Source organism: Lepidochelys kempii, chromosome 9 (genome assembly GCF_965140285.1).
Source record: "Lepidochelys kempii isolate rLepKem1 chromosome 9, rLepKem1.hap1, whole genome shotgun sequence".
Classification (NCBI taxonomy): Eukaryota; Metazoa; Chordata; order Testudines; family Cheloniidae; genus Lepidochelys; species Lepidochelys kempii.
Window position 1 is genome coordinate 62,691,638 of NC_136388.1, and position 119,539 is coordinate 62,811,176.

Here is a 119,539-nt window from a genome sequence, read left to right on the forward strand (position 1 = left end):
AGCTCCCAAAGGAGGCTGAACTTCAATCTCTTTCTTCAGGGATGGGTTTATTTCTCAGACACCACAACAGCTCCTTTCCCGGGACCCAGGGACTCCTGAAGGCCTGTCTCAATGGGGTTGCTTTTTGGCCTTTCATCTAAGAACCAGGACCTAGGTCCTCAAAGGTATTTAGGTGCTTCACTCCCATTGAAATCAAAGGCTTTGACTGATCCCTGGCCTCCCAGGTGGGACAAGGCTCTTAAAGGGCTAGTGGCCCTGTAACAGGAAGCTTGTTAAAGTCAGTTTGGGGGAGAGAATGGATTTGGGGGAGAGAATGGACCCCCTCCCACCACCCACTGTCCGGATCCCTCATCCCAGCGATAGCTCGCCAATCATTTCTGTGCAGCAAAAGTAAGTTTTGAAGGGAGGGTGTTGACACTGAGTCCCTTAAGCTCATGGTTCAGAAGTGGGCTGGGATCCAAAGTGTTATTCAGGCCAGAACTAACCAAGCAGCTTCTGAGAATCACATTGTTATGAAGTAATCCAGTTCTGCCCCCAGTGCCTGGGAGAAGTCACCTGCTTCCCTGTAATGAGTGTCAGCGGCATCAGGGCTGCACTGTGGGAAGTTACAAAACAGGATCTCAGCAGAAGTCTGCAGCGTGTCTCACTTCTCTACATGTTCCTCCCACAAAGCGCCTGGAATTTCCACTGAGGGGAGACAACAACTAGGGTAAGTAAAGAAACTGAATGGGCCTGCGGGTCACTTGGTTACTGAAATGGAAACCAGAGCAGAAGAGACCCACTGATTCTAACCAGAGCTTGATTGTTTGGGCCAAATTCATCCTGGGTGTGAATTCCTTGGTGTTCTTTGTCCCCCACAGATCCTGGGATGCCTGTCTCTCCTGCAGCCAAGCTGCATGCACCACATTTTGGGAGGGTCTTTAAGCCATCCTTCTGTGCTCTTGAGTCTTTGGTCCTGCAGGGCAAGCTGGAGGGCTACTCTAACTTGTGCCAGTTGCCAACAGCCTGGAGGGACCATGATGGCAGATGGGAATAACCATGGTGGCCCATTTAACCCAGTATCCTGTCTCTGACAGTGGCCAGCACTGAAGGTTTTAGCAGAAGATGTAAGAATGCTATGACAGGTAGATATGGGATCATCTGCCCCTGCATTAGTTCACCTCCTAATCTCTGATTGCCGGAGGTTGGTTTAAGCCCCGCAGCATGAGGTTTAGTATCCCTTCCAAAATAGTTGGCAAGAACTATTATAATTTTGCATATTGTATGTGCATAAGTGTTCAATTCCATCTTGAATTTTGCCAAGTGTTTTGCCTCGACAATTTCCTGTGGCCATAAACTCCAGAGTTGAATTAAGTGTTGTGTGAAAAAGTGGTGCTCTACTCACAAGTTCAAGCTCTCAGCAAATTCCAGAAAAACTGAATGTTTCTGCTAAAATCATTGGCAGTCAAATAGCTCACAAGTATTTAAATGATCATCATTAGGTTTCAGGGTTAACACTCCACTCCAGGGATTGGGGCAGTTTACATCTCTGAGCTATTGTTTCAGGCAGGGTTGCAGGGAGGTTAGTTGTCAGTCCTTCTAGGTCAGGAATTAGCCCTAATGAGTTGAAGACAGGGATTTCCTAGACAGAAGAATGGCCCTTTTGTGACAGTACAAGGTTACAGAAACAGTCCATGTTAGCCTCCTCACCCAGCATTCCTCATACTCCCAGGTCCCTAGCTGGGTACCTGTGCAACTTGAAAGGAATTCCTGGCTAGCACAAAACAGGGACTGCTAGGATAGATGGCATGGAAACCAGTTGTACACGGGGCCTGGGAAGGGCTATGGAACCTTTCTAATTGCTGGTAACTGGACCCCTAAGACGCTGTCCCTGCTCCGCCTTTTTCCGAGAGGCCCCACCCCTGCTCTGCCTCTTCCCTCAAGGTGCTGCCCCCTGTCATTCATTCCTCTCCCTCCTTCCGCCCGTCACTTGCTGGATTATCTCAAGGAGCCTGCCTGCAGATAGGAGGTGGTCCTGCTTAGGCAGGGGTTGTACGTGTTAATGACCTGGTGCCTCCCCACACCCCATGGTAATGAGACTTTTGGTTTGGGTGCCATTTAGGGTTGCCAGATCCCCTTTTCAACCAGACTTTCTGGTAAAAAAAAAAAAGAGGCACCTGGCAACCCTATGGCACCTGGACACAGAAGCCAAAAACCGGACTATCAGGGTAAAACCTGGACAGATGCAACCCTAAATCTTTCACCCTTAGGGCACCAGATCAAACCCAGCTCAGTTTAGTAGGCCCAGTTGTTACCAGCTGACTGCCTGGCAGTCTCTGTGAAATGAGTGGGGTGAGTGTGCATGTCTGTCTATTTCCTGGTGGATAGGTGTCCCCATTACAAACATCACTGTTCCAGCTGAGTGTCATTGATAGCAGCACACAGGCCAAGGGCTGAATGGGTTATGGTGGCTACTGAGTCCTCTCTCCCTCTTAAGCGTGGGCCTTCTAGCTCAGGGCTGAGCGTGCCTTGCTGCTGTTTAGGGGGTAGCTGTTGTGGAGATGACTCACCCCCATCAGTCTGCCAGGGCTATCAGTCCGGCATCTCTTGCCCACACAGATTCACTGTCAATCAGTTTTGCCGGAATGACTGCGTTAGTACGTAGCATCTATCTGGGGGGAATTCACACCAGAAGTTGAATCAGCTCAACAGAGAGAGATCAGAACAGGGGGTTGTACACTCTGTTGCATTATTACATGGCAGCCCAAGATCATGCAGGGGGGAATGCAAGTAATGTGCACTGGAAACCAGCAAGTTGGTGTCAGGCTGGCTGTTTCTAAGAAAAGTGTTCTGGAGTGGAAGCGAAGAACAGGTGTTGTTTATTTTCTGACACTCACCATTCCTCCCCATTCAGGGGGATCCAGCTAGGGAATGAACTTCCAGTGGAGAAGAGGCAAATCCAGAGTGTGACTATATTTAGTAAATGTGGCAAAACTCTCCTCTTTGAAAAGGCCTTTCCACAGCATTGACACCCCCTTCTGCCCCCAAATCCCAACCACCTAAACCCTAGCACAAGCAGAGTTCTGACCCTCTAAAGAGAACTGAGCCAGAGACTCCATGAAATCCACTAGGGACTTATTGCTATTTATCATACATGAAAGGTGCTCAGATGCTATGGTAATGAGCAGTAGGTTAAGACCCTTACATTCTGAACCTTGGGGCTTTTCAAAGTCACATGGCATTGGAGCAGAAACCGTTGAACCCTAGGACCAGCATGTCATTCTCTCGCAGGAGCAATTATGCTATTGAGGTGACCTGGGGGACCAATGCGGGTCTCCAAAAAGACTGCAACAAGCTGGGTCTGATTGCACAGAGAGAAAAGAAAAAAGAAAAGGAGTACTTGTGGCACCTTAGAGACTAACCAATTTATCCGATGAAGTGAGCTGTAGCTCACGAAAGCTTATGCTCAAATAAATTGGTTAGTCTCTAAGGTGCCACAAGTACTCCTTTTCTTTTTGCGAATACAGACTAACACGGCTGTTACTCTGAAACCAGAGAAAAGAAAGCAGCAGATAAGATAGGTGCCCTGACCCAATTCTGTCTCAGTCAACACACACAACCACGGCACCATGCACACACAAGTTATCCCTGTAGGGAGAAACACAGCTTTAAGAGAAAAAGACCTGACTTTTTTCCAGTTCATGCTAGGGATGTAAATACCGTTTCAAAAGTTAACCATTTAAACAATTAAAAAATATTTTGTTTAAACAGTTAACAGGCTGGGGCTGATCCAGATGACTGGTGTTGCTGGGGCCGCTCTGGCTGGTACGGGGCCGGCCAGCCGGCCTGGGGGGTTAACAGTTAACAGTTAAGGCGGGTTAACCGGTTAACATTTTACATCCCTAGCTCATGGTTCGTCAACTGACTGAATTCTGTTTGCTTATTTTTATTATGACTGATGCTGTAAAGGGCAGAACCCACTGGATTTTCAGTCCCCAGGAAGAGTAAGAAAAAACTCTTTGACTTGTAAACAAAACTGATTTCCTCTGGAATCACTGAGGGGGGAGGATAAAGACTGAGCCCCTTGATGACCTATATACAGAGTCATTTTTTTGACTGTCCTTTACCACTCCTGCTTAGTTATACAACATGCTGTGACCTCTGCAGCTGGTAGGCAGCCAGAGTTTAAAGGTATTTTCCTCTGATCTCTCTCTGGGGACAAGCTGTAAGTTCAGACAAGTGCTAGCTCCAATAAAAGGGAAACTGTCCAAGCCTCAACTGCAGCAAACCAGATCTTGTGTTGGAAGCCGTGTTGCTCACCAGACTGCCCCAGAGAGAGCTGTGTATCTGTAAAAAGAAAAGGAGTACTTGTGGCACCTTATAGACTAACCAATTTATTTGAGCATAAGCTTTCGTGAGCTACAGCTCACTTCATCGGATGCATAATTGGTTAGTCTCTAAGGTGCCACAAGTCCTCCTTTTCTTTTTGCGAATACAGACTAACACGGCTGTTACTCTGAAACCTTTGTATCGGTGTTACAGCTGCCCTCTAGTGCCAGGAAAATATATTTGGGTTAGTGCTGCCCTCTCCTGCCAGGAGATTTGGAGGATGAGCTGTGCCGATTGGGAACTCCTACAAATGCGCTTCCCATCATGCCCACAATAAAAGTCTGCTGGAGCCCAAAGCTTGGCAGCAAGAAGCATCTGAACTGTATTATGATGAAAAAATAATGAGGAGTCCTTGTGGCACCTTAGAGACTAACACTTTTATTTGGGTATAAGCATACAAATACAGGGAAATTTAATAGCAATCAAACCAGCACAGGAGCTACTGTGCTGCTTGTGGATTCATTTATTGTGGGGGAAGGGGGAGGGATAGCTCAGTGGTTTGAGCATTGGCCTGCTAAACCCAGGTTGTGAGTTCAATCCTTGAGGGGGCCATTTAGAAATCTGGGCAAAAATTGGGAATTGGTCCTGCTTTGAGAAGGGGGTTGGACTAGATGACCTCCTGAGGTCCCTTCCAACCCTGATATTCTATGATTCTATGATTGCCCTGTCCATACAAACCTTCACTGGCTTCTGTAAAGCTCCTGCAGGATTTCCAGTCTGTTGTGCTAGAGGAATCACAGAGCTTGCTACAGAATTTAGAGCCAGCTTGCTAAATAGTCCACAAGGCCCTGGATCTAAGGGTCCTGCAGAAAGCACCTGGGAGGGCTACTGCTTCATGGCATTCCAGTCACTGAGACTAACTTAATAATTATAAGGAAAAGAACACCAGCAACACAGATGGGAAGAGGATATTTGGGAAAGTCATGGAGGCCGGAGAATGTACTGTGCTGCTTGGAAACCCACCTCCTCAGCCACCGACCTGGAGAAGCTGAGGAACTGGAGAGAAATTTCTCGAAATCAGAGGAAATGAAGAGAAATCCACCTGCTTCTGTTGCTTCCAGTATGAAGTCCTATAACTGCAGCTCATTCAACTCATTCAAACAAGGCCTGTGTAGACCAGGCAGCTGGGAGCTTCCATTCAGTTCCTGCTGGAAAGAGGAACTCGCCATCAGAGTTGATCACCATGTTTCATCATCACAGAGACAAAAAATGTCAAAGCTATTCAACCAAGTGTGGAGTCACTCTCTAGTGGCTAAATGCTACTATGCACATTATAGTACAGTCCTGCTCCCGTGTGTGTGTGTGTGAACTTTAATACATGACACCCAATTTTCTGACAATCTGGCCCTATGAAAGCTGAAGTTAATTACATATTAGACTCTGCATAACCCTCTTTGTTGCCTTTACCTCACTGTATTGACAACTATCCATTCCATTCCAATAGCCTCTCTACATTCAGTGTCATTGAGTTAAAGAGAAAATCTGTGTAGCTTGTATGTGCTGCAACATTATTTAATCACAAACACATCTGTCCAAATCAGGGTTCCAGTTTTAAAGTCTTCTATTGTCAGACACCCCAACATCTCCTAGCAGCCCGTTACAAGAAGAAACATGCACTAATTTGCAGCACTTTACAGGGGCTTATTGTATACCCTAAGCTTACTATAAAGCATCTGACTGGTTGCTCTAAGTTGCCTGCTTATTCTCAGACAGTATAGTAATTCTGACCCAAATCCACATTCAGTGATGTTAGGAGTCCTAAAAACCTGACCCAGAAGATTATTATATTTCCCTCCTCCTTTCTTTACAATATTTTTTTCTTTGATCCTTTCACCTGCCTCCCAATGTGCTCATAAAACGGAGAAACAGCATTGGAAAGAAACAGGTAAGCTCTTTGCAAGTCACCATGCACAGTTCTGCCAGTTTCCCTCCATTGCGTTCTGCAGCCGTCCTCTGCTATTCCAGCTTGGGGTTCCCCACACGCTGTTCTCCTGATACCCCTCAAACTCAAACTGTAGCCCACCCTGCTATCCAGCCCTGAGCTTCTCCCCTGACCCACAGCTCTGCCAGTGCACCTCAGTCCTGACCTGATGCATCTCCTGCTATTCCAAGAACACGTTTGGTCTTCCAGGACAAATCTTCAAAAGGCAACACCCGATGCAGAGCACACAATGGCTGATCACTCTGTGAACAGTCCCAGTACTTGAAGAATTTCACATCTGGCAAATGCTTTAGGATGTCAGAAATATGAAAGGTAATTCTGTTCTATTCTGTGGGACAAACAAGACCATTTGGAACCTTCCATTGGATCAGTATATAAATTTTAATGCGTATATCAATATTTTGCTCTTCTCTAGCATCTTTCCTACAGGCATCTCAGAACACTGTACATGCATTAATGAATTTACACCCACTCCCTCTTGGGTATTATAATCCCCATTTAACAGATTGGGAAACTGAGGCACAGAATGGCTACCCACATTCTTATAGCAAGCCAGAGTTTGGGATGGAATCTAGCTTTCATGACTCCTAGGCCTGTGCCTTAAACATAAGATCATCCTTCTTCCATTTAAATTTTCTGGCCCAAACTAAGCAGTGTGATCTAGTGAATAAGGCACTAGACAGGTGGACACAAGTAGAGCCTGACAAAATTTTTGCACTGTAACTTTTCTCGCGTGAAAATAGCATATTTGGTGCCACCAAAACATTTAGCAAATTTGGGTCAATTTCACCAAATTGTTTCATTTAAAAATTAAAAAAAGCTCCTAATACAAAAAGCTCCATGAAATCAGTGTTTCATTTTGACACTTTCAAAATGAAATGTTTTGATTTTTTTTAATTTGAGATGACTTTTTGTTGCAAAATTTCCTTTACTTTTATTCTTTGTAATATGAAAACATGCTCAAAATGGAAATGAAATGTTTTCTTTCACCCCAAGCAAATTTTTTAGCTTTTTGATATGCCAAATACTTTGAAAAAGATGGTTTTCAAGTTTGACCCATTTCCCCCCCAATTTTTTGAAATTGCTAGTAAACCAAAAAATCTATTATTTGCCCAGCTGTAGTCAGGGCACCTAAGCATGCAGGCCAGAGCCATAAGCTGCTTCTAGCTGGGCAAAGGAAGCCCAGATAGAGGGTCCACAGAGAAGGCATAGGATGGGAACTGTGAGAATATGTGCAAATTTATATTATTATAGTGACACCTAGAGGCCTCCTCTGAGATCAGGGCCCCATTGTGCTGGGTGCTTGCACGTAGTACTAGACAGTCCTTGCCCGCAACAGCTTGCTGCCAGAGACAGTAACATCTGCAGTGGGGCTTAGGTCTACCTAACTACTGTCCACGGAGTATGAATAGTTGCCTGACAAGTTGTGACAGGTGTTGGTCTGGCACACCTGCTCACTGTGTAATGAGCATGGCAGGGCAGTGCACCAAGCATGCAAAGGAGGATGGGTGGCAGTGAATCTCAGAGGCCTGGTGAGTAGTTATTACAATGCCAGAGCACTCTGAGTGATGTAAAGAAACTCTGAGACAGTTCAGGTGTCTGGGAAGAAGCTCTGGAGACAGTGGGACTTCTCTGGAAACGGGTGAATGCGTAAGTGCTGGAACTAGCGGTGCTGGGGTGCTGCCGCACCCTCTGCTTGAAGTAGTTTCCATTATATACAGGGTACATAGTTTATAGTTTGGTTCATTGGCTCTCAGAACCCCCACTCTACAAATTGTTGCAGCACCCCTGGGTGTATGGTCTCTACCTCTGACAGAGTGACTGATTTTTAACCATTCCAGGGCAGGGTGAGGCTGGGGATATATGGACAAGTGGGACTGTGGGCGAGCTGTACAGTGTCTCATTTAAGCTGGAGACGGATCCATGCTGCATCAGCAGAATGCAGATGCTGGGGGGGTGAGAATCTGGATTTGGCTCTCTATAAAGCTAGAATCCAGCTGTGAAATTTGGCAGAGATGTGGCTTCCACCCATCCCACCCTGTGCTAGGCCTGATGAGAGACAGTTTGGGCCCTGAGAGCTCATGTAAGCTGCTCCTCCTGCCATTTCACTTTATTTACACACGTTATGTTTGGGGAGCACCCTGAGCTCGGGCCCCAGTACAATTATCCCCCCTTTGCCTGTGCCTATAACACCCACAAACTCCTGTCCGCCTAACCCTCTCTACCCCATGATTGAGGAGAGGATGGGATGAGGGATCAGACGCTGATTCCTCTGCTATACACCAGGCAGGCTGCAGAAGTTGCCTGAGCATGGTGCCTCCCTGCCAACACCAAAGATGGCGGAACAGCGGCTTCACGGGGCGCACTGCTGCTGCGCCAGCGCGCCTCCCTTCCCCAGCCGGGAGCTGGCGGCAGCGCGCTGGTTTCCTGAGAAGGGAAGGTGGGTGGTAGCGCCCGGGATGGAAGCGCCTGCGACGGTCACTTGAGCCGCTTCCCACCCCCGCCGCGAATGGAGTCTCCCTCCTGCAGGTACCGCGCTGCGGGGAGCCGGGCGGCCCGCTGAGACACGCCTTCCCGGGGCCGCTGGCCCCCCGAGAGGTGAGCGCCCCGCTGCGCCCGGCCTCCGAGCAGCCCCCGGGGAGACCCCCAGCCGGCCGCTGGCCCGGGCAGGGTGCTGGGCATTGCGGAAAGGAAGGGGAGGGGCCCCGGGGCAGGCGATTGCGGGCGGGCGGGCGGGGGGAAGCTGGCGGGGCCCCGGGGCAGGCGATTGCGGGCGGGCGGGGGGAAGCTGGCGGGGCCCCGGGGCAGGCGATTGCGGGCGGGCGGGGGGAAGCTGGCGGGGCCCCGGGGCAGGCGATTGCGGGCGGGCGGGGGGAAGCTGGCGGGGCCCCGGGGCAGGCGATTGCGGGCGGGGGGAAGCTGGCGGGGCCCCGGGGCAGGCGATTGCGGGCGGGGGGAAGCTGGCGGGGCCCCGGGGCAGGCGATTGCGGGCGGGGGGAAGCTGGCGGGGCCCCGGGGCAGGCGATTGCGGGCGGGGGGAAGCTGGAGGGGGTCTGAGGTATTGGAGACCCCCTTCCCCTCTGGCCAGTGCCGCCTCTTCAGTGACCGTGCTGGCATGCGGGGTGTCAGCGGTGCAGGTTCCCTTCTCCCTAGCAGAGGGCAGCAGGGTCCAGGCGTGTGCTGGGCAGGTTAGGCGGCAGTACGCTCTTCGAGCTGCGCGTTATCTTGAAGCTAGCCAAATCCCTCTGCAGATGCTGTCTCAGCAGCGAGCCCCTGTCCCTGATAAACGGCCCAGGTCGATCACCTGGTATCGTGTCCTTCCAGATGTGTCACAGAGCTGGACTGGGATCTTCAGTGGTGCTTTGTGCAGGGGGGTGGCTTAGGCTGCTGCAGGTGGGGTGCTTGGGGCAAAAGCAGAGTGGCCTGTTGAAAATTGTCTTGTCACATGGTGCTGGCTGTTTATTTGGCACCCTTTCATGAACAGCTATGGATGCATCACTCCCCTGATGTTCTTTTCCAGTGTAAGCAGCCATTGTAGTTGCCACAGGGTTGTCATGGGATCACATATGGGCAAGTAGGTTGTTTAGCAGACCAGCTACCTGCTTATTCACAATCATATTGGCAATCCCTTAAAGTGGTCCCCATCACTGAAAAGTTTGGGGCCCATTTGCTTTATACATACTTTGAAGTCCTCTTAAAAAATATAAGACCTGCAGCAGCTTTCTGGTTTGCCTGGGCATAGGGAACATTTTGCATTTACAGTTCAGACTCCATATAGTGTGTCAGAAAGGGTGTGGCTCTTGTGTGAATTCTTACAGGAACCAAGTAACTGCTTCTAGGATGGAAAGTTTTAGCTGTAAATGGGACTCTGGGGTCTTGTGATAGGTTCCTAAGTTCCTTGGTCAGGTGTTGAGCAAAGCGGCAAAAAGGTCATTTATGAAACCTTTTTTCATTTATCTCAAGGTGTAATATAGTATCTTTCATTTAACATATGCCTAGACCTATATCGTAGGGATATGTACTGCCTGCTCTTGTAATAACTGTGTGCTTGCTATATGAAACTGATCAGCAGTAGTGAACATCCTTGTGAAATTCATGGATACTTTGCCTCACCGTGTTCTCAGGACACACAAAGCTCAGTTTGTGGTGGGCTGTACTTTAAAAAAAAAAAAAAATTAGGTCAGGGAGACAGTTATGAATGTTGTTGTGGTGGAGAGCTTTACCAAATAGGAAACACTGCAAAACCTTCCTAAAGGTAGTCAGACTCATTTAATCTCCTCTGGAAGCTCATTTCACAACTGAATCCCTTCAGCTGAGTTCTTTGTCCCCAGCTGCCTCAAGATGCTTTCAAGGCTTTGTGGTCTGCAACTATCTGGTTCATGTATGGAACTGTGGTCTCTAACAGGGTCCCAATACATTAATTTCTTTGAAGGTTAGCACTGATTCTGTAGACTAGCATCAGAGGCAGGGTGGGAGCCCTGTGGAGGCACTGAGGCACAGGCTTGAGGTGTTTACAGCCTAAATCCTGGAGAAGGCTGACAGCTGCAATTTGCACGAGCTTGAGCCTTCACACTGTTTTCATGTTCAGATTCAGATGTGGTGAATTGCAATAATTCAATTTAGAGATGACACATACGTAGCTGTGACTGGTTCCTCATCTGGAAGGAAAGGGCAGAGTTTGCTAGCAAACTAAAAGAACGTTTTCGTCACTTATGCTGCCTGGTTGTCCAACTTTTGTAAAAGAAGAACTCTAAACCAGTGATATGCTTCAGCAAGTCTTTGGTAATCAATAGCTGCAACTCTGAAAACTCAGGGGTTCAACATCTAGTAGTGATGCTTGCACTTGGAAGTGCTGTGAACTGGTATTTGCAAGTGCTGCTGCTACATCAAAGAAGCGTGGTTTGCTAATACAAGTGAAAGCATCACTACTACTTCCACGTGCAACTATCACCAAGGGACAGCTCTTATAGCCTCTGGCAAATCGTTCATGGAATTTAAGTGGAGTTATACTTTAAGCACTGTGGTATTGGATCCGGAGTGAGTTTGAAGTACAGTGTGTTGAGATTCAATTAAGATTTATTGAGAGCTAAATATGTAGCCACATTTTTTGTTCTCATTTTGACAAGGTAGATTTGCTTGTACGGTAAGCAAAGGTTATTAGTTTACACTGAATGTAAATTAGTTTATAAATATAATGAAGATGCAGTGATGTTTAACAATAGCTTGTTTAACAATGTTTCTTTCAAAACAATGTGATGAATTTGTAACCTAGACACAAGTTACATTCATCTATGCATCTTTAACTCCAGGAAAATAAAACAACCAGTCAGTGTAATTAGGTAACCGAGAGGCAGTGGTAGAGAAGTCTACCATATTCCTTGGTGCTTAGAACAATGATAGCAATACAGCAGGAGATCCTGGGTTTTGTATGAAACATTGGAAACAGCCTTTCAATTGATGCTTCTTTTTAAAGCAATCCAATTTCCTTATTTTTCTGCACCCCGAAGAGTGTGTAAGTCTTCTGCAGAGGTGGCATTATCAGAGGAAACTGAAGTGACTTAGGTAAGGAATATCATAAAGACTTTACGTTTATGTATGGCTGGCAGCAGAATGTACTCTTATTGCTATGAAAATGCAATTTGAGCCGTTAAACCCTTCATGGGTTTACAAATGAGTTTCTAAGTCACACTTTTCCTTTGCAGTTAAATATTTCACCATTTGCCTCTCCTGGGCTGTGGGATGACAGATTGTAGCAAGAAAGGATTTAAAACTTTCTCCTTTTAGCTTCTTGTCTAAGCATTGGCTTCACAATAAGTGGTGTGAAAATTGAATATTTCCTTTCCTTCACCCCCAGACAAGTATGTAAAGTTATTGTAGAACTTTAGGTAGTGAAGCTGTTTCTAGGCCAGGCTTTATTTAGGGACTGAGGTCTAATAAAGACTTCATCGTACATAACAGAGTGAAGAGCTAAGTTTAAACTAAACAATAATATGTTGACTCATCAGTTAAAGTTTTGACAGAGCTTCCCTTAAAAGATTTTTTTAAACACATACACTCCTCTTTGGGACAGGTCACTTTCTGTATACAAATTCTCACATTCAGTCTTTTCCCAGAAGAAATTTTGTTAAAAAAAAAAAAGGGAGGTGGGGTGAGAAAATCTGGATTTGTGCTGGAAATGGCCCACCTTGATTGTCATACACATTGTAAAGAGAGTGGTCACTTTGGATGGGCTATTACCAGCAGGAGAGTGAGTTTGTGTGTGGGGGAGAGGAGGGTGAGAAAACCTGGATTTGTGCTGGAAATGGCCCACCTTGATTATCATACACATTGTAAGGAGAGTGATCACTTTAGATAAGCTATTACCAGCAGGAGAGTGGGGTGGGAGGAGGTATTGTTTCATGGTCTCTGTGTATATAATGTCTTCTGCAGTTTCCACAGTATGCATCCGATGAAGTGAGCTGTAGCTCACGAAAGCTTATGCTCAAATAAATTGGTTAGTCTCTAAGGCGCCACAAGTCCTCCTTTTCTTTTTGCAAATACAGACTAACACGGCTGTTACTCTGAAACCTGTTAAAAGTTGGTCAATCAGATCAGGAGCCTGTTATGGGACTTTGAATAAGTATATGTTGTATTCTATAAGTTTAAAAACCTCTTGTCCTCTGATAATTCAGGCTGCTTGATATCAACACTTCACACTTGTTTTATGCACTTTACCACAATTGGAACTAACAAACAGGATATTTTTTGCCCTGTTGAAATATGAACCGTTTTAATTTATTACAAGTTGACTTTTCTATAGTCTCCACATTTTAAATTTCAGTTGGAAGCCTGGCAAATATCACCCACTTAGGGCTTATCTACATGGTGGGGGAGTGCATACTATGGGGTGTGATTTCTAAAGCACACTAACCTTTTTACATAGACCAATTAATAGACCTTTCTGGTGGGCATTACAGGTTCCCTAGTGCACTTTCACATAGCGCTGTTTGAAATGCATCCGATGAAGTGAGCTGTAGCTCATGAAAACTTATGCTCAAATAAATTGGTTAGTCTCTAAGGTGCCACAAGTACTGCTTTTCTTTTTGCGAATACAGACTAACACGGCTGTTACTCTGAAACTTGTGCTATGTGAAAGTGCACTCTGGAACCTATAGTGCACACCAGAATGGTCTACGTGAACCAATTAGAATCATAGAATATCAGGATTGGAAGGGACCTCAGGAGGTCATCTAGTCCAAGCCCCTGCTCAAAGCAGTCCAACCCCCTGCTCAAAGCAGGACCAATCCCCATCCCAGCCAGGGCTTTATCAAGCCTGACCTTGAAAACTTCGAAGGAAAGAGATTCCACCACCTCCCTAGGTAACCCATTCCAGTGCTTCACCACCCTCCTAGTGAAAAAGTTTTTCCTAATATTCAACCTAAACCTCCCCCACTGCAACTTGAGACCATTACTCCTTGTTCTGTCGTCTGGTACCACTGAGAACAGTCTAGATCCATCCTCTTTGGAACCCCCTTTCAGGTAGTTGAAAGCAGCTATCAAATCCCCCCTCATTCTTCTCTTCTGCAGACTAAACAATCCCAGTTCCCTCAACCTCTCCTCATAAGTCATGTGCTCCAGCACCCTAATCATTTTTGTTGCCCTCCGCTGGACATTTTCCAATTTTTCCACATCCTTCTTGTAGTGTGGGGCCCAAAACTGGACACAGTACTCCAGATGAGGCCTCAACAATGTCGAATAGAGGGGAATGATCACGTCCCTCGATCTGCTGGCAGTGCCCCTATTTATACAGCTCAAAATGCTGTTAGTCTTCTTGGCAGTAAGGGCACACTGTTAACTCATATCCAGCTTATTGTCCACTGTAACCCCTAGGTCCTTTTCTGCAGAACTGCTGCCTACCCATTCGGTCCCTAGTCTTTAGCGGTGCATGGGATTCTTCCGTCCTAAGTACAGGACTCTGCACCTGTCCTTGTTGAACTTCATCAGATTTCTTTTGGCCCAATCCTCTAATTTGTCTAGGTCCATCTATATCCTATCGCTACCCTCCAGCGTATTTACCACTCCTCCTAGTTTAGTGTCATCTGCAAACTTGCTGAGGGTGCAGTTCATGCCATCTTCCAGATCATTAATGAAGATATTGAACAAAACCGGCCCCAGGACCAACCTGTGGGGCTCTCCGCTTGATATCGGCTGCCAACTAGACATTTAATAATTAACAGGCAAAATGTCAGTATGCTTTAGAATTCACACCTTTGCAGTGCATACCCCCCACAGAGGAATTACCCCATTGTATAGCCTGACTCTTAATCTCAGTGTTAAGTGTCAGTACCTCTACATGATGAAATATTTTTCAAAATATAAACTAATCGTTAGGTTTGGACCATAAACCTGACGGTGATTTTTTTCCCCCTCTCCCAGAGAATATACATGATTAATCTTGCTTATTTTTCCTAAAATAAAATCAATCACCTCCAGAACTGTGGTTTCAGTGTCAGAATCTTCACTGCCCTACCTGGGGAAAAATGGTGACCAAATTGCTTAAGGGAAAAACATAGCATCATAGTATTCCCTGAATACCAGGACAAGCAGCTGTCTTTTGAGCTACTGCCACACTGTGTTGTCATCTCTCCTGCCCCACATTGTGCATCATGTCTGACTTGGAGGGGCCATATGTGGGGATGACCTTACCAGCAATGTAGCAAATTTTGATGTAGAGTCTTGGCCTAAGGCTGGTTCCTGAGTGATATCAAGTCATTCACAAAGATGATCAACCAGCCTTCAAAAGGTAATGATTTTCACTTACTGACTTGGGTTGTATTTCATGTAGTGACCTAGAGGTGATAGACTTTGTATCCCATAACTAGGGCTTTTGTTTTTCAGGGTATATTTAATTTTGTGGGGCAAGGGTGGTTATTTTTAGCAATTTTTGAGTTCTAGGTAGATGTCCAAAACTTTGGTGGTTTTTTTTTTTTGTGGGGGGTGGGCTTTCTCTTTGTATATTCTGTAATGAGTAACTGCTTTAATTTGCCTGATTGCTCTTTAATGTAGTTCTGTTTCATCATCAGGGTCTGTGTGGAACAGTTAATATGCAAAATGTTGGTGCAGTTCAGAAATCACACCCCATAGTGCGCATTACTGTCGGTGTAGGCAAGCCCTCAGATACAAGTAACCATTTCTGATGTTTTTCCTGGCATTTATTAGATAAATGTCAGTTTCTTTTTTTGTATTGTGGGTCTTTTATTGGTGTTACCGGTTAAAACCAAAAAGCAGATGCCTTACCCAAAACCCATCCCTGAAGCTGTTCAGTTTCCCTTGTTCTCTTCTAAGCAAGTTCACTTTTATTTTTATGCTACACTGATAGCATAAGAATGAAAGGAGAATTCACTGAACCTGTGGAGGGGAATCTGAAGCAAATGAAGTGTGGTAAATGCCCCCCTTTTAACACATTAACTCTTCAGTATAAATGTTCCAGGTGAACACTGGCTATCAGACTAGAAAACTTGGAGTAACAATTAGATCAAACAGCCCCCTGTAATGTGGACTTTCAGAGTAAACATACATCTGATCCTGCACTACAAATCAGTGTCAGAGTGCATCTCAGCAGCAGAGAAGAACATTCTGTTCTCAGTTTCTCTGATCCTGTTGGATGTGCAATAATGGTAGTGCTGGTGGTCTTGTAAGATCAGCTGTCTGAAGAGAAAATCCCTCTGAAAAGGGAGCACGTAGGTTTACTTAGCAATATTTGGGGTATGGGTGAGTAAGGTTCACCCATTAAACTTTGGATATTGTCACTGTCTCATTAAAGGCTATAACACTTCTTACATGGCAGACTGACTAATCTCAAAGCACATAATTCAAGTCTCTCAAGTTTACTTCTGTTGCAAGCACTCAGGGACAAAATTCAAATGCCCTGGGACCAAGTACCAAAAAATCAGGGATAATCTCTTGTGTGGGGACTGGGGACACTCTAAAAGCCCTTAAGTGTGCTTATTTAAGGAGGTCGTTTTAAAAGGAAGTGAAACTGATACTGTATTTTGTGCTGTTGAAGTTCCTATCTTTAAAACCTTCCTTAATGTGATGTTGACCCAAGAATTATTTTTGCAAGATCAGGGACTTTCCTGACATCTCTTTTTAGCGAACAGTAAATTACAATTGTAATTTAATATGTGAAGTAGAAAATCATATTTCTTGGATTTTATCAGGACTGTTGCTATATCAAATGAATAAAGCATTTCACCTAATACTCTAATGCAAAATATGATCACCAAGCTGTGCTCCAAAATTGTAATACAGGTAGCACCTACAATACAGTTGATTGTCTGTCTATTCTTTTGTATAGCTCCCAATGTCCAAGGAAAAGCAGGGAATAGATATCAACAGGGAATCTTAATGTACCCAGTGTGGTGATGCACTATTTTGGAACCCAGAAAACTATCTTTTAAGAGGGCTATAAAGAAATTGGCCCATCTGTAAATACCAGGCCAGGTTTCTAATTACACAATTTTCCACTGAGTTTTCTCTTTGTAGTTTATTTGTGTTTCTGTACGTAACTTATTGTCTGTAACAGCATCATATGTCTTCACCTACATATGGAAGAAATGCTTGTGGGTATAACAGAGGTTTCAGAGTTTTCCTGAGTCTGCACACAGCTCCGGTGCTGCTGCTCATCATAGATTTGCCAAGTAGAGTGAAATTAACAAAACTCCAGTCTATTTTACTGTTACTTCTCAGAACCTTTTTGGCAGAAGTGAAACATCCTGCTGATTCTGGTTCTCTTTGAGAAACCTCTGAGCAACAGCATCAGAAGGAGGTGCTGGAATTATTCACAGTAGAAAGAGGACCCAAAACCAGACTAGGATGGGGTAGCGTAGCAGAGACCTCTTTTCCTCCCACTTTCATCCTTGCAGCAACCATTCTTTGCAGATGAGACGGCTTTATCTGTAACTGGCCCATGCCTGAAACGTTCACCTGGAAGTTATTAGAATCACCACAAATCTCACCACCTTTTGAAATATAAACTGTATATCTTTGACCTTACCGTCACAAAGTAGCAAAATAAACTGATCTGGGAGTAGAGGATGAAGAGTAGACTGATCCTTTTGTTTACTGACGGAATGTGTACATGCATTTAGGTGAGAGTGGTAGAAATTTGTGGCTAGGACCTTCCCTTCAAAGTGGGTAGGGGCTCTTGGTGGGGTGAAAGAGGCACAAAGCTCTTTCTCCTTTTCAGTACTGAAAGAGGGGTGAAACTTCAATCTGATAAATGTCTACTAGCTAGATGCTGCAACAGCTCCCAAGCAGATCTCGGGTTATCTCTGCACTAGAATTCCCAGCAGCTGTTGTCAAGGTGCCTTACCTCACTGTAGCATGCCCTTTCCCTAATCTTCTGTATCTGCATTTGGGCTAGTAGGTCCTTTTTCTAGGAAGTGCCTGGCAAATTTTTCAAGCCATGGTTATAACATTGTCCTGCACTATTGCCGGGTAGGTTGGGCATAAAATTACTGTGCTTTCTGTGGCCACTTAACTTAGTGAAGTGAGCACTAAAAGTAAAGTTTACGTATCTTCTGTTTGTAAATAAATGTAATAAATATTCTTATTGCTTGAACAATAGTTGAGTTAAAAAATAATCACTATATCTTAGCCACCACATCACACTCATGATGAATTGCTTATCCACTGTGACCCTAAGTCCACTTCATAACCTCAGCTTTCCAAAATACTCTCCACTAAGTGTGACCTATGTTCCTGGCTTCTAGCTGTACAATGTACATCTGGATGTGTTAAAACATGGTGTTCAGAAGAGTCCAGTTTTCCAAGCAATTTTGATTGCTCCGTAGAACTGTATCACTTGCAAACTTCAGCAGCAATGATTTTGTAGTTTTATTTCCAGATAATTGATAGAGCTGGAATAGCACTGAACCAAGAACAGTTCTCTGGGCAGCTTTAATAATAAAAACACTTACTGGGTGATGTAATTGTAAATGGGGAATTTTTCCCCCCATACCACTGAGTGGTGTGCTTATTTCCTATAACAAAAAGTAGTGGAATTAAAAAAGTTAGTAAACGACCATTGTCTCTCCATTACCAAACTTGATTTCTATTGTCTCATATTGGAAGTACTACTTGTAGCAAGTTATTGGGAGGTTGTACTTCACTGTCATGCTGGGTTTTTCCTTACATAACAGCGTTGGTTATTCCTTCTATTAAAATAGAAGTTATTTTGCTAACTCAACTGCATTTCAAAACCAGAGTCATTACATTTTTGGCTCAAATTATGAGGCAGTGTTTTTGATCTAAATAAATACCTTGAGTAATTCCCTAGCCTCACTCTCCCTGATTCAGATTTGATTCAGTTTTATTGATTTGTGCAAAAAATAAGGTTGTGTATAGCTAAGGGGCAAGGCTGCAGCCCTGGTATTTCAGAAAGTGGTACTGCTTTCTGGTAGTATAGCTATAATACTGACATGTCACTGGCTTTGATCTTTGCTAGCATTTTCAGCTGTGAGGCACTCCTGCAGTTGTTGCATTGGAACCTACAATTAGGAAATTGGGTCTCTCTCTTACTGGATAAACAGTTGCTGTTCATGTACATACAACTTGTTTAAATACAATGAATGGAATGCATTTATTTGCAAGATTTAAAGATGGGGAGGAGGGTCTAAAACATTGGTTGATCAGATTGCATAACTGAAAAGATTTTTTTTGTTAAACACTTGGTAGCTAACCTTTCATTTACTGGGCTGACAGTTGAGGTTAAGGACTCCAGGAGCTTGATGTCAGATGGGTCATCGCCTTTGTCTGGCTTTTCCATTGTTGTACCTGAAGTGTTAGCAGTGGGCATCACCCAAGGGGCATAGTTGAAATACCGATACCTAGTCAATATTCCTTACTTCAGATACAGAAATGATACATGCATACAAATTGGATAATCACATTCAGTAAATTATAACCTTTTCAATGATATTTTACAAGACCTCGCTTGCATAAAGTACATCTGTTATGTCATATTCATATCATAAGCATATTTTCTTAAAGAATAAGGAGTGAAACATCACAACATACCGTATTCAGGCTGTAGAACAGGGATACAATTAATATGCGTAACTTAATATATACACATCCCATATACCCAGCTGCCCCTCTACCGAGCCATTACTATTTGGGCAGCTTCTTGCGGGTGTCTTGGAAGAAGTGAGTCTTGAAGGAATGGGTAAAGTAAATTCTAACTTTTCATTTAAAAATCCATCTTTGCAAGAGGCTGTGTTCTCTCGTTATGCTTTTCTTTGTATGTATTCAGTCTGGAATGCAAGCAAAAGTTTTATAGCAGCTGATGTTACCATCAGGCTGGTTTTAAAACTAATCCAGCTGGTTTCTTTCTCCTTCAAAACCACCAATAAACCAGGTGCCAGACTACAGCAGAAGCCAAACTTTTTAGCTCCAGCTAGCAGTCTTGCTTATTCCCAAACATCATATGCCAAACCACCCACTCTCCTTAATACCTCTTTGTAATCTCCTGTTTTGCATTCAGCAATGTCTGAGATGTGGGTCAATGTATGGGAGTGTGACGGAGACAGCAAGAATTTATATTTGCAAGGTCAGAGTGGCAGTACATTGGATTAAGTAGTAACAGGCCACTGGTAGAGTAGAAGGTGACACCTTTGGGGACAGACTTATCAACAGTTGGTAGTTAGATTTCAGTGTCTAATGGCAAGTCTTGGGATGGGATACACAAAGTGTGTATAATAAGTATTTTGCATCATGCTCTTAATTATTCACATTTGAAATGTTGATTGGCACACCTTTCATAATGCAGAGTGGGTTCATATGCACAGCTATTGCAACTGTGCTTCTAAAGTACTACAAATCCTGGTTTTGGAAGATTAGATTTTGAATGTCTCTCCTGAGGATGGGACTACAGGCGGTTTTTCAATTTCTCAAATGTAGTTTGGAAAGTGATCAAAGACAAAACAGATGAGGCAGTTCCTAGAAAGACCCCTGTGAGTATACTTCTTGATACAAACTAATCACAATAAGGTAAACTTGGGCATTTGGCATGTAAGGTTAATACAGGGAATTGGAAATCTCATAATCTGTTTTACTCAAATATATTATGGGCCCATTATTGTCACGGTGCAGAAGTTTGTACAGTTCTTAAACAGTTCTGTAGGCAAACCTCTTACAAGTGTCAAACAGAACTAAAACAAATTAAGATCTTAAGCATTAATACTACTCAGTGTTTGCTGTAGTGGGGTTGGCAGTACCTAAACACCATCAATCATCGCAAGTAATTTGAGATTTTTCTTTGAAATGTCTGGTTTGATTTTGAACACCTGGTTATTTGTGACATTGGGGTGTGTGTGTGGAAACAGAAGGGTCTTAATGATCTTCATAGCTTCTTGCCTTCCACCCTTAAACCTTCAAAGATCCATATCAGTGGTGGGTAACCTGCAGCCCATCAGGGTAATCTGATTGCGGGCCGCGAGACATTTTGCTGACGTTGACTGTCTGCAGGCATGGCCCCCCGCAGCTCCCAGTGGCTGTGGTTCACCGTTCCTGGCCAATGGGAGCTGTGGGAAGCGGCGGCCAGCACGTCCCTGCAGTCAACGTCAGCAAAATGTCTCATGGCCCACAATCAGATTACCTGATGGACCACATGCGGCCCATGGGCTCCATATAGCAGCCTCTGGTCTTCTGACCAAGGACTGGATGCCTCTGTATTTGGCTTTAGGGAGGGAGGTGTACTAAAGAGCAAGATGAAGCAATGCCTTCCTTTCTTCCCCAAGGCTTCCACAGCATTTCTGCTTTTAATACTTTGTATCCTTGTTCTATAGAGCTTACTTTGTCAGTGCCAGAAGTCCAGTTTTAGAAGCCAATTGACAAGATTTAATTCACTTGCACAAGAGTGGCACAGTATTTCCATTGCAGTCAAAAGAAGGGTGCCATCGATTGCACCCACATACTATAGCGATGGGAGCCATTTGGGGTACGTCTACACTGCAGTGGAGAGCGAGATTCCCAGCCTGGGTAGCACTCATGCTAGCTTAGCTTGAGCTAGTGCGCTAAAAATAGTCATGTTGATGTTGCCATCTGGGCAGCTGCTGGGGCTCTGAAGTCCACCTGACTGAGTCTCCACCAGAGCTGCAATGTCCACACTGCTATGTTTAGCATGCTAGCTGGAGCCCTGCTTGTGCAGGTCTATGTACCTGGACTGAGAGGCTCACTCCCTGCTGCAGTGTAAAGATACCCTTACATACCTAGATCTACACCTGGGTGGTTGGAAATAGGCAACTTCCTGTATTGCTACATTTGAAGGGTTTTATTCAGTCCATGTTCCTTGATTCAGGTTCTTACTACAGCTGTGTTTAGTCCAGTTTTCTCTTTATTGGTTTCTTAAGCTTTAGTAGCAAGCTCTTTAAGAGAAGTAAGCATAGTAAATGAATCACATGCAGTGTTCACAGCTTAGTCCTATGGTGCGAAAAATGGGCAAGTCTTTTCTGGATTAATGCAGCGCTTTGGGCAGTTTCAGGCAGCCTAGAACTGCATCCAGAAATACCTGTTTACAGTAGATTTCAGATGAGGTGAGACTGTTGGTGGGATCAATAGATCAATAGGCTTTTCTGTGACAGAAAAGGGTGAGAATGTGATGTTGAAGGGAAAATCCTGTTTTGTTTGTGTTTTTGTTTGTGTTTTTGTTTTGTTTTGAAACAGCATTATGGTCTGTGTAGTGCTTTTTAGTCAAAAAGGACTGTTCCCCACCCCACCCCACTGAGCCTGCATTTAAACTGGACATAATTCAGTGAGGAACAACAGATAAGGATTACCATAGCGCAGCAGTGAAACATTATGAAATGTGATTTCTACTGAGTATGCATCTTATTGATCCCCTTTTAAGATTTGGAATTACTTTTAATACAGTGGAACCACATTTATCCAATTTAATTGGGACTGGGGTCAAATCAAAATGATTAAAAATCTGGATGATCTGGAGAATGGGCAAAGAGCTTCAGCCCTGGGTGGTGGGGCTCGGGCTGCCTGCCCTAGGCAGCAAGGGCTCAGGGTTCAGCTGAAACTGGAGCCCTGCTGTCCAGGGCTGTCTGCCGGAGCCCTGGTTCGGTTAATATGGAGAGCTGGATAATGGAGGCTGTGATGGTATGGACCCCTTGGGAAGTCACCTGATGTACTGAGATACCACTGAGTCTATCTGTTCTGCCTGTGATGACCCCGTTTAACCTGTCTTGCTGAGCCAGGCTCTTGAAACCTCCTCTAACACAGTGGTTTTCAAACTGAGGGTGGCGACCCAGTGCTGGGTCGCGGAATGGAAGGCACTGGGTCGTAGCGGCTCTGGTCAGCGCCACCAACTGGGTCGTTAAAAGTGCCATGGACGGTGCTGCACAGCTAAGACAGGCTAGTTCCTACGTGTTCCAGCACCGTGTTGCACCCCAGAAGCAGCCAGCAGCAGGTCTGGCTCCTAGGTGGGGGGATCACGCGGCTCCTCATGCTGCTCCCACCCTGAGCACCAGCTCCGCACTCCCATTGGCTGGTTCAGATTGTGCATCTAAAAATCTATGCAAGGCTTTTTTTAGAGATGTGATTTTTATAATCTTCAGCAACATACTAATAAAATATTTTTAAAGCAAATTTTAAACTAAGGTCCTGTAGACTAACATGTTCTGAGTAAATATTACAGTAATGCACTCCTGTTTTTGTCACTAAAGTCAGAAACTGATGGTATATACCTAGGGGTTGGCAAATGCCTGTGAAATGGCTTCATTACCGCTTGAATGGCTCTTTAACAGTTTCAATCTTATGCTAATAGGTCTGGCAGGCTAGAAGGCTTTTTCACTTTTAAAAAGAAAAGGAGTTCTTGTGGCACCTTAGAGACTAACAAATTTATTAGAGCATAAGCTTTCGTGAGCTTCAGCTCACTTCATCGGATGCATACGGAGGAAGATATAGTGGGGAGATTTTATATACACAGAGAACATGAAACAATGTTACTAGATTCCCTCCAGAGGAAGACTCACTAGGCTGTAGCAGCTAGCTGTGGGAGCCTGCAGGAAGGGTCAGAACAGGGATAGGAAGAGGCGGTAGGGTGGACGCTAAGACGCCAGGTACCCCAAATTTTTGGGTGCCCTATGCAGCCGTGTATGCCTAAGGATGGCCCTGCCTGTGGGTGAGAGCTGCGCATTTCTGGGGTGCAGCGCATTCCACGGTGCCAGGACAGACTGGAAGCCTGACTCTGCACCCCGGCTGCACTGCTGACCAGAAGCTGCCAGAGGTAAGCTCGCATTCTAACCCCATGCCCCAAACGCCTACCTCATCCCTGAGCCCCACTCAAATCCAGAGCCCCCTTCTGCACCCCAAACCCCTCATCCCTGGCCCCACCCCGGAGCCTGTACCCCCCAGCCCAGAGCCCCCCCATAACCTCTCATTCCTGGCCCCAGCCCACACCCCAAACTCCTCGTCCCCAGCTCCATTGGGTCACGGGTATCAACAATTTTCTTCAACTGGGTCGCCAGAAAAAAAGTTTGAAAACCACTCCCTAACAAAGTGGTTCCCAAACTAGGGGCACCGCTTGTTCAGGGAAAGCCCCTGGCAGGCCGGGCCGGTTTGTTTACCTGCCGTGTCCGCAGGTTCGGCTGTGGTTCGTTTTTCTCGGCCAATGGGGGCTGCGGGAAGTGGCATGGGCCACTAGCCGCCTTTCCCGCATCCCCCACTGGCCTGAAGCGGTGAACTGCAGCCAGTGGGAGGTGCGATCGGCTGAACCTGCGGATGCGGCAGGTAAACAAACCGTCCCGGCCTGCCAGGGGCTTTCCTTGAACAAGTGATGCCCCTAGTTTGGGAACCACTGCTCTAACACACACACACAGGCAGGGCCACACCCAGCTGCAGATCAGCTCTGGGAGGACTCAGTTTAAGGGACTTGCTCCAGCACTCAGGTGTCCACCTCCCTTGGAGTATAGACCCAAAGAGATATTATATTCACCTCTTTCCTCAGTGTGGAAGAGGGTATGCACAATTTCTTACTCCCCCACAGTTAGAAATCACATAAACTGGGTTATGTCATAAACCAGAAATAAATTTATTAACTATAACAGGTGTATTTTAAGTAGTTAAGGAGGTAGCAGCCAGAACAAAGCAGATTACTAAGAAAATAAAACAGAGCATGCAAACTAAGTTTAATACACGAAAACAACTGGTTACATGTGAGTTCTCACCCTAAATATGGTTCTAATAATCTTTTTCACAGGCCAGATGCCCTTCCAGTCTGGGCCCAGTTTTTTCCCCTCCTGTTCAGTCTTAGCTGTTTCCAGTAGTCATCTTGGATGGGGGTAGCAGGAGAGAGCTGATGACCTGGATTACCTCAGTCCCCACCTTAAATAGGATTTGCATAAGGCAGGAGTCCTTTGTTTCCTAGTTTGATCCCTCTTCCCTTACAGTGGAAAGTTACAAGAAGTCCCAGGTAATGTTTTAGTATCAGGTGACAAGACCACCTGATTCTGTAAGGCCCTTGTAGCCGTTCTTCACAGGCTGACCCACATGTTGACAGGAAGACTAAGGGCACGTCTTCACTGGCAACGTTAAGCGCTGCCGTGGTGTAAAGCGTGGCTTGTGTAGTTGTGGCATAGTGCTGGGAGAGAGCTCTCCCAGCCTGCTAAAAAACCCACTTCCACGAGGCAAATAGCTCCCAGCGCTGGTGCACTGTCTAGACTGGCACTTCGTAACGCTGAAACTTGCAGTGCTTGGGGGTGTTTTTTCACACCCCTGAACGAGAAAGTAGCAGCGCTGTAAAGCGCCAGTGTAGAGAAGCCCTGAGCTCTTTTACAATCCATTGTCCTTGTGGATGGGCCATCCACCCTGTCTGGCTTTTCCATTGTGGTACCTGAAGTGTTAGCAATGGGCATCACCCAAAGTAGCATAGTTGAAAAACAGATACATAGTCAATATTCCTAATTTCAGGTACAGAAATGATACGTGCATACAAACAGGATAATCGCATTCAGTAAATCATAACCTTTCCAGTGATCTCACATGAGCCATCTTGCATAAAGTATATCTCGGTTATGTCCTATTCATATCATAAGCATATTTTCATAAAGAATATGGAATGACATGTCATACCTCTCCTCTGAGATTACTGCCAGAGGGTTGGTCACTGACCAATACAGAGGCAGTAGGCCTAAAATCCCTTTTTGGCTTTGGATATACAACCTCCAAGTGTTACCAAACATTGTAATGTCATTCACAGGTGTTCTTGCAAAGTTCTGGGTATCTGTTCCCAGGGTGCCAGAAAACATTGTGGTGCTTAGCATTGTGTACATAATGTAGATGTCACTATCTTTTAAAGTGTAGGTGTCTTGGCATTTAGCTACAATGTCATGAAGTGGTGTGCCTCAGTTTCCCCTTCCCACAGCATTCTAGATTGGTTATGCTTTCTCTGCTCTGCCAAGCTTTAAGGATTTTCTTGTTACCGCTCCTAAACTATACCAAAGATTTTTCCAAAAATCATGCATGTTACCACTAGTATCAAATTCTTTGTCTTAACCCACAGTGTGTGTAGTAAGAGACATAAAGTTACCAGCAAATTCATGACAGAGAGGCACTTTGAATCATGATTAGACCCATTAAATTGACATCCTCTGCATCAATTGCAGCAGCATCAGTCTCCCAGTAGTGAAGACAAGCCCTTAGTCTCTTACTGCACTATACCCCTGCCCCTTCCTCGCTGCTCCCTTACCGTAGCATGCCCTTCCATTTCTGGTCTGCTGAGCCACTGTCCTCTTCTCATTCAAATTCCTCTTAGAACTCTCTTCTTGTCCTGTAATAATGGTTAAGGATGGTTCGTGGGCACAGATGAAACAGACATGCTTCCTAGGGGTACCCAGGGTTATGAGGCACTATGCTACTCCCTGCCCTTAGCATGAGGCATCCTTGTCTGTGCCTGCTGGGGTCACTTCCCAACTCCAGTGGCTACAGGCAATGCAAGCCCGCCCCGCCAGACCTCACAGGCCCTGCTGTCATTCTACAGGTGAACGATAGGCACACTCTGACCCTTAGGTCCTCCTTCCATCCTTTGTTTCCAAACTAGGAAACAAAGGACTCCCGCCTTACGCAAATGCCAAACCCCTGCTCACTGGACAGTTGCAGTATTCGTGGAGCCACCACTTCCAAAGAAGCGGAATACCCCAGTTGACCCGTTTCATCTCAGAGCACTGCTCTGCCAAACTCATAGCGCTTAGATTGACTTAGTGTGAAATCAGAAGTTTATTTAACAAATTACAGAGATTCAAGTAGCTGCAAGTACACATATTGGAAACAAATGATTACATATAAAATAAAATCATAACATACATTCCTGAGCCTACACTAATTAACAAGATACTCTCATGTCTAATACTCTCAAAATCCCTGCAGCACTTTACAGCCAGGCAGGTTGCGAACCCTTCTTTCATGAGAGAAGCATGCTGTTACTTTGCCTCCTAGGTGAAGTATTCAGTCTGTTTGCACTCCAAGATCTGCCAGACCATTTTGCAATTTCTCAATACACATCTGGCTCAGTATCAAATAGACATACAGTGTGAGGTGTATAATACACCATACCCAAATGGACAGACAAGGAGATGGGTGTCCATTACCTTCTGCTCAAAAGGAACATCTCTGAGGTATGTCACCTCCTGGTGACCTGTCCTAACTCCAGGATCTTAAGAGCATAATTTTCAGTATAGACACAAAACTCCTTAAATATTGTCTATACAGACATTTCACAGTGATTATGGTGACCAGTGGGCTACTGGCTGTTCGCAGAGACCTCCCGTGCCATCCTTTGAATTATTATGCAGCTGTCCAACCCAGAGGATTCATGTACGACCATATGCATCCCCTGTGCCATTTCCCAGTTGGCATCAAGGGGTCCCTGGGTCACAGTCTAGACATGTTAAGCCAAGTGAATGACTCAAAAGACATACAGTGGGCACAGCATGACAGACTGCAGTACGGGTTTCTCTAGGCACATGGAGGTGCATAACTGGATGTGTGTAAAGAAGAGAGCTTGGTTAGAGGATAAAACAGGCACATCTAAGTAACCTGAAAAGTATAATTGGTACAAGTGAATGAAGAGAGGATGATATCTATGTACTAGAATACAGAAAGTCGGTCTCAGATACCTGGTCTGGGATAACAGGTGGTGGAGAATGTGTGCTTTAAGGGTGTAAGATGTAGACTGGTCAGATTGCAGAGTTTAAAACTGTGTTACCTTTACAGCACGTTTTGTTTTAATCGTCTCACTATTCTTAATCTCGTTTGCATACAAAGTGTTCTTTCCCATAATATATGCTCTGGTGAGGGCCGGAGACCTCTGGTTGCATGGGAAACCCCTAATGTCTGTGGGCAAGAACAGTGTTTATGATGTGCTCTGGAAGTAACCTATTTGTGAGGAGGCAGTGCAGAGCTGAATGTTTTAATTTTGTGGGAGAAAAGTATCTTCTACCATGAAATCCGCTGGTTTGCTGAAGGTGTGACTGATCTGACGTATTTCGGGATGCCTTTAGCAAACCAAGTAGTCCCAAATGGATTTCAGAGTGAGGAAAATATTTTAATTAGGACTGTCAATTGCCGTTAACTCACGCAATTAACTCAAAAAATTAGTTGTGATTAAAAAAATTTATCACAATTAATCGTACTGTAAACAATAGAATACCAATGGAAATTTATTAAATATTTTTGAATGTTTTTCTACATTTTCAAATATATCAATTTCAGTTACATCACAGAATACAAAGTGTACAGTGCTCACTTAATTATTTTTTATTACAAATATTTTCACTGTTAAAATGATAAAAAGAAATAGTATTTTTCAGTTCACCTCATACAAGTACTGTTGTGCAATCTCTTTATCATGAAAGTGCAATTTACAAATGTAATTTTTGTTTTGTTACATAACTGCACTCAAAACAAAGTAAAACTTTAGAGCATACAAGTCCACTCAGTCCTACTTCTTGTTCAGCCAATCGCAAAGAGAAACAAGTTTGTTTACATTTACGGGACGTAATGCTGCCCACTTCTTATTTACAGTGTTACCGGAAAGTGAGAACAGGCGTTCGCATGACACTGTTTTAGCTGGCATCCCAAGATATTTACATGCCAGTTGCCCTAAAGATTCATATGCCTCTTCGTGCTTCGGTCATCATTCCAGAGGACATGCTTCCATGCTGATGACGCTCATTAAATAACACGTTAATTAAATTTGTGACTGAACTTCTTGGGGGAGAATTGTATGTCTCCTGCTCTGTTTTACCATCATTCTGCCATATATTTCATGTTATAGTAGTCTCGGCTGATGACCCAGCGCATGTTGTTTGTTTTAAGAGCATGTTCACTGCAGATTTCACAAAACGCAAGAAGATACCAATGTGAAATTTCTAAAGATAGCTACAGCACTTGACCCAAGATTTAAGAATCTGAAGTGCCTTCCAAAAATCTAAGAGGGACAAGGTGTAGAGCATGCTTTCAGAAGTCTTAAAAGACTTCAACACTCCAATGCGGAAACTACAGAACACTAACCACCGAAAAAGAAAATCAACCTTCTGCAGGTAGCATCTGATTCAGATTCTGAAAATGAACGTGAGTTGGATGGTTATCGAGCAGAACCCGTCATCAGCATGGACTATGTCCTCTGGAATGGTGGTTGAATGGAATGGTCCTCTGGAATGGTGGTTGAAGCATTAAGGGACATAATCTTTAGCGTATCTGACATGTAAATATCTTGCGGCGCCGGCTACAACTGTGCCATGCAAATGTCTATGCTCACTTTCAGGTGATGCTGTAAACAAGAGGCAGGCAGCATTATCTTCTGCAAATGTAAACAAAACTGTTTGTCTGAGCGATTGGCTGAACAAGAAATAGGACTGAGTGGACTTGCAGGCTCTAAATTTTGACTTTGTAGAAAACATCCAAAAATTTAAATAAATGGTATTCTATTATTATTTAATAGCATGATTAATTGCAATAAACTTTTTTAATCGCTTGACATCCCTAATTTTAATGTTATTTTTTGCAGAGAACACTCCCAGAGCCTGGTTAGTTAGCAACTTTCAGCAAAAATCTGTATTTAATTTTCATTTCACCTTGGCAGTTTCCCTTAAAATAGTTAGTCACCCCATCCGTGTGAGAGAAATTCTATTAATACTCACTGGTTCTTGCCAACCATCTGGAAATCTCCCCCTTCAACGATATTTCTAATTGCAAAGGAACAAATTGGAATTCAGCACCCGGTTCCTATTGACAATTCTATGGGAATTGGATGCCTAATTTCCCTTTGTGCCTTTGAAAATCTCTCTTAAATTCTCTCCCAGTCCATATTGCATTAACAAGTGCTTGCTGACTGCAAGCCAAAGGGCATGTTTACAGTCTTCTAAGGGTTAAAAGGCCTCATTGAGCCTGCTGTATATGTTGTCTGTGATAATTATGAATTTCAAAATATGCTGGTCATGTGAAGAATCCAGAGGATGATCTTAATGGTTATTTTACTGGAGCAGATAGTTCACCCAGAGCTAGATAAATACATAAAATGATTTGCCTACAGGCTGATATTTTGTACGAAATTAAGACCAGGTGGTATTTTATGGTACTGACCTAAACTTCTAAGATATTCATGGAAGTCCTGGCAACTCTCAGCTCCAGCAGGCCAAGTGTACCTGCCCCTTTCCACTGCCAACAGAATAATTTAATGCAGCAAATTTAATGCAACCAACTTAATGCAACATTTAAGATATTTAATTATGCAACCTTAAGCCAGGTAATGCAAAAGTTAAGGTTCCTGCAGCAGTTAACTCTGTCTCGTTGCACTTCCAGTATATTTTGTGGTATACTTCTTTACTAACCGGAAGAGAGTCAGAATCGCATCTGAACAGAGAAATATACATGTGCAATACATCTGAGTTAACATGGCTGTAGTAGCTTTGCATTTCTTGACTTTAAAGCTTTGACTATGGAATCATAATTATTTTAATTTCCTTGTTTTTGAAGAGGGAAAAATGTTGTCTCTTAGGCTTGCAAGTCATCCTTCATCTTTGGGGCACGGACCCTAACATATAACTTTTTACAGTTTACGGTACAATGGAGCTCCATCCCAATCCTGATTGGAGTTCATGGGAGATGCTGTAAAACAAATATTCAAGTAGTAATCTTCAACCTTTGCTGCTCCTAGTGCTTGGCTGGAAACAGTTCTCTTCAAGACTGAATTTGGAAAGCAGCAGCATGTCAATTTACAGTGCAGTGATGTATTTTGGAAATGGGAAACCTTCTATAACTACAGGTTTCAGAGTAACAGCCGTGTTAGTCTGTATTCGCAAAAAGAAAAGGAGTACTTGTGGCACCTTAGAGACTAACCAATTTATTAGAGCATAAGCTTTCGTGAGCTACAGCTCACTTCATCAGATGCATATCGTGGAAACTGCAGCAGACTTTATATATACAGAGAGAATATGAACCAATACCTCCTCCCACCCCGCTGTCCTGCTGGTAATAGCTTATCTAAAGTGATCATCAGGTGGGCCATTTCCAGCACAAATCCAGGTTTTCTCACCCTCCACCCCCCCACACAAATTCACTCTCCTGCTGGTGATAGCCCATCCAAAGTGACAACTCTTTACACAATGTGCATGACAATCAAGTTGGGCTATTTCCTGCACAAATCCAGGTTTTCTCACATCCCCCCCACCCCCATACACACACAAACTCACTCTCCTGCTGGTCACTTTGGATGGGCTATCACCAGCAGGAGAGTGAATTTGTGTGTGGGGGGGTGGAGGGTGAGAAAACCTGGATTTGTGCTGGAAATGGCCCACCTGATGATCACTTTAGATAAGCTGTTACCAGCAGGACAGCGGGGTGGGAGGAGGTATTGGTTCATATTCTCTCTGTATATATAAAGTCTGCTGCAGTTTCCACGATATGCATCTGATGAAGTGAGCTGTAGCTCACGAAAGCTTATGCTCTAATAAATTGGTTAGTCTCTAAGGTGCCACAAGTACTCCTTTTCTTCTATAACTAGAATCCCAAGGTTCTTTAAATTTAAGAAGAGGTTTTTTAAAAGTATGTTTATTTAAACATACATAGTGAACCTTGAAACCTGAACCCTGAAGCTTAGATTTCAACAGAGCTAATAAAAATACTTAAAGGGCATTTTCAGACAGCAGTAAACCTGAAAAAAAATAACTTGTATTGAAAGCGTACTTGACCAATATTGTTTTTCTTAGTTTTTGCTGCTTGAAGACTGTTCAGTTTTAAGAGTTTCCTCTCCTGCATCCCAAGATTCCTTCTATTTATAGAAAACCCATCATCACCTGTTTATAATCTCAGTATGCTGTGATAGACATTATTGTGACAAACCCCTGCTGGGACGTCAGAGTTGAATGTATCAAGTGAAACTGGGTTGTGGAGGAGGGAGTAAGCTTTGATTTTAAAATGCACGTTGCTATGATAATTAGTGAACCTGGTAGTGGTTTTATGGTAAAATGGAATGAATATTTTTGAGCAATTAAATAAAACAGGAACATTTTTATTCTCGTTGATTTATTTCATAGTGACTCATCTGTTTAATGCAATACACAGGAGTGGCATGTTAATTTCAGTTCGGGCCAAATTGACTGCAGAGTTGCAAACTCCTGAAATTTAGTTGTCATAGACACACTGATATAACCTTAGCTGTTCAACCTTGACTACAGCGTCATTGTTGTGGAGCCGTGATACTTTCACAAGGTGCCATTCTGATAGAGAAAGCAACTTACTTCCAAGAAATATTATCTTGGTCTGTAGGGTTCTCTTGGTTCCTTGAGCTCTTCTACTAGGGCATTTAAGTAATGCATCCACTAGTGCAATTTCAGTTCAGAGCTACTTTAATAAACTTTGCCTTCAGAAGTAGAAAGAGGCAATTTTGAGACCTTCTTCCAAGACTTTGATGTTGTAAAGATGAATAAGTTTGTCTCTGATCTTGTCTTAGTATATCAATGCTGATGCAATTATTTTAATGCAAAATGACTTCTTTTTTTTTCTGGCATGTGAACTGGAGGGAAATAACCAGTCTTCAGAAACTATTACTCCTTTTGCATAGGAGTTAAATGAACAGCAGGATAAATTCAAGGAAATATGGTCTCATCTTCCCTGGAAACTTGATAAACAAACTACTAATCTTGCTGTATTGTGGAGTTTTGAGGTATCATTGGTAAAGTTGTTTCAAAACTGTTAGCTTCTTCTGCATGTGAACATTATAAACAGTCGTAGTGATTGTCAGGAGTGACGTTCATGATTGTTATCACTGCCTCCGTGGGGGAGAGAGGCTATTGGTTGTGTCCTTTAGAATGGAAATTTCATTACAAACAAGAGGATTTAGCCAGAAAAATACAAAAACTATCAAGGCTTGTAAAAATTTGTTTCAGATTAAAGTATTTGGCAGCCAGATACTCCATTAGAATCATTTTTGGAATTGTCCAGCAAACTGGATTTTTTATTTTATTTTATTTTTATTTTTTTTTTGCATGTCATTAGCAGCCTAGAAAGTGGGTTTGAAGTGGGAGTAAAAGCATTTAGACATGGGAGACAGATATTGTCAGTGTAGCAATGAAGTTGTAGGGCCAGGAAAGAGTTGAGTGGGATGATGCCCCAGACTGATTACATTTTTTTTTTTGGTTTGGCAGACTTATTCAGTTTCAGCCATACACATTTTCTAGCTCCAGCCACCTACTTCCTGGCCTAGCTTAAAAAAATAGTTAGTTTTTATATATATATCATTCTCATAAGAGACCAGAGTCTCTTATGTTACTTAGCTTTGTCGGCTGGGAACAAAGTAATCAGTGTCTTCCTTCCAAAAACGCCCACAAAACTGAGTTGCTCTGGCCTCACAAGATTGGCTAATTCACTCTAGATCAGGTGCCAGATCTTAAGGTCTTCAGTGTATGTTGCGTGTGGGAGAAGTATTTTCAGTTTGGGTGGTGGGTGGAAGGAAGCTATGTGGGAGAGTCTGCTGTGGTCACCTCGGGACTGTCTTAGGGGCCATTGTCTTTCAGTGCCTGCTTTCAGTGTATTTTTCAGCTTGATGAGGAATGCCATTCACATCCTATCCGTCTGTGCTGATGACATTCAGTTCATGGAAAATAATCTGTTAATTTTTTGCTGTGACCCAATTTGAGCAGCGTAGGTGCCTGCCCGTCACTGAAGACAAAAAGTTGATGTCTTCAAATGGAGAGTGTGACTACGAGTAACAGCTCTGAAAAACACTTGAGAAATCTCATTGATTTCTACCGTGTTTGACTGTAGAGGAGGAGGAGCCAGTTCATCAGTCCACATTGCTGGAACCAGGTCACAAGAATTATATTTTGGCTGCCTGGGGCTATTGGACAAGAGAACCTCCCCTAGGCGGTGAGGAATGCTCCAGGTCAGGAGTGGCCAACCTGTGGCTCCGGAGCCACATGTGGCTCTTTGTAGAGGCACCGACTCCAGGGCTGGAGCTAGAGGCACCAACTTTCCAATGTGCCAGGGGTGCTCACTGCTCAACCCCTGGCTCTGCCACAGGCCCTGCCCCCACTCCACCCCTCCCCATCCCCTCCCCTGAGCCTGCCGTGCCCTATTTTCTCCCTCCCCCAGAGCCTCCTACACACCATGAAACAGCTGATCAGGAGGTGTGGGGAGGTAGGGGAGGCATGGGGCTGCCGGTGCAGTGCGTGGGAGGCGTGGTGAGGGAGCTGATGGGTGGGGCTGCTGATGTATTACTGCGGCTCTTTGGCAATGTACATTGGTAAATTCTGGCTCCTTCTCAGGCTCAGGTTGGTCACCCCGGCTCCAGGTGAATGTTTGAAGCTGGAAGTTTCACTTAAATCAATACTATTGTGGCCAAATGAATCCCAGGTGTGAGTGGCAATGTTTAAGGAATGTCACCTAGCAACTCTGTTCTACCTTGTTAGCTGTGAGGCCTGAAATAAGTTACATTGGATCTTTATTGTTTAGACTAGTAAAGGCTGGCATTTTGAAACTCCTGTAGGTCCTTGTCACTTGGTCTTTAATGTCAATGATTTACTTGGGTTGATGAAATAAAACTTTGACACACCAAAAGCACATTGGCAACTCATCAGGAAACTGATGTCAGATCTAATCTGCATATGCATCTGCTAAATACAAATGAATCTTGCCAAATGACGTTGGCTATTAGTGCAAAGAAGGTGAATCTCCAGGAAAAAACTTTGTGGTGGTATGTTTGAAATTTTAGAAAATATTTTAATGTTCAGAGACCGACTTAAGTTCACGGTGGAAATTTCACCATTAAACTCGCTTTACCTTTTCTCCTCCTTTCCCATTGACCTTAGCTCTTGCAAGAGGTCTGATTTGTACATGTACCTTATGAGCTGTAATACTTGATCAGACAGGGGTTGCAGAGCCTGTGCTCTCAAACAATCCCAAAATGTTTTGCAAACTACTTATTTACAACAGCCGTGCAATGCTCTAGGCTTGTAGCTAACCTGGATGTGTGAGCAAAATATTAATTCTTTCATCATCACTGTGGTGAGCAAATTTTGTGCCTGCACTTGCCAATATTCATGATTTTAGAAGGCTGTTGAATGGTATGATGTAATAAATATGGAGGGCAGTATCCAGCTGCAATGCAGAACAATGCACAGTGTTGCAGGTAGAAGAAACTTTAGCTGGATCACTGGGACAAAATCCTCTATAACGGGATCTTTTTTGACCATGCAGAGCAAACAGGACCTCCGCTTTTAAATTTCATAAAATGGGGGAGGGGAGTATTTAAATTGATTTTAAGATACGGTAACTTCCAGTTATCCAGTGTTCTCAATTACAGTATTAGCAGAGAAGCTTGGTCATTGTTTACACAGTACTTGCTAACGAAACAAAAGATCCATTGATCATAGTTCTGCCTGGCAGTAAGGGAAGTGACAAAAGAAAATTAAACATGAAGGGGGAAAAAAAGAAATGACATGTTTTGTAGATTTCAGAGTAATGAAGTCTATTACATCCGATGAAGTGAGCTGTAGCTCAGGAAAGCTTATGCTCAGATAAATTGGTTATGTTTTGTAGAGTAGACTCTTGCTTAATATTAAATATTTACTTCAGCTTGAAACTTAACATCTAAACATTAAATCCAGCAAACTTTCTGTGACATGATAGAGAAAATGTGGGTCAGGATTCAGATCAGGGCTGGGGAAAGCAGTTGTAATCTACCAAGCGCTTCCCGTAAACCAAACATTAGTGATTTGAAATGGCCCTCCCAGTAGATTCTGCAGACCATCGCAATATGGTCATCCCTCTTCTTATTTGGTATGTGCTTCAGGCAGTGATATCAGCTAACTGTTGTGTCTCTGCCTTTTGTGTTTTGGTCAGCAGTGAAATAGTTAATCAAGTTAATGGCAAGTAAATCATTAGGCTTCAGAATTAACAACCAAATGAGATGAACAGAGGTGTTTTCCATCTTTGTACTCTTTTAGGCTGGCTGGCTATGGAGTTGAATATCAGTTTGCAATCTGTTCCTAATTTGAAGGTTCTCTTCACAGCCATGGATTTGTCTAGTTCTTGGTTGTATTGCAGCTCCACTGAATTAAAATTCAAGTTACAGCAAGACTAAAACCTGTAGTTTAGATGAATCCCATAAGAGTTATGGATTTAACTTTTTTTTTTTTACAGTGAATGCTCAGATTCTAGAGCTCAGGGTGGTAGCCTCCCCCCCCCCCCCCCCGAAATTCAAACCAAACAGCAACAAAAAACCCTGTTCAGAGCCAGCAGAAACCAGCATAATTTGACCCCTGATCTGGCTAAGTCAGGAAGCAAATACAGTCTTCTGTTTATCACAGTCTGATGATGTGTCTGCTGTAGCCAGGAAGCTTTCTTCTATGTGGATATAAAGCAAAACATGATCAACTATTAGTCCCCAACAGGGCCGGCCCACAACATTTTGGCACCTGAGGCGGGGAGCTCAAATGACGCCCCCTTGCTTGGGCCAAAACTTTAAAACTCTGGATCCGAGTGGCAACCCCCCCCATAGTCTGGCACCTGAGGCAGCCGCCTCAGTTCACCTCATGGTAAGACCAGCCCTGGTCCCCAAAGATTCATTAGAGTAGGTTTTCTGCCTTTCTGAAGTAAGAGTTACAGAACTTGCCAGGGAGGTTGGTGAACTAGAAAGCTTCCTTGATTTTTAATTGGCTAGAAAAGTATATTTCCAAGTTCCAATCAGTAAACAGGAAGTGGCCTAAGAAAATCATCTACAAGATCCTATCTTTCTCAGAGGTTACTAAACATGAGAGAAAGTGGATAGTGAGGAAGAAATGAAAGCATTGTGAAATGTTCCTAAGTACAGTAAAAGCTGTAGGCTCTCTCTGTGCCAGCACCCTGAATCAATGTTGTCATGGCTAATGTTTCTGCAGTTTGTTTTATTAGCCAGACTAGGAATTCATAGTACAAGTTCTGTTTGTTCATCTTCTTGAGGATTTTTTTTTTGTAGGAGGTACTTAAGAGCGATTTGGAGGAGAAAAAGATATAACCTAGAGCCTATAACTTCTAACTTCAGTTAAAAATAGTGTATACACAATCTCTTTCAAACAAAAAGATTAAATTCAAAATATGGGCAGCTAAATCTAGCCATTTGAAAATTGGACCACTTTTATTTAGAGGGGTTTAGCACCCAGCATCTCAGTGGGTGCTCTGCACCTCTACAAAGTAGAACATTTTTATATGGATGAGGAGTACTTGTGGCACCTTAGAGACTAACAGATTTATTTGAGCATAAGCTTTTGTGAGCTACAGCCTAACTGTTAGCTACAGACTAACACGGCTGCTACTCTGAAACCTGTTTATATGGATGCTTAGCTTTAAGAACCAAAGAGTAAAAAATTTGAACTAAATTTCCAACAGATACACAAATTGTAAGTAAAGTGGGTATAAATGTACACCGCAAAAAAGGATTGCTATGAATGTTGGTAGTTCACAGCTCTCAATTTGATGTTTCACGTGTTGTGTGTTTGCGTATCAACATGTAGCTGTAAGAACCTTTGCTTTTTAACTTGTAAGAATTGGAGCTATTGGCATAGTAGTTAGAAAGATGCCATCAATTTGAACTCTAGTCAATGTTTAAAAAAAAAAAAAAAAGTTATTTTAGGGACTGCCTTTCCTTGAATCTCCCTATCAGTTTTTGTGCTTTTTTTTAAAAAAAAATCCTACTTGGGGTGTGTTTTCTCCATGCATATATGAAAGGCCCACCTAGAGCTCACCTTTGCAAGAAAATTCGATCCTGTTGGAATACAACACAGTCAGGAGGAGTCACCTTAACTAACATGATGTTAAACATGACATTGCAGCCAGTGAAAATTGGGACCATTGTTTAACAATTTGCCAGTAGAATTGACCCATATTCTGGTCATGTGTTAAACATGATAGTCCCTGTCTTCATTGACTGCAATTCATATTTAATATTGTTTTAACACACCTTCTTAAAATCAGGCTCCAATGTGACTTTTCTTTCTAGTGAAGGTAAAATGCAGGGCAGGAGGATGAGTGACTGTATAGGGGAAATGATGTAACTGACTAGGCACAAAGTAAATAAGATGGGTGGTGGTGGGGAGGAAAGATGGGTATTCTAATCTCAGGTGTACTAATGGTTTTAATCTGAAGAATAATAGGTACATTTTAGACAAAATGTGACTAAGCTGAATATTCCTTTTAGCCATTCACTTCTAGAGGGGTCAGCTCAGATCCTTAATGAGGTCAGAAGCTCAATGACCTTTGCCTCATTTCTGTGTCTAGAGATTACTTGTATATATTGCAAAATTTCGTTGCTTGTCAGAATTATTACTTTTAGAGCCTTGCTTGTGGTTCGAACCTATCCCAGTGTAGAAATCCTCCCCAGTTCCTGGAGGGGGAGTGCAGCTACAGCAAATGGGTGTGGAAAGCACTCTGATTTAACACGGAATACCCGAATTGGTGAAACAATTCGTTTTAGTATGGTCAGGATGGTCTCTTTAATACCAATGTGTAGTTTAAAAACAACTCATCCTTGGCACTTTTGTGTGAAGCAATAAGCATTTATCCCCATTTTATCCATGGAGAAACTGAGATGGAGAAATTATTAATTGCCCAAAGCCACAAAAGGAGTAATTTTCACAGCTAGGAATAGAATTCTAGAGTGCTGGCTTCTAGTGCCAAATTGTCTACACTCTGCTGACAGTGCTGCCTTAATTTTCCTAATCTTTCTGTTCTACTGTAGATCCTGAATGAGTTAATGGCACATTTCACACAATGGCAAATGTCTTTGCTTTCATTACAACTTTAATGTGGGAGTATACAAGAGAGACTAGTAACAAGTTTTTTGAAGTGCCTCTTTCATAGAAACAACTCTAGTCCCTGATGATAAATTTTCCTGAAAACTCTGATCCTGCTAGAATCCACAGGGCTCCAGGTGAATCTTGATTTGCTTTTAACTGTGGTCGGTGGGTAAAGGATCTCCATAAGATAATCACTTCTTGGTGTATTTTTAGGGGAACCATCAAGCACTGATATTTATTTGTCCTTTCCCCTCATTCTTCCATCTGAAAAACAGATGTTTCTATGATCTCCAACCCTTTCTGTTCTCTCTGTTTGTTTTCTTTAAGCACTTGATTTCTGTGTAAATGTGCTCATACTTGGGGATTAAAAGCAGCCCACGTAAAGTAGCTGTGGTTGGGAAAACTGCCAGAACTTTTCTTAAAGGTATTGGATAGCTTACTAAACTGATATTCTTATCATTGAGGCAAAAACTCCAGCTGGTGGATTGTTGGAAAAATGCTTGTGTGTGTTGTCCACATTAAAAAAAAAAAAAAAGTCCAGTAATGTGGTGTGTATGTTAGGTGGGGTTGGGGATGTCAGTTTTTGAGAGAGGTGCAGTGGAGCAACTCCCACACTACTTAGAGTCCTCAGATTTCCCCAGCCCACTCTAGGTAATTGTTTTTGGCTCGTGTACAAGACTGCAACTACTTTCGTCAGTGTCTGATCGCCTAGGAACTTGGGGCCCTGGTCCCTTGTAGGCACTATGCTAATACGGATAATAGGTAGGTGTCTATATAGTTGTAAAAATGATCAGTCAGCAGCTTTTGATACCACTGACTTGTGAGGTTTAGTGTGGATATAGTTAATGTGGAGTGTAGTTGCTGTGGAGTGGCTCTACTCTTTATAAGAAGCAGATTTTGGGCAACTGCTCTTCTTCTTTTCTCCCTCTCCCTGTTTCCTCCAGACTAGAGTGCTCTCCTGCAAAGTAGCTTAAGGTCTATTTTGGCCCTTCAATGTGTCTTCTAATTACCTCTTTTAGTCATTGAACTGTATGGGTGACATGAGTTGTGGAAATTCCTGGCAGGGCAGTTGGATTTTCTCTCTCCCTCCCTCCCGCCCCCATTTCTGTGTGTTTTTACTCTGTACTGCACTTGGGGAATTGGTATGGTGTCTTATTAAATTACAATTAAAAAAAAGACACCCAGATGTGTTGCTGCCAAAGATCCACTCTTCTGTCCTATTTAATGAGTAACAAATACCTGATAAAACAAAGGGGATTTATTCAAAAATACAAATAATAGGCAGAAGCCAGGCATTGTTAAACAAGAGTGAGGCTGAAAACCGCTCTCATGGCAATAGTTGCTCAAGTGTGCTGCTACAGGGGCTGAATGGCACAAGGCTATGAGAAGCAGTGACGAATTATTCGAGAAGAGCTGAAACTAGTATGCAAATAGAGAAATCACTGTCCATCACATGTGCAGTAGAATTTGTCCTATTTATTAATGTCCTTGGGATGATGCATACTCAAGTATCCGATCATTATATAGTACGTAATTAAAATCTTGCACATTAGGTTAGCCACGCAGAGGTAAAGCTGTCCCAAATGCCGTAGAACCAAGGGGATCAGCCGTCTTGCATACACACGTATCACTTTGTAGCATTGATCAGGAAAGCACAGAGGGGTGTGTTGTCTTGATGGAACAAAGCCACATCTCACAACATGACCTGGGGTATCCCAGTGTAATTACAGTTAATCTTTGCATATGTTTGAAAGTGCAACAGTTTGTAATGATTTGCACTGAACCTGTTCAAATGCAAAACAAAATTGAATTTTTTACCTTCATTTTGGTTACATAACTGATACTTGCCTTTTGTAGCCATTTCTCCACTATCTGTCTGACCACTCTGGGCAGCCCCCAGGGTTGCTAAATCAGCTGCCTTGTGGAAAGTGCACTACAATGCTTGAAGGCACTTGGAGATGTAGATTGGTGGCCTCACATTTCAGACTTGACTTACCCACCATTCGGAGCCCTGTCAGTCAGGTCTTCATAGTATCTGAGCCCAGGCCGAGAGCTTCCTTTCCCCCCATTGACAGAGCTGAACCAGGAGAGGCCATCAAACTCCATTTCGCTCGTCTGAATTTGAAAGTAAGCAACCTTAATTTCCCAACAGAGAGAAGGAAGGGATGAGATGAACAGACTTGTTACAGTAGTAGATGAAGGGGTGTTTCTGTTTTCTGGAACAGGAAAAGCTGGGTGGCTAATGGGTGGCAGGTTAAAGGCCTCTTGTAATTATGAACTTAAAATACAATAGAAGAGAAACATGTATGGTGCCAATGTTGAACAAACCACTAAACCGCCATGGTCAATTAGTTTATTCTGAAAGAAACTGAATCCGTTGCAACACATTTTATGTATTAAAGGAGCAGTTTTGTTTTAAAAATCACTTCAGATTTTTTTGCTTATACTATAATTAGAAGTAACCTGTCTCTCTTCAGTTTCTTTCTGTCCAGCAACCTTCCCTGTTCCCTCTGTATAGTCAGTTTCCTCTATGTTCAGAGCAGTGGTGGGGAGGTGAAAAAAACACTTTCCAGCTCTGGATAATGTGATTATAAAACCATGAAGGTCTAGTATTTGAAATGACTTTTATTTGTACTTTGAAACTGGTTAGATTTCAAGTTGACCGGGTCCCTTTAAGAATTTTTCATACTATGTTATCCCTCTAGTATACAGTATCTTCATGTTTTTGCTACACCAGAAGATATTTGTAGTACAATTCCTCTTGGCTGAGGAGGTGTATGTCTGAGGGTGGTAGATAAGCTTCACAAAGAGTAGTCTTATTTCTGGGAAACTCGGGTGTCTATCCTGTCAAGAATTTGCTGTTGCGATCTGTTCTACTTTTCTAATGATCAGAGTAGTAGCAAAAGAGAGCACTTGTCCCAGTCCAACGGCTAAGAGCCTTTTATTTGACTTGGCAGTGATACAGTACATAAAGCTCTTTAGTCTGAATCTTGTTACAAAACTAGTCTGGCAGTGTCTATATGCTGCAGGGTGTAACCCACATTATTTTAAGACACTCAACTAGATCAGTATCTGTTGAAATTATATTTGTACTCGGTGCTTTAATTTAGATAGTATCAATTAAATTACAGTGAGGCACTGTTCTCCGGTTACTGCTTGATGCAACCTGTATGTACAGGGTTTAATTGATTAGTGCTTTGGGAAGAGTTAACTATATATCAAGTAAAGGGATCATGAAGTAGTTTAGGAGCAATTTAGGGTGCTTTAAGAATTTTTTAAAACGTGTCACTGAATTTGAAGAAATCCATCTTTTTGCCTGTTGTCATTCCCCTCAGCATGGTTGCCAATATACATAGAACAGCTTCATCCTATTCAGAACCAGGAAGCGAATCAGCCTATAAACAGAACGGGCCTCATCCAGCGCCCACTTATGCCAGCGGGAAGGCTCCCATTGAATTGTATAAGCTTTGGATTGGCTCCAATATAAGTGACTAGTCTAGATTCACTGTCCAAACTGAGCCAATGTATCATAATCAGTGACAACTATGTAGAGCTACCAGGTTGCTGTGATCACAGGTATGGCTAATTTATTTTAATTTTTTTTATATCTACCTTTAAATTTTGTTGTGGGTCATTACTTCTTTGTCAAATTTCATTTTTTAAATCAAAAGCAATATCTAAATTAAGGTTGCATATAAGGATCTGAAACTAATGTGCGATTTTTCTCCCCTGTTATATGAGAGTCCAAAATAACTTACTTTGATGAACTAGCTCATTCTTTGGGGTCCTTTTGTAACGAGTTAAGTTTTCAGCTCCGAAAATAAGCATTTTATGTTTGAAATCACAGCACAAGTGTAAGTAGCAGTGTGACTGTGTTGCTATAAATCTTTGCTCTGTTGGCTTCAGGCCGGGTACTGTAAGTATTGGCACAACAATCCAGTGATGGTATTGTACTTTTTTCTAACTATTTGCAGTTAGAACAGATTTCTGTATTGTTGATATTTTCCTTCTTAGTGTTTGCACAGGGTTTTCAAGTAATTTTCCTAACTATTTGTGATACAATATACATATCCACTTTAAGAGGCGGTGTGAGCTTTGAGATGAGGGAGCAAGAGGAGAACACAGGATTCAGGGATGAGCCAAACTGAGGGGTGGAAGGAGGGGGGTGAATCAAGAATTCCTTGTTAGGTGCTCTGATGGCTGATTGGTTTGGAAACTTACATTTGAATTGTCTTGGACTATAAGAAAAGTACTGTCTCTCTAATTATCTGGATTTTCAAGTGAAGAGAACCGTAGGTGGTGAACTGTCACTCCTTTCCCCACCAGAAGAATGTCTTATGAAAGCAGCTGATCAGGATTAGAATTGTTCAGTTCTCTTGAAAAACATTTATCTTCTCTGGCATAATTTCTGTGTACTAGCTCTGGAGCCAAAGTCAAACCTTCTATCAGATGGAGGAAATGTGTGTTGGGAGCTGCATTTGAAATGTTCGTAGTCAGTAGAACTGTTTCAACATATTCCTTTGTTTAGAGCATTGGCCCTTTAAGGTTGGCTTTACAGAAGTGGATTGACCGGTGTGAGCTTGAATTGGCAGTTACTTCACTCAACCATATCAAACAGCTCTGTTGGGATTCTGGTACAGAAATAAAAGGAGTACCAGCCCTCAGACTGAGGTGGCAGCTGGAGTAAAACAGTTGAGTAGGGATGGGAAACAAATTCATTTCAGCGCTTGGCACATGACTAAGTATGAAATGGGAAGGAGAAAGAGATTGGGAGTCCCGGGAATTGTTTTTGATTTAACCACGTCCCTTTGAGTACTTTTAACATCACAATGAAGACAGAAAAGGACTAGAACATCATTCTGGAAGTGCAAATTCCTATTGTGCAGTACTCAGTCTAGCTTTGTTATTATGGTTCCTATCTTCTGAGTCACTTCCAGCCACCAGAAGGGCGGATCTGCTTGGGTTTTTAATCCAGAGCTTCAGTACTATGGTTGATCGAGATGGAGAAAATGGCATCTGGTGGCTGAAAGAGGTGGAAGAGGCTGATTGGAGAGTCTCTAGGAAGATGGCTTCTCCTTGGCTAGGCCAGCAATCTTTTGGTATGTATGTCCACCATGGGGCATGAGGGAAAGCCAAGTTGTATCTCTTCCAGTGATTTTTTTCTACCTTCTGCCATAAAGGAGCTATAATTTTTATGTTTGGGGTATATGGATTTGTGGAGGGGGGAAGGAGGAGCAGCTCTCATGTCTGGTCACGAGGTCATTATGTAGGGACAAAGCATGTGAACACACTTCTTTTGTGCACAGTAGGGCCCAGGAAGCTTAGTTTGGAAACTTAAGGTTTGTCTACACTGCAATTAAAAACCCACAGCTGGCCCCTGCCAGATGACTTGGGCTAAGAGGCTGTTTAACTGCGGTGTCGATGTTCAGGTTTGGGCTTCAGCCTGAGCTCTAGGGCCCTGCGAGGGGGGAGAGTTGCAGAGCTTGGGCTGCAGCCCAGGCCCAAATATCTACAACATAATTAAACAGCCCCTTAGCCCGAGCCTGAGTCAGCTGGCACGGGTCAGCTGCGGGTGTCTTTTGCAGTGTAGACATAGCCTTATTGCTCACCTGTGAGGGAGTAGTCTCTCAAAATAAGGCAAAAAACAAGCATGGTGGTTTAGTTTCAACAACCTTCTGCTGTATTTTCTGTAACTGGGGACTTCAAGATCCATCACTGAAAGAAGAGTTCAATTGTATTTTATAGTAAATGTTAAGTCAGCTGCTTGCTTCTATACAAAACTGCTGAGCATGCACGGTGGCTGTTGCACAGCATTTATTATTGGACTATCAGGAAGTTTTCTTATGCAGTGTCAGTGAATGGGAGCAATTCAGCTATGAGCCACATGTACACATCTAAAGACAGGATAGTTCATATCCAAGTCTCTTATAGCATGAGTTCAATAGCTGTTCAAAAGGTACGAGTAAGTTCTTGTGGCTCCAGGGATTGATGTTCGACAGCTAAAATTCTAAATAACAAGAATGATGATAGAGAAGAGGAGCAATCCATAGGCTGCAGCCATTGGTTGAAAGATCGGTACCAGTCCACTCAAAGCTATTCTCAGAGCTATCAGAAGAACAAGGAGTGTACATTTTCTAGTGTAATATTCTGGGAGGTGTATTTAATTAGCATAAATTACATGGTATGAATTTCAGACAAAATTGTCGAACAATAGGAATTTTTGTGTTATGTGGTGGAACACAGAAACATACATGGCTGCTCTTGGAGGCATCTGGCCTTTTGCTTTCATCCTTAGACACAGGGCGAGTTGCTTTGTGTTCGGGAAGCACAAGGCTTTCTGTAAACATTGAGATTACATTTGATAGCTAGAAGCTTGGGATAGAGTCATAGAAGTGTAGGACTGGAAGAGACCTCAGTAGGTCTTCTAGTCCAGTCCCCTGCACTCAAGGCAGAACTATGTAATAACTAGACCATTCCTGATGTTTGTCTGGTGTTTGTCTAAACTGTTCTTAAAAACCTCCAATGACAGATTGCACAACCTCCCTAGACAATTTGTTCGAGTGCTTAACCAGCTTGACAGTTAAGAAGTTTTTCCTACTGTCAAACCTAAACGTCCCTTGCTGCAGTTTAAGCCCATTCCTTCTTGTCCTATCCTTAGAGGTTAAGGAGAACAATTTTTCACCCTTCTCCTTGTAACAAACAACCTTCTATGTACTTGAAAACTGTTATCATGTACACACACCCCCTCCCCCAGTCTCCTCCAGATTTAAACAAACCCAGTTTTTTTCAACCTTCCCTCACAAGTCATGTTTTTTAGACCTTTATTCCTTTCTGTTGCTTCATCTGGACTTTCTCCACTTTGTCCGCATCTTTCCTAAAATGTAGCACCCAGAGCTGGGGACACTCCTCCAGTTCAGGCCTTAGCAGTGCAGAATAGAGTGGAAGAATTATTTCTTGTGTCTTGCTTACAACACTTCTGCCTTCTAAAGCACTTGCAACCCTTTCCAGCTTTGTATCGTCCGCAAACTTAAGTGTATTTTTTATGCCATTGTCTAAATCATTGATGCAGATATTGAATAGAACTGGACCCAGGACTGATCCCTGCAGAACCCCTCTCAATATGTCCTTCCAGCTTGACTGTGAACCACTGATAACTACGCTCTGGGAACAATTTTACAACCATTTGGGATACTCATTTTTCATACTTATAAGTCACTTAACAGAAGTTAAAAATAATACTTCTCCAAAAAACATATGTACAAGAAATGAAAATCTCATTAAATGGGGACCTGGATAGTTAGAAGAATGAGTCTTTGACCTCAAGGTTATTTGGCTGTCTCCCAGGGCAGTTGATAGACATTTCTCTATCTCAGCTGTCAGATGGCCTGTTTGAAACAAGCTGATATTTCATAGTCCATTTCATGGTGGCTAGATAGCCACATAATACAGCCGTCACTAGAGTTGTCCCCTTGCCAGCAGGCTTATTAGAGACCTATGCAGACTGCAATGTTCTTCCCACGGGGTGGTTCCTGCAGATCAGAGATGAATCTCACTGGCAGAGATTAGTGTCGGGACATCTACGCTCCAGTCTGTGCTGTACCTTTTCTTTGAGTACATAGGACCTCAGCTTTCAGAAGGCTATTAGTTCAGCACCTTTACCACCAAGAAATTAATGTCTTTTTTTTTTTTTTATAAAGTTCTTCACATTTACATCATCCTAGTTGAGGCTCTTGATGTCTTGCTTCTAAGAAGTAAGGGACATACGTACAGGGTTCGCTTCGCTTATCCCATGTATGCAGCCTCTACTGGCTTGAAACATGTCAGCTCTTAAAGAACAACAACAGTGCAGATCCTATTTGGTCAGGAAATAGAGTTCCGTATCTGGTGGAAAATAATATATCCAAAAAGTATTTCTGAAGTAAACACTGTGCCACATGAGGATTCCACTTGATTAACATTAGACTTTATTTTACTGTGTTGTAAATCTTTTGGCCAGAGGGAATACACAACAGGCCACAAATCTTCAACAAGTAACTTTCAGTTACTTGGATAAAATAAACCTTAAAGCCAACCTCCACTATGCACTTATATAAAGTACTGGAAGTTGTTCCATCTGTGGGCTTTCAGAGGGCTATGAATATGAAGGCACTCTATGCATTAGGTTAGGGTTAGAGTACAGCTGCTTAGTGTCTGTACTGAACATTGGGTTCAGCTAAAGTGAATGTACCCATAGCATTTTCTCTTCTCTTGCACTCTGCATCAGTTTAATGTGTTTAAAGTTTAAACACGGTTTAAAGGCTAACCAATGTACTGTGTTTTTAGGGGTATTTTTCTGAGAGGAGAAGTTTGTCATCTTATTGTGCAACGCCAGGATTGTTTTCCTTAATGGTAGGAAATTATTTTGCAGAACATAATCCATGCTGTTTGGGAGTGCTGTTTTTCCTAAAATAAGGCTGAGCTGCATATCTGGTGATGTGGCAGACAGGCCTCGGGGACAGGCGAACTCAGCATAGGCGTGCAGTAGTGCCATTCTGCCAGCATTTGCAATGGGAATCGCCTTCTAGTATGTACTCCCTTGGGAGCCATTTCTGCTGGGCTTACAGCACCTTTATGCAGTTGGAGCAGCATGAAGGATTCACAATGGAAGAAAGAATCCAGCTTTGTAAATGCAAACGCTGGAGAGAAGAAAAGCCCAACATCTATTTTTCATGTTAGAGCGGTTAATGAGCAACATGTTGCATTGTTCTCCTTTTACAAAAGGATTACCATCTAGGGAGGTGGAGGTAGAGTTTATTCAGGAAAATTACTGGCAAATGAGTTATTTTGCTGTCTTCCCTGTCCGGAAATACCAGGCTGAGGAACCCACTATCTTTCACCTGCTGATAACAGTACTGGTTTGTTAACCCCTCTTTGCGTGGGAATGTTCAGCAGCCATGTGCGGCTTCTGAGTTACAGTGCAAATGTTCCTTGTTATCCTAGCCAGAACTTTGAAAATGAAATACACTGTGTATTAACTTCTTCTGCTGAGCTTTCTGATTCAGATGAAGTGATGGGTTTAGGATTCTGTAAATGATTATGGGCAATACAGAAATTCTAGAGCTAGTTCAAAGACATTTGGCTGTTTCAAGAAAATTTTTTTGCCGTATATCAGCTCTGTAGCCTTGATTAAAAACCATTCTGACATGACTGCTTACCAGGCTTTTTAAAATCCTTCTCTGATCTGTTGTGTACTTCATGCATTACCTTTTAAATCCCACTACATGACTATATGTGGATTTTAACCCCACCTACTTCAGGATTTGAACTCATGATTTTAGGGGAATTTAATATTTAATTTTGATATGTAGAGCGCTGGGTGGCTGCAGTTTCTTGAATTAGGTGGATGTGTGTAATATCTTGATTTTTGTTGTTGAAGTTGGTTCCCTCTGAGTTTGGAGAGGGGGTGTGATGTTTTCAAAATCAATTTTAAAAACATGAGCATTTTAGTATTACACTTTCATGGCATCTCTACAAGTAACCAGGGTGGATTGATTTAAATTAGCAATTGATTTTAATCTTGTTTTGCATTTGTGCTATTTTGTTGGTTTTCGAAAGAGAGGCTTAGTCTCTTTGGTTAAAACATGTTGACATATAAGCAAATGTAGCCTTTACACTAAATTTGGTTCTTTTTCCTAACTAGGAGGGTATATGATATCTATGCACATTTATTTAAAGCTGTATAATAGCTTAACATACATTTATTCAGATTCTTCATTTTTTGGCTAGAAAATGAATGATGCATCACAACATTACTAAATGATTTTTTTTACTCATCATTTGTCATGCTACATTTGGATGGTAACTGATATTCAATTCAAAATGCATAATAACAGCATTTTCAAACGGTTTTTAATAGCTAAAATAAAACTACCTCAAATGTACTGGATACAGAAACATGTTTCTATCAACATGTTTTGTATTTAAAACCGATTGATTAAACACAAGTATTAATGGTTAGTGAATTGAACTGATTGTTTACAGTCACTGTGAATTGAACTGATTGTTTACAGTCACTGTGTCCTTTAAAATTTTAGAATGAGTAGGTCTCATCCATTCGCATCTCATTTTTCTTTGTAGGGTGGAAAAGGAAAACAAGCTTTTCTGCTTTTTCAGTTCCCAGTCTGTTTCTCAACTTTGAGAACCAGTCATTGAACTGAACGAGTGAAACTAAAATGAAGAGAATATTGTCTCTGCACCTGCACAAAGGGCTATTGCTGTTGAGAGTTGGTTTAGCACTTTACAAAACTCTGGTTCGTAGCCAGTGACTTCCACCAGTTCAGTGGTTTGACTTTCTTTTGAACTTTGGCAGCAGACTTGTAGTGCTTGAATATTGCTTTTAATTTAATTTATTTAATAGATGATAGTAAGTTTAGGCTTTAATAGGTTGTTATAATTTCAAATTTTATATTAAATAATTCATTTGTAAAGAGATTTAAATCCACTGATTTTTATGCACCTTGCAGATAACTCTTTGAAATGCTGTCCTCTTATTTTATGTAACTAAATCACTGTTTCTGGCCCATATGATAGCATGGAATATATCACAGGAACAACAGCTTGTAAATGTGGAAAATCCGGTCTGGTCCCTGGGCTAGAACAAGCAGCTGTCATACTTCATGTAGGCTTGCCATATTGAAAAAGTAAATCTGTTACCTCCCTTCCTGTGTGTAGGATACTAGGTCTACCATTTTATTCCATTCAGCTAGTCAGACTGGATTAGCACATAGTCAGACATCAATTACTGTGGCATGTAGGTGTACACATTGGTGTCTTCAACCTTATACTATAGAAACTATCTTTGTTTTCCCTTCCATTCTAGGTTCAGAGGCTGTAGCCATGAATAATAAAGGCTTTCGGCGAGGGAGTTTCCAGAGCAGTACCAGTGATGAAGACATGGTGGAGATAGCAGGAGGAGCTCTGGATTTCTCCATCACAGATGATGATCCCCCGCTGGATAGAGAGATGTTGGGAGGTAATGCTCATGTTGCCATCTCCATTAAATTCTTCATCACTACAATCTTTATGTAGATTTCAGGTTAATGTGTACTACTTCGTTTGACTGTCGCAAGAGCCGGTTTCTTGATGGAGTGACCAGGTTGTTGTGTAAGGGCCATATGCTTTGCTGTCACACTCCTATTGTGACCTCAACACAATTCTCTACACTGCAGTATTTTCATCTGGGTGGCTTTCTGTACAGGCTGCTGGAGTACCATATAGCAGCCAAGTGTGCACTCACCTGCTTCCATTGGCTTCTGTCACTATAAGTAAACAGTGATTGAATTAGGACTTAGGTGCAGCACAAAGTAGAAGTAGCCGAGTGTTTCTTTAAAAGAGAAGGTAAGAGAGACTACAGAAGGTAGACTAGTGACTATTGGTAGGAAAGAAGCCAGGGCATCTCCCTATCACAGTAAATGATCTAATCCTGGCTGTGCACATGTAGTAAATTGTCATACAGGGGAAAGGTTTCAGAGTAACAGCCGTGTTAGTCTGTATTTGCAAAAAGAAAAGGAGTACTTGTGGCACCTTAGAGTGGATGCATCCGATGAAGTGAGCTGTAGCTCACGAAAGCTCATGCTCAAATTGGTTAGTCTCTAAGGTGCCACAAGTACTCCTTTTCTTTTTGCGAATACAGGGGAAAGTATTTTCTCTTCTCAATATATTTTTCTGTTTGCATGATCGTTTAGTATATACAATAAATTAGCCTGCACTCTTTTTCTGTGTCTTCAAGGACTTGTTGCCTCCCCAGAGTCCTTTATAGGCACTTCACATGTTACCAGGGCAAGCAAGCAATTAATCGGTGGCTTGAGGCAGCCTGGTGTATGAATAAAAGCAAACATGATCCTTGGGACAGTTATGGCCCAGAAGCTCTATTACTCATAATTATTCAGCCCCCATTCAAAGATCTTGGCAGCCCTTCTTTAAAATGCAGCTAATATTTGAGGCACTCTTCAATATCAGCAAAGCCGTCTGCTTTGGTTTACTGTTCTGTATATGATGAAAATTGGGAAGTTCCCATCTATCTTGTTCAACTGATAAGTACAATGTACCTTTCACCCAAGGTGAAGTGACTCTTTGAAAGAGTTTGCATGTAGTCTGCATTGCTACAGTGCAGCCACTTCTGTAAATAGATAAAGGTGTTTTGAGGTTCATCGATTTATAGAATGTGGAATAATGATCAAGGAGAAGAGGGACCCTGTCTATAGGGGACTTGTTAGAGAGAGCACTTAAAATCCTCTTGGGACCTCCATACCAAAAAGATGTGCACAAATTGGAGGGGAATTAGCGAAGAGCCACAAAAATGATAAAGTGGATGAAGAGACTTGAAAGATCAAATTCAATATATCTTGACTGGTCAAAAGCTAAAGGAAATGGGGTATAATGGCCTATAAGTATTTAAAGGGGCAAAATGGTAGGGAGGGAGAGGAATTGTTAAGGATAGTTGACTGGGATGTAAGTAAGAGTAGGGAGCCTGAGCCAAGGAAAATTTAAGTTCTTCAGAAAATATCTGAACATGGAAATCTATTAGCTTGTACAATCCCCGTTCCTGATATCTTTTAAAACTGGGCTGAACAAAGGACTCGAATACAACTGTAGGGACCATACTGATACTGACTAGAGGGATTGTCTAGATCAGTGACTTCCAAACTTTTCCAGTCATGTCTTCCTTTTAGACCATAAAGATTTTCCATTACCTCCTCCCACGGGGACATAAGATTGGCCATACTAGATTAGATCCAGGGACTGTCTAGCCAGTACCTTATGTCCGACAGTGGCCAGCATCAGATGTTTCAGGGGAAGGTTTAAAAATCCCACAGTAGGCAGATATAGCGTAATCTGCCCTATGAAGATTTCAAAATCATTCCTAATACACTTAAACTCTGAAGCATGAGATGTTACATTCCTTCCAAAACTTGTATTATCTATAATTCTGGATACTCTTGTTTCCTATGTAAATATTCAGTCCATCTTTTAATCTTGCTAAATTCTTTGTCTCTAACACACAGTGGCAATGAGTTCTATAGTCCATGCATTGTGTGAAAAAGTATTCCATTTTATGTTTTGAATTTGCCACCTTTAATTTAATTGAATGGCCCCTTCATTTTTGTTGCAAGACTGGAAGAATAGAAAGTGTTTGATGCACCACCTCTGTACCGTCCATTATTTTATTTACTTTTATCATGGCTCCTCTTATCTCCTTACTAAGGTAAACAATGCCATTTCTTTCAAGCACTCTTCATATAAATATTTCAATGTCTCTAATCATTCTTGTCACTTCTCTGAATCTTTCCTAATTCTGCCATATCCTTGGAATTATCAGAATAGAATTCCAGGAGAAGGTGTACTATTAATTTATATGATGGCATTATATTTTCCATATTCTCAATCTTGTTCTGTAATCTTCAATCCCCAGTTCCTTACCCCACAAATAAATACCTAGCTCTTATATCACACTCTTCATCAGTAGATCTCAGTGTTTTACAGTGGTTCCTTCTGATCTTAGGGTTTGTCTACATTACCTGCTGGATCGATGGGCAGCGATAAATCCAGCGGGGGTTGATTTATTGCATATAGTCTACACCTGATAAATCGACCGCCGAGCGCTCTCCCATCGACTCCGGTACTCCACCGGGGTGAGAGGTGCAGGCAGAGTCGACAGGAGAGCGTCAGCTGTCGACTTACCGCAGTGAAGTAACAGCACGTTACTGTCCTTCAAGGTGGATATGCACATTTATCATGCAACATAGACTTCATCTCACCCACTGGTGTAGAACTATAATATCTTACTATACAGTAACTTTGTCTTTTATTTTTGAGTGTCAGACTACCAGACATGTCAGTTTTCAAAAGCATCAGAAATGACGTGGAATAAAAACTCAGGCTATCAAATTTGCTTTAAGGACTATATTAGATGCACTTTTGGTAATGTGTACAGAATTTTAAAATATAAAATTTTCTACCAAGGTTGGCTGTGGATTTATAGGTACCTTTAACTGATTACTAACATTTACAGACCAGCATATTTTGCCAATGGACTTGTAAACACTGCTTCTTTCTTATATCTGGGGTGCTGTTCCATCTATGGCAATACTTGGATTTCAGCAGATTTCAAAAATGAGTAACTCTTTTTAACTACCTCTTGAAGAGCTAATTGAATGCCTCTCAATTATATTCTGTCCAGTTAGGTCCAATTCAGAAAAAAGAAGGTAGCAGGAATAAAAATATTTTAATGCTTGAGATGCATTAATATTCTGAGCGGCTTTTTTCCCCTTTGCTTTCCTGCACACAGACAGAGATGGTCAGCTGTAACTACTGGGTTTTTTGTTTTTTTTTTTCCCCACTTAAAGGAGTTGGCTTTTACACAAACCACAACTGGGTGGAAAACCACACAAGAGATCCATAGATGGTTAATGGAAACACTTTAAAGAGGGCGTCACTGAGATGTACATTTGCTTAGAGCTTGGGATTAACTTTAAAATGTCCTTTAATGTTTCCAAAATGTTTTTCTTAGCGAGCCTTTTCCTCTCCTTCCATGTGTCCCAGATTGAGCAGTATCTGGTGTTTTCGCTGTGTGCTGATACTTTCCTCAACTCATTTTGCCCATTGTGCATCTCCCATGTACCAATGTATGGCAGCACAGGGGGAAGTGGATAAATTGTGTTCTCTTCTTCGATCTCTTAATAAATAAACAAAAACAAAAAAAACAAAGAAAGCCAGTCCATGGAGCAGCTGTCTGGGTACCCAAACAGCAGTATGGCCAAATTCCTTGGGATTTTTCCTGGCTAATGTCCCTTTTAGAATTGGGCAGGAAACCACATTAAAGTATGCTATGAAACTTTTAATGCAAGACAGAATGGTCCATGTGGACACTTAGTGCATGGCAGGCTAATGTGAGGTGGATTTAAATCCCGGCCTGCTGCAAACTAAGTGGTGTTGTTTTTGTGTAGACAGGTCCAAAGGGTGTGGTGAGAAATCTTATGATATTTTGATAACCATACATAAAAGTAAACTGCATAGTAGATACAGGAAAGATATTTAGTAACAGGGCCATCTTCAGGCAGCAGCAGAAGTACCTCCCCTTGTTCTGCTTTTTGTTACATCTGTCAGATAATCTAGACCTTGATTTCCTCACTCTTCCCACTGTCGGGCACTTCTTCCCTATTAAATAAATAAGCATTTTTTTAATTCATGGAATCCAGTCTGCACTGACCTCATGTTTGATGGTAGCCAAATTCTTCAGAATGATAAAATTGTATTGTTGTTAACTCTTACCATTTTACTGAGAGTCTTATAATTGGAAGAACATAAGAGCTGCCATATTGGACCAGATCATATATTCTTGCCCGGTATCCTATCTCTGGCAGTGGCTGGTACCAGAGCTTCTTGGGGAGTGTGCTGAATAGGGCAACTCTAGAATGATCCACCTGTGTATTCCCTTCCCAGCTTCTGGTAGAGAGGTTTAGGGTCTCCCCATGTGTGGGGTTGCGTCCCTGACCATCTTGGCTAATAGCCATTGATGGATCTATCCTCCGTGAACTTCTGTAGTTCTTTTTTGAACCCAGTTATGCTTTTGGCCTTCACAACATCCCGTGGCAATGAGTTCCACAGGTTAGTTGTACGTAGTGTTGTTCATCTTCATCTTGTTCGTATTAAATCTGCTGCCCATTGATTTCATTGGGTGACCCCTGGTTTTTGTATTGTGTGAAAGGGTAAATAGCACTTCGCTATCACTTTTTCCACACCATTCATTATTCTAGACCTCTCATATCTGCCTTTAATCAACTGTTTTCAGATGAACAGCCCTCATCTTTTTAGTCTCTCCTTCTTTGATAGTCCTTGTTGCCCTTCTCTGAACCTTTTGTATTTCTTCTACATTTTTTTTGAGCTGGGGCGACCAGATCTGGCCACAGTATTCAAGATGTGAGTGTACCATGGATTTGTATAGTGGAATTACAATATTTTCTGTCTCAATTGCTATCCCTTTCCTAATAGTTGCTAACATCCTGTTAGCCTTTTAGAATGCTGCCGCCCGTTGAGCAGTTGTTTTCAGAGAACTATCTGTGCTGATTCCCAAGATCTCTTTCATGCGTGATTACTGCTAATTTAAACCCTTTGTATATGTATAGTTGGGATTGTTTTTCCTTTTTGCATTTCTTTGCACTTATCAATGTTGAATTTCATCTGCCAGTTTTGTTGCTCATTGAGGAGGAGTTGTAGCCATGTCAGTCCCAGGATATTAGAGAGACAAGGTGGGTGAGGCAGTATCTTTGATTGAACCACCTTCTGCTGGTGAGAGAGACAAGCTTTCGAGCTCCTCGGAGCTCTTCTTCAGGTCTGGGAAAGGTACTCAGAGTGTCGCAGCTAAATACAAGATTGAACAGATAGTTTAGCATAAGTAGTTAAGGGACCATTCAAGGTGAAGTGGCCAGTTAACACACCCTAGTCATAGCACAAAAAGGGGGGTTCGTGGGTTACAGATCGTTGTAATAACCCATAAATCCAGTGTCTTTATTAAGACCATGATTTTTAGTGTCTAACAAAGTTATAGCCTTGTGTCTCATTTTGTTGCCCAGTCACCTGGTTCTGTGAGATCCCTCTGTAGGTCCCTGAGTCTGCTTTGGACTTAACTGTCTTTAATTATTTCGTATGGTGACAAGTATCGGGGGTAGCTGTGTTAGCCTGTATCCACAAAAACAACAAGGAGTCTGGTGGCACCTTAAAGACTAACAGATTTATTTGAGCATAAGCTTTTGTGCATCTGAAGAAGTGGGGTTTTTACCCATGAAAGCTTATGCTTAAATAAATCTGTTAGTCTTTAAGGTGCCACCAGAATCCTTAGAAAGAAAAGGAGTACTTGTGGCATCTTAGAGACTAAGCAATTTATTTGAGCATAAGCTTTCGTGAGCTACAGCTCACTTCATCGGATGCATACTGTGGAAACTGCAGAAGACATTATATACACAGAGACCATGAAACAATACCTCCTCCCACCCCACTCTCCTGCTGGTAATAGCTTATCTAAAGTGATCACTCTCCTTACAATGTGTATGATAATCAAGGTGGGCCATTTCCAACACAAATCCGGGTTTTCTCATCCCCCCCCTTCCAAAAACCACACACACAAACTCACTCTCCTGCTGGTAATAGCTTATCCAAAGTGACCACTCTCCCTACAATGTGCATGATAATCAAGGTGGGCCATTTCCAGCAGAAATCCAGGTCTTCTCATCCTCCCCTACCCTCCCCCCCCAACAAACTCACTCTCCTGCTGGTAATAGCTCATCCAAACTGACCACTCTCCTTATAATGTGCACGGTAATCAAGGTGGTCCATTTCCAGCACAAATCCAGGTCTTCTCACCCCCCCCCCCCCACACACACATTCACTCTCCTGCTGGTAATAGCTCATCCAAACTGACCACTCTCCTTACAATGTGTATGATAATCAAGGTGGGCCATTTCTAGCATAAATCCAAGTTTAACCAGAATGTCTGGGGGGGGGCGGGGTAGGAAAAAACAAGGGGAAATAGGCTACCTTGCATAATGACTTAGCCACTCCCAGTCTTTATTTAAGCCTAAATTAATAGTATCCAATTTGCAAATGAATTCCAATTCAGCAGTTTCTCGCTGGAGTCTGGATTTGAAGTTTTTTTGTTGTAAGATAGCGACCTTCATGTCTGTAATTGCGTGACCAGAGAGATTGAAATGTTCTCCGACTGGTTTATGAATGTTATAATTCTTGACATCTGATTTGTGTCCATTTATTCTTTTACGTAGAGACTGTCCAGTTTGACCAATGTACATGGCAGAGGGGCATTGCTGGCACATGATGGCATATATCACATTGGTGGATGTGCAGGTGAACGAGCCTCTGATAGTGTAGCTGATGTTATTAGGCCCTGTGATGGTGTCCCCTGAATAGATATGTGGGCACAGTTGGCAACTGGCTTTGTTGCAAGGATAGGTTCCTGGGTTAGTGGTTCTGTTGTGTGGTATGTGGTTGTTGGTGAGTATTTGCTTCAGGTTGGGAGGCTGTCTGTAGGCAAGGACTGGCCTGTCTCCCAAGATTTGTGAGAGTGTTGGGTCATCCTTCAGGATAGGTTGTAGATCCTTAATAATGCGTTGGAGGGTTTTAGTTGGGGGCTGAAGGTGACGGCTAGTGGTGTTCTGTTGTTTTAATTATTTTGTATTACCTGCAAACTTTGCCACTTCACTGTTCACTCCCTCTTTCAGATCATTAATAATTACGTTGAACAGTACTGATCTCTGTGGGGGCTTTGCTGTTCACCTCTCTCCATTGTGAAAACTGATAATTTATTCCTACCTTTTGTTTTCTATCTTTCAATCGGTTACTGATCCATGAGAGGAACTTCCCTCTTATCCCAGGGCTACGTAATTTTCTTAAGAGCTTTTGATGAGGGACCTTGTCGAAGGCTTTCTGAAAATCCAAGTACACTATATTGACTGGATCACTCTCATCCACATGCTTATTGACTCCCTCAAAGAATTGTAATAAACTGATGTGGCATGACTTCCTTTACAAAAGCTATGTTGACTCTTCCTGGACATAAAGAAGAGGAGTACTTGTGGCACCTTAGAGACTAACCAATTTATTTGAGCATAAGCTTTCGTGAGCTACAGATCACTTCATTGGATACATTCAGTGGAAAATACTTCTGTTCTTTACAATAGTTTCTTCCAGTTTGTCTGGTACTGAAGTTAAGCTTATCGGCCTGTAGTTTCCAGGATCGCCTGTGGAGCCCTTTTTAAAAATTAGCGTTACATTAACTACCTTTCAGTCATCTAGTACAGAGACTGTTTTCAGTAACATAGGTTACATGCCACTGCCAAGTTATGCAGTTTCGAATATGAGTTCCTTCAGAACTCTTGGGTGAATAGCATCTGGTCCTGGTGAGCTGCTGTTGTTCAGTTTAATCAGTTGTTCTAAAACGCTCTTCTTATTGACATATATATTTGGGACAGTACTTCGGATTTGTCGCCTAAATAGAATAGCTCTGATGTGGCATGCTCTGCACTGAAGATCGATGTGAAGAGCTCAGTTAGCTTCTTTGCAATGGCCTTGTCTTCCTTGAGTGTTGCTTTAGCACCTTTTGTCAGTTAGTGGCTTCTCTTTCACCAGCAGAAGTTGGTCCAATAAAAAGATATTACATCACCCACCTTGTTTCTCTAATATTCTGGGACCAACACAGGTATGATGACGCTGCAAACAACAATGAAACAGAACAGAAAGGCAGTTATGTTGCTGTGAAAAGGCAGAACTGAAATGGAATGTTTCTTTCCCACAGGTTTCAAAGGGAGGAAACATTCAATACTGAGTTGTTTCTGCAGCAAGATTCAGCAAGTATTTAATATTTATGGAGGAGAAAGTGGGTAAATGCAGTTTTGTTCTCAGTTGGTCCTTGTACGGAGTTAATGGGGATGGTAAACGTAATTGTCTAAGTTTATGCAAATATTTGCAATTTGCCTGGAAGGGTACTCAATTGTCCTCTTCCCTATTTAATTAATAAGAAAATTTACTTTCCATCTGTTTCATCGTTTTATGGAAACATGACTGCTTCTATGAGGAAAGCTCAATGGGATCAATCACTTACAGTGAAATATTGAAGCTTCCATAGGTATATCTTTAATATTAGTTTTGGATGTGTGTATATAACATGAAAATATAGGACACTTAATGTGGTATAAATGCGGTGTTAGCACTCATTTGGTATGACCTGACTGGAGCATTGAATGACTTTTAACTGCTTATTTTCTAGCATTTTGTAGCTTGTGTAGATGGGATGAGGAGTTTAGCAACTTTAACTCTAGGCCAGGATAGCACATACAATACATCTGTGCATAGAAACTATGTGCATTTATTTATATATTCCACCAATAATATATCAATATAATTATTTGGGGAAACATATAAATAATAAATGCACGTGGTTTTCATGAAACTACCTAGGTTCTTGTATAACCATTGCTACAGGAAATCAGGTGCTAAGATACTAATAAGAAATCTTAAATATGGACTGTGTTGTTAACATGGAAAGAAATAAAGCAGTCACCAAGAGGGGATTTTAAATATTTTGGTGATTGTTAACCTTACTAGCTTGTCCACTGAATTCAGGATTTTTTTTGTTTGGGAATACAGTAAGATGTTTGGGCACCAGGTATATAACCTACCCTCTAAAACTGCAACAGCAGCACATACCTGTGTGAGCTAGGAGTCTTAATAATTGAAACTCTCTCTTAGCAAACATCCACTTGCAGATCGTGGAGAATGTGGCAATATGCTTGGAATCGAGCAGTGGTGATTATAATATACTTACCCTGAATTCTGTGCTGGCTGCCTGTAAAGCGATGAACTGTTGTGTTTTAAAGCTTCTTAATTTAGAATCTAACTGGTGTATCTTCTCTGATACTACATGTCTTTTTAGGGGTCTACTATTGCAAATTACATTGGCAAGTAATGAGATTTTTTGCTATGGCAGTTCCTATGGTGAAGAACTTATCCCAAATATCTGCTTTAGGTCATCCTTCCCCTTTCTTTTATACATATAAAAACACTGGAATCACCTTTCTCTCCCCCCCCCCCCCCGAGGCGTTTTAGTTATATGTAGGACCTACACTAATTATCACATTTATTATTTAATTTGCAATACTGAATTGGAACAAGGCATTTCTAGCAGTTTTTAAAGGCAAGTTTACATCTGAGGCCTAAACATCTTGATGAAAAAAACAAAACAACTTGAGTTCAAAATGTTTCAGAAATAGAATACTGTTATGAGCTGGTCAAAACCTTGTTATGGGTTGCGTTAAACCTCTTTAAGCAGATGTGTGAATGAGACCTCCATTTAAATCCATCGTAAGAGGCAGGGGCCACACCTAAAACAAAGTCTAATAATCTGCCCCAAACTAGCACCAGGTGGGCAAACTGTTTTCCTGGGTATAGTTACCAGATGGGTAGGTGTGAGAGAACACACACACACTGAGAACAGGCTGGGAGAGAGAGCCTGGAGGAACAGCTGAAAGCATGTGGCTGCTCTGGAAGAAACTGAGGGAGTTTTTTGGGTTGGGATGTAGGCTGAAAAGACTGCTCTTGGTGCTGTGAGCTAAAGAAGGGCTAGTCTACACTACACAGTTAGGTTGACATAACGCTGCTTATGTCGACTTAATTATGTCAGTGTCTACACTACAGCCTTCCTCCCGCGGATGTAAGTGCCCTACTACACCGACATAATAACTACTTCTCCACGAGAAGTGTAAGGCGTATCTTAGTGTAGTTAGGGCAACACAGTGTCTGTGTAGACCCTGCATCCCTTACCTGGGCTTTTAGCTGTCTTGTCCATTTCACAGCAGGAGCTGCTGTGAGATTGACAAGAAAGCCTGGCTGCTAGAGAACCAGCTCCCCTGGAGAGCTGGGCGACTGGACCCCTCTCCCTGGTGGCTTCCCCCAGCAGCCCTGCCTGGGAGCTGGGGCCAGAAGCCCCAGCCACTTCAGTGAACTGTGAAATTGACAAGGCTGCCCAGCTCCCAGCAGGGAGCAGGCGCTGGGGTTGAGAAGCAGGGGCAGCTGGACCCTAATCCCCAGGGGTGAGAAGCTCTGGGTGGCTTCCCTTGGCTCCTGGTGGGGAGCAGGGGTGGGGGCAGCCAAATGGGAGCCCCAAAGCCTGTGTGGCAGCCGGGCTCCCAGCAGGGAGTTGCCAGTGGAGCTGAGAGACCAGGCTCTCCGCTCCCCCACATGGCCCTTCTTAGGTCGGTGGAAGCGCTCCTGGTGAGGATGCGTACCACTGATCCAAGGAGGAGAGCATGGACCTGCACCACTGCAGTAATTACTGCGGTGGCTGCAAGTCGACTTAATGTAGGTCTACTTACATTTCTAGTGTCAACATACCCAAAGCTGTTTCCTGCTCCTAAGTTCCATCTGTGTTCAGAGAGTCAGGACTTTGCATGTTCTTTTGTAAACAAGCAAAACTGCGTCAGCGAAATACCTGGCAATCACCAATTTCCACTCCCACCCACAAAGCCCCAAACTTTGACTAACCACTCAGGTTGCAAAAGGGCAGAAAATCTGTTACTTTGTCCGATTTAAGGTTTCTAATGCTGCACTAGCTATGTCACCAAGAAGTGATTCAGTGATTATATAGTTACTCTGACTGCAGTTCTGTGACCTGAGTGAATCCTGTAACTTCCAATTTGGACTTTTGCCCAGGACTAAAGAGAAATGAGCCACATTCTCCTTGATTACCCACTCTGACAGTGAAGTTATGCCTGAACTGTAACTTCTACATTTGTTCTTCAGAAGAACCCACAGACACATTCATCCCATTGTGCCAAATTCTAACAGCGTTTCTCACACCATGTGGCAAGTCTAATTAATCTAAGCTGTTGTTCGCACCCTGGCAGCTGTGCTAACCTGGCATGGAGAGGGTTAGATTTGGAATGCTACATATTTCTGTCTGCCTCTAATACTCCATTCGTCTTGCCTCCCTAAGTGCTGGATGAATCCAGAAGACAGCAATGTGGATTTTAATCTTAACCCTTTGGCTAATGGTGATTGTTGCAGCCTCCTGGGACAGGGCAGTAGAATGCAGCTTTTCTTTGATGTCTTCCAAGGGGATGCACTGACAGTGTTATGCTCTGTTTATCGGTACATGAGTCAGCATGAGATTGCCCATGCCAGATGTGAAACTAGATCTAGTAGCTTTGGTTTGATTCATTAGTTTGCATGTGAAACGCCAGCAGCTCTCTGTCGCTGTACACTAGTCTATTGGCTCTGTTCTCATAAGCTTGTTGGAATAGTGATGCAATCATGCTGTGTTTGAGTAGGAAATCTGAGGATGTGACATGAGTGCACTTGGGACACAGACATGCCTGTTCACTTAAAAAAACAAAAACAAATAAACAAAAAACCCTAGTGCCTTGATGGTCTGTATTAGGTTGCTGAGGAGGAAAGATGGGATTTTTCCATGGTTTGGAGGGTTGCTCGCTTTTCAGTGGGAGAAAATTGGTCTTTAAGGTGGGCTGCTGTTAAATTTTGAGCCCCCCAAGAGTTTCGGAGAGAGGCTTATATGGATAACAAGAATTTCCAGAATGATAATAGCAAGGAATTCTGAAAGGGATATAAATCCTGCTGCAGGTAATAAGTTCCAAATTCTAATGGGGGTTAGGAAGAAATTTCCCCTGCAAGCAGATTATTTCATCAATGGCCTTCCGCAAGTCTTCTTGCACTTTCCTCTGAAGCAACTGGTGCCAGCTGTTGCTGGAAACAGGGCACTGGACTAGATGGATCTCCTGGTCTGATTCAGTATCTAAGGGTGAAATCCTGACCCCTTAGACATCAGTGGCAAAACTCCCATCGACTACAGTAGGGCCAGGATTTCACCCTGAGTTTCTTCAGTGGTTTGGGGAATATAACTACAGTACCTTCCTGAAATAGAATGTATCCAACTGTGTGCAGATATGGTCGCCCCATCTCAAAAAAGATATATTAGAATTGGAAAAGGTTCAGAAAAGGGCAACAAAAATGATTAGGGACATGGAACAGTTTCCGTATTGGGAGAAAGACTGGGACTTTTCAGCTTGGAAAAGAGATGACTAAGGGTATGTCTACACTACGAAATTAGGTCGAATTTATAGAAGTCAGTTTTTTAGAAATTGTTTTTAAATAGTCGATAGTGTGTGTCCCCACGCAAAATGCTCTAAGTGCATTAAGTGCATTAACTCGGCAGAGTGCTTCCACAGTACTGAGGCTAGCGTCGACTTCCGGAGTGTTGCACTGTGGGTAGCTATCCCACAGTTCCTGCAGTCTCCGCTGCCCATTGGAATTCTGGGTTGAGATCCCAATGCCTGATGGGGCAAAAAACTTTGTCGCGGGTGGTTCTGGGTACATGTCATGAGGCCCTCCTTCCTTCCCTCCCTCCCTCTGAAAGCAACGGCAGACAATCGTTTCGCACCTTTTTTCCTGAGTTACCTGTGCAGACGCCATGCCACGGCAAGCATGGAGCCCGCTCAGCTCACTGTCACCGTATGTCTCCTGGGTGCTGGCAGACGTGGTACTGCATTGCTACACGGCAGCAGCAACCCATTGCCTTGTGGCAGCAGACGGTACAATAGGACTGGTAGCCGTCATGGTCATGTCCAAGGTGCTCCTGGCCGCGTTGGTCAGGAGCGCCTGGGCAGACATAGGTGCAGGGGCTACATTAGGAGTGACTCGACCAGGTCACTCTCTTTAGTCCTGCAGGGAGTCCTATTGTACCATCTTCTGCCGAGCAGCCAAGAGATGTGGATGGCTAGCAGTCCTTCTGCCCCGTCTGCTGCCAGCCAAAGATGTAAAAGATAGATGGAGTGGATCAAAACAAGAAATAGACCAGATTTGTTTTGTACTCATTTGCTCCCCCCTCCCTCCCTGTCTCCGTGAAGTCCTGCCTGAAATGCGAGAGGGAGGGATAGCTTAGTGGGTTGAGCATTGGCCTGCTAAACCTAGGGTTTTAAGTTCAGTCCTTGAGGAGGCCATTCTGTGTGACAGTTGTTTTTGTTTCTCCTTGATGTAAAGCCACCCCCTTTGTTGTTTTTAATTCCCTGTAAGCCATGTCGTCAGTCGCCACTCCCTCCGTCAGGGCAACGGTAGACAATCGTTCCATGCCTTTTTTCTGTGCAGACGCCATACCACGGCAAGCATGCAGCCCGCTCAGATCACTTTGGCAATTAGGAGCACATTAAACACCACACGCATTATCCAGTAGTATATGCAGCACCAGAACCTGGCAAAGCGAAACCGGGTGAGTAGGTGACGTCAGCGCAGTGACGAGAGTGATGAAGACATGGACACAGACGTCTCTCAAAGCAGGGGCCCTGGCAATGTGGGCATCATGGTGCTAATGGGGCAGGTTCATGCCGTGGAACGCAGATTCTGGGCCCGGGAAACAAACATGGAGTGGTGGGACCGCATAGTGTTGCACGTCTGGGACGATTCCCAGTGGCTGTGAAACTTTCTCATGTGTAAGGGCACTTTCATGGAACTTTGTGACTTGCTTTCCCCTGCCCTGAAGCGCATGAATATCAAGATGAGAGCAGCCCTCACAGTTGAGAAGCGAGTGGTGATAGCCCTGTGGAAGCTTGCAACGCCAGACAGCTACCGGTCAGTCGGGAATCAATTTGGAGTGGGCAAATCTACTGTGGGGACTGCTGTGATGCAAGTAGCCAACGCAATCAAAGATCTGCTGATATCAAGGGTAGGGACCCTGGGAAATGTGCAGGTCATAGTGGATGGCTTTGCTGCCGTGGGATTCCCTAAGTGGGGTGGGGCCATAGACGGAACCCATATCCCTATCTTGGCACCGGAGCACCAAGCCAGCGAGTACATAAACCGCAAGGGGTACTTTTCAATAGTGCTGCCAAGCTCTGGTGGATCACAAAGGACGTTTCACCAGCATCAACGTGGGATGGCCAGGAAAGGTACATGACGCTCGCATCTTCAGGAACTCTGGTCTGTTTCAAAAGCTGCAGGAAGGGACTTTATTCCCAGACCAGAAAATAACTTTTGGGGATGTTGAAATGCCTATAGTTATCCTTGGGGACCCAGCCAACCCCTTAATGCCCTGGGTCATGAAGCCATACACAGGCAGCCTGGACAGTAGTCAGGAGCTGTTCAACTATAGACTGAGCAAGTGCAGAATGGTGGTAGAATGTGCATTTGGACATTTAGCATCAAAAAGGGTACCATTAGGTTACAGGATCATAAGGCCATACTTTCTGTGTCAGTGGACTGATTGTCTGTTGGTACACCATTACATCTCTGAATGTGAGTATAACTGCAGTACCTGTGTAAATGGTAACTGTGTGTTTGCTTAACTAATCATCTTTCTTTTAAATAAAGTTTGGTTCTATCATTTGAAGAATTATCCAGGGTCATCTGCTAAACTAAATAGTCTGTAACCTACGTAGAGGTTTGGCCCTGAGAACTAAGTTTGGTTTATTGCACTCTTAGTTTTAATGATTTAATGCTGATTGGGAACATTTAAAAGTTCAGGTTACAGTGTACAGATACTATGTCAGGAGTTATGTATACTGAAAATGTTAACTTTTGTATCTCAGTTGAGGTGGGGAAACAGACAAGATATTTATTCATCTGTCTTTGTTGAGGTGTTAATTAAGCATTGTAAGCTAATGAAATGGATGTCAATGTACATATTAAGGTCAACAGGGGGATGTGAAGTCAACAGGGAATAGTTCACAGGAGAAAAAGCCATGGGAGTTTCTGAATACAGATGCACAAGTAACTTTGGGGATATTAAGAGAAGTCACCCCCTATTCCTGCATCTAGGAAAGAAACAGGCAGTGTGTTTACATTCCTGAAAACGGGATCCGAGTCCTCTTTGATTGAAGATGCTGCAGAAAAGGTTTTATATGAGAGAAGGTTTGTTAGTTAAGTTTAGTCTGTAGAAAACATGTTATGATTTTGTTTTATATGTAACCTTTTGTTTCCAATGTTCTTATTCACTATCACTTAAATCTTGAATCTTTTGATAAGTTTATTGTTTTTCACTATGAATATATCTCAGTGCTGTGGTATTAAGCAAGGTGCTGATCCTGGGTTGAATCATACAAGCTGGTGTGTGCACTGTTGCCTTGGGGACAGCAGACTTGGTATTTCTGGGAGTGTTCAGTGGATAAGGGGCTGGATGCTACAGCGAGAGGCTTAAAAGGGACTGGCATGCACCTGCTGTTAACCAGCAGGGCAAAGGACTGGAACGGCACAGAGGTGGCTGACAGGCTGGTGGTGTCAGAGAGCTGACACCCAGTTAAGCACAAAGAAGTCTCCTTCACACCGGAGGCTGGGGATAATGGAGTGACTTCCCAGTCCTGGATACCCCAAGAACCATCACAGGCCTCCACTCATTGCAGATTTTAAGTGCAGCAGAAAACTACAGGCTTGGCTTCATTCCTGGCTAAATACCAATCTTTGTTTGACCAGGCATCACAATCAGTTATGTCACTGTATGGCAATGGATTTTGGTTAGCCTGACATCTTGTCAAACCCTGCTGTTTGCAAAGCATGCTTTTTTAGTTTGGGGTCAGTGAGAACAGGGTGCCCCACAGAGCCTGGAACCAGCATGGTATCACACAAGACCAAAGTTTATATTCACCAGGGTGTAATGGTTCAGTGCCATAGAGCAAGGCTGAAATGACACAGGTTATCACTAGCATCTCGGATTTAGAGAAACGTTATTACTTTCTGTGCATATCTTATGGCAAGCTAAGATCACCCATGAGGTTCTGCAAAGAGGTTGCAAAAAGAATTGAAGCAATGCTTATAGTAGTGCAGCTTTACTGGGGTGGGTACTGTCTCTGTGTGGAATGTCAGGTACCCAAGGAGTGTTGCCTTAACTCTCTTAATGGGCAAAACATCAACTGGTAGACAGGAAAAGAGAGAGGTCCTGAAAAGCATGTAATTGTGAAATAGATATTAACCTGTGGGAAAACTTCAGTGGCAAACAAATCCCGTTCGCTAAGCCAAAGTTAGCCATGGTACAGACAGCTTAAAAGCAAGGTATGTTGGTCAAGAAGAGGATACTTCGTAAGCCAGCATAGTAGGAATGAGATGCAACTACCCTGCTGTGTCTAACATGTGGAAAGGCCTGTAAATTAGATAATGGACTCCTTAGCAGTCAGTACTTCAGTATAAGCTCTTGTTAAAATGGCCATCTCTGACCCAAAGGATAATAGATGATGACATTAATTGGAAGAGGGGTGTGGATTCCTAGGACTGGAATAGCAGGGATGTTGGGAATTAGAATTAAGGGGCACCGAAGTGTAGGAAGTTTGCCTTAAGTATGTAGCGTGTACTTGGCACTAGCTGCCACAATTAATCACTCGTTTTCATAAGCACGAGCTTGCTCTCAGTTTAAAACCAACGAACAGTCTCTTCAGCTGTATGGGAGATGGGGTTGACAGTGAAATGTGCAGGCAGGCTTTTTAGTATGGAAGATCTAATGTCTAGAGGAAAGGAATGAAATCACCTGCTAGCTCTTCTGTGCCCCCGTTCTTCTCCCCTAAAACAAAGTTTTGTTTCTACTGTACTTTATAAAGAGAAGGAGTACTTGTGGCACCTTAGAGACTGAGAAGTTTATTAGAGCATAAGCTTTCGTGAGCTACAGCTCACTTCATCATGAAAGCGTATGCTCTAATAAACTTCTTAGTCTCTAATGTGCCACAAGTACTCCTTTTCTTTTTACGGATACAGACTAACACAGCTGCTACTCTGAAACCTTACTGTAGCTTTAGTTGCAGCTTCCTTCTGGAGGCTGTTTCCAATGACTGGAAGTTAAATTCTCTAGATGCCAGCTTCGTTTTGTCATTCCTAGTTTGCCCATCGTGAAGGAAGGAATACTGCATCTTTAACCTTCTTCTGTTCAGCTAAAATCCTCCCTCTTCAAAGGAGGTCCAAGAGTCCGCTCATGTGACTGTCAGCTGGTGACGACATGCTCAGTGCAGAGAGCCCAGCAGTGCTGGAAAGGGAGGAGAATGCAGCAAGTGCCACTGTAAAGGAAGTTACCCCACAGTTCTTTTTACCAGTCTCCTGGAGCCAAATGGCCATGAGACAGGCTTCAAAAGGTGTTTCTGTGGAGAGGAAAAAATCCAGTGAGGGTAAGGAGGCTGTTGAAGGGAGTGCATGTCTTGGCTAATTGTATCAACACACTGCAGCAGCTGTTAGGGAGCAATGGGTAAACTGCTGGTCATCGTGCTAAAGCTGCAGGTCTGATTTCTCTGCTCCTAAGAAAGGAGGGTGTTTGCAAAGGGCTGAGTGAATATTGGATTTCTGACCTCTAATGGTGTCATACAAATTGCTGTAAACAAGTGATTCCTTTCCCTTATGCAAAGCAGTTCTATTACCAGATTCCCTCTAACAGAGGAAGGTTGGGGCATCCTGGAGAGAATTGTCCCTCCCAAGTGCTGTAACCTTTTTATTGCCACATTAATCGTGCAGTGGACACTGAATGATGCACTGTGTAGGTGCACATGCTGCTTTATTTTAAATTAGATTTGTCAGTATTGTTCACAGATTGTCTGAAAGAGATTTTAAACCAAGGAAAATCTAAAACTGGAGCACTGACCTATTTTTTGGCGGGTGGGGAAAGGGGGAAAACATGCTAAAATATCTCTTAAAATGCCTAACTTCTGGCTATAGGGAGTCTTCCTGTTCTCATGTCAGCTGGTGTATTTGGCTGCAGTCTCAAGTACTAATTGCTGATCTAATTGTGCAAATTAGAGAAAGGGAAAACGTATTTGGTCAACTGTGCTCCTCCAGTCTTATGGCCTCTCCTTTCTATTTGGGATCTATCTGTAATTAGCGTAGTGTTTTGATCTGTGAGGAACAGGGACAGGAAATGCAGCCCTGGTAAATATTTATTACTACCAGCCATCTTATAGTTCAATATTGCTATTGGAAATGTAAGGATGTTTCTTTTTTATATTGTGTTTAAAGATGAATGTGTCCATTTTCATGTTCTTGCTGTGCTTTGTCAGGACTCTTGGATCCTATTTTCCAATGCAAAAATGATTTAATTCTCTTAAAGATGCTCGAGTGATGCTCTGGTGAATGAAATTTTCTGTCCGTGAAACAGGTGCTGCCTGGAGAGCCGTGCTATGCGCCCGCATCCCTGACCCGGACAGGCTAGTTCTAGGGGTCCAGATGCAATGGACTATGAAGAGTGAATTTCCTGCTTGGCCTTTTAACTGAGACTTCCAACACCCATTGTGGTGATGGTGATAGTGCCTGTGATACACAAGATATCTGCTTGTCTACACAGCAAGTTACTGTGTTGCACGCCGAGGTGTGAATCTCCAGCACACCAGCTTGCTGCGTAATGACACCCTGTGTGCACGTTGCTATAACGCATGTGGCTTAGTACGCCAGGCCGTGCTCCTGGATTTTCACTGCAGAGTAGCAGCATCCACGTGGAATGTTACTGTGCAGTGAGCGGGTGCCTTGTAGGTTCCCACCCCGGCTTGCTGCACAGTAACTTGCCCTGTAGGCGAGACCTTTATAACTTACCCATGATGCATAGGTATCCCAGGAGTCTCCAAAGAGCAGATGACTTAATCATAACTGAAGTATGCTTACCTAAGGTTTCCTGCAGTGCGTTCAGGCTGCATATCATGCTCTGCTGTGTGTGTTCTTTGTGCTATTGTATTCTGGCTGCTTTGCGGTGATCCTCAGCTGGGAGAAGATTCCGTGGCAGTTAGGAGCTGGGGCATATCCCAGGAGAGTGAATCTGATTGTGTCTTGGAGGGATGTAGGCTGAACAATAATAGCATTTTATAGATCCTTTTCAGTCACCCTTCGGCACTGGGAAGGGCTTTATGTTAAGTCAAAATACTGTGGTTTAATAGATGAGCTTTCCCAAGGGCCATTGCACTGCTTTTGAAACTGTGGCTCACTTTTATTGAGCAAGAATTAATCCTTTACTTGCAGTTTTAAATGTTAATTAGCAGAGTTTCCATGAGATTTTAATTTATCTGACTCTCTGGTATCCCCCTAGGATGGCATAGTTAGTTCTCTGTTCACTATTGCTGAACATAGTGACCCCATAAAACTCATACCAAAGTGTGTACATCAGGGCGCTTCCTAGCACCTACCTAAATCTATCTCATTGCTTTGCTCTTAAAACTGTGATCTGAAGCTGTTTCATTCTTTGAGTCAATAATAGAGCAAAATAACTGCTTACTCCATTACCTGGGGGACATAGCAAGAACAGTTTTCTGGTGCTCCACAGATGGTGCCTAGTCACACAGGGTATGTCTGCACTGAGATGAAAAAACCTATGGCACTGAATCTCAGAGCCTAGCTCAGCTGACTCAGGCTGCAGAGCTACAAATACCAGTGTATACATTTGGGCTTGGGCTGGAGCCAGGGCTCTGAGACTCTTCCCCCTCATGGGATCTCCAAGTCCAGGCTCCAGCCCGAGTCTGAACATCTACACTACAATATTATAGCTCCAGGCGCTTGAGTCAGCTGACCCGGGACAGCTGCAGCTGTGCTGCGGGTCTTTTATTGCAGGTTGTCCTCTGTTCTAGTAGTTAAATAGTATTTAAAGCTAATACATTTTCCTAACATTACTTTTCCAGCAAAGCAATTGCTGTAGTTGCCAGAGGGATATTACGCAGTTACATGAGGGGAGACTGTCTCCTTGAGACAGTCTTTCTATTAAGATTTAGCCCATGCTATTAAAATTTGGGAAACCTTGAACTCGAATATTTAAGAGCTTGCACTAGTTTTATTCCTTGTTGTTTTGAAGCTGCTACTGTGACTGGAAGGATGGCCATTTGCATCAGTCACCTAAGTTGCATTATTTTACCTTTTTTGCTTCCTCCATGTTTGTTTTAGTGCCCTGAGAGGGACGAGGGAGAAGTACTCTTTGGCATATATTATAGGTGGGATTTCTTTTTTGTGGTATAAGTATACTTGGGTCATACCGACTGCAGGTAGCTGCATACTTATTGAAAAGGAGTACGTGTGGCACCTTAGAGACTAACCAATTTATTTGAGCATGAGCTTTCGTGAGTGTAGCTCACGAAAGCTCATGCTCAAATAAATTGGTTAGTCTCTAAGGTGCCACACGTACTCCTTTTCTTTTTGCAAATAAAGACTAACACGGCTGTTACTCTGATACTTATTGAATGTTATCTGAAGGTTATGGCCTGTAGCAGTTGTGTATCAGCTCCAAATGTTAACAGTTTTTGTCCTTTATTTTCCAGGAGAGGGTAGTGCTTGGGATTTTTGTGGGGGTTATTTAAACAGCAAAGGCTATGAAGGCTGAAACCAGTTTACCCACTCTATTTTTAAGCGGCTCTCTGTCAAGTGTAAAGACACTGTCACAGATCACAGACAAAGCTAAATCTTTCTTGAATGCTTCCAGTGGAAACCAGGTGTGCTCAGCACCTTTGCAAATTGGGCACGGGTTTCACAGCGAGCTTACAAAATCTGTGAACATTTCCGGAAAATCTGGCTTTAAAATAGTCAGTTTTGTATCAAATGAAAGGAACCAAACGTGTTTGATAAACACGCTATTCTGCCGTGTGCTGGACAGGCATGCTAGAAGACTCACCTGGTGGTCTTTTTACTGGGGAGGAGGATATTGATTGTGGGGCTGTCTTGAGAACTTATGGAAAGTGGGTTTGGGAAGATACCGTAGGTTAGTCTGGTTTGCGGATCATGCTTTTCCTTAAAGTACTCTGTGTAAACAGCCATGCAGTCTGATAAGTACAGTAAACGCATTTGAATGCTTATTTCAACTGTTGTAATTATCTCCCTCTTTTCCTCTCCTTCCCGCTCCCCTAAGTTTAAAAAAAATCTGATTTATGATTGTCCAGGAAAAGTGGCTGAACTGACTTCTGAAACCATGGCTTGGTCTATTGATGCACACACATTGATGGAAGATTGAGTGAATTTTCTCCTACTGCTACCCTTGCTGAACAAAATTAACCAAGGAAAGGAAGGACAAAAAGAGAAGAAATTCTTTAATTGCCTATACTCTAATGCTCAGGGTAACAGACGAGGAATTGAAATTGCTCATTTATGAACATAAATTCTATCTAGCTGGTATTACTGAAACCTGGTGGGATGATTCGCATGATTGGAATGTTAAAATCAATGGTTATATAACCCATTTAAGAAGGATCGAGTGGTGGTGGGAGATGGGGAGGGTAGTGGCACTCTGTCAAAAATGGCATTACTTGTTTCCGAGTTACTGATAACTTTGAAGAAAGTTATCCTGAATGCTTATGGATCAATGTCATAACAGATGAAAGCACAGTGTTGGCTACAGACCCCACTAGGGAATAGGACGACCACCTCCTTATGCACCTATCTGTAATGTGTAAGGAAAAAAACCTGTATGATCGTGGGGGACTTCAATTTGAGTGACATGCTGGAGGTCTCATGCCATCAGTACTGAAACATCCTTGGAATTTCTAAACCTCCTCGATGATGATTTCCTAACTTAAAAAGTGTTGCAGCCAACATGGGAATTCTGAATTCTGGAACTGATCACAGAACTAAAAGTAATCGTAGCTTAGGTATAAGTGATCATGACTCGATCAGTTATAATGTGCAGGAAGAATAAAGTCCAGAACAGTGAGATAGATATAGGTCGATATACTTGGTGCTTTAATAGGGCCAATTTCACAAAGCTGAAAACAATTCTGAGCCAAATTAGTTGGGAGGAAGAATTTAATAAGAAAAATGTGAATGATGATAATTGGGAATAATTTGAGAACACGTTACTAGGTGCCCCCAAAGCCCCAATCTGAGGAAGAAGGCTGTGCTGGTTAAAAAAACAACTTGCTTTAGGGAAAAAGTGAAGGTTGCTGTAAAATATAAAAGTAAAATAACAAATGGAAGAAAGGGGAAGTTGATAGTAACAAATATTAATCACAAGTTAGGAATTGTAGAAAATTGATAAGGGAAATGTAGGGACGCAAGAAGAAATTGATGACCAGCAGAGTTAAGGACAATAAGGAGTTTTTAAAATATGTTAGAAACAGAAAGAATCTTGACAATGGCACTGGTCCATTACTAGATAGAAATGGTAGAATTAGAAATAATGTAGAAAAGGCAGATGTGTTCAATAAATATTTCTGTTCAGTATTTGGGGAAAAAGCAGATGATTTAGTTTTCTCATATGATGTCGATATATTTTTCCATTCCACTAGTATCTCTAGAAGATGTTAAACAAAAGCTACTAAAGTTAAACATTTTAAAATCAGCCGGTCCACATAACTTGCATCCAAGAGTTTTGAAAGAGTTGGCTGAGAAACTTGTTGGAGCATTAATGCTGATTTTCAATAAGTGTTAGATCACTGGGGAAATTCCAGAAGACTGGATGATAGCTAATGTGCCAGTTTTTACAAAGGTTAAACGGGATGACTTGGGTAATTATAGGCCTGTCAGCTTAATATTGATGCTGGGGAAGATAATGGAGTGGCTGAAACAGGACTCAGTAAATAAAAAATTAAAGGAGGGTAATGTAATAGAAATCAACATGAGTTCATGGGAAAATACATCCTGTCAGACTAATTTGTTACCTATTTTTGATGAGATTACAAGTTTGGTTGATAAAGGTAATAGTGTTGATGTAATATGCTTTAAACTTCTGTAAGGCTTTTGACCTGGTACCACATGACATTTTGATAAACTCGAATGATATAAAGTTAATATAGCACACACTAAGTGGATTAAAAATTGGCTGGTAGGTCTCAAAATATAATTAAATGATGAATTATGAAGTGGGTGTTTCCCCTTTGGGGTCCAGCAGGGATTGGTTCTTGACCCTACACTATTCAACATTTTTTATCGATGACTTGGAAGAAAACAAAACCATCACTCGTTTGTGGATGACACAAATGTTGTAGGAGTGGTAAATAATGAAGAGGACAGGTCACTGATTCAGCACAACATAGTTCACTTGGTAAACTGGGCACAAGCTAACAATATGCATGTTATAACTGCTAAATGTAAATGTGTACATCTAGGAACAAAGAAAGTAGGCCATACTTACAGGTTGGAGAACTCTGTCCTGGGAAGCAGTGGTGGATAATCTACTGAATATGAACTCCTAATGTGATGCTACGTCCAAAAGAGCTAATGCGATCCTGGGATGCATAAGCAGGGGCATCTCGAGTAGGAGCAGACAGGTTATTTTACCACTGGATTTGGCACTGGTGCAACTGCTTCTGGAATCCTGTCTGGTTCTGGTGCCCACAGTTCTAAAAGGATGTTGATAAATTGGACAGGGGTCAGAGAAGAGCCACGAGAATGATTAAAGGATTAGAAAACATGCCTTAGAATGATACTCAAAGATCTATTTACCATAACAAATAGAAGATTAAGGGGTGACTTTATTACAGTCTATATGAGTACCAACATGTGGAACAAGTATTTAATAGTGGGCTCTTCAATCTAGCAGAGAAAGGCATAACACGATACAATGGCTGGAAGTTGAAGCTAGACAAACTCAGACTGGAAGTGAGGCATACGTTTTAAATGATGAGTGTGCTTACCCATTGGAATAACTTGCCAAGGGCTGTGGTAGATATTTCACTACCAGCTTTTAAATCCAGATTGGACGTTCTTCTACAAGATCTACTCTAGGAATTATTTTGGGGCAGTCTCTGGCCTGTGTTATACAGGAGGTCAGACTAGATGATCACAATGGTCCTTTTTGTTTAGAATCTCTGAATTCCTTATATCATAGCGCAGTACACCCTCTTTGGATAGCTCTTTAAGGGAGCTGTATCACAGTAGTGTGCTTGTGCTGGGTGAGCATATCCTAGATTTACCAGCTGCTGAGCCTGTGTTCTGAGGACTGCATGGGATGGCACTTGCTTTGTTACATGCTTCAGAGTTTTGGGGAATTCTGGGTGTTGATGGGCTGCTAAAGAGCAATTTTGTATTACGTATTTTTAAGGGATCTCCAGATTCTGTGGTCCAGTGTCTGTTTCGGAGACTAATTTGTGAAACTGCCTGCTGCTTTACAATACGTTTATATGTGTGGCTGAAATCTGTGCCCTGACTCTCCAAATCTGGTAACACACTCACTGCACTCTAATCTACTCCCCACATCCCCCCATACCTGGGCCAAAACACAAAGGGGCAGAGTTGCAGAGAAGTGTAAAGCTGGAGTGCCATCATTGGCATTCAGCACAGCTTTTAAAAAATCCCTAATGCCCCTGCCTTGCCCATTCCATCCAGAGTCCGCATGTTGGACATTCCACTGCATGAGATGCCTCCTTTTAGCAAAGGTGTTGGAATATTCTGCCATACAACCTGTCTGAGAATCTTTGGGTGCTTCTGTAAGTTACAAATCTTGCTGGATGTTCTTGTAAGGACTGTAAAAGAAAATCAAGGGGTTGTAACACCTTAAGGGTAATCTTACAGCCAACAGAGGTGCTCCAGAATGTGTGGTTCATAAAGTAATTTCTGTAAGTCACGGTTTTAAGGTAGTTTCTTTGGAAACAGTTTCTCTCCTATAATAAGTGATCTTCAGAGGGCAGAGGAAAATGCTTTATACTCATTTATGAGCTTAATCTAGCAATCAATAAAACTAGATCAGCATGTATGAAGTCATCTTATAGGGCTTCCTGATGCCCACCATTCAGCGGCGATCGTTAGCTGGTAACAGTTCTTCCAAGCAACCCTTCCAAGAGCACTTTTTATTGTGCTTTTTGTCTTTAGTTTGGGATTAGATTTTTCATTTCATTCATGATTAAAAGCTAGTACCCAAGGCCTCAGTAAGAATTGGGAAGCCTTGAATTATTTTGTCTGTAAAGAGAACTTATGAGAGGGAATGCCTGTAACATGAAAGCTTTCTTAAAGGAGGCAAAACTGGCTGCAAAACAATTATTCATGGGTGAAACCTCCATTAACTAACTTAATTCTCATTGTAACCTGAGGAGTCCTTGCTGCTAGAACATCTGTGGGCTTTAGAAGAAAAATATATATGGAGTAAATATTAAAGGAATCCACTGTTATTGACCAGGATCAAAGGTTTGTGCCTGCATACACAAAGGAATGAAGGCTTGGTCTGATTTACACAGGAAGAATTTGTTCCACATATATTAATCTGTCAAAAAGCTGCTTGATTTCCTTGGATAGGGTTTAAAAGACCTTTGTTTTACTCCCCCCCCCCTCCTCCCCCCCGCCCTTTATTCTAGCCCCTTCATATCTTCAAATCATGTGAAAAAGCACTTTAAGAAGCACATTTCAAAGGGGCAGAGAACAAATGTTAGGTGATGTGTTTTAAGGCTCTTTTCAGATTAAAGGGGGCTTACATTTTCTCTAAAACAGAATATTAATGCCGCAATGGATTAATGAACATTTTGCAGGTGGAGAAGAGTTCAATTTTTATCACATAAAAATACGTTTCATACTCATCACAAAGTTATAAGGGACACACTTTTCTCTTTGCTTCATGTTCAGTGGCTTTATTCTTGGGAGAGAATATGGGGAGGCCACTGGACCAAGAGTCAGGAGATCTGGGTTCTGTTCTCATCTCTGTCACCTTGGGAAAATAGTTTTACTTCCCCTCTGTGCCTGTTTTCCTTCCCACCCTTTGTCTTACCTTGTCTACCTAAGTTGTCTGCTCCTAGGGGCATGAACTCTTAGTATGTGTGTATACATTGGCTGTTACAGCAAGGTCCCAGTCTCAGTTGAGACCTCTTTGCTGTGCTCTAATACAATTAATACACAGCAGTATCTCTTGTTGGTTTTGTTTTTTCTAGCATTATGTTGCTTGCTGTTATTGTCATCTTCATTATGGGGCTGTTTTTCTTTCCCTACTTGCCTCCTGTTTTTGGCATGCATTTTCTTAAATGCCACTCTGTATAGGTCAGTGATACTGACTGTTGAAGATGTCTAACACCAGGACTCAAAAAATCCAGCTTTCACTTCCTCTCTCCCCACACCCTCCTAAAAAAAATTCTAGTCTTTACATTTGGGAGTAGGGGAATTCTCTTCCAAATGCAAGCGAAGCATAACCCAGTGCTGCTTCTCAGGGTCAGCTGCTCTAGGCACTGCTGTTAGCAGACAAGTGCCCTGGGAGGAAGGGTGGGGTGAGGTGGGGTTGCAGAGCGCGATACAGGGATCCATCCACTGGAGCAGAGGGCTCTTAGACTTGCAGGGAGGAGGGAAGATATACCATAAATGGATTTATTGCAAGGAAGGGGCTGCACAACACTGATTTGTGTGGGGAGTTGCTATAAATATATCTTGAGGTGAGGGGCAGTTTTAACTTGATTTATTAGGAGCTGCTGCTTTTTGTGATGGGATGCAGCATTAATAGATTTAGTTGTGTTGGGAGGGATTGCTTTATCTGGGAGATTAGGGTTCAGTTGGTTGCAGACCAGGATCTTCCATTCTGACCTGCAGGAGATTGGACAGGAGACAAAGTGGCTTGGGGCACCCCAGTGTATATCAGCCTGTTGAGGAGCCTTAGGTTAGCGGTTTGTAGGATGAATTTTTCAAGCCTTTTGACTAATGCTTTTTTTGTGTGTGTGTGCTTTCTATGCCTCCTGCATCTCTCTAATCTGTCAGAGTAGCTACCAAATGCACGCCTCACTCAGGACTTGCTCCCAGGGCTGCTCATCCTCTGCTCTGCCAGCTGCAACACTTTCATTTTTGATTATTTTTTTTTAAATATTTGCTGTAGTTTTAAATAGGACTAAGTCCCTCTCCACTCTCCCAAGAGAGAAAAGTATAGTTATGAATCCCTGCAGGGGGTATTGTCGGTCATACTCATGAAAGCCAGGGACTAATAACAGTAGCTATTGCCAGACATTAATGCCACCCCCCTCCACTCTGTACTGTTCCTTGGTCAACCTTGGACAGACAATTGTAGTTTTGTCACAATACAGGGTGGTTTCATGATGTGAACCTCTGTTCACTATGGTCTGGGATGAGAACATGAGTGTATCTAATGCATGGGTATGTTGCGCCATTAGTCATTGGTAGACTGACTTCTTTTCTCAACAAATCTGTGTGCTCAAGGAGTGATTGAATAACTACCTGCCTTTACCTAGGACTGCATTCATCACCTCTATTGGCATCCTAAGAGGTGGGGAATGTTGGAATTAATGCAGATGCTCATACCTTTCATTCGTTCTGTTTTTTCAGGGTTCTCCTTATATAATGGAGGAGGGATGAATGGCACAAGCCAGATGATGGATTTTCTGGAGGAACCTCTGCCTGGTGTGGGTACCTATGAAGATTTCAATACTATCGACTGGGTGAGAGAGAAGTCCAGAGACCGGGACAGACACAGAGAGGTAAGTTTGTTTCTTGCTGCTTTGCTTTTCGCTGGTCGTGCAAAGCAGAATTGTCTGCATATAAACTTTATCTCCTTGTCTCTGAATACTTTAATCTGGGGACACTTATAGGAGTATCTGAGGGTGGAGGGGTTGCTCCCAGTGAGTGACCCGAGCACTTTTCCACAGGTGATCTTTTAGTCGAAGGAAACTTAGGTACAAACTTTTACCAGTCATCAAAATGTACCAGCTGCCCTGCATCTCTGTGCAAGGATTGTTAGACTCTCTGAATGGAACGTGGGATTGAAGAATTGGGATAAATTTTAGTTGGCTCATCTTTTCCTGAGTTTCTCTGCATCCAGGATATGGGAGGTTTCTGAGAACTGCATTACTATTATTTGGGGATAATATTTGAACTGGGGAAGATAGCGAACACACTATGTACATAGTTTTGTTTGTAAGGAAGAGCAAGATTTCTTTTTGATCACATAATGGCTATTATCAAACAATAAAAACATAGCCATTCATTTTCAGCCTTGAAAACACGTTCTCTGTTGGAGAAGACTAAAGAGAAGTAACTCATGAATTCCTTCCCCAGCGCTTTCTGGCGTTGTGCGGTGAAGGAATTGGATTAGAATGGCAGAGCGTGCCTTAAATGGGAAATTAAGCTCACTGCCTCCTGTATCATAAGACATGTGTTGGCAGGCTTTTTATAGGGCAGTGACTGGCCTAAGCATATTAAATGTAACTCTGTTTGCCAAAGTATTCTTTTGAAAGTTACACTGAGCATGACAGTGGCCTCTGTCTTAACAAGTGAGGAGTCCCCAGATCTAAGACTGCCTGTCAGCACAGGAAATGTGCCAATCTTGTGTGATGCCTGGACTATCCCAAAGAGGAACAAGTGCTCAAAGACCCTGTAAATGGCTGTGTAGATGCTACAAGCATGATTCCTCCCACCCCCACAGCTCCTTCATCGCTGTCTATGGTGGGAACTAAACCAAAGGGATTGCATAGAAAAGAAAATGGAAAATACGGTGATTGGCATGAATAGCCTAGTTGAGAAATGCCCAGACATGCGGCTAATAATGCTACCTCCTCTGTACAAACAAATTCAGACCAGGTCAAACCAAAAATTACTAACTGGCCAAAAAGATCAGTTTGCAACCGTAAAAAGAAACCTACGGCAGTTAATTTATCCTTTCCAAAAACTCCCTCCCCCAGCCTCACAAGGTCAGTAGTAGCTATGCTCATAAACAATCTGGCTGTTGCTGCTGAAAGGCAAAATCTAAAGAAACAAGTAATTAAAATCCTTCAGCCAGAAAGATATCTGCTCACCTTATTTATTCCAGTTAAAGGGGATTTGTTGTTTGGCCAAACGGTCTTTTACCCAGGAGAAATAATGGACCGTGTACTGGGACTTGCACCAGAATTGTTAGTGCGCTCAATAGCCCACGTTTGATCCTTTCATTCAGCCTTCAAGAGCAGTAAGATGAACAAACTTAAAATATTATCAAATGTTAGGTAAATTTTATAGGGCAGAGCCTTAGAAGAAGTTATCAGCTTTGATCTTGAGACTCAGAACTGTGTCTAAGCCTTAAGAGGCCTCCTCGGAACAGTTCAATACCTCTGAACCAAAATGTCTGGCCTAAAAAGCTGTTTTGAAATAACGTTTCCATTAACGGGGATTTACACATACAAACTCAATTCCTGAGATTGTCAAGACCTTGCATATCACAGATCAGAGTCTACCTGAGTGCTCAAAGTAATGCCCAGCCTTTGTCATTCCTCCCATGGTCAAAGGACTAGATTGAACACACTAAGCATTTGCACCTTGCTGAAAAATGTGCATCTATCTAGGAATTCGTATACTAATTGAGGGTACGTGGCATGACAGGTGGACATGAAATGCTCTGAAGGTAGTTCTGTTTCCACAAACTGCTCAGGACAACAGTCCTATTACTAAAAATGCTGGGTTTGAGAGAACTAAAGAATAATATGCAAGTTTGTGTGTTTAAATGGGAAAAGACATTTAAGGTGAATGTTTGATTTAATCCTTTCTTTGATTTTCCCGGTTTGGGGAAGCTTAATTGTCCTTGAATCATGTTTTTTGTACCTACTCTATGTAATGCGTTGCTTGCAATACTGGATGTTTTGATTTTGGAAACCCAGCATTTCCTGGGTACAATCACGTGAATAAAGGATAGAGTTTGAACCTTTACTCTGATTTTTCTGTATTGGTGGGAGACACTCAGACCCTGATGTTACTATTAGTATTTTTTCAGCATTAATTAAAAATATATGCTTCTAAAATAGATCTGTCTGTGTGTCTGCTAAAGAATGTCTAATGTCTGCCTTGTTAAACCTTTCCTCCAGATTGCTAGTAAAAGTAAAGAGTCAACATGGGCCCTGATTCACAGCGTGAGCGATGCCTTTTCTGGTTGGCTGTTGATGCTCTTCATAGGGCTGTTAGCAGGTGAGAGGACAATACAGTTTTAAAAATGAATTCCCAGTCCTGCACTATAGTGTTTGCATTGATTCCTCCTAACCAAAACTCTTGTGTGACCAGAGCCTGTGACTTTCTGGCCCAGAGATGAGTGCTCCCAGTTCTGCTTACATGGTTTTGCAGTGGAATATGAAATTATATTTAAGCACTTACAGCCATAGTGTGGGAGTGTCATGACACAAAAATCAAACAAGCTAGAATTACCCTTCCTGGGCATACTAAATCTGCTGTTACCACTGCAAATAGAAGACTCAGCCCAACAAGGAGAAATCAAACAGAAACATCTCATCTTCATCATACCCTGTTGGTCACCAAAGAATGGCTCTGGCCAGCAGCCAAAGGGAGCAAGTTCCAAAGTTTGGGACCCCACACTCTCCTGTCAGTACTGGAGAGGCCAACTCCAGGGACTAACAGCAGGAGATTTTTTGCTCATTTTTAATTGCTGCAATGGGATAAAGGTGAGGGGGAGGGGCTGTCAGGTGGCCAGTTCCCAGACAATTCAGAGAGACAGATTTGCAGATACCTTTAAACTGCATCAGAAAGAACTGGAGCCAGTGGAGCAGTGATAAATCAACAGGAAGCAGCTAAACTCTTACAATAAACAATGCGGATATATTCATATTTACATAGACAATTTGCCTATTGACACACGGAAATTACACTTTGTTGTGGCCCTTTTCATTAATGTGCATTGGAAGAGTATTGCTAAACAGCTGGCATGACCTCTGGAATATACTATACACAGACTTACTGATATAAATCAGGCTGACTCCATTCATGGTCACCTTGTTAAACATGTGAAGTTTCCTGCAGTGTTGGAAGTTGGGGACAACTCATCTGAAGGCATCTATTCTAAGGATGTTAGGGATCATGGGAATATCACACCAAAAACATAGACCTTGTTTCCTTACCAACTTTCTCCTACTTCCATTTGGCACATACCTGTAATTTTCTTGGTTTCTAATGGCTATTGGAAATGGCTTCTTTCGAGTCCTACATTGCTCGTGCCCCAGAGTCAATGTTGTTATCAGAACTGTAGATTTAGTGCTTAAGTTCTGTAGAGAGCACAAGACCTTTTTTGTTTAGGCACTCCATAAATGTGATCTCTTACCCCTTCTGCACCTCAAAAATTATCTGTCACACCATGTTTATATTGGAAAAACTTACCTGCTAACCAAAATGAATTATGTTCTGATGCCTGGGGTGGGACTTTGTGCAATTTTTTCTGTCAAATGTTGAAATATTGGGGCACTTCTCTCCCACACACATTTTAAAAACATCCATTAGTGAATCTTACCTTTAGCTCTTCAAAGAACAAACATAAATTGTATGTGTGATGGGTTGGATCACAGAAACCCCCTGGAAGTTGCCAGCTGATGTGCCAAGACTACTTCTGCCCCTGCTTTCTCTGCCAGCTTGGGACTCCAGCGCCCTGTCTTGCTGAGCCAGACATGCCAGTCTGCTCCAACACAGACCCAAGGTCTGAACCACGGGCCCCAAAGCTGCAGACCTAACTGAAAGCAATTTAAAAAGTGTTCCTGCCTTTAACACTCAGATGCCCAACTCCCAATGGGGTCCAAACTCCAAATAAATCTGTTTTACCCTGTATAAAGCTTATACAGGGTAAACTCATAAATTGTTCGCCCTCTAGAACACTGATAGAGAGATATGCACAGCTGTTTCTCCCCCCTCCCCCCCAGGTATCAATACATACTCTGGATTAATTAATAAGTAAAAAGTGATTTTATTAAATACAGAAAGTAGGATTTAAGTGGTTCCAAGTAGTAACAGACAGAACAAAGTGAATTACCAAGCAAAATAAAATAAAACACGCAAATCTAAGCCTAATACAGTAATAAAACTGAATACAGATAAAATCTCACCCTCAGAGATGTTTCAATAAGTTTCTTTCACAGACTGGACACCTTTCTAGTCTGGGCACAATCCTTCCCCTGGTACAGCCCTTGTTCCAGCTCACGTGGTAGCTAGGGGATTTCTCAGGATGGCTGCCTCCCTTTGTTCTGTTCCACCCACTTATATATCTTTTGCATGAGGCGGGAATCCTTTGCCCCTCTCTGGGATCCCACACCCTCCTTCTCAATGGAAAAGCACCAAATTAAAGATGGATTCCAGTTCAGGTGACATGATCGCATGTCACTGTAAGACTTCATTACCCACTTGCCAGCACACATGTATACAGGAAGACATACAAGTGAAACAGCACCATCTACAGACGGTTGTCCTGGTTAATAGGAGCCATCAACATTCCAAACCAGCATTAATGGCCCACACTTTGCATAATTAGAGTAGGCCTTCAGAGTTGTGTTTTATATTTCTAGTTTCAGATACAAGAGTGATACATTTATACAACTAGGATGACCACACTCAGTAGATTATAAGCTTTGTAATGATACCTTACAAGAGACCTTTTGCATGAAGCATATTCCAGTTACATTATATTCACACTCATTAGCATATTTTTATAAAATCATATAGAGTGCCTCACAGTATGTACATAAGTAAATACTGCAAGGGTTGTGTTTATCCCTACGGTAAATGTACCAGAATGCCACAGGAGATGTAACGTTCAGGAGATCCCAGCAGTCTGTGAGAGATCATTCCTAACTTTTTATCTTCGTTTTCATGTTAGGTTCTCTAGCTGGTCTGATAGACATCTCTGCTCATTGGATGACCGATTTGAAAGAAGGACTGTGTATGTCAGGCTTCTGGTTTAACCATGAACACTGCTGCTGGAATTCCAATGAGGCAACCTTTGAGGATAGGGATAAGTGCCCAGAGTGGGAGAGCTGGTCGCAGCTTATAATTGGCCATGGAGAGGTGAGATGTAAAAAGAATTGATTCTGTTGCTGGTCTATTTTTTGCACATTTACTTAGTCACAGGGTTCATTGTGGCAGGGCACGCATACTTCAAGCCTGAAGTGTCCATCAGTCTTAGTACCAAATGCTGGCATCTTTCAGTTGTATGAATAAAAATAACTCCACTGCTTTATGTTTAGGCTTAGCAAATTCAATTTTTTAATTGTTTTATAATTTTAACTGATACTATCAGTGTTCATTTTTAAGCATTTTTTTAAAATTTTCACCATTGCGTAAAATTGTGGGGTGTGTCAGACAATTATTTCGTGACAGACACAGAGATTCAAAACTTAAAGTTCGCTAATTGTTGAGACGCAAATTTTCAAAATCACATGGCCAAATATATGAAGTAAATATCCTCAGATCAAACCCTAAGTTCTCAAGTAGTATTTCTCTTTGCCTATCTGTACATTCTGATTATTTATTGATAGAAATATATTTTGTCAGTTTGGTGCAAATAGTGAAATTGATGTTTACCGACATTAACCAATAAAAATCGAATTCTTCCAAGCTTAGTTATGTTTATGTTCTATCCAGTGAGGGCAGCTGAAAGCTTATTACATTGTGTAAAGGTATTAGTGTGCTAACACACATGTGAGTTCTTGGCCTTCCAAAGTGTTCTATGCACAGTTTTTAAATCTTTTTCGGGCAATGCAGAATTTGCTGGTTTTTTGTTTGTTTTTGTTTTTTTTGAGAACAGGATTTAAGAGCTTGTTCAGTACCAGTGTGTCCAATAAGTAGGACGTTCATATTTGTTCAGATGGTGGTGTATATCTTTATCCTCTAAGTTAAGCCTGTCCTAAAAACCACATGGTCCACTTTATTAGCCAATGTACTCTACGCTCACAAGATATCCCACTTAGGGTGACCAGATGTCCCGATTTTATAGGGACAGTCCCGATTTTTTCTTTTTCTTATATAGGCTCCTATTACCCCCACATCCCCTGTCCCAATTTTTCACATTTGCTGTCTGATCACCCTAATCCCACTGCTTCTGTATTGGCTTGCCATGTACTACGTGGTCACTGCATAAAACACAAATTCTACATGCTTCCCTCCCTCCCTGTCAATCTCTTCAAGTATTTCATAGACAATGTGATTTTGATTGAGGGTGACAGTCTTAATCAAGCAATTTTTTTCTCCATTTCAGGGGGCATTTGCATACATTCTCAATTACTTCATGTATGTTCTCTGGGCCCTGGTATTCTCTCTCCTTGCAGTGTTGCTGGTCAGGGGATTTGCACCTTATGCTTGTGGCTCAGGAATCCCAGAGGTGAGTTGGTCTGTCACTTTCCTCAAACAAAGCCATCTGAAATATTTTCCATCATTTGGCTAAAGATTGTTTCTGGGATTGAGGAGGGATGTAATTGTGCATCAAAAGATGACAATACCATGGAAATTTAAGGAAAATTGCACTTTTAAAAAATGTAGACTAGAAAAGAATCAGAATGGTCTAACTTTTTGCTTCATTTCAAATTGCAGTGTTAAAATATAACTAGTCTCCCATGTCTCCAAGTAGTGACTGCAAAAATATTTTAAAAAACACCTTCCCCATCAGCATGTCATCATAGAAGTTTAAACAAACAGTACTGTTTGTATAGCACTTAGAGAGTGTGCTAGCCAGCAGCTTGGCAGAGATTAGCTGGCGTCGTGAACAAACAGTTAACTTTGTTTACTTTCAGTGAAAATATGAAAGAAATTAACTGTTTAGCAACTATAAAGTGTTTAATAAAACTGTAAAACAAAGTCCTTGACAGCATAGTGGGCCTCTGATAAAATAGAGATCTAGCCAATTAGCAGACCAAATATTTGAATGAAAGGCTGTAAAACTTTGCTTTGACTTTCAGATCAAAACTATCTTGAGTGGTTTCATCATTAGAGGCTATTTGGGCAAGTGGACCTTGATAATCAAAACTGTTACCTTGGTGTTGGCAGTATCGTCTGGCTTGAGTTTGGGGAAAGAGGGCCCCTTGGTGCATGTAGCTTGCTGTTGTGGAAACATCTTGTGTCACCTTTTCACCAAATACAGGAAAAATGAGGCCAAACGCAGAGAGGTAAAACAAAGATACTGTAACATTGTTTTAAACTGCAGGGGAAGATTTGTGGGCTTCTCACTAGATGCTGAATGGCTTACTACTATTTCTAGTCCAATTTGGAATATAAGTAGCCAATTTTTAAAAAATTTAGAGTGGTGGTTCTGCAGATCATTGAGTAAAACAACTTATCTTTAGTATACAGTATGCAAACATACTAGTGTGAAGACTACTCTGTGCCTGTGTAATGTGTTGAGTATAATATTGCTGTTTATATATATATATATATACATACACACACACTGTCTGATAGGTAAGGAATCTAGCAGCAACTTCTTAAACTTAATCAAATGCAACACTTATTTGGAACAAAAAATATTTGTGTTTGACTTCCCCTGTGAAAATATTTCTACCAGGAAATGATACTTTCCCACAATGTACATAGGGTAGGGATTTTTGCTGGTTTGTGAGATAAATATTAGCAAGTGATATAAACTTGCTTTGAGCCCAGTTCTGCAGCCCTTGAGTTCTTGGACTTGCACAAGTAGTGCTTTGTGGACTTGGATGGGAGTAAGCACTACTCAGCCTGAGTACAGGCTGAGGAATTGGGCCATCTGACACTCAAATACCATGGAGATGGGTGCATTATAAGAACCTAACTAGTTCAGGAGAGAATTCTAACATCGGAATTGATTTAAAATACGACCAAAGTAAACAGGTGAAATGACCTAAATAAATTGGAGATCTATTCCATAAGTTACTACAAAATGTTATCATAGCATCCTATGGCATTTTATGGTAAATCTTGGAAAGTGATGACTGAGATACCTAGTATCACCTTGTCTGTATTATCATCTGGCAACCATAAATACAACACTATTTTAAGACACAATTTAAGTATCATGAATGACTCCATGCAGTCTCTTGTTTAGAATTTCATGAATTAATTATTTCTAGGAAACTGGATAAAAGGTGTAAGGAGTACAGATAGCCATGTGATTGTTGATTGTAAAATCAACAAGAAAATACATTTTTGTGTTTTATGCTATTGAGATTGTGACTTTTTTGTACTTAACTTTTTTCCAAGACACAGATAGAACATGAAATCTGAGGAAGGAGGTAATTGTAAACACATTGATACTACCAAGTTTGGGAATAGAGAGCTGTTTAAATGTTAATGGTAACATTTTGTAGTAAATTATGGAATATATCTCCAGTTTATTTAGGTCATTTCACCTGTTTACTGTGGTCATATTTTAAATCAATTCAGATGTTAGGTGAGCTATACAATAGAAATCTGAGCTGTACAAAATGTACCTACTTGAACAAAGGAGTAATATAACTATTGTCCGTGTCTGACTTCTAACCTCTTGATTTAGGTTTTGTCAGCTGCTGCAGCTGCTGGCGTGTCCGTAGCTTTTGGTGCACCAATTGGAGGGGTATTGTTTAGTCTGGAAGAGGTAATCTGAACTTTGTATTTACTCCTGGCAAGTTATTTTATTGCACACATACTAACTGCTCCTGCTCTTTTACCGTACGGCACTTCAGTGCCCTCCGTGGCTGTTTTGATGCAGAGGAAGCATACACAGTTAAATATCATTTGGAGTATTTATAAGTGTTAGCTAAGCAACACGAATGCTTGTGTGAGTCAGCTGAATGCTTTGAGTTTTGAAAGGTTTACTTCTGAATTAGTGTCTTTCTTTTTGCAGCAGTACTGATAATTCCCCCACACAGCTGTGCCATTGCATGTGACCTGTGACCCCCCAGTTTTCATAGTCTTGTTTCCCGAACTCTTATCTCGCACTACTCCCCCCAACCCCCCCCAAAAAACGCTGATGGTGTACCTCAATCCTAATCTGTATCCACCTTGATAATCCAGTCTTGGTTCTCTCCAAGGAGACTTCTAATTTAGTTGAGTTTTGGGGGGGGCCACAAGCCACACAAATGGAATAGATCATTGCTACCCTTTTAAGAATTTAATGTTATGATTAGCAACCCTCTCATTCCTGTTCTGAGTGGCAAGATCGTGATAGCCACAGTAGCAACTGTCTTACAGCTCAGCTCTGATGCATCATGCCAAACTAATCAGTGATATGTAACCAGGCATTCAGGTCCAGCGGTCAGCAGTTTGTATCACAACATTCTCAAAGTAATATTCACTTACCCTGCGGGGGATGGCTTTCTGTGTAGCCAATGCCCACAAATGATCAGATTGACCACAAAACTTATCTTCCATGCGACCAATCAAGAATGGAACTCAAGATCAGGCCCGGGTACCTGGTATAAGACATAGGTATTAATCGGTGAGGCCATCTAGATGCCCCTTTCCCCCTTACTAAATAAAAAGCATTGCCACCTTTATATTTTCAAGCCCAGAACCTTATACCATGTTTTGAAAAAAATTCTACATTCTGCCTATCGATTGCACCTCTGAAATAACCTTTCATAAACATGTGTTCATTGTAAATATGGCTTGGAAATCATCTGACTTAATCCCAGATTGTGGAAGTAGTCTGAAGTCTCCAATGGATAGTATACATAGGGTACACACATGGTGCGCTCAGGGCTACTATGCCATTCATGTGTCACTTCACTATATAAAGGGGTGTTCCTTTTGAATGAAGCAGTAGCTTGACTGTTCCATGGCTTACTACTATTTCTAGGCCAATTTGGTATTTTAAGTAGCCAATTTTTTTAAGTTTTATAATGCTTGGTGGTTCACTGAGTAAAACAATTTATCTGTAGTGTACGGTATTTAAACACACTAGTATAAAGAAAAGGAGTACTTGTGGCACCTTAGAGACTAACCAATTTATTAGAGCATAAGCTTTCGTGAGATACAGCTCACTTCATCAGATGCATATCGTGGAAACTGCAGCAGACTTTTATATTATACAGAGAGAATATGAACCAATACCTCCTCCCACCCCACTGTCCTGCTGGTAATAGCTTATCTAAAGTGATCATCAGGTGGGCCATTTCCAGCACAAATCCAGGTTTTCTCACCCTCCACCCCCCCACACAAATTCACTCTCCTGCTGGTGATAGCCCATCCAAAGTGACAACTCTTTACACAATGTGCATGACAATCAAGTTGGGCTATTTCCTGCACAAATCCAGGTTTTCTCACATCCCCCCCACCCCCATACACACACAAACTCACTCTCCTGCTGGTAATAGCTCATCCAAACTGACCACTCTTCAAGTTTAAATCCAAGTTAAACCAGAACATCTGGGGGGGGGGGGGGGTAGGAAAAAACAAGAGGAAACAGGCTACCCTGCATAATGACTTAGCCACTCCAAGTCTCTATTTAAGCCTAAATTAATAGTATCCAATTTGCAAATGAATTCCAATTCAGCAGTTTCTTGCTGGAGTCTGGATTTGAAGTTTTTTTGTTTTAAGATAGCGACCTTCATGTCTGTGATTGCGTGACCAGAGAGATTGAAGTGTTCTCCGACTGGTTTATGAATGTTATAATTCTTGACATCTGATTTGTGTCCATTTATTCTTTTACGTAGAGACTGTCCAGTTTGACCAATGTACATGGCAGAGGGGCATTGCTGGCACATGATGGCATATATCACATTGGTGGATGTGCAGGTGAACGAGCCTCTGATAGTGTGGCTGATGTTATTAGGCCCTGTGATGGTGTCCCCTGAATAGATATGTGGGCACAGTTGGCAACTGGCTTTGTTGCAAGGATAGGTTCCTGGGTTAGTGGTTCTGTTGTGTGGTATGTGGTTGTTGGTGAGTATTTGCTTCAGGTTGCGGGGCTGTCTGTAGGCAAGGACTGGCCTGTCTCCCAAGATTTGTAAGAGTGTTGGGTCATCCTTTAGGATAGGTTGTAGATCCTTAATAATGCGTTGGAGGGGTTTTAGTTGGGGGCTGAAGGTGACGGCTAGTGGCGTTCTGTTATTTTCTTTGTTAGGCCTGTCCTGTAGTAGGTAACTTCTGGGAACTCTTCTGCCTCTATCAATCTGTTTCTTTACTTCTGCAGGTGGGTATTGTAGTTGTAAGAAAGCTTGACAGAGATCTTGTAGGTGTTTGTCTCTGTCTGAGGGGTTGGAGCAAATGCGGTTGTATACAATTTGTATGAAATTGTATACATGTATACAAATTGTATACAACCGCATTTGCTCCAACCCCTCAGACAGAGACAAACAACCACATACCACACAACAGAACCACTAACCCAGGAACTTATCCTTGCAACAAAGCCCGTTGCCAATTGTGCCCACATATCTATTCAGGGGACACCATCACAGGGCCTAATAACATCAGCCACACTATCAGAGGCTCGTTCACCTGCACATCCACCAATGTGATATATGCCATCATGTGCCAGCAATGCCCCTCTGCCATGTACATTGGTCAAACTGGACAGTCTCTACGTAAAAGAATAAATGGACACAAATCAGATGTCAAGAATTATAACATTCATAAACCAGTCGGAGAACACTTCAATCTCTCTGGTCACGCAATCACAGACATGAAGGTCGCTATCTTAAAACAAAAAAACTTCAAATCCAGACTCCAGCAAGAAACTGCTGAATTGGAATTCATTTGCAAATTGGATACTATTAATTTAGGCTTAAATAGAGACTTGGAGTGGCTAAGTCATTATGCAGGGTAGCCTGTTTCCTCTTGTTTTTTCCTACCCCCCCCCCCCCAGATGTTCTGGTTTAACTTGGATTTAAACTTGAAGAGTGGTCAGTTTGGATGAGCTATTACCAGCAGGAGAGTGAGTTTGTGTGTGTATGGGGGTGGGGGGGATGTGAGAGAACCTGGATTTGTGCAGGAAATAGCCCAACTTGATTGTCATGCACATTGTGTAAAGAGTTGTCACTTTGGATGGGCTATCACCAGCAGGAGAGTGAATTTGTGTGGGGGGGTGGAGGGTGAGAAAACCTGGATTTGTGCTGGAAATGGCCCACCTGATGATCACTTTAGATAAGCTATTACCAGCAGGACAGTGGGGTGGGAGGAGGTATTGGTTCATATTCTCTCTGTATATATAAAGTCTGCTGCAGTTTCCACGATATGCATCTGATGAAGTGAGCTGTATCTCACGAAAGCTTATGCTCTAATAAATTGGTTAGTCTCTAAGGTGCCACAAGTACTCCTTTTCTTTTTGCGAATACAGACTAACATGGCTGTTACTCTGAAACTAGTATAAAGGCTACTCTATGCATGTGTGTAATGTGTTGAGTATAATATTGCTGTTTATATATACAGTACTGTGTGATAGGTAAGGAATCTCGCACCAGCCTTCTACATTAGAGTCCTTAACCCTACTTTATGCAAGGGTAGCTCTTACTGGACAGTAATTAATGTCAGTTTACAATAAATGACTGAATCTGCTTTTTCCCCCTTTTTAGGTGAGTTATTATTTTCCCCTCAAGACACTGTGGAGATCTTTCTTTGCCGCCCTGGTAGCAGCGTTCACTCTGCGCTCCATCAACCCGTTTGGAAACAGCCGTCTGGTTCTGTTTTACGTGGAGTTTCACACACCGTGGCATCTTCTAGAGCTCGTGCCATTCATACTTTTGGGAATCTTTGGTGGTCTTTGGGGATCTTTCTTTATTCGCAGCAACATTGCCTGGTGCAGAAGACGTAAGACAACCAAACTTGGCAAGTATCCTGTGCTGGAAGTGCTTATTGTGACTGCCATCACAGCTGTTCTGGCTTTCCCCAATGAGTATACCCGTATGAGCACCAGTGAGCTGATTTCTGAGCTGTTCAATGACTGTGGGCTCCTGGATTTCTCCAAGCTCTGCGAGTACGTGAATGACTTCAACAGCACCAAAGGGGATAATCTGCCGGACCGAGCCGCTGGCCCAGGAGTCTACACAGCTATGTGGCAGCTGGCTTTGGCCCTTATCCTAAAAGTCTTCATTACCATATTCACTTTTGGCATGAAGGTGAGAATGACAAGTAAAATGGTATGCAGATAGAAAGATTGAAATCCATGTCTTTTGTAAAGAATTGGCAGAAAGTGAAACTCAGTTGTTCTAAATGTTAAGGATCAAGTGTAGTAATTTTCAAATGAGCCTTAATTACTTAATAGCCTACATCCCATGGACTTCCAATGGGGCTGACCTCATGCAAAGTGACTAGTATGCTCTTGGAAATTTTACCCCCATTCTGAACTCTTCTAACTGTGCCTAGTTATTGGTAGTTAGCAGTGTTACTGCTAGCCGTGTTTTGCAACACTCCACTGTCACAATTACTGGGCTAAGTGCACCTCTGACCCCTATTGGTTTCTTTGAGTGCACCCCTCTCAGGCTGTGAGCCATCACCTGTCTTTGGAAGGATCATGTGATTCTCTCAAACCAGGCCTCACCTGCAGTCCCCTATGATAATCACAGCAGGCCTGACTTATCTTCAGTGCCTGTGGATCTCTTTCCCCCAGGAGCAAGTGGTAACCAGTACCCAGGCAGCCTTCTCAAAGCAAAGGCATTTCAGAGAAAACAGATCTCAAAAGCAATAACCCAGTGTATATGCATGCCAGCCTTTCCCTGTGGCTTACCGATTCCCTGGATCTGGGGGGAAGGCCTTAATGCCTTCAGACCCCGCTGCAGGATCTTTCCCTGTGCCAGCCTCTCTTCTTGACAGCTGACCCATCTTCTCCTGAAAAGGCTTTCACTGATTAATATCTTTTTGACCTGTAGTCTCCCAGACTGGCAAAATACTTCACCCTAGAAGTATGCCAGTGTCTTGTAATTGCCCTCAGCGTTTGCTGGGAGGCTGCTTACCTAGATCCATTGGGTTGCTTTCCTACTTGTTTTATCCGTAGTCTCTATTAAGCTTGTAAGTCTTATAACTCAGTGTACAACAATCTCACCGACCAGGCAACGTAGTATTCACAGGGCATCTCCATCTCTGCCACACCCACTTCTTGAGATTACTTAAAAATGGAGCAACAAGCACAGTTCTGAATTGTCTTGCTTTTGGAGGCTTAGACTAGAACTTGACAGTGAAGTTGCGTGTATAAAACATTAAGTTCATTGTATGCAACTTAATTGCATCTTAATTTCTCACATCCTTCCAGCTTCTGCATTTTTTGCAGGCAGAATCAAAGTGCACTCATAAAAATGTAGCCCCTGGGAGTCTTTTTCAGCTTGATTTATTTTAAATGGTCATTTCTTAAGATAGTTAATTGGAAATACCCTCCTTTGGACATGATTTGCTTTGACAGTGGTTGTGAGCTATTTTCATTTAAAAAAAAAAATTTATAGTATCCTAGAGTATCAGATGTGAGACCCTTTCATGCTTATTCAGTGGCAACCTTTTGAGCAACTAAGGTTATTATGCACTTGGAGGCTTCCTCATAAGAAACTGATGGGGGCAGGGGGGAATTTGAGATGCTGGCTGTAGGACTGCAAACTAAGGATCTTTTTCCCAGTATTTGAGAAGTGACTGATCATCTAATTCCACTAAAGGCAAACTTATGAATCATTAAATATATGCAAAACAACTTCCCCTTTCATGTTACAGTGAAGTGGTCCATTGCTACAACGGACAGTGCTCAAATGTATGAGAAAAGGATGTGATGCTTTCAGCTAGTCTGACAGTTTGACTGAAAGCACTTTGTACTTTATAAGCCAAATTATGTCAGAGTAAATTATGTGAATATGGCTGTGAGAATTATTAATGGTCCCTGTAAGACCTAATTCTGGGGACCACTGTGGCAAGGCTCAGTTTGAATTTTTTCAGTCTGGGGAGAGGGATTTTTCTATTTTTAGCGATGGAATTTTCACTCCATTCGGGTGTTTCACATATATGACCACACACAGCAAATGTTTAGTTGGAAAGGCATAGGGGAACACTAATATATTGCGTGTGTAGCTATTTTGTTATATTCTCATAGGATAATGGCTTATTAGAAACTTATTAAACAGAACAACAGTAACCAGGTATGTATGGGAACAAATCCGATGTGTAGGGGGGTACTATATGTATGCAGGTATAATCCACCATAGTGTAAGTAAACACCAATAAAGAAATGAAGATGGGCTCTGGAACACCCTACTCACAATAAGACCTCCTTTTCAATCTGCGATTGTGTTTTGGTGCTGTCACCATAGAGTTATCACAAACAATGTACATGGCTTAAGATTTGAGCCTAGTATACAAGTTTTCATTGGAAACTAAGGGTGGAAGCATAAGACAGGAAAGGGGGCAGTGTGTGGTACCTAAACCTTCCTCTGGGATGTCGAATGCCCCCATGTCTTTCCTTTAAATGGGGTGGGGGCGATATTGTAAAGCATGGTGTCTGTCTCATTCAGTTCTGTGTTTCTGAAATGATCAGTTGTCGGCTCCTCAGGCTAAAGCAAGGTTCTTTATAGCAGAGTTCTTCTCACAAACCTTGCACTGTTTTAGGTGTGAGTGACAGGTAAGTACAGTTGATTACGTAGGGAACTGAGAATGAATGTTAGAGTAAGGGCTGTGTTATCCAGGCAGGCACCGTACACATTGTATTTTACCTGTTCATTCCGGATGTCCTAACGCTGTCAGGACAGTATGTATCTTTCCCTCTGCAGGGAGCAGATCAGTACATAGTTTAACGATTATCGCCAACAAGCATAGTTGATGATGACTGCCAAACTGATTCTGTGTTCAACTTCTAAGTCTGTTACCCCTCCGTGTATGTTGACTTACTGTTGCAAATGTGCCTTTACCTTACACTAATGTGTTTGGATTTTTTTGGTAGGTCCCTTCGGGTCTCTTCATTCCCAGCATGGCAGTTGGTGCCATAGTAGGCAGACTGCTAGGTGTAGGAATGGAGCAGCTGGCTTACTATCACCATGACTGGACTATTTTCAGTGGCTGGTGCAGTCAAGGGGCTGATTGCATCACTCCTGGCCTTTATGCAATGGTTGGTGCTGCAGCATGTCTAGGTAAGCAATAAATATTTGCTGCTAGTTTAAAGGCAAAACTTAGTGTGATACTTTGTCAGTTATCTACAGAGCTGCCTTCGGAGTTGCAGAGAAATGATTTTGTGTGAAATGCTACTAGTTTTGCGGACTTTGAAACTGCTTTTATCTGGAGAGAGGAAACTTTGAAACTGTACTTCGTAATGCATTGATCATATTTCTGCCTGCTCTAGTTTACACCATGATGTCCTTGGAAATGAGATGAAACACTTCAGTGGGAATTTCCTGAGTAAATACTTAAATCCCTGGTCAACCTAATTGATTTTAAGTCTTTCTCTAGGCTTTTAGTCCCTCTGTCAGCCTTTCTGCTTCATGGTACAATTCTTGTTTCATGTACTCTGTTGGGGGTTTTTGGGAGCATTTAATCCATTTAACAAAAATCCCTTTTTGTGAAGTAGAAGCATATCTGACTGGGTTCCACCCTGAGACACAATTCCCAACCTAATAGACTGCAATGTGCCTTATGCTTTCCAAAGATGTGTTTTGCCTTTGGTTTTCATCACAAGTCACACCAACTTCAGTTAACTCATCCAAGTGGAAGTAGTGTTGCAAACCCTGAAAATTTAGATTTATCTCGGTCCTGCTGCTGCTGTTTTCAGAGAGGACACGTGTCTGAAAACTCAAAATACTTCCTTTTAGGCCAGTGTCCCCCAAACTTTTATGTTGCACCGTTCCCCCCCCCCCCCAGGAGCCAGGGCTAGGAGCAGGACCACTGTTGGGGCCGGATCTGCGGCTGGGGCCATTGGTCAGTGCTGGGGCTGGAGCCGCAGCTGAGCTGGGAGCCAGGGACCAAGGCTGGAGCTGCAGCTGAGGGTAGGTCTGGGGCCAGGAGCAGAACCGTGGTCAGATTGCGGTCTTGGGCAGAGCTGAGGGCAGAGCAGGGCTGAGTGGCGCTCCCTTCCTACCCCGCCGTGCCCCCTAACGTTCCTCTACACACTCCTAGAGGGGGTATGCCCCACAGTTTGGGGACCCTTGTTCTGGTGTTGGGGTTCTGTTAGGAACAAGGAGTAATGCATTTGTTGAAATCTAAAATACTTCCTGGCTTTGGAGAAGTTGTGTAAAATAGGAGGCATATAAACATGTTATTTTAGAACGTTATCAATCTTCTTGGAAGTAGATCAGTCAGTCACTTCCACTGTTGTTGGCAGAGTACTCCATATGCAATATTAAGCGATAGCATTACATAAACAAGGTTGTTTTTAATGGTCTTTGTCACTGGTGGACAAATGCTGAAGTGGAGATGTCACTTAAAGCAGAAGACCATTACTGGAGCAAAAACTCCCATATTATTATAAAATGTAAAAGTGAAAAACAAAGCTTTAAAAGTAGCTGTGGGGACTCAGAACTCAAGAAGGCAGCTTCATTGGGTAAAATTTTCAAAGGAGCCCAAGTGCCATTTTCAAAAGTGACTTAGGAGCTTAGGTCACTCAAGCTCTTCTGAATGTTTTTTACCCATTTTTCTTTGAAAACCTATGTGTGTGTATTTCCCGTGTTCAAAATGCCTGCATGTAGCTAAACCAAAGAAATTAAAAAGCCATTTGTATCCTTCCGTGGCTCTCCAAGGAACTGATGATGGCAACAATGACAGGGTCAGAATGCCACCTGGCTTGGCGGTACACCAGCCTGAAAGAAAGTAACTGATTATAAACAGTTATCTGTCCTTGTGGTTATTACTTGAGTTGTTTCAGACCTATACTCTGCGTGTGTGAGAACAGTTTTGGGGCTAATTTGTACTCTTGTCAAGGAACAACTTTCCAGCAAGCTGGGACTAAGAAACACTGGTATTTTTATATATATATATATATATATATATATATATATATATATATATATATATATATATATATATATATATATTGGTGTGTAGTGTGACAAAGCTCTGTCCTTGTCTCCGGGGGTCCTGCGTTTCCTAGCAGATTTCACTAGCCTCAGGGGCTCACTGTGACCCTCCACATAGCCCTTCTCTCTCTAGAGGCAAGGATCACAGCTTATTGAGCCATTTTCATCATAAGCCAGCAAGGGAGGTGAGGAGAAGCTATCCTCCCTCGCACAGTCTTTGTTGTCTCCCAGTCTCAGTGATTAATCGCGGAAGGGATGGGAAAGCCCTCTACTCCAGGCTCCAGCCCAGGGACCCTAATAGTAGCAGCTATGGTAGCTGACTTTTTGGAAATAGGACATGTACAGTTCCCTGGGCCACTTCCCCAGAGCAGCCCCCACTCAATGTCTCCTTCACCGTTACCTCAGGACCTCTTTCCTTGCGCCTGATAGGGATTTGTACTGCTTAGTTCCTCCAACAGCGCAGCTTCCTCCTACAGCTCCTGACACGCGCACCTCACTGACTAACTGGGAGGCTTTTAACTAGTTCCAGCCAGCCCTTGATTGGCTTCAGGTGTCCCAATCAACCTAGCTATCTCCACTGCTTTCTAGAAGGATCTTAATTGGCCCCAGGTGTCTTGATGAACCTGGAGCAACTGCCATTAGGTTACCATGGTACCAGAGATTTGTTAGCTTGGGGCTAACAAACCTTTTCCTCACTACTTTACTATAGCCATCTGGCCTTGCCCTGTAACAGAAGTTACATGTATATTTATTACTAACTAATGGTTCTCAGTTCCTGCTTGCTGGGAAATTGATAAATAATGTAAATCTAAACTGTCAAAGGAAATAACATACTAAACCAATGTAGATATCAGACACATTTCAGAGGTTCTGTTAGTTCCTCGTGATAGCAGACCCACTGAATTTCATGATTCTGTCCACGAAAACATGAGGCAACAGTCCAGATCGGAAGTATACCCAACCAGCTGATATGAATGTGTGTGGTTCCTTGGGGCTGCTTCTGTGTACTATGGGAGAGTCGAGGAACAACTCTGGCTTCATGGAATTTAAGTGACACTGAGAACCAGATCTATCCGAAACAAACTTAATGACTCCTATAATCCAGACTAAAATGTATAACCAATCTGCTGTAAAGCATGGACATTTTGTAATTAAGTAACATTTACCTTAAGTAACAAACATTCACATTTGTTTTCCAGTGTAACCTTGAAAACGTCCTGTCTATACATAGAATGTGAAGACTAGGGATGTCCATCTGCTACATCTCAGGATGGCAGAGCTGACTTTAGTGTAGTATGCCTACATTGCACATCAGAAACAAGGGAGCTCTTGTTGGGAGTCCCTAGGAGTGTGTCAAACTCTGAGACTTTTGTTCTGCTTTGCAGGTGGAGTAACCCGTATGACTGTGTCGCTGGTAGTCATTATGTTTGAGCTTACTGGTGGACTGGAATACATTGTTCCTCTAATGGCTGCAGCCATGACTAGCAAGTGGGTGGCAGATGCGATTGGACGGGAGGGCATCTATGATGCCCATATTCGTCTCAATGGCTACCCCTTCCTAGAAGCCAAGGAGGAGTTCTCGCATAAGACTCTCGCCATGGACGTAATGAGGCCCCGGCGGAATGACCCTGTTCTGACTGTCATCACACAGGACAGCATGATGGTAGAGGATGTAGAGGCCATAATCAATGAAACCACTTACAGCGGCTATCCAGTGGTGGTGTCCCGGGAGTCCCAGAGGCTGGTCGGATTTGTCCTCCGGCGAGATCTCATCATTTCAATTGGTAAGAGAAGTAAGGCAGAATGCAATGTGGATAAAAACTTTGCAGTCAGAGACCAGTTACAACTTGTTAAATAGAGTGCAGTAGATATAGGCTTCAGTGAGCGTTGCCATTATACAACGCCTGTGATCAGGACATGTAACTTCCATTACCCTGAGCCTTGGTGTGCAAAGTGCCACTCAGCATGTGTTTGACTAAATCAATGTAACAAGAGCACTGCCATGGAGAATAAGGCTTTGACCCAGCAGCAACTAAAAATATTCTGTTTTATCGGCTGGCTTATTTTTGAAAGACACTTTCTGCAGCTAAGCTTCAATGTGGTTGGAGTTTTGTTGGTTCCATGCATTTAAAAACAAAGCTTGAAAAGCACTTGAAAGAGTGGGTCTGGCTATTGCCTTATAGCGACTTGTCAGTGTTTCGTCCACACCCAGGGCCATTTGAGACTGTGCTGCCAATCCTGCAGATGGAGGGATCAAAGTCACAGGGTTCCCACCAACCTCCACTCCACCAGGGACAGGTTGAAAGGCTAGTGTGCTATTTGCTAGTCATGCTTCGGTGCCATTTGGTGGGGAGTGTGAGCAACTTTGTGTTGACCCAGAGCTTGAGAAATAAGGATTACTCCTCTTTCATCACAGCACTGTCTTGGGCATGTTGCAAATTCTCCTTACCCTCTTGCTTATCAGGAACTCTCCAATTAATTTGCAAGCTGGACACCATCAGATTAGGCCTGAATAAAGACTGGGAATGCTTGGGTCATTACAAAACCTAAACCTAATTTCCCCAATACTAATTTCCCCATTGTTTCTCACACCTTCTTGTCAACTGTCTGAAATGGGCCACTCTTATTACCACTTCAAAAGTTATTTTTCCTCCATTGGTATCCTGCTGTCAATTGAATTGTCTCGTTAGACTGACCTCACACTTGGTAAGGCAAGTCACATCTTTTCATGTATATATACCGGCTCCTGTGTTTTCCACTCCATGCATCTGACAGAGTGGGTACTAGCCCACAAAAGTTTATGCCCAGATAAATTTGTTAGTCTCTAAGGTGCCACAAGGACTCGTCTTTGGTTTTTCAAGGACACAAGCACTGTCTCTGGGTATGCTACCTGTTGGTGCCCTCCATGGGATGGAATCCTTTTGCCTGGCGTGGCAGAGGAGTTTGCGCAGGCAGAGCAAACACATTCTCTTGAGCCCCCTAATGTAGCTTGTAAGGGGGGACCCAGATCTGTGTGAACCAGCCCTGTCCATGCTTGTGTTAGTGAGAGACTCTGTAGTGCACAAAAAACACCTGTTGATTTTGGTGGGAATCTGCAGGCTACATGCAGTACAGATTTCACTCACTGGCTCTCAGTATGGGAATGCTTGTGCTTGATATGTATCTTACTAAATATTTCAGCCATTGACAATGGGAGGGAAGGAAATGCAGGAAAGGTACATTACAGCTTAATGATTTCCTTCCTTGGGCCTGACCGCACTGGGGTACAACGTGGTCCCATTTAGTCAGGACTGCAGAGATTCTCCTGTGTATTAGTTCCTGTTTGCTGAAGATGCACAAAGAAGAATTCATTCCCAGTGGTCAGCCTGATCTGATGGGTGAATGTCTAAGCTGGACCCCATTCTGAATTCAGACTTCTGGAAGTCAGGCCAGCTGCTCTCCTTGTTGTTGTAGGCAATAATGATAATTAAATGGTCTCCAGACACTGTGGCTACTATCAGATTGGCCTATTGTGGTTGGGAGGTGAAGTCTGCTACTCTCATTAAAGTAAACTTTCCAAAGGTGAAGAGTACCTTACCTGAGCCATGTCTTCAATGACTGGGGGGAATCTTCTTTCTAATCAAGTGTACATAGTGATCCTTATCTATTAAATTGCTATAAAATATTCTTCTGTACTATATATGAAAGGGACCCGATTCAGTAGCTGGATAAGGGCATTGAACATGTTGCATACCCCTGTGTGCCTCAGTTTGCCCATCTTAAAAAGTTCTGTATAGATGGGTAGATTGAGGGTCCTTTTATGACTAGTGCTATGTAAAGGCAAACTATTATCCCTCTCTCACTTCTCCTGAGCAGCAGATCTGTGCCCAGCACTGTCCTCTAGTCATCTCCAGAAATGCTCTTCTATAGGTGGGTTTCTTGGCAGCAACAAGGTGATGCAACTGGTCTGGCAGCACCAAAAAGTTAATCCAAACTCTGTTGTGAATGTTGAGCTGTATGTAATGTGCTGAGCTGAAGTAGCATTCAGAAGTGGGATGATTATGGTGCCCCAGGGGCTGGGATATCTTCAGCTGAGAAAAGGAAGTTGGTGTCCAGTGTTGTCACCCCGCCCCCTCAGGTGGCTGGAGAGATGACTTGAGAGAGAGCCTCTGCTGCTCCTTTGCTTGAGTAGATGAAGGAAGGGTTCTTTAAAGCTCTGTGAATGGGAACAGAGGGAGCAAAAACCTGTGCTTTAAATGTCTTCCCTTTATAACCCACAATGTCTCTCACTCAGAAAATGCCCGGAAGAAGCAGGATGGAATTGTGAGCACTTCAATTATTTATTTCACTGACCACTCTCCTCCGCTGCCTCCGAGTTCCCCATCCATGCTCAAACTCAGGAGCATCCTGGACCTCAGTCCATTCACGGTGACAGACCAAACGCCCATGGAGATAGTTGTGGATATATTCCGCAAGCTGGGACTGCGCCAGTGCCTCGTCACTCACAACGGGTGAGAACGCCGCACGGAGGAATTTGGGCTGAGAATCTAACAGGGTAGCGCTGAATGCAAAGCATTAAAAATTGCTTGTTGAGCTCAGGAAGTCAAATTCTTCCCTCCTTTTCAACTGGTGTAAATCCTGAGTAACCCCATTGATTTAGTTGGAGTCGTTCTAGTTTTACATCTGTATAATAGAGAACTCAAAGCATAGAAAAAGTAAAAAGCAGGGGTAGCTCACCATCAAATTGCGTTAAAACAATAGACCTTGCTGGTAAAGGCAGTAAACAGTTTGGGAGGGGTTAAAGCCATTAGGCACAGCACCATGTCAGATCACCGCACCTGAGACACACAGTCCTCTTCCACTTGAGCTGTGTGGAGGAAGGGCAGAGGGCGTGCGCGTGTGTGTGTGTAAGTACATTGGTTTTAGAAAAACCTGTGGAAGATGGGTGTGGGGGAAGAATTAAAATAAATGGTTGACTAATATTTGTAGATCTGCTTGTTTAGATAAGGATATCCAAAGTGGATTGACCAGTGGTCTGATCAGACGTGTAAATTCCACACTTTTCATAGAGTCATAGCATTCTGAGCCATGGAAACATTTGATGGTCATCATGGATTAGAACTGCCATCAGAGAAGCCATGGTCATAAAGAGAGAGAGTCATTGTGGGAGGAAAATCAGGGAAAGGAGCTCATATGCTAACAATCTGTTAATTAACTTTTCAGGAAACTACTTGGGATCATTACCAAAAAGGATGTATTAAAGCACATTGCGCAGATGGCTAATCAAGACCCAGATTCCATACTCTTCAATTAAAAACAGACTAATAAGTATTGGTGTTTAACACAAAAATGAAACTTTATAAAAGACCGTGGATTTTCTCTTCTATTTTTATTAAGAAACTGGAGCTATCTTCAGAGTTTTCCTGTATGGAGCTGAAGATCATCATGTTTTTTCTACAAAGTAACCCATTGCACTACGTAATCTGTGGAAATTAATTTTCTCTTTAGAAGAAAAGACTTTATTATAATGCTTTTGTGAAGTTGCATTGGAAAGATTCCATGAAGGAGTAAAAGCAAAATGCTACAGAATTAAATCTGTTCCCTTATTTTATTTGAACTTTGATAACTAATGTTGGGAGGGGAAGAAAAGACTATCTAGTTTTAAGTCTTCAAAAGCCATGGAGGAGAAGGATGACTTTTGCACACAGCACTAAGATGCCTGAGAACGAGATTATCATAACTAAGGGCCACAATTCCCAGACAGCTGCTTGGTGAAAACACAAATTTGATCCTTCTTTTTTTAGGTTTCTAAAAGCAATCAGCAAAATGTAAAGGGGGCTTTTTGAGTTTTATATTTGAACCCAAGGTGAATCTACATATTCCTGCATTCAGTGTCCAGCTAAATGAGGACTTGTTTTGGAAGCTCTGCTTCTAATCAGAATGAAGCTTCATTTTAGTCTTCTCTGAATGTATTAAGTTACCCTCGTTAAAAGTACCCAAAGGGAGAGCAGAAGGGCTCACTGGTTATATTCTTGCAACTCTCCCCTTGTTGGCTAAGACCAAGGATTTCTCCTTCTCTATAATGAGCAATTGAAAGGGTTAAGACAGAGTGCCAAGTTATTGCCCAAGTTTTACTGCACTCCTTCCAAATGATCCCTGATCATGTTACAGATATTGCACAACTGACTTCTTTCTTAATCAGCAGTGTCTTTATGTTGAAGGGTATGTCTATTTTATTGGAGTTTCCCAGATCCATATTGTTTACATGTATGCATATTCTGTTCCCTTCTTCCATGCCCTTTACTGTGCCGAACTCAGGATGGAATCCTGTCTCTGGGAATGAGTAACACTGCCACTTTATGCATATTCTCCATCTGCTGTCTGTTTTATTACCACCAACTATGCAATAAAAACCCCTTCCTGTTCACTCCAGCAGGATAATTTATAACCTGGATGGTCCTTCCCAATTCTGTTTGTCCCAGATTCTAGCAGATTGAATTGGTGTCAATTAATGAGATCACTTGACCATTTACTAATGCTTTCCAAGTACTGAAATACAATCAGAAACCAGCCTATTCATTTTAGCACCCACCCCAGATCAATTTATAGACATGGCTAAGGATTAGCAATGGAATGCAGAGCTGCCATTCACCTCTTACTCACCGATTTGAATTCAGGGAAGTGGCCAAAAGTTGACAGAGCGCCAAATACTTGGCCAGTGCTTTTGGCAGTTCAACTATCAAGCTGCCTATGAGAAATGAGTAGTGTTCTTAGTCTAGTTCCTGAGGGGCAATTATTGGGTCATTAAAACAGGCATTACATGTAGCACAAGTTGGCCACTTTTTTTTGGCAGTCTTGGCTGGGGAGCTGGCGGACTGAACTCCCCCCATCCTTAGACGAGGTCCATTCAGAGTAGCAGGCAACGTGGGAAGTTTACACCATCTAGGTTGCCTTTGATAAACCTGTTCTATGGGTAAATCGGACTTCCATGAGCACTAAAAGTTCACTCCAGTGTAAATGAACTAGTTTCTGTTTTAAGCACAAAACAAATGTTTTCAAAGCCTCTCCAGCAGTGGGCAGCTGTCACTGTTGCTTCAGCATCCTAACAAACAAGACAACAGCAGCTGCTACTTGAATCATATTGAATAGGAGAAGTCAAGTCAGCCGACCAGAATGTTATCACCACATCAGTATCTTCTGCTTGGAAAATAAAAGCCTTGACTTTGTCTTCAGCATTTCCTGTTCAGCAGGAGACAGCTGTTTGTTCCCTTTTTTACAGGAGGAGCGGAAAATGTTTTCAATTCAGAACAAATAGGTTTTAAATTGTTATCCTCAGCTCTATCAATGGGTTGCCCTTGAAGTCTTGGTTTACCCTTGAAAAAACTGTTTTGTCCTGTTTTCCAAGTGCTGTCGCTGATTCCTCAACAGACTAATGCTTTGTGTGCCCAGTGTTTGTAAGGAACACCATGAAAAGCTATTTTTGGCTAAATTATAATCAAGCCTGCACCCAACAAACAAATCTATCCCAGCTGGGGAACAAATGTCATTTTGTGTACTCAATGCCGTATTCCGAACACAGAACTTTGCTCCCTTTTCACACTTCAGTTCCAGGAAGAGACAAATGGCTTTAAGTTCACATTTCTTGTAGTTGCCTTAGGTGTGGAAGACTCAGGCTCTCAAATATACACACCCCTTCGTCCTAATTTAGTCTCTTTGAGAGATGTTATCGTTTGGACCACCATATTCAGAGGGGGTTTAAAATGGCTTGTAAGATTGCCCAGTCCTGTCAGTATGTTGCATTCAAATGGATTCTCATGTTAGGTTCCCGTGTCACATGGGGAAAGGAACTGCTGTTCAAGCACACTGTGGGCCAGGGGGAGGAGATGGAAGACAAAAACAGCAGCGTTGAACATTGCAGTGGGCTAGTCCAGTGTCACCCATGGCCTTGGCCCATGTTCCAAGGAGAAGGGGAACAGAGAGAATCTGATGCCCAAACTGCCATAAGCCATAGGCATATATACCTGTTGAGTAATGAAAACAAACCAGGATAAGTTATGGAGAGGAAAGGGTTTTCCTGGAATGCTGCTCACTAAATAAAATTTACTGCACTGAAAGGCTCTTGGGCTTAACAGCAGGAAATATCTGCCTGGCATCCATACAAGAACGAGGTGTGAGCCGACAGATTGTTAGAATCTTGCAGCGTTTCAACCACCTTACGTGAGTTTACTTTGGATTTCGGACTGCACCAGCTGGCGTCCAAAGGGAAGTTTGCTCACTGCATTACGCAGTAGATTCCTCTTGGTTCCTAAAGCCTGATGTGGTCTCCCAGTGCGAGTGGCACAGCCTGCCGTGCAGCTCTCTGCTGGATCCTCAGTTCTGGGAGCCCTTGCTTGATAAATGTTCTGCTGCTAGAGCTGGGTGGTGGACAGTCTGCGGCATCGCAAAAGGAGTGGGAAAGAACTGGTTCTGTTGGCCTTAGATGAAGTTTGGTATTCCTCCCAAAATTCATGGGTCAGGGTATTTAGAGAGAGTAAATTATGTAGGAAGGTGGTGGTAGGATGGACTTAAAGACAACTTGTGAAGAAAAGGAAAGTGTGCCCTTTCTTTGCTGTTTTCTGATATAAAAAGACCTGAAAGATCTTTTTTCAATAAAGAGGGTGTGTTCGTTTTATCAATCTCCCTGTTTTGTGGGAGGACTCCGGCGAGGGCTGGAGAACTGGTAAGAGACTAGAAATGAGTGAAGCATTAACAATTGAGAGGGGAAGGCTGTTCTTTAAAAATGTTTAACACCTCTGTCACACACGTTCCTGTCAAGCACTGGGATGAAAAGTTCTTTATGCAAAGGGCAGTCCCTCTGCCCCTTTAATGGAAGGCTGAGAGAGCTCTAGTCCTCCAAAAATCCACTACCAAAAACAGGGAAGGAGGAAAAGACTTTTAATATTTCTAAGGTTAAAAAAAATCACCAGAAACAATTTCTTAACTTTCCGGGCCTTCTCTCTCCCTTATGAGAAAGCAAGAAGAAGGCGGGGTGTAGAGAGGCAACATGAGCTTTTTGCAGGATATCTTCAAGATCAACTGTGATGACTGAAACATGGATAGTTCTTCTCCAACACAGTTGTTTTCTAGTCAGATGAGCTTCTGGCATACAGTAGAGCAGCAAAAGGAACCTCAGTAACTGCCAACAGATGAGAATGCCTGTAAATCATGTCTTAGGTAGTTATGAATGAAACAACAGGATCTCATGGGTAGTGATCAGTTTCTCAAAGGTTGCCTCCCTCTCTTGCCAAATACGCCACAGACATGGTCAAGGAGACAATGGATTAGTACCAACTTTGTCTATAAATGATGAGCTGCAGCTAAAAGGGCACTGAATAAACAATCGCCAACCAGAGAGTTGAGCTGTGTCTGCACAATGAAGCTGTACTCACTTAACTAAAGCCATTTCAAAATTAATTTAGGGCCATTCTTCCTGGTGAAACTCACCAGCAGAATTATACTGGTATGCCGGTATAATTCTGCTGATAAAATTCACCATGTAGACTAGCCTACTATATCTGCCTGGGTGAACACTTATTCTAGAAAGTGGCCATCGTGGAGTTATGCCAGTTTAAATATAGTCACATAACTATACAGGTATAGTTCCGCCAATAAATTTCTCTTGCAAAATGCAGCAGTCTTGTGTTCTGTGATTGGTGTTAAAAGGAGTAAGAAGGATGCACTAATGGATAGGGCATTGGGGAGCTCTATTCCCATCTTAGGCAAGTCCCTTAATCAGCTTTAGGCCTCAATTCGCCAACTACAGTGCTGGTGTGTGAGGAAAACATAATACTCCATTAATGAGGGTGAGGTGCTCAGATACTATCATGATGAGCAGCATTTTAAAAGCACCATTGACCAATCGTGGGGTGTTCATAACCCTTGTATACATTGGTGCCCAGCCCACCACACCCATGCTACCTACTCAAGAGGAGGTGGCTGCCCTACTTCTGTACATATCCTGGATCCAGTCTGGCAAGAGGGGCTCATGTCAGACCTATCAGTGTGGGACTTGTATAAGTGGAAATTGTAAATATTGGCCATGGTGTTAATATAGTCTTAATATTAATTCTCAATGCTCAGGATAAAGACAAATGAAATGTCCCTTGAATGTAATTCTCTAGCATGGGGTTTACAGCTTACTTTGGTAACATGGGTACTATGACTTTATAGGCTGCTTCCTAGTCCAGCTTTGCACTTTTTAGATCTGTGCTCTTCACGACAGGATATTGTCATCATCTGTGTCTGTCCACCTTACTCTGAGCATTACCCCAATAGAAATCCTATATGCTGCCCTGGATTTGTCTGAATGAAACATTATAGCATGATGAAATACCACTGCTCTCCTACCCAAGTTCCCCGTCTTTGAATTCTGTAGGGCTGTGCTCAGAACCTAAGGCAGGAAACTGATCAAGCTGCCCTGCTGAGGGAAGGCTGAGTTGTAGAACGCTGCTTTGAGGCTGGGGAGCTCTGGTTTGTAGAGTTTAGGGGAAAGATCAGCAACTGGTTTTTCTTGCCTCTGGAAGAGCTCACCCTGGAGGCCTCATGTTTGTGGCATCTTAAAGACACTCCCCTAGTACAGTAGCAGGTTTTGGGATTTTTTAGGTGGTAAGTGATAAGGATTGTGTGGATTTTGTTCCGGAAGAGGATAGAATGTGCTCTCATTGGGGATTTTTTGCAGGCCAGATTAAATGAAACTGGGAAGAGAGAGGGGTAGATGAAAGGGGCAGCACGGAGGGAACCAAGTCTTCAGTGGTGTTGGTTGTTGTCCTTCCTGTACCGATGAAGGGAACATGCGGAGCCTGTGCTGTAATGAGCAAGTGACTGGAACTGACCCTTGCTTTATATTAGGTTGTAGCATCTCTCCCCCATGGAACTGGAAGGGGAAACACTGGCTGATTAGTTGAGATGTTGTTTGCCTTCTGAGTGGAGGCGCTAGGCTGGATTTAACCTGCTTCTGTGTTATCTCCTATCTGCACTACTTTTTTATTGCTCCCTGTGGTACAGGAAGTATTTGGAAAGCCGGCAGCAGCAGCCCACGTGGAGTATGATGCTGACCACCAGATGGCAGTGCAGCCTGTGAAATGGGTATGCGTTAGGCATAGAAATGAGAGGAAGAAGCAAGATGCCAGTGAACATCTAAATTAACAGGGGTGGAGAGCTCGCTGCAGCTGCCCCAATACGGGGGGTGTTGGGAGGGTGTCGTTGAGTCTCTCGAGGAGCACGCACAATACCATACCACCCTGATTTCCCGGACACCAAGCAGGAGAGCATGGACCTCCTAGGGTTGCATTGTCAGATGCTCCACAGGATGAACCCTGAACATGAGCTCTGCTGAGCTCTTAGGGATAGGGTGACCAGATAGCAACTGTGAAAACACAGAACAGGAGGTGGGGGGTAATAAGCGCCTATATAAGAAAAAGTCCCCAAAAATGGGACTGTCCCTTTAAAAATGGGACATCTAGTCACCCTACTTAAGGTGAGATTCCACCCTATACACTGCTTTACACAGGCCCTGGCATAGGGAGCATGTGCAGGACAGGAGGGGACAGTCCTAGGAGACATTCTGGTTTGTGCTGCATGCTGGAGGCTGCTGTAACTTAGAGCATCTGTTTGAAGCTGCTCAGTAGCTTAGAATGTTTTGAATAAGCCCCGAGGAGTCTGGGTTAGTGGGCAGAGTGCAAGGTGCAAGATTCAGTGCAATTTACCTGCCTATCACCACATGTGTGTGGATGCCTCAAATTTTAAGTGCCCAACATGAGACCCCTTTTAAGGGGTCTGACTCCAGATGGCAGTTTCAGGCCTCTTTACAGTGTCTAGAGTTAGGCACTCGAAATCCCTAATCTCACATTTACAAATCTTGCCCATAAAATACATACATACACGGTTAAACTGCTTTATCTCTAACATCCCTCGCAAAAAAACATTGTTGAGCCCATGGCAAGCATGCAAAGTTTAATAGCCAATTTTTGTGAAAAATTGTGACCTCGTTATGAGCAACTGACCATCCCAGTCCATAACATGGCTGGTAGCAACAGTATATTATGTTATCACAGTCCAAGCCTTTACCAGTTATGAAGGAATGCATGAGCAAGGCCACAAGATCCTACGCATCTCCGCCAAACCACTAAATCTCCCTGAGGATACAGACTGCACAATAACTGCACTTTGGCTGACAGTGGCCATTAATCATTAACTTTTGGCCAGAAGAATAGATACATTTTTGTGTTTGTTTTTTCACCCTTGACTGCAGAGTTGGTAATGGCAGATGCAGCAGAAAACTAAAAGTTTTATAAGCAATATAAGCAGTCATGAACTGAAAATATGCTAGCATCGAATACATTTGAGAAGGGGCCAAATCATGCCTAGGGTGACTGTATGAGATCTCTCCTCTGGTGCTTTAAATAATAACTAGAACTTCTCTGGTAAAGTCACAACCCCAGCAGCCTCAAATGGGACAATGCTTTCTGTAAGGTTTATTTACTGCTCCAAGAAATTTCCTGAAGTGTTGATGTGTTTTGCATGTGGATTTCCTCCTTATCTGAGTGAGCTTGCTTCATGTTTGGGACCTAACCCAGTTCAGTTTGGAAGGGAACTAAACAAAAAAGAGATCTGGCTGTTGAGATAATTGGTTAGAAAAATCACAAAAGGGGGAAGGGTTTACCTTGAGTATTTTTTTTTCTAGATAAAGCGCAAGCTGGGCTGCAGTGGCAGTTTGCCAGACAGCTAAGGTTGTTTGCCTGAGCTGCATATGTGCTTACACACCGTGATTTCCAAGTCAACAGAATCCCAAGGCAATGAAGATAAGACACTGTATTAGCAACAGTAAAAGGGAAGGGGCTTGTTGAATGGGTTAAACGTTATGGGACCACAAGGATTAAAGTTAATCTGAATTTTTTCATCAGAGTCCACAGTTGAACCTCACCCCAGTTTCGTTTTATTAAAAAAAAAAAAAAAAAAGTCTTCTCCCAAAATGTCTTATGAGTGCCTTCTGACACCTGGGGAATTGGTTGTTCTAAATTCAGGGCATATAAAATGAGACCAAATTAGAGAACTGAGAGGTTTCTGCTTTTGGAAGAACACTGTTTTAGGATTTTTGCTTACTTTGAATGTCTCTGACACTGCAAGTTTGTGCAATCCGGTTGCTCCCAGTGAATTCTTCATGCTGTTGGCTGAATGGCTGAATTTAGAATAATTTGCAAGGAACTCCTGAGCCTGTAAAATCTGTCTGGTTCTGGCAGAGATTAGAAATGTCTGTTTAAACTTTTTGGAGATCAGTGATCATCTCAGCTTTCACTTCAAACGGAAGGTACATTTCTAGCCCTTTCCATTTCTGAGAGACCTTTGAAATTAGGGGCTAGTGGTGTGGATCTATCACCAACCCAGTTTGCTGAAATTCACAGGCTATTCGTGGGCCTCCCATCTCTTACCAAGCCCAGCTGTGCTGTTTTCTCTGCTGTCCAGAACTGTAGACAGGAAATCATTTTTAGTGCACAACTTTATTAACCCTACAAACATGAATAACACAGCACACCGCACGGCGTGCGTGTGTGTATACTAACTATAACCACATGCATACAGATACTGCTTTTCGTATACACCTCTTGTAACATCTACTCCAGCTGGTGCCTTGGACTGAACAAATACTCAGTTAAATATACATAGAAATACAACAGTCACATTTATTGGGGCGACGGGAAACCTGATCAAAACTTTGTTTTTAATAAAGCTTAAATGGTAGGATCCAATTTTAAATTGTGACCCTTTAAATTCCCATTCAGCCTTGTTAGCCCACTGGATTATCTTCTAAGAAATGCAGAATTGCAGCATGGATGGAAATTAGACTGCCATTTGCACTTTTCCTGTGCAGCAATGGCTGGGACTCAGATAACCATCTAGCTGCTGGGTCTATCTAAATTTTATTTAAATTCAGTATAAAGCATTGCCAATTCTCACAGTATTTCACGTTTTTACTTAAGGCCCCAGCATGTGGTTAAGGGACAATCTCAGCTTTCTTTTTTTTTAATAAAAGGTTAATAGATTTCTTGGTTACAGTGAAAAGCCTGAAAACATGACCAATTAATTTCATGACTCAAATGAAAAACCAGATGGTTGCCAATAAGACTACCTTGTATATAATGCTTTTCATATGTAGTTCTCAAAGCATTCTACAAAGAAGATTGGTATAATTATCTCCATTTTATAGATGGGGAAACTGAGGCCACTCTAAATTTGGCTACAACATCCTAAGATTTTAAAAATTACATGATTTGGGGGGGTTTCACTCATGATCTCTGAAGACTTGGGGTTGGCAATCCTGAATATATAATATCCATGCTGTAATATCACTTTGACTATAAGCTTGTTCAAAGAGCTGGGTTTTTTGTTTTGTGTTTTGTTTTTTTTAACAAAGTTTAAACGTTGGAGGTAAGTTTTAATTTGCAACCCTTTAAATTCCCATTCAGCCTTGTTAGAGAACTGTATTATATATTAACAAACCAGAAATGCAGCATGGAAGGAAATGAAAGTTAAACCTTTAGCAAGTGGGGTCAGATGTGTGATGAGCTGCAACACGGTGGGTGCTGCTTGGCTGTTGGTGCCCTTTCTGTTGTGTTGGAAAGTATAAGCTTGTCTGAGTTTGCTTTTAAGGTAGTGTTGTTAAAAAGTTCACCTGATTATACTGAAAAGTGGAAGTGACTGCCATCAAGCGGATCTTTGATCCAAAGACAATCACACACCTACCTAAAGTGGATGGGTATGCAAAGCACGCTTCTTTCAGGCTAAATGGAAGAAGCAACTAACCCCATTTTACATAGTGATAACTGGAAATAATAGAAGCCACTGCCCAAGGCTTGGGGATGCCAGATAAAGCCTGAGCAAGAACTAAGCCAGGGAGACTGAGTGAATTCCTGGAGACTAGCTTCAAACACAGTAGCTAAGGAATTGTTTGGCAAGCTGTGTGTATGAGAGAAGCAGAAAGCCGGCAGACAGTGAGAGAAGCAGTTGTGAGCATGGTCCTGAGAGGGAGCAGCAAGAGAGCTCCTGGGGACACAGGACTGGCTCAAGGGGCAGACTTGGAAATTGTGAGCAAGGAAACTGCCTGCTATGTTTCCTACTGTGTTCAGGGAAACAGAACTTCGTGCACAGTCTTTGCAAATAAACAGCGCCTAGCAGAATGAAGGCCTGGTGCATGAGCAGGTATCCTAAGGGCTATGGGGCAGGTCTTCTGGAATTCCCAGTTCATTTCTGTAGCTCTTCAGTTGGTTCACAGCTATGACAATCCAGAAGAGCCCCATCAGCTAAGATTTGTCTCTGTGGAAAGTGGAACCAAAATAACCACACACACCTTTAGTTATCCCAGCGCAAGTCTGTGTGTAGGCATTTCTTGCAGAGCAAGAGTGTCCCGTGATTTACTGTAGTAAAAAAATCCATGTAAACTACATCAAAATAATCTTATCTAGCACTTTTCATCAGTAGATCTCAAAGCCCTTCACAAAGGTCACATGTTTCACCATCTGACATGGGATGTCTACACCGCAATCAGAGGTGTGATTGCAACCCAAGATAGCTTTGATGTAGCTAGATCAAAGCTAGCTCAAGTAACAAGAGCAGCATAGCCCTGACCACTATAGAGATTTGGTCTCCTGAGTACAGCCCCGCCCAGGATCATGGGTACATACTAGAGTGCAGATAGGGATGATGAGTTTACTTTTAATAGGGAAGTTTTATAGCAGCGGTGAAATCCTGGGGGCAGCTGGCTGAATAGCTCTCAGGAAAGGATGACTGAGCTAAGGCAGCCTCCAGCCAAGAAAGGGCTTTGTGGAGTAATGCTCCAAGCTTAACAAATCAGTCCAAATGTAGGACAAACCCATGTGGTGTTCCAAGGGGATGTTGTGATCCAGGGCATTGCTGCACTGGGGATGGGTGGAGGCAGCATTGGCAGGTGCGTGTGATACATGTTGGGCAGTCTTGATGCAGCCAAGGAAGAGGAGCAGACTTTGGGTGATGGAGAACTGAGGCAGTCCAGCTCCGCCCAAGGAGAGGCTGTGTGGAGAGACGTGGGAAAGTCATGTCACAGCGCTGCAGGAGCAAGGCAGAAGCTGAGACAAGGCTAGGGAATCCGTTAACATGGATGTAAATCCAGGCTGGAGTCTGCCGACTGCAGTTCTGTAGCTTGTCAGCTCTCTGGGGCAGGGACTGCCCGTGTGTGTATGCAGCGCCGTGGAGCCTCTCTGCACTGTCCATACAAATAATAATAACCCAAACGTTGCAGATTTAGGTTTAGCAGCATTGTCCCATGCACTGCAAACCTCATCCTGCTATTGTGCCAGCCCAGGGCTTCTGCCCTCCAGTGGCAGCCATTGGCAGAGCGTGGGAAGTATAGGCCCAGTCATTTTCCTGTGCAGCAAGACCTATCCTTTCCCCCCGCTCCTGGGTTGAACTTTTGCAGCGCAGGCTCTATGCTGGGATCATGGATGCAGGTGAGGACTCGGTTGGAGTTTACTGAATGCAGTGATCCAGTGTAAGCAAATCACCTGCACCTAGTAATATTTCCTGGGAGTCATTCATGCCCATAACACAGCTCTCAGATCCTTCCGGCACTGCTGTTTATCCCTTCTTTATATACACGCACCCTCTCCATTTTCAAGCCATGTATCACAGCCACCTTCCCTTTAAGCACGCAGGACAGGACAGGACAGGAGGCCTTTAGCAGCCTCCTGCTTCAGTCCCGAAGGTGACTGCTCAGTGATATATTGTGATTCCTTTGCTGCTCTCCTCCCAATGGCTTTGCTTCTGCAGTATCCCCAGATCACCTTTGCGCAGAGCAAGGGCTCAGGACTGGGATCTGAACCCGTAGCCTTCCCCATACCAATGAAATGGCCTATATACACTCATTCAGAATGAGTCTTGCTTTATACATTGTGACAGGGTTGGGCTATAGGAGAGTAATAGAAGGCAAATATATTAGCCCCAGGCTAAGTAGGTCCCTTTTCCCTTGGTAAGGTAACAGGGAAGGTTCCAGAACAATCAAGAACCTTCTGGAGACAATTAAGACAGGCTGATTAGAACACCTGCAGCCAATCAAGAAGCTGCTAGAATCAATTAAGGCAGGCTAATCAGGGCACCTGGGTTTAAAAAGGAGCTCTCTTCAGTTTGTGGTGTGTGTGTGAGGAGCTGGGAGCAAGAGGCACTAGGAGCTGAGAGTGAGAACGTGGACTGTTGGAGGACTGAGGTGTACAAGCATTATCAGACACCAGGAGGAAAGTCCTATGGTGAGGATAAAGAAGGTATTGGGAGGAGGCCATGGGGAAGTAGCCCAGGGAGCTGTAGCTGTCGCACAGCTGTTCCAGGAGGACTCTAGACACCTGCATTCCACAGGGCCCTGGGCTGGAACCCGGAGTAGAGGGCAGGCCTGGGCCCGGGTTCCCCCCAAATCCTCCCAACTCCTGGTCAGACACAGGAGTTGTCAACCTGGACTGTGAATTCAGAAAAACGGCTAAGCTGAGGGCTGCCATGAAGCTCCAAGGTGAGCAAATCCGCCAATAAGCGCAAGACCCACCAAGGTAGAGCAGGAATTTTGCCACAACATGTACGGGAGCCCTCCAGAGAAGGTCACAGGAAGTGGCGTGGAGGGTTCTGTAGCAGTCAGGTTTTAAGCAGTCAGGATCAGTATTAAACATATACCCCAGGCTTGATGCTGGGTGGCACTCTGCTGCCAAACCCACTGTGAGACTTAGAACAGAGGCTCCGACCACTGGTGGTCATTAAAAGACCTCATGGTACTTCTGGTAAGAAAAGAGGGCTTATCTGCGTGCTCTGGTCAATTCTAGTTTGAGTGGGGGTGATCTGCTTCCCCAAAGTCCTATGATGCAGTCTTGATGGGCTGCCATATTCCTTTCTTCCATTCTTAAAGCATTGTGTTGATGTTCATGGTGAAAACGGCAGCCGCCTTCCACCCCAGAGGCAGCTGCAGTCCTGTCTTTTCTTTCACGGCTGTTTTGTTTTTTTTTAGTCCGAGACTTCCAAGCTTTTTGTGTTTCCTTTCTCGCCAGTGGTGCTCTGTTTGGAATGAAACGTGTTTCCTGTGTTGCGAACAGAGCCAGCTGGTTCCCAGCTGGGGTTCTTTGGCTGAAGCTAATAATGGTTGTGCGTGGCTGACATTCAGAGTCCGTGGTGGGTTGACACGGAATTTCTCTGTTCCCGGGGTTTGTCTTGTTACCAGTCTCCCGCCTGGCAGCTGGATATCAGCGCCTTACACTGATGAGACGTCTGGAAATGGCCCTACCGCCGTTTGGCGCTTTGTTTTACCCTGCGGCACCCAGGCCTCTTAGCACAGCACCACTGACCCTGCTCCACTGCTCCACCAAACACCACTGTGAACCCCAGAGCCGGGGAGACTTGGCCGTTGACGAGCCAATGACAGCAGAGCTGAGTGAGCTGGGGAGTGACTCGATTTATGGAGAGCCCCAGGCCGGGGATGTGTAGGGGAGGGACAGCGTGGTGGGCCTCCCCACCTTTTTGGCTTTGCAGGAGAGCCTGACTTCATCCTATGTGACACCAGTTGCTCTCTCCTCTAACACACGGTGTGTTGCTCAGTAAGGTTTGAACTGCACCCGCCTGTAACTGTAGTCACACTGCACTACTGCTAGTTTGCCTTGTATTTCTACAGCTCCGTTTGTCCCCGGGGGTCCATCCACTAGGCACAGAAATCACTTTTCCTACCACTGAAGTGCTAGCCACCCGTTACCCAAACTGGAGTTTGGCCAGGGCTAACCCTCAGACTCTTGCACAAAAGTGCCTTGGGCTCTTTGACCCGGGCTCCTGGGTGGCCTGGGAGCTGGCAGGCAGCACCTCCTGCAGTGTAGCCCTTTCTACCAGCGTGCTGGGGCAATGCTTTAATACGTCCTGGGGGGGAAGTGTACCCCCCACCCGTCGTAGGTGCCGACTTCTAGTTTTCCCCAGGGGGGCTCCACCCTCCCTCCATTCTGAGGCCCTGCCCTGCCCTCAAGACTCTGCCCTCACTCCGCCTCTTCTCACCCCCTCCCCAAAGCCCTGCTAGCCTGCTGCTCACGGCTCTCCGCCTTCTCCCGGGCCTGTCCCTGAGCCTCCAAACAACGGTAGCTGGTCGGTGCTGAGCACCCCCTATTTCTTTCTGTGGGTGCTCCAGCCTCAGAGCACCCACAAAGTTGGTGCCTATGCCCACTATGAATCACTAGGTCTACTTCCTACAGCACCTCGATGTCTTTGGAGGTCTCTGATCCAGCACTGGGTAGCCCTGACCCTGCCTAGCTCGTGAGACCTGCTGTGATCACAGCCTGAGGAAGCATAGCAGCCAGCTGCTAAGGGACCCGAAAAGGTTGAATCACTGGAGGAGGGGGGGGGGGCAGGAGAACAATTTGCCTGGGGGATTATGGGTATAACTCTCAAAAACATCTTAGTGACTCAGGAGCTGAAGTCGCAGTGAAAGTCACTTAGGTACTTTTGGAAAAAGCCTGGGGAAAAGTGAGTCTAAGCAGGGGTAGTGTATAGAACAGTGGTCCCCAAACCTTTCATGTGGGGAGTGGGGTGCAGACAAGAGTAAGGGGGCTGAGGCTGGGGGCAGGGTTGGGACCGGGGGCAGGGTTGGGGGCGGGGCTGTGTCCAGGGCTGGGTGCAGATTCGTCGCTGGGAGCCAGGACCACGGCTAAGGGCAGAGCCGGGACAGGGTGCAGCTGGGTGGCCCCACCCAAATGTTCCTCTGTGCCTCCCCCCCACCCCAGTTTGTGGACCACTTGTATAAAGCTATTTCAAGTACCCCGTTCGTGCACGAGTCCTCTTGTAAAAAGAAAAGGAGTACTTGTGGCACCTTAGAGACTAACAAATTTATTTGAGCATAAGCTTTCGTGAGCTACAGCTCACTTCATCAGATGCATTCAGTGGAATATACAGTGGGGAGATTTATATACATAGAGAACATGAAACAATGGGTGTTGCCATACACACTGTAATGAGGGTGATCACTTAAGGTGAGCTATTACCAGCAGGAGAGCGGGGGGGGGGGGGAACCTTTTGTAGTGATAATCAAGGTGAGCCATTTCCAGCAGTTGACAAGAATGTGTGAGGAACAGTAAGGGGGGGGTAATAAACATGGGGAAATAGTTTTACTTTGTTCTCTTGTGGTGCCCACCAGAAACCACCCCAAGCAGCAGTGTGAGCGTAGCTAGGCCTGGCAGGGAGTGAGTCTATTTCCTAAACACAACTGTCAATCAACCCAGCAGTGCCCATGGGCCTTCCTTCATGTTGTTTGTGCAAAGAGCAACAGATGCGCCCATTGGCAACAAGAATGGGCTCCTAACCCAGGCACGCTGGCATGGCCAGTAAGTGTAGAGGCCCTCGTGAAATGGGCAAGGGCAGTGCAGCTGCAGTGCTGGGTGTGTGAGTGAGCTCCTTGTCTGGCGGTGAAAGGGGTGACAGATGTCTGGGTATCTGAGGCAAATGGAGCTGTCTCATAGCTCAGGAGAGTGCTGGCCCAGTGATATCAATAGATGACGCTGAAGGTCTTGCCTGGGCTTGTTAAAGCCCAATCTGCAGAGGCACGAATGGGCACAGTCCCCAGTGCCCGCACCGTTTTCATGGAGAAGAACGAGTTGGAAGAAACCACAGAGAATACGTAGAATAGAAATAAAGGCCATTTGGGCTCCGTACAGCACTGATGGGAGAGAGCCAGGGCCGAAGGGGCAGCCATTGCTCCCTATAGGAGCAGAGGGAATGAGAGGGAGAGATCCCTGTCCCTGGGCTCATTGGTTCCTACAAGGTCTGAATCATGCACTTAGCAAATCTCTGCAGGAAGCGGTTGGCACCCTGTAGGCAGGTCCAGGCGGCCCCTCCCTGCACTCTTCCCCCAGCCACAAGCAGCCCTGGGACAAGCTCCCAAACAACAAACTGACTTTGCTGAGACAGGAAAATCTCCCAATGAGAACAAACGAGCAGCTCCTGAATCCCTCAGGGCAACAGGAGTAGGGAGCCAGGCTGTGTTCCCTTGTTGGGGCAGAGAGCATCCTCCTCCTTCCACCTCCTGAGCCCTGTGTGTGGGATCTGGTAGAAGGGATTTCCCATGGCAGACTCTCACCTTGGCACCTGGGCTGTTCTCTTCCCCAGTCGGAGGGAGGTGCAGGTCCTGCTCTGCCTGGGATCGTTAGATAAGTCTAATTCAGTGGTTTTTCTATCCTTTGGACCTATCCTGTTGATGCACACACCCAATGCATGCATTCGCCTAAAGCAATTGACAAGGCTCCAAGAAGAGGAACCTGTTTGCTGAGCAGGAGCTGAGGACTTTTCAGGCTGGATGGAGGCTCTGAGAGAGGGGTCTTGGTTTGGGGCTGTGTCAGATCATCACAAACTATAAATGCTTTCGACAAGGGTGTTAGAAACAAGCTCTTCACCTTTGCGGGTGCCACTGGAATTGGAGGCAGAGCAAATACTGAGGAACTGCGGAAGCAGATTCCCAGGGTTGCTGAGTGGACAGCAGATACCAAGTGGTGGTCACTGCAGGGGGCAGAGGTGAGAGAATTAGCCTGGGAGTAAGAACCACTCTGGGGAATGCAGATTTAAATGGTTCGGCCCAAGGATCAGGAGTGCGAGGTTAAGGTCCGAAAGCCCTCGGCCCAGAGTACAGCTGGATTGGAACAGGCAAGCTAGAGCTGGAGTCCTGTTAGCAGAGGGATCAAATACAGAACAAGAGTCATCTGGTTACTGCAGGCGCCTTTTAAAATCCATCTGCAAAAATTAATCCTAATCAGTTGCTCCGATGCCATGCAGATGAGCACAGCTTGACCCCTTAGCTAGAATACTGTGTCTAGTGGAGGGCTGGAGTGGGAGACCACAGACTGATGGCATGTTTCCTCTATTCAGTCACCCTAACCCTACCTTCTCCCCGTTCCCAGCGGTGGTGAGACATTGGAGTGTGGCATCCCTCTTACACTGCAGGAGGATCTGCTCTCAACCTATAAAAACAGGGAGGCTGGTTTAGTGTGTGAAAATCTTGAAGGGCCAGGTACATTTGCAAGCTGGGTAAGTGTGGGGGAGGCAGCTGAAATGGCCAGTGCCACCCTGTAGGGTTCTGCAGCTGATCCAGGCGTTAGCACACCTGGACTGCCCAGGTTTGGAAATACCCAGACCTGGACTTGTGATCCTGTGAAGCATCACTGATTATTAATGTATGGTTTGTCATGGTAGTTTGTACTATGTGCTTTCCAAACAGACAACTAGGAATGAGCCCACCCCAAGGACCGTGCAATCTAAGGACAGACACACACTAGAAGGGAGAATGAGAAACATCAGCTAGTGTCTAGCCAAGATTTGGGCCCCATTATGCGTGGGTGCACACAGTGCCTGGCACACGTTGAGAGACAATCTTTGCCCCCCAGAGCTTGCAATCTAAATGGACAAGAGAGACGAAGAGTGGGAGAAAGGAAGTGCTATTAGTGCCCTTTACCAAGGTGAAACTGAGGCACAGAGCGATTCAGGGGCCTGCCCAACATAACCCAGGGAGCCTGTGAACGCAGATCTCCTGTGTCACAAACCAGCACCTTAACCACCAGACCAGACTTCCTACCTCACCTCACCACACCCCTCAAGAACAAGATTCCCTGTAAGCCCCACGGCCCAAGTGGCACTTAACTGAGGGCAGGGGAGCGTGTACCAGGCCTAGGGCTGCATGAAGGAAGGCATCGGGCTGCTCGTGTGACTGAGTTCTCCCTACGCATCCTTTCAGCCACAAGGTACTCGGGTTGAGATTCAGAGAACAGCACGACAAGCCAGAACAAACTCCAAGTCTCCCCAGGACCAACACATGCACTGAACCTGCTCAGCTCCCTCCTTAAAGATGGCAGGGAATTTTGGAGAGTAGAGGCGCTCGCCCTGGTCTCTGGCCCGCCGTGCACGGATTGATTCTGTACACGTCTGCATTCCCAGGGTGCTATATGCATCCGGTTTGCCTTGGGCTGTGGAATTCTTTGTCAGGAGAGGTGGTCTTGAAGTGGGAAATACTCTTACACGCCACACCAAATGCTGGCCCTATTGAAGTCACAGGGAACTTTCCCATTGACTCCAGTGCAGCCAGGTTTTTCACCCTCTGACTTCAATGGACTTGGGATCAGGGCCCTTGTCTTGAGTTCCATGGCTACAAGTCCTGCTCTAGCGTGGCTTCAGCCTGTGGCATTCCCACCCTCCCTCATGGGTGTGTTGGCTGGCCTGAGAGCACGACGTAGCACCAAATCCAGATTTCCAAATAACTTCCCCTTTACTGAACTAATGAAAAGCAGCCCAGAGGCACAGCATGAAGCACTGGAGTACTGTGTCCAGTTTTGGGCCCCACACTACAAGAAGGATGTGGAAAAATTGGAAAGCGTCCAGCACAGGGCAACAAAAATGATTAGGGGACTGGAACACATGACTTATGAGGAGAGGCTGAGGAAACTGGGATTGTTTAGTCTGCAGAAGAGAAGAATGAGGGGGGATTTGATAGCTGCTTTCAACTACCTGAGAGGGGGTTCCAAAGAGGATGGATCTAGACTGTTCTTAGGGGTGGCGGATGACAGAACAAGGAGTAATGGTCTCAAGTTGCAGTGGGGGAGGTTTAGGTTGGATGTTAAGAAAAACTTTTTCACTGGGAGGGTGGTGAAGCACTGGAATGGGTTATCTAGGGAGGTGGTGGAATCTCCTTCCCTAGAAGTTTTTAAGGTCAGGCTTGACAAAGCCCTGGCTGGGATGGTTAGTTGAGGATTGGTCCTGCTTTGAGCAGGGGATTGGACTAAATGATCTCCTCAGGTCCCTTCCAACCCTGATATCCTATGATTCTAAGCAGTCCGTTACTAAGCATGAGG

General features: G+C 43.2%; 1 protein-coding gene across 5 annotated transcripts; it reads left to right on the forward strand.

The window, feature by feature from the left end:
* The first annotated feature begins 8,697 nt into the window (after nucleotides 1-8,697).
* Nucleotides 8,698-102,064, forward strand: LOC140917577 (H(+)/Cl(-) exchange transporter 5). Of its 5 annotated transcripts, none has more exons than XM_073360704.2 (13): nucleotides 8,698-8,908; nucleotides 49,484-49,636; nucleotides 77,341-77,492; nucleotides 79,845-79,944; nucleotides 82,625-82,812; nucleotides 84,002-84,124; nucleotides 84,699-84,905; nucleotides 86,264-86,344; nucleotides 90,264-90,806; nucleotides 93,599-93,785; nucleotides 97,046-97,444; nucleotides 99,934-100,150; nucleotides 100,863-102,064. In XM_073360704.2, the coding sequence occupies exons 2-13, from the start codon at nucleotides 49,501-49,503 to the stop codon at nucleotides 100,951-100,953; spliced, it is 2,424 nt and encodes an 807-aa protein (XP_073216805.1). In that variant the 5' UTR covers nucleotides 8,698-8,908; nucleotides 49,484-49,500; the 3' UTR covers nucleotides 100,954-102,064. The 5 variants fall into 5 exon arrangements, with proteins under 5 accessions (XP_073216805.1, XP_073216806.1, XP_073216803.1 ...); XM_073360705.2 differs by having other exon boundaries at nucleotides 8,698-8,839; XM_073360702.2 differs by lacking the exon at nucleotides 8,698-8,908 and adding an exon at nucleotides 38,735-38,759.
* Nucleotides 102,065-119,539: the final 17,475 nt, after the last annotated feature.

Coding starts and splice junctions, on each gene's coding strand:
- LOC140917577 (XM_073360703.2), top strand. CDS start 67,151: ATGCTCAGTGCAGAGAGCCCAGCAGTGCTGGAAAGGGAGGAGAATGCA. Junction 79,945..82,624: donor CTTCATAGGGCTGTTAGCAG/GTGAGAGGACAA, acceptor TTTTCATGTTAG/GTTCTCTAGCTGGTCTGATA. Junction 82,813..84,001: donor TTATAATTGGCCATGGAGAG/GTGAGATGTAAA, acceptor TCTCCATTTCAG/GGGGCATTTGCATACATTCT.